The 144,179-nt window shown below is 34.5% G+C and overlaps 6 protein-coding genes across 10 annotated transcripts; 1 reads left to right on the top strand and 5 right to left on the bottom strand.

Annotated features, from left to right (window-relative positions):
- Window positions 1–3,143: 3,143 nt before the first annotated feature.
- Window positions 3,144–28,056, bottom strand: LOC123322003 (nuclear RNA export factor 2-like). Of its 2 annotated transcripts, XM_044909820.1 has the most exons (10): window positions 27,945–28,056; window positions 27,710–27,893; window positions 25,985–26,191; window positions 25,739–25,883; window positions 20,108–20,286; window positions 19,365–19,508; window positions 15,858–16,072; window positions 10,964–11,132; window positions 6,143–6,447; window positions 3,144–3,382 (listed from the first exon to the last, which is right to left on the bottom strand). In XM_044909820.1, the coding sequence occupies exons 2-10, from the start codon at window positions 27,833–27,835 to the stop codon at window positions 3,283–3,285; spliced, it is 1,590 nt and encodes a 529-aa protein (XP_044765755.1). In that variant the 5' UTR covers window positions 27,836–27,893; window positions 27,945–28,056; the 3' UTR covers window positions 3,144–3,282. The 2 variants fall into 2 exon arrangements, with proteins under 2 accessions (XP_044765755.1, XP_044765762.1); XM_044909827.1 differs by lacking the exon at window positions 27,945–28,056 and having other exon boundaries at window positions 27,710–27,928.
- Window positions 28,057–28,331: 275 nt separating this feature from the next.
- LOC123311146 lies at window positions 28,332–31,322 on the top strand. Its single transcript, XM_044894943.1, has 3 exons — window positions 28,332–28,733; window positions 28,789–28,933; window positions 29,245–31,322. The coding sequence occupies exons 1-3, from the start codon at window positions 28,550–28,552 to the stop codon at window positions 29,654–29,656; spliced, it is 741 nt and encodes a 246-aa protein (XP_044750878.1). The 5' UTR covers window positions 28,332–28,549; the 3' UTR covers window positions 29,657–31,322.
- A 3,938-nt stretch (window positions 31,323–35,260) lies between these two features.
- On the bottom strand, window positions 35,261–55,235 carry LOC123316679 (AP2-associated protein kinase 1). Its single transcript, XM_044902873.1, has 10 exons — window positions 54,847–55,235; window positions 54,666–54,784; window positions 52,992–53,237; window positions 52,070–52,273; window positions 51,866–51,998; window positions 50,051–50,154; window positions 45,060–45,555; window positions 38,226–38,406; window positions 36,434–36,726; window positions 35,261–35,523 (listed from the first exon to the last, which is right to left on the bottom strand). The coding sequence occupies exons 1-10, from the start codon at window positions 54,971–54,973 to the stop codon at window positions 35,396–35,398; spliced, it is 2,031 nt and encodes a 676-aa protein (XP_044758808.1). The 5' UTR covers window positions 54,974–55,235; the 3' UTR covers window positions 35,261–35,395.
- Window positions 55,236–57,338: 2,103 nt separating this feature from the next.
- On the bottom strand, window positions 57,339–95,775 carry LOC123315398 (rab11 family-interacting protein 4). Of its 4 annotated transcripts, none has more exons than XM_044901081.1 (10): window positions 95,518–95,775; window positions 90,232–90,455; window positions 76,662–76,745; window positions 73,075–73,113; window positions 70,731–70,827; window positions 62,246–62,410; window positions 61,888–62,144; window positions 61,476–61,770; window positions 59,199–59,234; window positions 57,339–58,520 (listed from the first exon to the last, which is right to left on the bottom strand). In XM_044901081.1, the coding sequence occupies exons 2-10, from the start codon at window positions 90,423–90,425 to the stop codon at window positions 58,398–58,400; spliced, it is 1,290 nt and encodes a 429-aa protein (XP_044757016.1). In that variant the 5' UTR covers window positions 90,426–90,455; window positions 95,518–95,775; the 3' UTR covers window positions 57,339–58,397. The 4 variants fall into 4 exon arrangements, with proteins under 4 accessions (XP_044757016.1, XP_044757007.1, XP_044757033.1 ...); XM_044901072.1 differs by having other exon boundaries at window positions 70,731–70,848; window positions 95,518–95,774; XM_044901098.1 differs by having other exon boundaries at window positions 70,731–70,809; window positions 95,518–95,774.
- A 13,296-nt stretch (window positions 95,776–109,071) lies between these two features.
- LOC123322593 (ribosome-recycling factor, mitochondrial) lies at window positions 109,072–110,682 on the bottom strand. The gene is made up of 4 exons (XM_044910539.1): window positions 110,391–110,682; window positions 110,195–110,332; window positions 109,523–109,733; window positions 109,072–109,328 (listed from the first exon to the last, which is right to left on the bottom strand). The coding sequence occupies exons 1-4, from the start codon at window positions 110,608–110,610 to the stop codon at window positions 109,091–109,093; spliced, it is 807 nt and encodes a 268-aa protein (XP_044766474.1). The 5' UTR covers window positions 110,611–110,682; the 3' UTR covers window positions 109,072–109,090.
- A 3,082-nt stretch (window positions 110,683–113,764) lies between these two features.
- On the bottom strand, window positions 113,765–115,489 carry LOC123322592. The gene is made up of 2 exons (XM_044910538.1): window positions 115,295–115,489; window positions 113,765–115,234 (listed from the first exon to the last, which is right to left on the bottom strand). The coding sequence occupies exons 1-2, from the start codon at window positions 115,417–115,419 to the stop codon at window positions 113,956–113,958; spliced, it is 1,404 nt and encodes a 467-aa protein (XP_044766473.1). The 5' UTR covers window positions 115,420–115,489; the 3' UTR covers window positions 113,765–113,955.
- Between the last annotated feature and the right edge of the window lie 28,690 nt (window positions 115,490–144,179).

The following is a 144,179-nucleotide window of genomic DNA, read 5'->3' as shown; positions in this document are numbered from 1 at the left end:
TTAACGTATTCTTCACTTTCTCAATCTGCCTTGAAGGAAAGGGATAATAATTTTATTTTTTTAGGAAATTTGAATGTTATTCGTGAAGAATATAAAGTGAAACGATAAAAATTCATTCGAAACAATGTTACAATATTTTGTTTCATGCATTGAACTCGATTGCATGTGACGTCTCCTAGGCATGGGCGTCGGCAGGTAGGGACAGGGGGGCGGATGCCCCCGTACGTACAGGCTCGATATTACTAATCAATTAATTTTCAATTAAAACATGACAAATCACAATGCGGTATTCAGGCAAACTTTAGTATTAATAAATTAATGTCCAAGTAGGAAGCTATACTGTGTACCGTTTTCGAAATATTTTGATTTGAAAATTATGAAGTAATAACCGATGCTGGTACAAAGTAATGATGAAGGTCTATGTGATGAAGTTATTGATTATTATTATTAATAAGTATGCATTATGTGAATCAAAAATTTTTCGTTGCGTAAATGAGAACCCATTGGTAAAACGAATACATGTTATGTTTTTTTCAAAACCCTTTATCTTGAATACGGATGGCGTTACGAAAATTTTGTACTAAGCAAACCCTTCTCTCCTAAACCACAAGTACTTATCCCAAATTTGAACTGTGTACCAATAAATTTTACTTCTACGATTAATTTTTTTATTTCTGATAGCGAAGGTGGTACTAGTTCAAAGACTGAGTAGGCGGAGGAAAAACGCGCCGCGTTTACCTCATTGTGGCAGGGACGAAATTTTTTTTTGTCTGAATGCATGTTTGAGTACACCTTGCGGCATTCGTACGCTAAAACTACTGATTTTACATAAACTATGAGAAAGGTTGCATTGCTGCTCAAGTCCAATTTTGTTTGTGAATGTGTTAATGGTAAAGTGAGTCAAAGAGCAGATGTCAAAATTAAAAAAAAAACTGCTCTTAGGCGTCATTTTCCAAGATACGAGGTGGCAAAGGCAAAGCTAATATTCGGAAAGAGCACATCGAAACAATATTAAAGTTAAAGAGTCCTTCGATAATGGGAAACGTATGTAGTTTTTCATTCTTCACTGTGATCAGAACAGTTTTGCACTGATATGGGCCATTTGTTAGAAGTTTCTGTTACCAAATGTGATTCTTTAGAATGTCCCACTTTCCCAACTATTTGTCCTTTGGAAAAATCTTAGTCGATTTCAAGCGAGTAACTGGTTATCATCGGTATTTATCATTTGTATTCAAGCGCTTTTAGTCTTGTTCGTCTTTACCAGCAAAGATCTAATCTTTGTTTACCATATGATGCAAGCCCGGACCGGGACCACTTGGGGCCTTCAACTGAAACCTATTAAGGGGCCTTTTACCAGGGGGGTCCGAGGCTCTCCCCCGGGAAATTTTTGGAAACTGGGTTGTTAAATTTTTAGTTATATTGAAGTGAGGCTAGAGTTTGTGAAGGGCCACAGGCCACAAAAAAGTGACATAACAACAAGGGCAAAACCACCATTAATAGCGGTAATTACCGGTTATTCGCTTCAAATCGATTTTAATTTATTATGACTTAGTGTGAATACTTGAGAGTCTTATTATTCGAAGAATTTTCATTCATTATTTTCATGAAATTCATTTTCAGTGTTATTCGTGATGCCGGGAAAATCAAAAATATTTTCATGTTTTTAGAATTTCCGGTTATACCGGAAGTAGCTGTCAACTTTCTTTTTTCAAATGGTATTCTCCCCGAAAATTTCACACTTTTGGATTTTCCACCGAATTTTAATGTTACTTTGATCATATGACATAAGTTATAATACGAAGCTTTCCAGAGTTTATTGAGCCTATTTTCTACTAGCTGTGTGTGCCTGCTTCGTAGGACGATTTTTTTTATTAAACCTTACTTATTTCATTTTACTTTACTCAACTTCACTCTACTTTATTCCATTTCACATCTCTACTCTAGTTTGCTCTACTACACACTACACTCGAATTTGCTTTACTGCACTTTTTTCCAACGATCAAACTTCCGTGGAAATCGGTTTGGGCCAATCCGGAGAAAATACCATGTCAAAAAGAGCTTATTTTGCTCACATAAACGTATGACGTCTTCAATAGTCAGGCAGGTGAATACTAAATGAAATTACTACTGACATCGAGTAAAGGTGCCGGCAATTCATTCCAGTTTCGTCGAAGGAGGAGTTATGTTGCCCTGACGAAGTCAAATGAGATCGAAACCACTTCGAGTGATGCTAAATTTTTAGTTCGATTTAGATAGTAATATTTGTTGATTTAATTAGCGGCGGGTGTTATGCATCTGAATTAATTTCGTTTATTATGTTCGAATAATGTGTAAATGACCTAAAATATTCAACAAAAATCGGATATTCGAAATTTTCACACTGATACTCCAATTTTATTCATTAGTATATGTATATAGATACGAGGAGATACTACTTGCCCTTAGAATTTAGGAAGGATGAAATTTTCAGAAACTGTTAATGAAGCCATGTTTTTTTCTTAACCCTTTCAGTCCTAGTGGTTTCACTATGAAACCACCTCTCGTAATATATATTCCATGCGTCCCTATGGTTACATCTCAAAACAGCTGCAACAGTGGTAAGTCAAAGGCTTCCTCTCGGATTGTGTTGCAATAGTTCTGCAAAATGGCGCTGTACAGCGTGTAAAGTTGGTTTTCTTGCCTTCCACAAGAAATAATAATATTACTGGTATTATAAGTTGAGTCTTGGTGGTTACATGTAGAAACCACCATTTAAAAAAATTGCAAATAGATATTCAACGAAATATATTGAATTTCATGTATTCTCGACCTCAAAATATGAGTTTATTTTGAATGAAATTATTTAATTTGGGCCTGAAAGGGTTAACTCGGATTTGACTAAAAACTTGTACAGGCTATTCACAAAAATATGCTCTGACGAATTGTCAAAATCGCTGGTTGCGGTAGGACAGGCATATCGTGGCTTAGAACCGGTATGTGTAAAAGTTTGTCTGCCCAAAGGCAACCAACGATCTCGAAATTCGTTGGAGCATGTCTTTATGAATACCCTGTAGAATTTTTTTATTTACAATTCGTTAGAGTGCCCTATAAACACGACAAAAACAGGTTATACTCAAAAAATTAAATCCAATAAAAAAGAAAAATCGACACACACTTTTTATTGTTATCACCAAAGTCACTGTAAATACATAATGATACGTAATCACTTAATTCTACACATTGTTCCACTCACGAGCAAAATATACAATAAAATCATTTTTTACGAACGACATATTTAACATATCACTGATTGAAGGCAATAGGAGGGATTTTATCCACTTTGTACATATCCATGAAGGACTTCACACATTCGACAATATTATAGCCAGCATTCTCGAGAAATCTGAAAACGTATTTATTTTGTAGAAACGTTCATTAACAAAAAGCATCCTCAAAAAAAATAGAGGAACAATAGTACTATATTGTAAGAAAAGCTCAGAATGATACTCATTCAATGGAAAATTAACTTCATTTTGATCTGAAAAATTCTAAGTGCATAGAGACATGAAAGAATAGGCCTGGTTTAGTTAGATTTTTCGATGGTTCCAGATCGGTTCAAAACAGTCGCACATTTATTTATTTAGACTGAGCTTGAGCGTAGCTTCCCACACCATATCTGTTCAACTACTTTAAACCATTCTGAACAGTTCTGATTGCGACCCAAAACAAAGCTAATATCATTTACTCTTTGTTGAAAAATGAAATAATATTTGACAGTTGATAAAATTCCAACATTTCGTGAGTACAATTTGAGCTGAAGTTACGCTTACGAATTACGAGTTCACGACAATGTTATGGCTTATGTTCATGTTCATTGCGACTGTGCCATATTTGTGTTCTGTTGCCCTGAGTCTAACTGTCAGATTTCAAGTTCAGCAATAAGAACAACAGCTTCTTCAAAACCTTTTTATTTCGTGAAATTGTCCGTACGATTTTGAAAATAATTTTAATTTATACCTGAGTCAGATGTTCCAAAAATAATATTAGGAAATGTAGGACCACCGTAAAAACATCAATTATAACCCCTTACGGCAACACTAACTAAAGCATTGATATGCTATTGGGCCTCCCCCCCCTTTACATTTTTGCCCAGGGAGAGGTAAGACCCACAAGCACCACCACCTTACCGTAAATGAGCCTGACAAACTCATTTTCGTGCCCAATCGTCTTGCAGTACAATTGGAGGCAGACGAGGTGATGGGCATGAGAACTGACCAGATAATCACAAGAACCAGCACATATGGAACCTTCAGTTCTCTGATTGCAAGCAGAGACTAATGGCTCCGTCACAAGGAATTCTTTCTAGAAGGACCTTGCTGGTTTACTGATGGCTCCAAAACCAGTCAGGGATTTGACTGAACTCAGTGCTAGTCTGGAAAAGTTGGCAACAGCATTTCTTGCGGAAATCTTCGCCATTGATCTATGCTCCAACCATTTGCTTAACATGGGTTGCACGGGTAGGTCAATAAAAATCCTAACGGATAGTCAAGCTGCCATTCAATCTCTCGCAACAGACAAATGCAACACGTCACAGGTATTTGAATGCAGATCTAAACTCTCCAAATTGGGAAGTTTAAACAGGCTGCAACTGATTTGGGTACCTGGACACTCTGGCTTCGGAGGCAACGAAGTATCGGATGCTCTGGCCAGAGAAGGCGCAACATCAGCGCTTATTGGCTCGGAACCAAGTATAGGAATTTCCAATTCCTTAATCAGGGGACGGAACAATAGCTGGATAAGGCAAGAGGTTCAGGAGTACTGGCGCAACCGCCCTGGACTGCGTCACTCGCACAGGGCTATTTCAGTGCCTCCCAGTCCATACATCAGTCGTTGGCTAGGATTTTCTAGAACCAATCTGAAATCTATCATGGCGGTTTTCACAGGACATTGTAGACTCAGAGCCCATCTTAAAAAACTCAGCATCGTCAATGACCCGCTCTGCGGACTCTGCTTAGAGGAGGACGAAACGATTGAGCACATCCTCTGTGACTGCCCGGTGGCAGGTTTGGTTTATCCGTCCAACACACCCAACGATCAGCAACAGTAATCAATAACTAACTATAGCAACACCTAGTAGCCTTACTCAAAGGAAGAGAAATTATTTTTATCACCTTCTTCACCAAATTTCTTTCAGATATTAAGATTTTATTAGACATATTGATATGGATAAATGTAACTAACAAGAGTAGTAGTCACTTTTGGCCTCCTTCTTTTTTTTCTAGTTATAAGCGAAAATTGTAAAAATGGCGATCCCGAAATAAATTTATATCTCCGCTAATCCTAATGTAAGGACTAATAGAAGGAGACTGTGGTAATCATAAGATGCTATATTTTTCTATTTTCATCAAAAGTAGAAAGCATAGAAATATTGAGAAAAAAGGTTTTTGACTATTTTCTATTATTTATATTGATACGAACCATATGATGTTATATATTTTTGAAATCAGCACAAATTAAGCTTTCAAAAAATTGTACAGAAATGTAGTGTTCCCATTCAAAAAAACATAACTTCGTCATAGCTTCGTAATTAAAAATCCTGCTAAAAAGGGAAGCACGCCACTGGATTCTACTTAAAAAAGTGTTCTATAATGTTTTAATTTCAGAGCTCTATCATCTCTATCCATTTTTCCAATTTTCGCTTAAAACTCAAAAACAAAAGAAGGTGGCCAAAAATAACTACTACTTTTGTTAGTTTGTCAGAAAAAGAGAACGAGAATGGGGTATCAGATTTCGTCTATCTCCTCTGGTTTAAAAGCTGTAGTGCTAAAACATCGAAATTTGCCCACCCTGTACAATCACATTTTTCGTCGACCTATATCTCTTAATGCACTTCAAGAAATATGAAAAATTTAACTTCAACAAGAGGAAAGGATTCAAAACGCGAAACGTGGGCCCTATTGCCACTCACGGTTTATATTACCAACTACGCCCAAGTATAACTCATGTGATGACAAATCCTTTGAGTCAAAATAAAATTTGTATCGACAGAAGAACAAAGAAACAGAAGGCATTGTAATTTTTTAAAAAGTGGTTAATTTTTAACCTATAATGAGTTAACCTATTGAAAAACTGAAAACAATTTAGAAACTTGAAGCTTCCTTACCTCCTTGACCAATCGTTTGTAAGTCCAGTGAGTGTTTTGAAAGCTTCTATTGCTTTTTCTTTTTCTTTTGGGGTGTGAGCCAAAGGCAATTTAGAATTGATAGCTGGAATTGCTACCATAAATGCCTTAGAAACTTGAGTAGATAGTGCATTGTAAACATGAAGCATGTCATTAATAATAAGATACTCCCCCTTGTAGCTTCTAAGCGCAAAAGTTCTCATAAAACCTAAATGCCTCTCAGTACCAAGAACTGACTCTGGATATTCACGAAATACACCACTTACATTAATGATAGCAGATTCATCCTGAAAAAATGAAGGACGACATAATTAATACAAATTCGTATAGATTATCCAGGCAAAGTATAAAATGAATACTACTTTTTTCATTGCCTAAACGTCTTAGGTATTGTATAGAATACCGGATTATACACATTGCAGGTAACATATACATTATTCAGCCGGAAATGTTTTTTTCTGGTGTTTTTTCCTTACGGAAATCAATTGGCAGATTTCATTAGAGTGATTCAGGTTTTCTGGTTACTAATAGTATATCAATAAGAAAAATAACTCATTCAGCTTTCTGATCCATTTCTTTTTCTGATAAGGAAGGGTAAAGAGATTTCTTTAGAATAAAAAGCGACTGTGATAGCGTGATGCAACATTCAGTCAAAGACAAATAATTGTCGGCTATTTCAATCAATAGTCTGAGGTTTGAGCGCAAATCAACCCATTGAATCTACTATCGGAACTGTTGTTTTATAGGAAATCTTTGACATATCTTATAGACAGCGAATTTCAGAGAATTTGGCTTCGAAACACAGAAAAATAAGCCTGAGCTAAGATGTCTAAAAACATAGGGAACTCTATCGATTTGTCAAAATTTGCTAAGCGTTCGCTGTCGTGGGGCCTTAAGCGGTGAACACATATGAGCGGCCGCGGCCGCGATCACGATCACGATCGTGAGACATCGCGACTGAACGCCGCTATATCGCTGAACAGAGCGTGATATTATGTGCGGAATATGACATTTGCATGGGACGCTTCTCGATCGTGATCGTGGCCGCGGCCGCTCATATGTGTTCACCGCCTTAGAACATATTCTAAGCGTGGGGCACACAAGCTTTTCCCTCCATTAATTCACGTGCTGTTTTGGTCGAGTATTGTGTTTTGTGCATGTTTTTGGAAAAAATGTTCTTTCCGACGTCAGATTAGAGTGATAAGACTATAGCTTTTTCAGAAATGCCTCTTTATAGTGATAATAAAAGCTTTGTGTGCCCCACGGTAACGAACAATCAGCTGATTTTGACAAATTGTTAGAGTACTCTATGGTGTATGCAATTTTTGAATGGAATGACATTAGACTAAATCGAAAATAAGGGTACGTTCATACCGAAGATGCATGGATGAGCGCGGTGGAGGTCGCGATCGCGGTCGAGGTTTACATCGATGCCTGGCAATACATGTCGAAGATGCTTTCCTTTCAGTCAAAGCTCACAAACGAACTGAAAAATAAATACGTTACCCTGGTGAATGTGACGTGATTTGAAGAGCGCCAATAAGCGTGCAAGGTAACTCGCGGCAACTGCCCGATCGCCATATAAAATCAAACTATTTTGTTCTGCTATCGACATCGCTGAAAACCGCGATCATGAGCGGCGAGGGTGAACGGGTGAAACATCCTTGGTATGTACGGTCTCATTAGAATATGAAGGTTTGTTTCGACATCGATGTAAAGATCGCGACCGCGACCTCCACCGCGCTCATCCAGGCATCTTCGGTATGAACGTACCCTTAGAGATTCGTATCGTGGCTGCGCCACCATGTTCTATCCTTGTTCTATGAAAGAAAATCTAATGATACTCTTTCGCTTTATTTTGTTCTGCGTTGATATCGATCACAGATTACAGTCATCTCTGTGTTCCTGATCCATCAAAGAATTTAAAAAAAATGAACCGGACTATTTTCTCAGCTGTTAAGGAATATTTGTGATTTACACTTAAATTTTCGTTGTAAAAACGAATCTGCAGATATTTCAACACTATCGAAGAATTCGAAGGATTACTACCATTTTTCTTCAAAATAATTTTTTTAAATTCAATTCTTCCCTTGCCTTCTCTAACTAGCCGCGCTTGAAACTAGCTAACATTCTGGGTGAGTAGAAAGTTGAAGAGCAGTGGCGGATTTACATATTTGCCGCCAGTAGGCTATTCAAATTTTGCCGCCCTTACCATAATTATTTAGTTCAAAATATTAATGACAATTTTTGTGTCAGTGAAAATGTAACTTTGGGATTTGTACACGTTGGTCCTAATAAAAACTCATAATTATTGTGAGCTAGGGAATCGATGTGTCCGAGTTTCCAGATCATTTTTACAACGCAACGATTAAGTTGAGATTTCACAAGAAATAGAACGTTTATTAATGAATGAAAGAAAATTTAGTCATAGACTTCTAATAAGGTGAAGTAATGGATATATTCATTGATGTTAGTCACACAGTTCAAAATAGAATAGATAAATTCTATATCAAACGAAAAGAAGAAATTTATTATCATTAAGTATGGCACAGCATATATACATGGTTACATGGTCCATAGGAATAGTTGCAAAAAAATTAAGGGGGTGATTCTTCGTCAGAAAATAGGGTGGACCTTTAATACGCAATTTTCTTTTCTGAGTCCTCCTGCTTAGTTACAGCCCGAAAAGCAGTTTTAAATTTTTTTCTTGCGAATCGAAAAACTGACAATAACGAAATCAAGCAGATATTTTATGCGGGGTAGAAAATCTCGGTGCTGTTCCTCTATGATTGAAAGTGCTAGAAAAAGCTACCCCTAAACATTTTTCCGCAAGAAACTTTTTTCCATATCCGTATTACAAAATAAAAGATTGATTTTGGATAGCTTGATCCATTCCTAATAAATAAGGTCTCTTGTAGTTTCTTGGGAAAATTCACGGAAAAAAAAGACCGTGAACAAAGTGCATATCGAATATTTCTGCGTTTGTGCACACAATCATCTTGATGAGTATATGTGACAAAAATCTCGAGATGATTTTTTTAGAATGGATTAAGTTATCCAAAATTAATTTTTTATTATAAGATATGAATATCGAAAAAGTTTCTTGCGAAGCAAGGATCAGAATTGGATTTTTCTACCCCTTTCTATCATAGACGAACAGAACCAAATTTTTTTTGATGCCTTCAGGTCCGTATAAAATATCTGCTTGATTTAATACAGGAAAGTTCATTGAGTTTCAATAAAAAAAAATAAAAACTGCTTTTCGGACGCCATCTTCAGGGGGCTGTTACTAAGCAGGGACACAAAAAAGAAAAGACCTTCCCTACTATTCATATTATTATATGTATTATATCGCCACAATCTAACTGACGATGACAATAAAATAGGAACGTGAGTCATAAAAGTCTCACTTCGGGTTTCATAAAGCTTGATCAGGGAATCAACGCTTGATTGATCAACAGAAGACGTCAATTTGTCAATCGATAATTCAGTCATGATCATTTATAATATCATTCTCGTATCAAAATATGTTCATACGTCCATTAAATTATTCTCAATTGCTACTTGTTCAATATATTCAGCAATGAAAAAGTTTCAGTGATTTCGTTTTAGAAATCAAGCGTTGATCGCACAATCAAAGTTTTATGAAACCCGCTGTTAAAATATCTTTCTGCGATGTCGTCATACGAAATTTTGTTTAGTTATGACTTTATACACGAAAGAGCCAAAGCGTTCAGCTTTTCTTGGCTCAATGTGGTTCTTAGGTACCTAACTTTTCACCTTTTTCAAGCAAAAAATGCTTCTCTCACCCGAACAATAAGTCGATGGTAGGCAAAATTCTTTATCTACCGAGGGAAACTCGAGAACTATGGCAGCTGAAAGAAAACGGATGACACATTTTCGAGCTCAGAAAAACAAAGAATTGTGAAAACCGATTTTGAGTTATTAGCAAAAAATGAAATTTTGACGATTTCGAAAAGTTCTCATAACTTTTTTTGTCTTTGAAGTTACAGATCTGAAACTTGAACCCTCTTTTACGTAGAATCCACTGACGAGCACCAAATATTTTTTCATTTCGAAACATTAGGCGAACTTTCGTTTTTTTTAATTGAATTTGTAATTTTTGAATTGTAAAAGAAGATTCTATCAGTAGAATCTACGTATAAAAGTGACTAAGAAAGTAAGTTTCAGATATGTAACTTCAAACACAAAAAAGCTATGAGAACTTTTCGAATTCGTCAAAATCCCAATTTTTGATTATAACTCAAAATCTAGAAATGATAGGCCGGTTCTCTTTTCAGAATTGGATTGGTCATGAGAAAAGAGCTCAATAATGTGTCATCCGTTTTCTTCTTGCCCTGATAGTTCTCGAGATCCCCTCAGTAGACAACGAATTTTGCTCACCTTGTAAATAGAGGCAATAGCCATAGATACGAACTTCTGGACAAACATTTCTTGAATTGTGTTTTCGTAGGAACCGAAAAAATACATCCCAACGATTCAGAATCTGGTTACACCAAAATTTTTCAACCTCACGAAATTTCAGTATAGAGTCCAAAGCGGCCGAAATAAGAGTGGAACAGGAAAATAGTAATGATGCACTACTTGGTCAGTTTTTTTTATAATTAGGAAAAATCAGATGTAGATAGATATTAAAATATCTATGAAATAAAACTATTTCAGTTTCTATAATTAGTGCAAGCAAAATTGTCCCAAAATTTGCCGCCCCCTGAAATCTGCCGCCCTAGGCTGCAGCCTACTTAGCCTCTATGGTAAATCCGCCACTGTTGAAGAGATACTCACTGTATGAAAAACAAGATCTACAGTGAAGCTATATGGATCATGTTCTACTTGAGGTAGATCCATTAGTTTTCTGATGATGTATTGATTTCCTCTTATCAGGTACTGATGGCTTCTAGTTACATCAGCCAAAGCCAATAAATTTCTGCAGTTCACTTGGTATGGACGCAGCCTGGAAAGAAGAATAATTTAGAACGCAAATTATTTTGAGAGCTTGAAAAATTTGTGAACTGGTAGGATATACAGGGCTGTACCACGAGGTATTGGCCAGTATATACAGGGTCTTTCACGAGGAACCTCACCCATATTTATACGGGAAACTACTGAACGTATTTTCATGAAATTCAGCACTTATAAGTATTTCACGATGCTGATGAAATCTAAAATATTTTCAAGGCATGAGCACCTCCGGTTTTTCCGGAAATGACGTCAGCTTCCGTTTTTCAAATTAGAACACCATTTTTTTATTGCAGAAATAGATTCCTTGGAAAATTTCAAGTTATTTTGATGTAACATTTTTCAGTTTTGGTTGGAAAATTCTCTCTGAGCGGGAAAATTCGAAAAAAAAATCGAAAATAGAGCTCCGCTGAAACAAGAATAACTTCGAGGTTTTTGGATGGAAAACTTTCATTTTTGGGATTTTTCAAGATGTATCCACTTTAAAAATCGAAATCGCGATTCATGATACAGGGGGTGAAAAAATGGCTTTCTAAGTTAGGGATGACAAAATCGTGAAAAATCAATTTTTTCAAATCAGAAATCCATTTTTTTATGGCAGATATTGAATCTACGTTAAAAAATAATGTGAGTGTATGCATCACACCCTTGCCCTAAAGTGGATATTTTCTGAGTTATTCACAAAAAACTGTTTTTCGTCTTGAATTTTCAGCTATTTCTTTTCCCTTCACGCCAAAAAGATGAAATTTTCAGGAACTGTTACTTAAACCATGTTTTAGATTTTACTACCCTAATATGCAAGAGAAAAAAGTTACAGGTTGTTCCTAAATAGATGGCGAATTTTGATTCGAATTTGTATCGGAAACCTCTTTATTTCAACTAATCGGCCATCGGTTTTCTCTCCAGTGATAAATAAATAATTCCTTATGAACCATATGCAAAAACTTACCATGTTTTACATTCTTTTTTTTTAATGATAGATATCATTAATTACATCTGCCAAATTCTTCTTTATTCAGTAGTATTTTGTGTTTACGATTAATTTGGTGATAATTCGTATTAAGTTATAAAATCGATCACTATGCCTAATTTGACCAATGAAGATTATTTAAATCTCATTCTACTTCATGGAGAATGTAATAAGTCGTTAGCCATTTGCTATAGCAATAAATTTTCTCTCTCTCTCTCTGTAATAAAGTTGTAGATAGAACGATTCGACTGTTCATTGAGAGGTTTCCTGACCGACCCAGACCAACGAGAGATACCATTAACAGAACCATGACAAACTTAAGAAATGTCGGATCTTTCGTTAAGAAAACTATACACAGAGAAAAAAGTGTAGTAGAAGATGAGAACAACGAAATTACAGTTCATGCATATTTTCGTGTGAATCCTCAAAATTCTCTCAAAGATGCCGAGATTGATCTGGGATTATCTCAATCGAGTGTTTGGAGAATATTAAAAAAACATAAAATTCACCCATATAAATTCAATAGGGTACAGCATTTGAAGGAAACTGATTTCGTCAGGAGAACAGAGTTTTGCGAAGCTATGATGATTCGATTTCAAGAGAATGAAAACTTTTTGGACTGTATAATTTGGACAAATGAATCTAAATTCACAAAGAATGGTTCTTTCAATAGGCATAACAGTCATTATTGGGATGAAGAGAACAACCACCACTTCAGACAATGGAACTTTCAAGAGACCTGGAGTTTCAATGTTTTTTGCGCCATCAAAAATAATGCAATTCTCGATGTTCACATTTATGATGGGACTTTAACTGGTAAGATAGAACACCACACATGTTTGCATTATTTAAAGAATGTTCTCCCTTAGGAGATAGATATTCTGACATATTGACTCAAATAATTGAGCCGCTAGTACAGAACCATAATGACTTATGGTATCAACAAGATGGCGCGCCTCCACACAATTCACTCAATGTGTCAAATATCCTCTACAGGCTATTTGAAGATCGATGGTTGGCGAACAATGGTCCACATCTTTGGCCACCACGTTCTCCCGATTTAACTCCTTTAGACTATTATGTTTGGGGTAGGATAAAAAATATTGTCTACTCAACTCCCCTGATAAAGAGGACTGCATAGAACGAGTCAGAAATGCGTTCAGGTTTGTTTAGATTTTTAGATTCATAGTTTTGAAACTCAATTTGGTTTTTAAACACTTGCAGATCTCTTCCTCCCGATGAAATAAGAAGAGCAACGCACGAAGCATTCCTGAGACGTATAAATAAATGTCTAGAAATTAACGGTCAAAACTTTGAGCATCTTCTCTAGTTATAACTGCGAGAGTTTGCCATGGTTCTCCTAATAGTAACTAGTCGGTTTCAAGAAGGGGTGAAAAATCTACAGCATGGTTCAAATAACAGTTCCTGAAAATTTCATCTTTTTGGCGTGAAGGGAAAAGAAATAGCTGAAAATTCAAGACGAAAAACAGTTTTTTGTGAATAACTCAGAAAATATCCATTTTAGGGCAAGGGTGTGATGCATACACTCACATTATTTTTTAACGTAGATTCAATATCTGCCATAAAAAAATGGGGTTCTAATTTGAAAAAATTGATTTTTCACGATTTTGTCATCCCTAACTTTGAAAGCGATTTTTTCACCCCCTGTATCATGAATCGCGATTTCGATTTTTAAAGTGGATACATCAATCTTACATCTTGAAAAATCCCAAAAATGAAAATTTTCCATCCAAAAACCTCGAAGTTATTCTTGTTTCAGCGGAGCTCTATTTTCGATTTTTTTTTTCGAATTTTCCCGCTCAGAGAGAATTTTCCAACCAAAACTGAAAAATGTTACATCAAAATAACTTGAAATTTTCTAAGGAATCTATTTCTGCAATAAAAAAATGGTGTTCTAATTTGAAAAACGGAAGTTGACGTCATTTCCGGAAAAACCGGAGGTGCTCATGCCTTGAAAATATTTTAGATTTCATCAGCATCGTGAAATACTTATAAGTGCTGAATTTCATGAAAATACGTTCAGTAGTTTCCCGTATAAATATGGGTGAGGTTCCTCGTGAAAGACCCTGAATTTCGAAAACTATTGGAACTACGATATTTAAATTTGGCAGTTATAAACCGTGGGTAGTCTTACACATTTCAAGCAAAAAGCCACATCATTTAGATTTACAGAGTATCTTTTTTAAAAAGACATTGACCTCTAGTGCAGTAAGTGTCTATCTTATATTTGCTCAGTGATACCTTCTTTAATGGTATATTGATTTCAAAAGTGGATTCAGACCAGCTTGCAAATCTGTTTCACAGGAAAGTATTCAAGCAGCATGCACAAGAAATTTACTTTGTGTATTGCCGAATTAGACCCTTACACCAGAGGAACAATATAGAGGATGTCTCATTATGTGACCCGATATGTGACGTAACAAAGTAGCTATTTGCTTTAAATGTATAACATTGCCCATGGTTTATAACTGCCAAATATTCATATCGCAGTTCCAATAGTTTTCGAGATATACACTGGTCAAACATTAGATTAATAAAACAATTAATCTATGGTCAAAACCAAGTGTGATTCCCTGCATTGTTATACATATATCCTGTTATGTCCATTCAACATGAAATTTTTTATCGGTTTTCAGTAACCTTGAAGTCCCGAAATGAATTTCTGATACAAACTTTGCTGGTTTCACAAAATTCGATCGGGAAATGAAGCGCTTGGACGGATCAATATAGATTTGTTTTTCATCGATCACATTTGGGAGCGTTCAGAATCATTCTTGAAACAAATTATAATCGATATATCATATTAATGATTATATTATCAGACCTATTCCAGGTTAACAACGTCTTCCACGACCTCCGACAGAATGGAAACTATCATTGTGATGGAAATTACTTATCACCAAAGATGATTATATAATTTCAAATGTTGGAATGCTATGATCTATGTTAACTTTTTGAAATACACAATACTTTGACCGCATCCATTCAGTTATTGTCCAAAAGGTGCAACAGTTGCACAACCAGTATCATCACTGACCTTATGCAGCGTTAGAAAGTTATCGTAAGAAGTGGAAATGTGAAGGACGTGAGGATTGATATTCTAATCTTGATTTTTCTGATCCACAGAGCCTGCATGGTGTATCTGCTAACTTCCCTATGCGGTGAAAAAGATATTTGTATTGACAGTGTTCTGTTTGAAGTCCCACCATCACCCAAACCTCAGCTTATGAAGCTTTCTGGTGTAGGTCGGTGAAAGCACCATAAATCTTTCTGCCTGTTCAAGAGCGATCCTGCATAGGGTTGTTCTATTCATCTGCCATAGGTGAACCACTGCCCCATATTGGTCTTTTGCAAGGCCACCGAAGGTTTCAATTACAACAGGTGTTACATTTTCATCAATTGCGTTAATAAAGAGTGGGCTAAGAAATCGCTCAAATTTGAAGAACGATTTGATTATCACAGTAGCAAAAACGAATAATCCGTCCTTCCGAACTTTAAGGTTTTTTAGTGGGCTTATTCTCTCCAACTCTCGTGAAACGCAGGTTGACAAATACTGCCTTATGGTATTACAGCATTCCTACACACTTAGCACTACGTTTAGACCTAGAAAATTCGCCTTTTAAGTTCCGTCGACTACTTGACGACGAATTTTTCTGAACGCTCGTTATAATGGGGAAAATAAAGATTAATACTTTTTAAGTGGGTAAATTTTTTTGTACTACTTCTTACCTTGCATCATTAGATGTAATCTGCCCAATTTTGTACAAATTCGTTAATGAACATAGTGCATTTGGATGGTATAAATCTTCAAGCGACTTACGATCTTTATCATATAGAAAAAAATATGTTTCGATAAATTTATTCACAACCATGAAGCCATTGACATCACACAAGAAATTTTTTCTGAATGCAGGTACACCATCTCTTACTACTTGTTCACCATCCTTAACAAACAAGAAAAATATATTATTTTAGGGAAAAGTAAGGCCGTGAATTAGTGGATATTTTCAGAGTAGAATGTACATCGTTAACTTTAAATTCTACAAAAATTCATAGAGATAGAGTAAGACATTCGAAAGATAAATGCTGTAACACATTAGAGTGTATTTGCCCCCTCTTCATAATTTCCATGATTTTTCCTAGGAATCTGTATCTCTTGATTTTTTTTGTAACGTACGTGTGATGAAACCCAGAATAACATATTTCTTTTTAATCAAAAGCTAGTACAATCCCCGTTTCAGAGGAAAATATCATCATTATACAGATTCCAAAAATTTCTTTATCGCCTAACTTCAACTATACTGGGAAAAAAATGCGTTGTAATGTGTCAAAAATTGAGCGAAGCCCTACTCCGATCTTTCTCTAGTCGACGCTCCTGAGCAGCTCCAGTGGCCACGTATATACTGCATTCACATTTATTTTAGCAGTCGGTTGGCCATGAAATAATTTTCTCAAGTTTTTGTAACTAGAACGGAGTAAAGTTGGCACTCATGAAATGTTGTTAATATCATAACGCCATTGCCACAACATATATCAATTAATAAATATTACGAAAATGACGAAAGTGATTGAAAAAAAAGACAGGGTTTCAGAAAGTGCTATTTAGAATTCAGGTCCGCTCATTCGAATAGTTATACCCTGATGTTCTAAAATCCACAATACATCAGAAGGTAGCGAATATATTCAATGTAAAAGAATTTATATAATGCTTCATCTGAATCTAAACGACTTATATTTCAGCGAATATTTCCACAATCAGAAAGATTGTGAATGAAGTGGATGACTAAGAATTTTCTTCTATTGGGAGACCCAAAAAAGTGGTGGCATTTGAGAATTTTATTTTAGAGTGAACGAATGCGAAAAGTTACTACAGGATTTTCGATGAATGTCATCGTAGAATAAGTTCCCGAAAATTGATTTTTCTATTTTTCATTTGACTTGTCCTATACATTGTAAATGTCTTAAGGTACCAATAAATACCTAATTATTATTATTATATCAATGCATTAAGATGAACAGCCACAAATACGCGCAAGTTGCCCTGTTACTTGTTTATTCATGTGAAATTTTTGTTCAAAGGTGAAGTTCATCTTGATTGAAACTTCCTTTAATTCCTTTTACTTATACAGGGTGTTCCTAAATTGAGCGTACAAACGAAAAGGGGAGATTCCTTAAGTGAGTTTAAGAAAAAAAAGTCCCATAAACATGGGGTCGCAAACGTTTCATTTTCGAGATACAGAGTGTTGAAGTTTGAATTTTTTTCAAATTTTTTTCTCATAGTATCTACACTTCACAAGATATTCAACTGAAATATGGCATAGATATTACATTTTAGAGTTCTCACCACGTGACATGGCAATTTCGATAGAAGATCTACAGGGTGATATTTTTTCTGGAACACTGCCACCTGTTCTGTGAGCAACTGTTAATTTGAAAAAATGTAAAAAAAAGCTTTATTCTTATACTAAACTTTTCGGTCTCTTGTAGTTTTGTCGTATCTACCAATGATTTCGAGAAAAAAACTTGAAAAAAATTCAAACTTCAACACTCTGTAACTCGAAAACGAAACGTTTGCGACCCCATGTTTATGGGCCTTTTTTTTCTTAATCTCACTTGAGGAATCTCCCCTTTTCGTTTGTACGTTCAATTTAGGAACACCCTGTATTGATGCAAGATGATTTTTGTTGAAGAATTTAATATTCTTGTAATTATCTGTTAATTCCTTCAGGAAATAACCATTCCCAACCACTGCATCATATGCATTTCATCTTCGGGTTAATATTTTTGAAATCTACAACTGATGTAAAGTGTTCAAACTTTATACAAAGAAGATAACGAACATTAACTCTCCTCAAGCTAGTGCATATTATGATATTATACCGATCTCTTGTATTTTCCATGCAAATAACTGGATTTGGTATGCCTTCAATTATGTTCGTCACATATTTTCCGAAGAGATTCGACATTGTGATAAAATACGTAATAACAGAAACTTTTACGTAGAACAGGCAACATAGCGTTGATTTAAAACCCAAAAATGTTTTAACAAGCGTCATAACCCCACATTTTCGTACTATCCAGAGTGAAATGTGTCAAATTTCCATGGCCAACCGACTGCTAAAATAGAACTGAATGGGGTATAGTACCCGAATTCTGTAGTGCGCTAAAAACCCTGGATTTAGTAGTTTTCCTTCAGAACACAATATGAACTTCTCAAATATGGTTCAACCGTCAGTGTTAAGTCATACTGGTTGATGGTCTCTCGTCCTTGGCTCCACCCCGGGAGGCCTGCTCTGGTAATCGTGCACACTCAATTGGTATGCTCTACTCATTGTAATGTGTACTCTCATTGATACATTCTCATATTCATACACCGTGCTAGATATATGTACATGTTAGTTTTCAGCCTTCTGCACTTCTCGAAACCAACGATTAGTGGTTTCCCTCATTAGTACGCTCGATTTGTACCTCTCATAATTCATCAATCGTATCTTTTATTTTTCTGATGGACGTTCTAATTGTGCTTACTTGTAAGCAGTCCGTCTCTGTAATTGATGTATTTATTGATACATTTTTTGCAATCTTCAAGACGAACGTTATGTATATTAATTATAATATTCTTGCTCTTCTGATATTAATTATAATATTCTAGCACTTCTCAGATCAATTATTCTTGCTCTTCTCGTGCAACTTATAATATTTATGTTCTGCTCATATTTAAATTATAATTATTGCTCAGCTCAGAGTATTATGATTATGTTGGGCCAGACATATCTTTCCTTAAACAGTGTCTGGCACCTCTTGAAAAATGTTTGATCGACATTCTTACGGACAGTCCCTTTGCCGCCCTGAATCTGAAAACCCCCAGATAAATCATAGAAAAAAACTTATCAACCCCAGAAAAAATTGAATGATTTAATCAAACTTGAAGCTATTATTGATGAAAACGAAAGTAAGTTGTAATAGTTTTTATGAGAGATACACAAGAAAATTAAATTATTATCAGCATTTTCGAAAAAACAAAATGCCAGATGATTTTTTCTGTAGCTTGCCTTACAACCATGTTCAGAAGGTAGTCTGAAAATTTCATTGAAAAAACGTCGCTTTGCTTCGAATATTTAATCAATACCCAGCAGCCTATAGAAAAAAAAATTGACCCCTGTTCATAAGTATCAATAACCGATAAACCTTGGAGACAAGCAGGTGGTAAGGGCTGAGTTGAATAATGTAACTCACTATTTTTTGGAGATGCGGGAAGATATTTTTCAATTCGGTTATGTAAGTATACTCATCCATCTTATCACAAAGAGGGTTTCCATCGAGATCTATTTCAGTCACCTTCATGTCCTTCAAACATAAAAATGACGACACATCTTCAATCTGAAAATATCAAGATAGCATTAAAGGAATACATGCATTTTATGAGAAACTGTTGACATAATACACTGAAAATATTTGTGAGACTAAGGCATAAAATTCAATTTGATAAAATGCAATCTCAAGAATTTGGTGATAATACCAGTTGAATTGAGTAATATTAAAAAATTCAATAGTTTATAGTATCATTATTCAAAGCTGGCGCAATTATTACTATTTTTTATTCAAAATATATTCACATCAATTGAAATATAACATAACATAGTTTTATAAAACAAATGAACATTTTTGTTATCCTGCTCTGCTGCAGCGGATTTGTTATTTATTCAAATTTCAAGATTGATAATGGCGTTTGATATTAAGATATCTACCGACCAAAATATGTATGTAACTTCTTATGAATAACCTGCCAGATAAATCTGCAATAATTTCCCTTTTTCTGATGATAGACAATAATTTGTTTACTTTTTTACTTATGAACTCCCCAATTTTGGCAACAATACATAGTAAATGCAATTCTTAAGAATTTGCATGCATTACATTTCTAATTCTGACAATACAAGAGTAACCATCACATTTAGTATTTCAAAATCCATTATTACCTTATTGTTTCTTAAATCTAAATGTGTCAAAGAGGTACACTTCCATAAAACTTCTTGGTTATTTAAGGAATATATATCATTATTTCTCAGTTTGATTACTAATGGGTTCAAATTTGCAGCTGCACTGAGCACATAATAGAGTACTTTAGGTTGGGATAATGGTAGGTAATCAGACAAACCTGAAATAAAAAGCGACATTTTGTTCATGAACAGTTAATTTTAGACGTCAATAATCCTTAATAATTATTTATTATAAAAAATACATATTATATTCTTTTGACATAATCATTTATTATTGAGGCGGAATTCATATGAATTCAAATAAGATGAGATAAAATAATGATAACGACCACCCGCCGATTCCACAAATATTAGGTTTGTTCGTAGAGTGGTTTGCAACGGTTGTGAACTGTACAGAGCAAGCGCAATTCCATTTTAGGGTAGCGAAAATCCATTTGCGCTTGCTCTGTACCGTTGCAAACCACTCTACGAACAAGCCTACTATGATCCGAACCGAATTAGCTAACCACCATCACTAAGGAGGCCTAAGGAAAGACCGTCTTATCAATATTGCTCGTGCTACTTCACGTTCGAATTACAATAGGACCTGAGGAAATAAACTCTATTGTGCCAGGGAATACTGGCAGTACTATTCGGGAATATCGGAACTACCCCGTTGTCAAGAGGTTTCGCATCTGTTCTCGTCGAGGTGGTAGTTGTGTTGCCCTGACGATATCGAATAAGATCGTTTTTACAGGGTGAATGACGTAGACGATGTACTAGAAAATTAGGTGGAACTAGTGGCAATTTGCACCAAGGGATTTTGGACCCTGATAAATTCAACTGAAATATTTACATCGGTAGTAGTTAGTAATTGAGTTTCATTTCAATTGGATTATTAAAGATTTTCATACGCCTTTAATTCCTAAACCAGCGAGCGGATTTTTTCAAACATATTAGATGCCTAAACTCCGAAATCATCGAACGGATTTTGGCCATCAACCTAACTGGTGTATTCGCACCCTCAATGTACCCTTAAGATTTCAAGTCTTCGGAAATAACGACTGGCCGGAAGGACAGATATAATAAGGCTTGTTAGTAGAGCGGTTCACAACGGTACAAAGCAAGCGCAAACGATTTTTCGCTACTCTAAAATGGAATTGCGCTTGCTCTGTACAGGGTGGGCAAAATTCGTTGTCTACTGAAGGGATCTCGAGAACTATAGCAGCTAGAAAAAAACGGACGACACATTCTCGAGCTCTTTTTTCTTGACTAATCCAAAACTGAAAACAGATCCAGCCTAACGTTCATAGATTTTGAGTTATGGACGAAAATTGAGAAATTGTCATTTCCAATGAAGCTGAATAACTCGTTTATTTGAACTCGTCTCCGAAATCCGTTGTTACATTCTACAGGCACTTTTTTATGAGGAATTCGTATATGATATTGCAAAATTTTTTGATCCAGTCAATTTCGAGATACGACAGGGATTTCTGATTTTTCAAATGTAAACTATAGTTGAAAGTCCTTTCATTCTGCTGCAATTTTTTTGCTGATTTCAAAAATGTATCATATGTCACTATTCACATGAATATAACATAAGAAAAAAATTCAATACTTTTTCCTGCTTTTCGATTCACTGTTGAATTTTTAGTAGGCTAGCGTAACCATAGCGTCCGGTGAAAATGCATTATGGTTTGTGAACTCCACATAATCCTATGTGAACTCAACCTTGTGTGATAGGAATCACAGACTGTCGAATAATTATTTCTTTTATATATCGAGATCGATATCCTTTAAAAGAGAGTAAAAGACTTTCGTCTGATTATTAAAGAAGAAAATTTATTCAATTATCGTTTATCAATTCATGAAAGAAACTTAAAGAGTCAGTAATATAAATGAAATACGAAAGCTATCTATAATTATGATTTTTACAAAAGTAAGATGATGAAAAATAGGTACGTTTGTCCACGGTAGTATTCGAATTGAGTACCATCGTAAGATAAGCATGCCAAACATCGCGAGAACAAACGATGGCAAATTAACGAAATATTTATTCAGCAATCCGTGATTTCAATCATAGAGGCTCAGGTTCACAAAATATAATGCATATTCAACGGTTGCTATGGTTACGCCAGCCTACTAAAAATTCAACAGTGAATCGAAAAGCAGGAAAAAGTATTGAACTTTTTTTCTTATGTTATATTCATGTGAATAGCGACATATGATACATTTTTGAAATCAGCAAAAAATTTCCAGCAGAATGAGAGAACTTTCAACTATAGTTTACATTTGAAAAATCGGAAATCCCTGTCGTATCTCGAAAATGACTGGATGAAAAAATTTAATGATATCATATTCCAATTCTTCATAAAAAAGTGCCTGTAGAATGTAACAACGGATTTGAAATACGAGTTCAAATAAACGAGTTATTCAGCTTTATTGGAAATGACAATTTCTCAATTTTCGTCCATAACTCAAAATCTATGAACGTTAGGCTGGATCTGTTTTCAGTTTTGGATTAGTCAAGAAAAAAGAGCTCGAGAATGTGTCGTCCGTTTTCTTCTAGCTGCTATAGTTCTCGAGATCCCCTCAGTAGACAACGAATTTTGCCCACCCTGTACAGTTCACAACCGTTGCAAACCTATTGAATTTTTCAATTAGCCAAACCAATCTTTTGAGCTCGCAAAAATATGCATTCTTTCATTTGTATCAGGTAAATTAGCGTAATTATGAATTTATTGTGGTAGAATGATTTATTTTAGTAGTTGGAAAATGGTTATGTGAAGTCGCCTGTAAAACCGTTTGTGTGTGGACAACTATAGTGTGTAATGATCATTGAACTAAAAAACTTTCTTTAGTTCAATGGTATATTCGTGTTCTGTGATGGTAATGATTACAAGCTACAGTTGTCCACACACAGAAGGTTCTACAGACGATTTTAAACGGACATGTTTTAACAATATCATTACATTAATTACAGTTAAATTTAAATAACTGCTTTCCAGAAAAATGTATTATTTTGCTAAAATGAATTGGTGGTTTTGCCGCACATAGATAGAAAGCGTTGATTGAAGTATCCGTGAAGTTAGCACCCAACGGAATGCAGTGTTTTTCTACCACTATATTTTGAATTTGAGCAAAAATGCATTAAAAATTTTTTTTGTGACATCAATAGTTTTCTAGTTATTTGCGATTGAAACCTAAAAAAGCCATGTTTCTGAACGGATTTTCACGAATAACTCAGAAACTATAAGCTTTATCGAAAAACTTGTTGTGAACAAAATTATAGCTTATTAAAAGACAAAACAAACCAGTTTTTCACCAACTATCTGAATACAATGTGAACCCAGATATGACTAATTTCTGTTGAGTATGAATTCGCAAAGTACTGAATATTAAACGTTCAACATCGAATAGCAGTAAAACGAAGACAAATTCGGGATAAATTTATAGGACCTTTTTTGAAGTAGATGAAAAGAGCTTCCAAATTAGCTCAATTAAAAATCGATTGTGCAAATATTGATAACGCTATGACATTCAAAACTTCAATATCGTTATTTTTCAGCGTGAAGTTTTTCAACAATACCCCCACCATTACCTTCAGAATCAAAAATAGACGTAATCATTGAGAACAGTCAAATTTTGGACCGTCTTTGATGACCGGTTTGGATGAAAAATTATCAAGTGAAAAGAAATGTTTGGAATTTCACAAACAATTAAATTATTTTTCAAATAACTCAAAAAGAAAACCATATACGGCAAAAGAGCAAGAATTCAAAAAGTATTTTGAATTTATTATGAAAAGATTTCATTCTGTTTTACGTAACATCAAAATTACTGAGCTCTGAAAGTGAGTTTTCATGTTATAGTAAAAATTAATAATTTTGAAAGTGACGGGCTTTAAATATTTTTCATTCCCGGGAGCTCATAGCTATGAAAATCCTCTACTAAATGGTTTAAAGACCGACTGCACATCTCGAAAATTCACAGAGTTATCGTCAAAAAAAAAAGGAATTATTTTCGGAATAAAGTTTTTCATTGATGTAATGAAATGTTTCTGAAAGCACAATTCCATCCACGTCTTCCAGCTTCTTCATTGTCATAAATATAACAGAAATTCGAAGAACCAACCTCAAAAGTTTAACGTTCGTAAATATAAATATATTTAATCATTTTGTATTTTTCATATTTTCTCGTATAATGCGCCGTTCTCGAGTAATTTGATATTCAAAAATAAAAAATATATGTGATATTAGGAAAATTGGGTACTTTGGCTCAATGGAACTCTGTTTAAAAGATTCATAGATGTGTAATGTCGAAGATTTAGCTTGTTACTCTGTAGGGAATTTTGTTCCTCCATGGGTAGCATAGCTCATTATGAAAACTTAAAATGACTTTATATCTTTTTATCTAGACCGAATCGGAAAAAATGCAACAGATAAAATGTGTTTCTTTTGAATTCATTATATTCTTCCTGAAAGATGGTGCTGGCAATTTGATTCATCATGCATCCTACACCTGGTCCTGAAAATTTGCTCATAAATCTTTTCTGCAGTTGTAAATCTGCATGTAGAAAAAGTTGGCTTAAATGCTGAGTTGCATGTATGAACTGCATCGGAAATAGCTGTTGAAAACCTTTTCTGCGGTAAAAATTGATGAGGTTGATGATGATTGTTGTAAGAACTAATTCAACATCAATACAATGTTTATTTATATACTTTGACAGGAAAATAAATTATTATTTTTAATAACATTTGTTTCAAACAATTTTAAATGAACAATAAATACTGACGAAAATTTTTGAGGTATGCGTCAAGATAGTAACAGAAATGACGATTGTTATATCCGTCTGTCACTTTTATTTTGCAAAAGTGGTAGAGAGGCAGAATAACCTGCCAGTAGAGCATTTCGAAAGAATATGTTAGTTACCAAAGTTTGAGGCTATCGTGTTGGTTATCCGATATTTACTTCAACTTTTTCCTTGATCATCAAGGTTACTTCAAGGTTAAAAGCGCTCTTCCAAATGGGACTCATTTCTTCTGACACCAAAAATAAAGGGAGCGAATATTCGATTTCTCTAGCCAAAATCATAAGATCTCATTAAAAAAGGGATTGAAGGTCAGTGCCAAGGTGGAATTCACCATGGCATAGTGACGAAAAAACCCTGTTTGGGCGATATTTTCCTCAGAAATGCCATGTATTTTTCTGCTGATCCGTTACATTTGCTTGTTTCAACTTGAGACGGCCTCAAAGTCGGAAGGTAGGCATGACTTAAGGTCATATCTGAACGTAAAATTTCTCGCTCTTTTCATTTTGGGCGTTCAAAGTATAAGGTTTCCCACGAAATAACGCATGGACGATATCATTGTCGCCATCTGATAGTCAGAGCAAAATCCAGCAACTTTTATTTAAAAATTTTTTCTCTAAAATGCTCTTCCGCCAAGTTATTCTAACAATTCCCATACTTTTGTGCTACCCTGTATATTTTTGAAAAAATTGACGTGATAGAGAGACAATAAACATGATAGAACAGAGAATATCTTATTCATAATTTCAGAAAATTTTAGAATTTTCAGCAATAAATATGGATGATGACATATTATGTAAAAAGTTTGAAATAAACCTCACCTTCATTTTTAGTGAAATTATCCAGATTTAATGTTCTACTGGTAGAATTATATAATGAATGCAGGACAGCTCTCAATCTATCTGGAATACTAATTCTTGGCAACTCGTTAACAGTAGCATATTGCAAAATTATTTCACATTCCATCTGAAAATTAAAAGATGTTGGTATTGAGGTGAGCACTAGCACGATTTAAATTCGAATGGAAGGTAATACTTCATTGAACAGTTTGAATTTTTCCAACTTACGGGGAACATTTTATCAAGGGGATTAGGAATTAAAAGATTATTTGCACATATTTTTTGAATGGCTGATGCACAATCCCTAGCAATAAATATATAGCTATTTCCATTGTCGAGTGATTCAAATCTTAGTGGAATTAATTCATATGGATGAATATGATCGAATATAGTTTGCAGTAATTGATTCCGTTCCATACTTTTCCTAGTGTGAATCTGAAACATTAATCATTACAGAAAACAGGATATTTGTTTCAATTGGTTTTTGGACAAGTATTCATTATTTACAGATGGTTTCATGCAGGCTGCTAAGAAATGAACCAATATAATTGGGAGATTAGATCTAAGGTCTAAGTCTTAGGTTAGTAAGTTTACATAAAACCATCATTAGTGCTAACTGAGTTGAAAATTGAACACATTAAACATCAAGTTGATAGCTGCACTGTTAGATTCATGTTTAATGACGTCAACAAGTGTTCAACGCAAAAAGATAATTCAAGACGAAAAGGAGTAATTCAAAAATACATAAATAGAATAAACTTAAAAGAAGTTTGTTTTAATTCGTTTGAGTTCTCCAAGTAGAGTTTGCATAAAAACTCTCTAATATTAATAGTTTGTGAAAGTGTTAATGCACATTTTCTTCCATATACAGGGATAAGATTTTCATAGAAAACAGAGGGCACCTCATATGTAGTATCTATGAGATGTGGTGATGAAATTGTTCTTACAGGAGAACCTCCTGTTTAGACGAATAAACCCTTTTTTTTTTTTTTTTTTTTTTTTTTTACAGGGGCAACTGTAACCATCTTTTTGAACAAGAAATTATATCTATATATAGGCTCTTTTTCTAATTTGAATAGAAACTAAAACTACTGTATCTCTTGAACGTACTCACCAATCCAACTGATATTTGGAACAGATTTTGGAATGAGTGAACAAAAAATATTGCAGTGGAATATCATTAGATTTGGACAGTTCTATGATATCATCTTGCATAGTGATTTCCATGATTGTTTCAATATCTGCATGAACTTTAGAATTTATTCATTCAATTAGTCAAATAATATTGAATAACCCAATTAAGTGTGTCAAGAATTGAAAATTTTTTCTTGATGAGAGATGATAATTTTTTTTCTCAGGCTGATATTCAACATCCAGCAGTTTATACAGATATCAATGTAATTGTGAAAATAACTATAGACGTCAATTTCATTAAATCACATTCTGCCTAAATTTTTGAACATTGTGGTACAAATCAATACATATTTAATTGCCATATTTTTTATTGCTTCTGAGTTTTTAATTTCCGTTCACATCAGAAAAAGAGCCTAATTACATGAAGAGTTCACAAACGTACTTTTATTTCCTCAGAGTATGTTCTCTGAGCATGGCCATACTCTAACTGTACTCTCGGAGTAAGTTTTTGTGAACACAACCTAGGTGACCTCTATTTTTCGTGAAATCTTTTCCCATCTTATTAAGGAAACATTGTATGTGTAGACAAGAAGCATTTCAGGGATGGGAAGGTAATATCATGATAATTAAAATTTATCTGTTCGATGGAAATTTCTCTCTATCGATGCAGAAGAAATATCAAGTCAATAGACTTGGCATCAATAATTTCAAAGATTGGGAAAACTGTTCATATCAGAGACATCATATTGACTAACATACATATTTTCCAAACTATAAAAAATATTATTTCAAAAAATCTAGTTTGCTAAAAACACTCACAATGAAAGCATGCCAGATATTTGGATCCATTATAATATTTTGTTGGGATATTATTCTGGTTCTAACAGTATCCTTATTTAAAAGTATACCAGAGTTTCGATTCCTAATAATTTCTCTTGCAGACATTGCAATTTATCAAGTTATTTTTGTGGCACTATAACGTTATATCCTGTTTACCTGAAAGCTATAACTCAAATAATTATAAATAACTATAGCTTTATATCCTTGTGTATACCTTAAAGCTACTACTTAAATAATTATAAATAATTGAATTAAATTAATAATCGCCTTGTATGTAAACAAAAATCAAAAATCCCTCTGTGTAAGGAACACAGATGACATATCCACAGAATACAGTGAAGTGAATAATCTACTCTGTAATCTGTGGACAGATCCATAGAAAATAAAATAAAAAATCAAACAGTATCACTAGTGTTCTGTGGTATCAACTTTTTTGATCTTCGGTGCATAACCAAAGAACATACTCTTTGACATATTTTATTAAATTTATGAAAATCTATGATTCACATTTGTTTATGTTTATTTCGTTCACTTTACATTTAAGTCCTTTTAATTTCAGAGCAGAGCAGCTTCAGCATTATTATGCTTATTATGAGTTCTTATGATTCACAGGGACTTAAATTTATATCAAGCTGCTATTTATTCTAATTTGCTACAAAGCTACAACAGAATAGATATCCTTTTTCTTATCTTATCTGAAGTAATCCATTATTTGTTATTCTTAGAAGGTTTTCCTTCGTTCTATGTTACCTACAATATAATCTTGGTTTGAGAGCTGAATTTGAGTAAGACAACAGGATAACAATAATAATACATACCATGACTCAAATAAGTGTAGAAAAAAGGTTATCAGTTATTTACGGATTAGCTGTAGCCACTGGTTTAGTAGTTACAATAAGTGTATCAATAGCCTGGACACATTGGAAATCTACATTAGACCAGTGTGTTTACAAGAATTGCAGCTGTATCTTATTTGGCAAACATACACCAGATATTTTTTTAGGCATGTAATTTTTGCTTTTTTTTTTGATATATTCAAAGATTATTTATTTTTGTAGGAGGACCTGAAGCGTCATGCATTTTTGTTACTTATGGACCTATTCTTAGCATATTATTTTCTGTTAGTTTTCTATGCTTTCATGGCTATAGGTATTTGTTCATGAAGGAAAGACCAAATGCTAGAAGTGTTATGAGAAAAACGGGGTGAGGAATTATGCAAAATTTTTATACTATTGAATACTTCACAATTCTCCAACATGGGTAGACTTTTTTAGTGAATTGCAAGCTCTCCACTTCTTGGGAAATATTACTTAACTATCTGCTTTAAGTTATAATATTATGTCCCATCTCTTCGATGTAATCAGCTTTCTAATTTAAATTGATCCAAGAGGTCTCTTACTTCTTTTATACAAGATTGTTGTATCATAGCATGTGTCAATGCTGAAACTCTGTGATATTTAGTTCATGATGTTTCAATCATTTATGAATTATTATTTCAGTATTGTATTTTACAGTGATGGGGAGACCATACATATGGCTGTGCAATCAGATGATTCCAACCCTCTACCCAAGGCTTTCTGGGTAACAGTATCATCAATGAGCATAATATTTCTGATTTACTCTGTGGTGCATTTCATAATATTCCTCTCTGGTTATTATCGAACATGTAAAGAATATAGAAAGACACTTGAAAATGAATTAGGGCTAAGAGGATCAGCTTTACCAGTCATTCATATGCGCTTATCTTGTGGTGGCATTTTTGACTTTATGGATTACTTGCATCCAATTCCAGAAAATAGTTATAGATATGGTTTCATTGACACTGGGTTAACTCTGATGATTGGCATAACCACTTCTTTCCTATCAGTTATTTTATTTACGGCTGCTTCTTACTTCAACGTAAAAAGGGCCAGATTGAATTATTGAAATAACTAAGCTCACAAATTATTGATTTTCTAAAAAACTTTAGTCAAGAATATAAGTATCTTATTATAAATTTTAAACTTGTTGATGGTATGAATGTCGATCTTTCAACACAAGCATTTGCATTGCTTGGTTTTACCAAGATAAGCAAAGGAGGTACAAAAAGAGATCGGAAGTACTCGGGGTCACTTCGGTATTGCCACACGCCACGTCACAGTAGGGCGCATTGGCCGTAAATTCGAGTTCATTCGCTATTTAAGCTGCTTTTGTGCACAAAAAAAAAGTGAATTCTAAAAGACTTTTAAGGTCTTCACTAGCACAAAACCGTACGCACCGTTTCATTGAACTAAGATTAAATTTTTAAACCACATTTTTAAGCATAGAATTTCTATGCAATGAGGATGGTTTAAGGATTCCAAAGTTCAATGAAACGGTGCACACAGCCATAAACCTCCGAATTTTTCTACATCAAATTCGGCCCAAAACCTATATAAATATTGGAAGTTAATCCCTCTCTGTTTCATTGTCCTCTAAACTGCGGTTTCTTTAATTTTATGAAATTGGTAGTGTTGCGCATGAACATACACCTGAGGCAGTGGATTTATATAGCTAATATTTTCGGTGTGGTAGATAGGTCAGCAGGCCTATTGGGCTCCTCTTTATAAATCCCAGGCCTGAGGCAAAACGATTATCGAAGTGATGTGGCAGTGGCATTGCGAGTCACTTTGATTTTACTTTTCACAAAACTGCGGCGCGGCGTTGCACATTTGGAATTTTAAAAAAATACACATTTTTTTCATATGAAAATGACAGGATTTGAAATAATCTTTATATTTTAAAAATTGCTTGCTTTTTCTTATGAACTGCTTATGCTTAATACACTTTATTACCTGATTCCGTCCATTTGTTATAAATCTTTACTTATTGTCATTCCCATCTAAGAACCATTATTTTAATTCTTTGGTGATTATTAATCATTGCTACAATAATTCTTTCGTACATCACTATTTTTGAATGTATTCAAACCCATAATGCTTGTATGAGTTTCATATTTGCATGAATATATTTTGTAATTGTTTGTGAAATTTGTTCAAATCTGTGTTCATTTTATTATATAAGTTTTTTTATGTTATTGAGATAGGACCATTATTTTATGAGAGAAACTTAAATGGAATGGTCTTTTTGGAACTAATAGTGCCCTCAGTTCCAAATTTGTAGAACATAAGTACAGCGAAGTAGTGGACATCGCACATATTTCTGCATTACTTTTTATGTTTTGAATAGTAGGTTTTGTCTGAGGTCGCCGCCTAATTATCCAAATGAATACGTTTTTGTGGGGGTTTGTAGGCGACATTCAACTGAAGATAAAAATTAAGATTTGTTAATGAAAAAAATAATGTTCTGACATTAAGGATGCTTGTACAAAACAAGTTATTGCACAAATGCTTTAATGATTACATGGCTCAAGTTGGATCTGATTGCAGTTGTACATTGTTAAACTTTCAGTCATTCTTTTTACTTTTTTGTCATTGATGAGTATTTTTCAGGGTCATTTCAGTTTCTCTTGTAGTATTTGGCCGCTAAATAAGTTTATAGCAAAACCTTTTGTGTGTACAATTAATTCTAAGATGTAGTTTTTTATATTTTTCAATAAAATTTTGATAATTTAGAATATTTATTATTATGTTAAATAATGATGTAGTTCAGTTAATTGACTCACTAAAAACAGATTATATGATCAAGATACTATTGTGATGGCGAAACATATGTCAACTAATTTTTCGTGAAAATCATATAATTTGTTTTTTAGTTCAATTATGGATTCCCATCAAGTATCGGCTACATCAACTCAATATTAAAACGAACAAAATTCTATAGTTCCTAGGATACTTATCTCCAATGAAGTGTTTTTCCTACTGTCATAGTTCAATAGGGAATACTCCTTCTGACGAAAATGATGTATTTTTTATAAAATATCTTTGAAACGTCACATTTTGAAATAACCATTTCAACCGTTTCCCAAAAAAAATTATTTTAAGCACTTAAAAATGAAAAAAAAAATGGGTATTTAAAGTTTGAAGCGTTTTGTGAGAATTGTACAAGCTGGCAACATCGACTGAAATATGCCTTGATAATAAAGGAAAACAAATGCATTATCTTGATGAGATAGATAAAGATGGCTGTCTATGAAGTCTGCGACGAACGTTGAACTATAAAAGAACTTTTAGAGTTCAATGGCAACGAACGAGGAAGGCCGTAAAATTTCATGGGATGGCTGGTTGCAGTTGAAGCTCGCCAGTAAGTACGCGGCTGTAGATCAACAGCTGTTATTTTATAAACGAGCTGATCGGACATTGTTCTTTTCATTGTCTTGTATGCGCTGTTGCCAAATTTTAAACTCCGCACAAAGAGATTTAAATTTTGAAACCCCATATTTGAAGGTTGATTTTGAATAGTTTCCGCGGTGAATTTGAAAAAATCATGAATTAAACTCATACTTATTCAGTTTACACTTGCATATGCAGTGATAACCCAATTGTAACCCATTACTGCTTCTTCTGATTTCACATTTTCCAGGGAGATAATTCAAAAGTCCCAAGTAAGAACGTTGGTGGGAAGTAATAGTGCTAGTTAAAATAAGAAGTTTTTTCTAGTAAAATATTTTGCTATCTCGAATTCCTTCGGATATACAGGCTGTTTCACTTGATTTTTTTTCATAAGTTCTAAACGAGTTGAGATAATAAGCGTTTGAATTTTGGAGGATATTGTACTCAGAGGAAACAATTCATAAACTGCACAAAAGGAGTACGAACAAAAAGTGTTGATTTCTGTGAGCCAAATATTGGTGTCTCGAAAACGGTGCGTCCTAGCGGCATTTAAAAGGACGTCTTTTTGTAGAAAAAGTCGGAAAAAAAATGGCTCTGAATAGTTCATATCCTTATTAGGGGCGACTGAAGATATTCCCGAAATTACACCATAAACACTATTATCCCAAATCGTGTAGATAAAAATAGATGAAAAAAAATCGAGTCAGCCTGTGTATCTCCGAAAGGATTCCAGATAGAGAAAAAATATTCTTATTTCAACTAGAACCGTCATTACCTAAAGTTATGACCTGGATTTTCTAATACTCTATATACAGGAAGTTTCAAAATTCAATAGAACAGTTTATTCGTAAATTCCCTGCGGAATGGCATTCGCAAGAGCCTTGTATAGCTGAGCGCCACGCACTTATTGCCCTCCATAGATTGCAGGGTAGTAGTTGTTCTCTGATGAAAGCATAAAAAAATTCTCGAAAAAAACATTTAGAGAACTTCACGATGAACAACTTTCATGGTGAATAGAAAAATATTTGAGGCACATGAAAGAAGATATGTATTTCAAAATAATTAAATAATTGGTTTTTGTGGACTTTACGAAGGTTGGTTGCTATTTTTATGTATTGAGAATAGAAAGAAAAAAATAATCGAATTTAATCAAATTCATTTTTTTTTTGCTTTTCAAAACAAGCCTTTAATAAACGAAATTAATTCAGATGCATAACGCATAACATCCCGTTTCTGTCAGATGGCGCTACGGTGTATTTATACATCAGATCCGCTACTGACATATCGCACATACTTATGAATCAAAATGTTGATGTTTAGAGTGGTAGGTTATGTCGAATATGATGGCCAGTGAACTCTAAAAGAACTGGAAATCCCTCTTAGGTACCGAAATACGACGAAAAGTGTGTCCAATTGAGACGGAAGATGTAGAGCAACGCATCTCTTTCTAATGGTTCGGCTACTAATCGAACAACCGCAGCAGACGTCGGACGTAGTCGTTTCACTTGAACGCGACAAACTCTCTGCCTCTGGCCCAATTGACAGAGCGCAGAGAGAGATAGATTGCTCTACATCTTCCTTTTCAGTCGTCCTCAGTTTGCCTGCATCTAGATGCCGTTCCAGTTCTTTAAGAGTTCACTGATGATGGCCGCCTCACCGTACGGATGATATTGTTTCTCGGTTGGTTCATAGATTGGTCCGTCATATTTGGACCAACCGCATTCGAATGACAAATTGATGACGTCGAGTTCAAGGTTGGTTAACCTATGGGGGTACCTCCAAGTAATCGAAACTTGAACCGTACTCCGAGCACGGTCCGCTGTCTGGTTATTTGTTCCATCTCTTTCTACTCTCCGATTCTCCCACCATTATTGTTTTGTTAACATTTATTTTGAGGTTGGAGTTTTTTGAAAAAGACGGAATCGCTCAGTGCATAATTTCGAAGCGCACTGCGGGCATACAAAAACAAACTGAATTACACTTGTAAACAAGTGAAAAGACGTATTTTTTCCTGACGGCCGTTTAACCAACCAAAAAAGTCATTTGAAATCGCCTCTTACCGTTATGAATTTTTGTGGGATTATTCAAAAGGCGAATGGGGTGTGACAATGGAGGAGTCATGTTGGCCAACCTAGAAAAAGGTCTAAAAGATCTACCAACGGGGAATGATTGCTTCCTAACGAAACCTACTTCATTCTTTCCGCAATGATCAAATTTAATCATGAAATTCTACCGAGCTTTCTAGGGTTTACTGTTAAAGAAAAAAAAAGATTTTCATAACCTCGATTGCCGATTGGTTGAAATTTATGTTGGTATTACTACTTCTTGTGACAATTGACATGTTTCGTTGGCAAATGTCAAGAAGAAAAAAGTAATCTGTTAGGATATGGGCAAAGTTTTGGTTATGTGCACAATCTTTGCTTGAAAGCATTCTTGTTTCCTTGTATTTTGAAAGCTATGCAGCACATTGACAATATTAATATTATATATATCAGTAAAAATGACATTTGCCAATGAAATATGTCAATTGTCACAAGAAGTACTAATACCAACATAAATTTCAACCAATCAGCAATCGAGGTTATGAAAATCTTTTTTTCTCTTTAACAGTAAACTCTAGAAAGCTCGGTAGCATTTCATAAATATATTTGATCATTGCGGAAAGAATGAAGTAGGTTTCGTTAGAAAGCAACTATTCCCTGTTGGTAGACCTTTTAGACCTTTTTCTAGGTTGGCCAACATGTAGGGAACTCCTCCATTAAATATGGTTAAAATTAAAGATTTATTATGGAAATATTGACAAATCCCCAATCAGGGCTTTGTTTTGGCAGCAATAAAAAATAGAACACTTATGGCCCTTTTCACCGTTTCATTAAACAACGATTGAATCTTAAACCATGTTCATTTCTTTGAAATGTCAAAGAAATAAACATAAACTAACAATCAAAATCTTCATTTAAGATCCCATGACCTGATCTTACTAAGATCGCTGTTCAAAGTCAGACCATTTGTTTTTTATAGGGGTTCGAACAATCGACAGTGCCATGGAATCAGAGCAGTACTTAGATTTTCGAAACAATAGAAACAAATTCTTGCTAAAATATCTGTATCATTAATGTAACAATGAATGAATGAAGTGTTTGAAAACCCTGAAATTGAAATACTTACCTATAAAATTTTTAAAACATAAAAGTGAATTGTTTGAAATTGATTCCCATATTTTAAGTTCAATGCATGGAATTGCAAAATTTTAAATGGAGGTGATGGACTAATAAAAGCATTTCAACGGGGCAGATTTACTTGAATATATATAGATATATTAATCATAGTTTCAAATAAGATAAATTTAGAATAAATAATTATTAACAAATATAATAATATTTATAACATAGTGGTGCATGATGTTCCACAAAAATTATTGTTTACCTGAGATTTGAAGATTACATTTTTTATTTCGTGTTCTAGTGGAAAGACTAAAAGGAGCACAAATGAAGGGATCTTCAGCTATTGCAGAACTATCACCTGAGTTTACTCCTGGAATGCCTGAAAAAATATTATAACAATGTACCAATGAAATCCACAATTAATCCGAAAAACATGAATTACAAAATTATTTTTAAGGTAAGTTTTGACATTATTCAGGCGTTTTTTCGTGTTTTGTGTATTATATTTGGGGTTTCGTCACAGAACACCTCAACTATTAATGTATTTTGAATACTGCGATTGCGCATAGAGGTAATATAAAACTTTAACACTATCACAGAACACATGGTAGTTGAGGCGACTGAATAATGTCAAAATTCTCCTTGAAAACAATATATCACTTGGATTTGAGAGCACGCGACCTTCAAAGGATTTTAAAATGCTTAAAGCAATCGAAAGGCACAAATATAATTTTAAAAGAAAACGTTTCCATTGTAAGCGTTTAGTCGAATATTAAGAAGCTTGGCAAACGTGTCTGAACTTGTCCATTCAATCAGTCATCTCGGAAAGCCAGCAATTTTTTCATTTGTCAAACCAAAAAAAAAAAATAGGAAAGTTTTTTTCATCAAAGAACAAATCTTCATTCATGTTATTCACGTTTCAAGATTAAATAATTTCTTTAGTGAATATCCACATAAAAAAATTTCTCGAAAAGTCTCGCCATTAGCTACAATTCGAAATGTGCTGTAATTGAAAAAACACGTTCATAAAGTGCTGCCATCTTTCCGACGAAAGTAGAAACTGTTGTGATTTTCGTAAGTTCTACTGATCGTTGAAGTGTTCTGGCTACACCCCACATTCTGGTAGTCTTTCCCCCCTTAAGGCTTTTATACGAGAAAGTCTCGTGGTATAAACACCTCTTAAGTGTTTATATATCAGATGTTCATGTCCATATACATATTCAATACTAACAGGAACAGGATAAGACTAAAGATCTCAAAATGAATTACAAATACATAATCTCACTCACTTGTTTGACTACATTTACGAATCTTATCGAATTCGGCTCCAAAAATATGGTCTTCTGTCATTTCACTGAATGAGGCATCTTCTTCAAATGGGTTCCAATCGGCCACATCCGCAGATAGGGATCTGTTTTCAGTATTTGAAAGTAGATTGCTAACATTGGTGGTCGAAACTGAAGAACCCATTGGCGCTTTACTATTTGTAGAGTATTCTTCCATTTTTGTAGGCGAATCTTCTGTTCTTTTGATTGATGAATCAAATGGTGCTAAGAATTGAGTAGTTTCTGATGCATAAACTCTGAAAAGCGAAGCATTGTGATCTCTGCTTAATTCACGCATTCGTAACAAGAACATTTAATTGTATCAAATAAGATAAATTCGTTCGTTTTTCCTTATTTAATCGAATATTGGGGGTGACGATATTGGTGTCAAAAAAGACTGTTCCCCATATTTCCCTCACTACCGTCAAGATTACAATGTGATATTTTCTTTCAAAGACGTTAGACGATTTTCAAGACGAGATTTGTGAGGAAAAAATATACAGGGTGGGCAAAATTCGTTGTCTACTGAGGGGATATCGAGAACTATTCGAGCTAGAAGAAAATTTCCTAGCTCTTTATCATAGAAACAAAGAATGGTTAAAACCGTAGCCTCCTACGATTCTTCGTTTTTGAGTTATCAGCAAAAAATGAGATTTTGACGATTTCGAAAAGTTCTCATAACTTTTTTGTCGTTGAAGTTAAACATCTGAAACCTGAACCTTCTATAGGCACTTTTTTACGTAGAATCCACTGACGAGCACAAAATATTTTTTCATTTCGAATCATTAGGCGAACTTTCGTTTTTTTTATGGAAATTTTTATTGAATTTGTTATTTTTGAATTGGAAAAAATCTTTAGTCAATATATTCCACGTATAAAACTGCCTATGAATGTTCAAATTTCAGATCTGTAACTTCAAAGACAAAAAAATTAGAGGAACTTTTCGAAATATTCAAAATCTCATTTTTTGCTAAAACTCAAAAACGACTTCATGAAGAAAAATATGGCTCTTTTTTAGGACCTAATTATGTCATACATTTTGATGGGTATTTTATATGTAAATTGTTATCAAAACTACATGACGAGAATAGGGTCAGAATACGACGGTGATTAGGACGATGAACAAAGGCATAAAGTTTATTCTTTCTCATTACCAATAGGTGAATACAAACAGTCAACTAATGTAAAAAAAATTGATTAAATGGATAAATATGGTATTTCTCGTGGGAGCTTATTTCGTCGTACCTTTCTCTATGTTTCAAATGCTTTAAATAATTAAAAATCCAAGTCGGGAAAAACGTTTTAGAGGGAATATGGAACATAATTCATTTCACGATATACTTCTTTCAGGTTTCAAAATGAACATGAAGCCTTCTACAGTGGCTGATATTCAATTGGGAAACCAGTTATAATCAATTCCAGGGAAATTTACAGTTTTCCTGATTACCAAAGAAGTTGTTAGAGTTAATTTGCATCCTGTTTTTTAAGTTGGATTTCATTTTTATGTTTTCGAATTATTCATTTTATTTTCTGTTTAATTCATTTGACGTTCTGTTTTTTCAATAATAAAATTTATCCCAATCCTACAGTTAATGTTTGATTGCATATGACAGAAATAGGGAGATACCTATGTCGAAAATAGGACAGTTAGTTTCTCTTCTTAGTAGGTCTAAAGGTGGTTTAAAATTAAGAAGACTTGGTTATGAAATGAGTAAGTGAATTAAAAATTTACTCTATAATAATCTTTAAAACTTACTTGTTGAACGCTGTTGTGTCACTCATATTTCTACGATGTCCTTTGGCTATGTATGCAGTAGGCGTAGAAGGTGGTGTATGGGGAATGTTGATAGTACTACTAACATCTCCAAGATCAAAATTTCTTTGACTCTGACTAGATACATTTTGAGGAATTGAATTTCCGCTTTGTGACAATTCTCCTAAAAATATCATTTAATTTTTAGGCCTATCTTATAGAAAGCTAGACATTATTCAATTACATACATCCTTTTTACTTCACTGCAAATATTTTTTTTTTTTTATTATAGTACGTATACAAGCAATCAGAATGTACATTCTATGGGCCTGTTTGCTGGTTCAGAGCTGTAGGCTCCTAAGTGGCGTTATGAGGTCTTTTCCAGATAAGTCCTCAGGCATCCTTCAGATCTGCTGGCCAGTTTCTCTTCAGTCGTCTGGTATCTGGGGGTTCGGTCAGTGGTCGGATTAGGGCGTTAGGATGGCTTTCGAGTTTTGCGTGATGTCTGCAACTTCTGTCCTGGATGACTTCTTTCACGTATGGGATCTTTAGATCTGTATGGAGCGTTTCGTTCGTAACGTACCAGGGTGCGTTTGTTAACATTCTTAGAATTTTTGATTGGCTTCTCTGTATTATGGAGACATTGGATTTACTTGAACATCCCCAGAGCTCAATTCCATAGGTCCAAATGGGTTTAATGATGGTTTTGTATATGAGGAGTTTGTTTTCCAGAGATAATTTTGATTTTTTACCAATTAGCCAATAAAGTTCCTTGACTTTTAAGTCAACTTGTTTTCTTTTCTTGGTTATATGTTCTTTCCAGGTGAGTCGTTTGTCAAGATGCATGCCCAGGTATTTTGTAGATGTGGATTCCGGTAGCTGGATATTATTGAATTGTAACCTAGGACATTGTTCCTTGCGAAGAGAGAAATTAACTTGTACTGATTTTGTCTCATTGATTTTTATTCTCCACTTGTTGGACCATTTTTGAATTTCTAGGAGGTGGTTCTGAAGCATTTGAGAAGCTATATTTGGATCTTCATGGCTTGCTAATATAGCGGTATCATCAGCGAATGTACCAGTTGTTGTTTCTCTGTGTATTGGTAGGTCGGCTGTGTATAACAAGTACAGTAGAGGGCCCAGGACACTTCCTTGCGGAACTCCAGATGTTATAGGGAGATCTGTGATGTTGTCGTTTACTCTGACCCTGAATTTCCTTTCAGTAATATAGGATTGTAGTAGATTGAAGTAGGTTGATGGTAGGAGCTTTTTTATTTTGAATAGCAAGCCAGGATGCCAAACTTTATCAAAAGCTTGGCTGACATCCAAAAACACTGATACACAGTATTTCTTTTCTTCAAGTGCTTTATTCACCTCTTGAGTGACTCTGTGGACTTGCTGCACTGTCGAATGCTCTGACCGGAAGCCAAACTGATGAAGTGGAATCCACTTCACACTCTTCTGTATTTGGGTCATTCTTTATTCTTCGAAGGACCAGTTTTTCGAGAATTTTCGAGACAACAGGTTGCAAGCTGATTGGACGGTAAGAGGTAACACAGTTTGGGTCTTTTCCTGGTTTTAGAATCATGATTATTTCCGCAGCTTTAAAGTGTTCTGGCCAGTAGCTTTGCTTGATGATGGCGTTGAATATAATCATGAGTAGGGCAATTCCTCTTTCTGGTAGCTCTTTGATCATTTTTGGACTGATTTTATCCACTCCAGAAGCTTTTTTTACGTTTAGGTGGTTAATTTCAGATTTTCGGTTCGAAACATATTCATAGAAGGATGCTTCTTTTGCCTCATTAATTTTAGCCTTCAGTCGGTTGGTCACTCGGTTCAGGTTGTTCTTGTCAACTGGAGAATGTGTTGAATGCCATATTGCTCTTGCTCTTCTTTTGTGCGCAATAAGTTCTTTGATTTCTGTTGGGATGTGGTAGATTTTATTTGGCTGGGCTATTGTTGGAGTTGCCTCCTCAACAGCTTTAGTGATCACGTCATTGAATGTGCTTAGAGCTTCTTCTATGTCTTCCTGAGTTTTGAGACTTATTCCCCGAGGTAAATCGTCTTCAATTTTTGTTCGATACTTATCCCAATCTGTTTTTCTATTGTGTTGTCTGGTGATGTGTTTTCTGTAGATAATAAAGCTGCTAAATGTCGCTATTATTGGTGAGTGATCTGAAGACAGGTCAAAACTAGATTTTACATCCATGTTTGTTGAAGAAATGCCATTAGTAACAAATAAATCCAGAAGGTCAGGAATTTTCTTTGGGTCGGTTGGCCAATAAGTGGGTGACCCTGTCGATAAGAAGGAATAGCCTTTTTGTTCTGCAAGACTTACTAGTTGCCTTCCTTTTGGAGTTGTCAACCGGGAGCCATATGTGGTATGTTTGCTGTTGAAGTCTCCACCTACTATAAATTTAGAGCCCAACGTAGAAAAGAAGTCATCAAATTGTTCTTTTTTGATGCTGTGTCGTGGCGGACAGTAGACTGCTGCAATTGTGAGATTATAAGATAACGGTTGTACTCTTATTGTTGTGGCTTGTAGAAATTCTTTTTCGTACTTTGGCAATTCTTCATGTTTTATGGTGTTTTTTATCACAATTGCAGTACCTGCATGGGCTGTTTTGTCTGGATGGTTGGTGGTGTAAGTTTTGTACTGTGGTATGTTGAAGTACGATTTTTCAGTAAAATGTGTTTCACTCACCAGTAAGAAATCTATCGAGTTATTATGAAGGAAAATTTCTACTTCATTCTTATGTTGTAGAAGGCCATTGGCATTCCATTCTACAACTTTTATTATGGTATTGAATTTTATTTATGAGCGTTGTCAATATATTCATTATCATACTGTTTTGTTGGATTATTTGCTGGAACATAGCTTTGAATTCCTCAAGAAAATGATTCATGGTGTCGTTGATATTTCCTAGTTGCTCCCTGTTGTAGTTGACCGCATCTGCATAGCTTTTCCTGGGTTGTGTATAATTCTGAGAAGTTCTTGTTTGTTCGTGTTGATTTTGTTGGGTTTTTGGATATTGGTCATATTGTGTTTGCGTTATTGAAGTTGTATTATTATCGGTTGTTAACTTTTTGTTTTGTTGGATATTTAGTCTGTTATTTGTATTTTGTTTAGTTTTCATAAGGTTGTTATAGAATTCACAACCTTTGTAATTTGCAGGGTGGGCTCCACCACATAAACAGCACTTTGCTGGAGAGTCTTGGCTTTTCTTGCATGCAGTTGTGTTATGTGGTCCTCCACATTTCACACAGAGGAATGGTCTGTTACAATATGTCTTGGTGTGGCCATATTGTTGGCACCTTGTGCATTGGGTGATTCCTTTCGATTTCCTCGGTGGTTCTATTTTTATTGCTCTGTTACTTAGGTACTGTATTTTATACACATCTTTATTATTTGGGGCTGGTTCCAAGTCCACAAAAAAGATATTTAGTGGTTCTTTTGTTGACCTGTGTCTACCATTCATTATATTCCTTGTTCTGTGTCCAGAGTTTTCTAATTCCTGCTTGATTTCATATACATCAGTTGTGTGATGTAAGTTTTTTATCACTATCCTGAAAGCTCTCTCATCTTTGGGTTGGTATGTATGATGGATAACATTATTGTCGCGTATAAATTTTATAAATTTTCTGTAAGTTTCTGGTGTTATGCTATTTACTTTGATAGTATTGTCGGGCAAGCATTTCGTGGTATACTGATCATCTTCTGCTACGCTTTTTAGTTTTTTGGCCATTTCAGGGTAGTGAACTACCCCGTAAATGAATATTGGGGGTGGTTTCGGAATTTTCTCTGAAGCGGCATCATTTCTTGTTGTAGTTGTTTCGTCGACACTCTTTAGAACATCGAATCTATTTTGGATTGTAATGTTGTTGTTGTTGTTGTTTTTGTTGTTAATTTTTCTCCTCTTTGTTGGCGCCGACCTTACTGATTGCCATGGATTTTCTTCAGACTTATTTGTCTCAAATCCTAGAAATTCTTCTGAACTTGTTGATGACGTTCTCACTATGTAAGAATTGTTTGTTTTTGTTTGTGTTCGATTGAGGTTAATAAGAATATCTTCTAACGTACTTGAGTTCTGTGATTGGTCACAGAATTGTTCGGTTGACGTATCCATGCTCATATTGAGTAATTTGGCGGCACGCCAATGAATAAAGTAAACAGACGTTATCTGGATTCAAGAAATCCAGACCATCTGTTTCGATTGTTTGTTTTCTTTCACTTTCGAGTCTTTTTTCTCACTGTTGTTTTGAACTTGTAGTGTCTTTTCTCACTATTGTTCACAACGTTTGAAACGTTTTCTCACTTGTACTTAACTTCAATCGTTACTGGATCGAAATTATTATTTTTCACTTCTCAAATTACACGATTTGCGATTAATTTTCCCGGACCGTCGTGAATTACGACCGACCTGCGCTCAGTCCACCGGAATTACTGCAAATATGAACCACCATTTTTGGAGTTTCCAAATTTTGATTCAATGAGACCATAAGGAGTTGTGAACATTTCAATTTGTGATCGAAGAAAAAACTGTTACCGGTAGATTCGAGTGCATTGGGACAATTAACCCCCTTGCAGATTTCTTTGTTTCTTACCATTAATGAGTGAAGGGACAAACTCATAAGATTGTGTAGCGTCTTTTCGGTTAGTTTAACAATTAATTCCTGTTGAGTTTGCCGCTACCAGAGCGTTTGAATTGACAGAAAAAATTAACGAATTCAGGAGAGTGAAAGCGCGTTTTTTATGGCTCTTATACTTTCTAGTGTGCTGTACATGTGTTTCACTTTATGCATGTGTAATTTTTTTCTGGATACGTGGGATATTAGATATGTCATGAAACAAGGTTGTTCACAAATCAAATGGCGGATCTCATTCATTTGTTTTGTTGTTTCATAGGTGGGACACAAAGAAATCATCAAATAATGAAAGAAATCAAAGTTCCCTTGTTTTGTTTTTACATTTGAGTGGCAATATATTTACTTTCCCTGTAATAGGGGTTTATCATTTAATTTCCTTACCGAATTTCAACTATGTATATAATCACAAATTCTAATTTTTCAAAACTATACACCGTCCCAAGTCACTAATTTCATTTGAGAGTTGAGAAATCAATGGATTTTAACTTGTGTCCCAAGCCTCCCAAGTCGGTGGGTGACTTGGGACAAGTATATTTTATTTTTTTAATTTATATCCGAATTCTGAATATCCTTATCAATATTCTGAGTAATTAAACATATTTTAACCTCTTTCTCACATGAAAATAGGTCACCGTTTTTGAAATATGACAAGTTGAATTTCAAAATCGTCCCAAGTCACCCGAATCTACGGTACCATCATGATATAATGTTTGTTCGTAGAGTGGTTCAGAACCTTTGTTACCAACCAATTAATAGGCTTGTTCATAGAGTGGTTTGCAACGGTTGTGAACTGTACAGAGCAAGCGCAATTCCATTTTAGGGTGACGAAAATCCATTTGCGCTTGCTCTGTACAATTCACAACCTTTGTGAACCACTCTACGAGCAAGCCTATTATAATTTACCACTTCATATAATTTATCTTTCTTTATATTAATTTATCAAAAGTTTGGCACTTGATCTATTCTAGACGGTCATAGCTTCGAATTGGCTGCAATTCGAAATAATTTTGGTTGGATTTAAAACCACGAAATCGAAAATACAGGATTTATAGCGTAGAAACACCTTTTTCTTGAATGGGATGTGGCTATTTTCGTAATGAAACATTTCCACATTACATCCCATAAAAGTTGCAGATTAATATAGATTCGCCAATTCGCCAATCTTGTTGGGTTGTAATCACAATAATTCAATGAAAATTCTGAGCATTTACTACACTCACCGGTAAAAAAATTCTGCCAAAGTATTCATCTACAATTTGGCGTATAAACAATTGAAATCGATGAAAAATTATGAAAGTTCTTGGACAACTTCAGCAAAATATTAGGTGGCCGAGTTTTTTTGCCAGTGAGTGTATATAAACACTGAAAATTGATAGGGATGATTTGTTACACGTTTCAAAACACTATCTCCCGCTTTATTCTATCTATAGAAATCTTACTCAAAAGCAAAGAACTATCAACAATCCATATTCACAATGTCACAAATCAACGATTCTCTACATATACAATAACAACACTATACAGTTTTATAACAAAGATGCCCCATCATCCGAAATCGAGCCTATATTCAGTGAAATATTTCGTTTTAAATCGACAACAATCCTTGATATTTTCATAAACTTTTTAGGGTTTTCACTCCCAATCTCTGAAACAAAATCAATTAAAAATGAAATCGACGATTTGCTCCTGCGTAAATTCTTGCACTAATTTGTCAGGAGCAAATTAACTAGAAAAAATTGTTGCCTGACAATGAACTCAAAATAAATAACGTTGAAATTATAATTCTTTGTAACGTTTTGGAGTCTATATCAGACTCCTTCATCAGACGACAAAATCTACTTTTGAAAATCTTCTGAATTGTCGCTTTTTGTCTGACATCAATTGTCAGGAGTCTGATATAGACTCCGAAACGTAACAAAGAATTATAATTTCAACGTTATTTATTTTGAGTTCATTGTCAGGCAACAATTTTTTCTAGTTAATTTGCTCCTGACAAATTAGTGCAAGAATTTACGCAGGAGCAAATCGTTGATTTCATTTTTAATTGATTTTGTTTCAGAGATTGGGAGTGAAAACCCTAAAAAGTTTATGAAGAGATGCAAAATCCTCCCAAAATAAATTTCAATCGATATCTAAATCCTTGATATTGTTCCTATAAGAAAGCACAACAATGAAAATAAAGAAACTCACCTTCTGAAACCTTTGTTGGTGGTGTCGAAGGATGTGTATCATCCTTGAAGGGATCGGAGTAACCAGACTCAAATAACTGGTCAAGATTATCCTGGCCAACTTCAGTACAATTCACCACACTAAATGAGGCTGGGGGTTGATTAGGGAATTCTGGAACAAAGCTTGGATTTTCGGAAGCGGTTTGGGAGATCAACTTAGGAGTTAAAGAGGTTGTACTTACTGAAAGGGATGGTGAAACAGTTGGGGCTACAGGGCTCTGGGATTTTTTGGATGCTGTTGGACTAGGACTAATGTTAAGAGGAAGGTTTTTCAAGTTCAGTGGCGTTGTAGCTGTGCCTTTTGGTCTTTGTCTTGGAATGACACTTGTGCTTTCAACTAAAGGCGCTGGATTCGTTTTGTTACTGACTGCTGATGAAGATGATTTTATTATTGTCTTTTTTGCTTCTGACTCAGTCTGAGGAACCTGTAGGTCATCTAATACTGGAGTAGTGGAATTCTGAAACAGGTTTGTACATCACAAAAAAAAAATTATCAGCGTCAACATAAAAACTAATAGTTCAGAGCTGACGAAGAATTTAGTGACTGTATTCTAGGCAAGCTGAACTAATAAAAAAATATTATTGCATCGTGAGTTTGGCGGAGGGCTTGACCCCTCCAAATTTACTGAATTGTTCTTTTAATTAACTCATTTACAATAATTATTGTAAAGTACTACTAATATTTTATTTACACAATTTCACCACTGTCCACAGTTATTATTGGTTCCTGGTAATATTATTGGCGGCCTATTTTCCTTCCCCTTTAGGTATCGAAAGACTGGGCGTCTGTTCCGATATTCCTGAACAGTACTGTAAGTATTTCAGAGACGATGCCTATTGGCCCAGTCGTTCGAGTTCTATTGTTATTCGATTGCGGGCCAGTAAAACCAGCAATATCGGAACAGGCCCTGGACCAATCGAAACTAAATAACTAAGGTGAGATCTGCAGTTCCGATTGGTCCATCCTTGTTCGCTACATTGCCTATATTCCGGATATACAGGGTGTTTCATGAATCGTTGGCCATAGTCGGTGAATGCAGGTGATCCAGGCCTTTCGGAAAACTTGCTTGTTTTGTAACCTGAGGCTATTAGTTTCGGGGTTACGGAGTGATTCATGAATATTGACCTAAATTTGAGATAGCCATAACTCTGTAGTGCAAGGTCCGATTTCGATCAAATTTTATGGGTTTGTTCACTTCAGAAAGCTCTTCCAAACGGTTCTTGAAATATCAACACTTTTTTACGAACACTCAGTATGTGCTGAGGGTTTAAAATGAAGAAGAATTGAACAGAATTTGAAATAATTCAGAATCTCGGCGAAGGACAATAAATATTATCATCGAAGGAATAAAAACAGGACCGCATTTCCAAAAAAAAAATGACATAAAATATGAATTCGTCCGGTTCCTATTCCCTTGTGACAAGTGTGCTATGCAAAGTGAAAACTAAATTCCTTAGAATAAATTATGCAGTTTTTCATGGCGATAACGAAATTTCTGTAAGGGATGTAAAAAATGTAGATTTTGGGGCTTGAATGAAAAATCATGATATTCTGAGTACTGCCCTGAAAATATTGATATTTCATGGGGCGTTTGAAAGAGCATTCTGAATTGAACAAACCCATAAAATTTGATCGGAATCGGACCTTGCAATCCAGAGTTATGGCTATTGCAAATTTCGGCCAATATTCATGAATCACCCCGTATCTCCGAAACTAATAGCCTTAGGATTCAAAACAAGCAAGTTTTCTGAACGGCCTGGATGATCTGCATTCACCATTAGGCTATAGCCAATGACTCATGAAACACCCTGTATACATATATCACCCCAGCCCCAGATTGGCCCGGCGTGTAGCTTCCCCTGCTGTTCCACTAATACGGACCGATACGGAACCGTCCCGAGTCAGAACGAAAACGAAGTCATTATTACTACTAAGATAGGTACTCGAGGTCTTCTGTTAAATAACGCCTAAACCAAAAAACAACATGTTTCTACTCGAATGAGATACGTCATGACTCACTTACACATACAACAGACATGCCTAGCCTGAGCGCAATCTGATATCTTACCAGTGACAAACTTCAACCATTTTTGTTCACGGCTGTTGTAATTAATTATGATAACTACTTTGCCAAAATTGTAAAATTTTATTTATTTTGTTATTTTTCTTGTAAAATTTGAAATTTGTGTTATAGTGTTGGTAACTACCCTTCATTTACGTTCAAAATAGCAATACCGTCCACTTCTGATAATAACGCCCAGTCGAATTACCGTCGGGCGCTATTGACCAATACACGGGCGTTATAACCCATCACGTGGGCATTTTTATTACTAACTGTAAATTATAGATTTCTCACGAGAGCATAGCTGTTGTCATCAATGGGCATTACTCCACTATCTCAGAGCACCATTGCCCTTAATAGTTTAATAACGCCCAATGTAGGTTTATATTAAAATCTAATTTTTATGCAAACACATGAGTGGTGTTTGTTTTCGATAAGAAATTTTATGTTTGGAATATAAAACTTTTGTCGAAAGTTATTATAACTAAAGTTTCAGGTCAATTTTCATTTACATTCTTTATAATTTTAACAACGAAATTTATATGTGACTGGTATGTTTTACTAGATATATAAACTCAATGATGTATTGTTGGTGTCTAGCATTCTATATAGCAAACGGGCGGTAATCAACATAGTAGTTCTAATGACTTTAAAACATGATATCAGCACTGAATCATAAAGGCTTGCACATCTTATCTATTATCTTTTGGTTTAGAAGACTATTTTGAATCTCTGATTCGAGTTCCCCTTCCATTCGAAAAACAATTATAGAAGAAAAAACATTTTTTTGTTAGATGAGCGTTAATTGCCTGGAGTACTTTACTATATTTTTAAGCCGGGCAAGATTGTGCGAAAATTACTAAAAATTTTTGTTAATTCCAACTAGTAGGTACCACTGTTATTTTCGAACTTATTTTCAATTTTCTATAAGTAAAAAAACAGATAAGTTTTTACGTTCTCTCATTTAGCAAGTAGCTCCTACCGTTTTAGCGATATTAGCGAACATCTATAATTTGTGATCCTTGACCTCGGTGAAAAACATCACACGAGCGGGATCGATGAGAATACTTTCGAAATAGTATTTGCAATAACGTACAGAAGATCTGAACTATTATAATATCAAACTTGTTGGGAACTGGAATATTAGATCTCACTACTTTCAGGAGGCACCTTAAATCTACACTGCTCGAAAAAATTAACCGCACATTCTGAAAATCTCAATTTTAATGAAAGCTCTACATTGACTTTATAACTTATTTTTTATGTTCTCTCGGGAAGGTTTTGAACGAAACAAGACACATTAAATGGAAGAAAAATTCAGGATTTCACCGAATCTTATGTGAAAGAAGAGAAATGAACAATTTTCAAAATACTGAAATGCTGATAAGTGATTTAATACTTGGTATTTCCACCCCTTGCGTTAATTACAGCTCGGCAACGACGGTTCATACTCAAAATGAGTGATCTTAAAATGTTCTGATCTAATCCTTCCCAGATTTCTCCGAGTTGGATTCCTAAGTCATTAAGAGTAGCTGGATGATTTTCTGAACTTCTCAGCCTTCTATTGAGGTTGTCCCAAAGCTGCTCAATCGGATTGAGATCTGGAATTCTTGCTGGCCATTCCATTCGAGAGACTTCAACCTCTTCAAGGTACTCCTGAACGATGCGCGCACGATGGGGTCTGGCATTATCGTCCATAAAAATGAAATTTTCACCAATGTATGGGGCAAATGGCTCTTCAAGAATGTTCCTTATATACTTATCAGCATTCATAGCTCCATTATCAACGACCACTAGGTCTGTGCGAGCAGTCAAAGATATTCCACCCCATACCATAATCGATCCTCCCCCGAAACCAGTAGTATTCAGGAAATTGCACTGAGCATATCTTCCATGTGGACGTCTGTATACAAGGGAACGTCGATCACAATGGTAGAGACAGAATCTGTGAAGAGAATTCTTTCCCAATCGGCCTCTTCCCAATGGATATGCTCTCTCGCAAAATCCAAACGCGCCCTTCGATGGGCTGGGGTAAGAGCTGGGCCTCTTGCCGCGACACGAGGCCTTAAATCATATTCTCTGAGGCGATATCTTATTGTCTGAGTGCTAATTTGCACCTCATGAGTTTGCTCAAGTTGAATTTGAAGGAGGCGAGCGGTTGCAAAGCGTTGTCTCAACGAAGAAACTCTCAAGTAACGTTCTTGAATGGCAGTTGTTACCCGTGGTCTACCCTGTCCTGGTCTTCGAACATTCATACCTGTCTCCCTGAATCGCTGCAACATTCTGGATACACTTGTATGGGAAACTCCAAACCTTTGTGCAATTCCCTTCTTCTCGCAAATCTACCGCTTGGGCACATTCCTCTTGGGTCAAATTGCGTGTTTCGCGTTACATAGCGATCGAGTGTAGAAAATCAAACGAAAGAAAAACTATTGATCACTAGAATTGATCAAGAACAACTGATTTTAGAATGGAGCCAATACATTCAAAATCTGATAATATCATCTTTTTTTATTCCTGCTGGGAAAAAACATCTGTATTGAAGAAAACCGTTGAATGTGGATAACATATGCATGCATAATTCTGATAAAAATAATTATCATTTAGAACACCTTCAGTTGTAGAATAAATTTGAGATTTCCATAATGTGCGTTAATTTTTTTGCGCAGTGTATATTGAAAATTAATGATCAATAAATTCGAAGGAAAAGACAATGGAAATCAATTGATATTTCCGAAAACACTTCAGATATTTCTGTTGTATATTTTCTATACCTTCTACAATATCTGTATGGAAAATACAAATGATAGAAGGTGAACAGATTGTTTTATTCGAGAAATATTTATTTTTCATTATTATCAATACATTATGGTTGTTATTGCTTACTCACCATCAAATTCTTCACTGGATTATCTTTATTGTACAATCTAAAAGCTATCGAACTAACTTGATAAATATCAGGTCTTTTATCTGGGTCTGGTTCTAACATGTAACCTGTAACAGTTTTTTTTATTTGAATATCACAAACTTATGAGAAAAGATATGAAAGTTTTAAATTAAAATCATTACAACCACTCAACTTCAATGATTTTATACATTTAAATCTCGGTAGAATGTGTACGAGTTTTATTCACGAATTTTCTTAATTCGCAGCAGAAATGTTTCAAATTCATGTTGTAAATGACTTCGTTTCTCATGCTCAAATTGTCAACAATACCCATCAAATTGAGAGATATACATCGTGAGTCAAACATGTGCACCGAGCTTTCTGGGGGTGATAGTATATTGAAGAAGTATAGTTTGATCAATAAACATATGGCCCCAAAATGCATATTAAGGGAGATATATCCTTCCAAAGTAGATAAAATTAAAAAATAAACGGTGAATGCCACCAAATTGAAAATCAGTACATAAATTTTCGTAAAATGAGTTCTCACTTATAACTTGAAAACAAAAGAAGATGGGATGAGGTTTTGGCCATCTTCCATCTTACGAAAATCGAGGTCGGAAACGTGCCATCCATTTTTCCCTAGCTCTCACGGTTACAGAGCTGCCATTCAATCCCATCAAATTTTGCCCAACCTGACCATAGGTATATCAACCCAACCCAATATTAGGTAAAAATAATTCAAAAGACTCTCTTTTCGGTGGTACTTCCAGTTTTACCGGAACTTCAGCCAAACTCCGTCTTTTAAATAGGTCACAAAATTTGGCTCGATTTCCGGAGTAACTGATAGTACCACTGAGACGAGAATATTCAGTTGGATAGATAAATTCCGGCTATTCATGATAATCAACAAATTTTCAGGAAAAAATACCTCATTCCATTTACTAGATACTTCCAGTGGACACTTTGCATGAAACACCTTGTATTATAATTTTCCATTTCATGCAAATGTAGCATTGAATATTATGAAACGTTAATCTAGATGTAATGAGAAGAACATGAGTATGACAAACCATAACATGAATATGACATACCTTAGTTATAATTGCGAAAAAAATTGATTCAGTATCAAGTATTAACCCCCAATTGAATACTCAAAGGTATTACCCAATAATTATAGGAAATGGTAGCCTCAGATCGGAATGAGGACAATTTTAAATGAAAGTTGTAAGTATTGAATAGAATGGTATTCAATATTGATGTGTGTACCACTAGCGATGAAAATGCATTTTCCTCAATTTACTTCAGATAGGTTTCACAGTATTGAAGAAAATCTATTAACGGATTTATTCATGATATTCTGGTAGCCATCTTACAATCAAAATAATGAATTTTGCAAAAAAAAAACAGGTGTACTCCAAATTTCATTCTTTACTCTCTAAAGAATTTTAGCGAGATTTGAACATAATTTTCACCAAAATATAGAATTCTAGAAAATATACTGTACCATCACAAATTCCTTCCAACCAATTCTTCACAAATTTTAAAAAACTCACTGTTGAAATTGTTTCAATTAATTATAATCTTTTTTAAGCAGAAAAGGGCATTTTTAAAAGAACTGCATCCTTCTAAAAGGTGTGGTTTAGGGTTTAGAGTTTTCAAATCGTATTTTGAAAGTTATTTCCAGAGTGATTGTTTTGTTATTTATACTGTTGGATTTGAGATTTATTATAAGATATATTACTAATAGATTTTCCTCAATTAATTTAAATGTAACGATATAAGGGAATTAGTAAAAAGTTACAAAAAAACACAAACCTATCAACTGATGTAAACCTACAGAATACTTGGAGTTATCAGGAATGTAAAAGTTTCCATTTTGAATAGCTAAAAGGCTTTCTCCAAATGGAAGGGTGAAAAAGCAGAGTCTATATAATAAGCAGCCAAGCGCCTGAAATATAGGTATGGAAATTAGTTTCATGGGGTTATTAGAACACGAAATGTCTATAATTCTGCACTCACCCATATATCTGCCTTCGTGGTAATTGGTTTACCACAATACATATCAACCATTTCAGGAGATCTATAACTGAGTGTAGTATACCTCTTTATTTCCTCTTCAACAGCAGTAACGCCATTTTCTGCAGGATTCAGAATTCTTGCTGTTGCTGAACCGAAATCACAGATGATGTAATTGCCGTTATCATTTTTCAAAATATTCTCTACCTTAAAGTTGAACCAAACATTTCATTTCTCAAGTTATTAACGAAAACAAAAAACAGTTTTACATTATAACTACAAAGTGGAAAACAATCAATGTTATTCACCTCTTGGCTATTTTTACATAAAAGTTTTTTCAAGTCCGTTTTATTTCTTTGAAATATTATGAAATTAGATTTCACTAAACTTACTATATGAATTGCAATGAAGAACTAAAAAATCGTGAAATTTTTCCCAGTTCATGTTTTGAGAAAGTTTATTTCCCAACTCTCACTTTCTTTTGTTCACTCTACTAGAGTTAACCTAGGATAGTTTCGAACCAGCGATCTAGGGAGCATGATGTGTAAAGGAGCAACATTGAAAATCCTAACACAGAATTGAAATATTCTAAATATGGAAACTAAGGTAGAACAAACAATAAAAAGGATTCCACTGTGTTCAGAAATATGTTAAATTTCTCGATTTGCAACCTTTAGAATCAATTGAATACCAAGATATAATAATGAACTGCACTCTACTTTAATTTTTTTTTATTCATAGTTTCTAAGAAAAGTTAGGGCAGCTGAATTTTTATATACATAGTATAAAAAGTAGCACACAAAATTTATATCTTTGGTATTTACTATTTTGTAAATCAAACGAGTCAACCTTTATTTTAAATTAACCAGCTTTTCATTGGGTTTATTATTATTATTATTCATGTTAGCTTTAAAAAAAAACTTACTTTTAAATCGCGATGAATAATTGGGGTTTTACAGTGATGCAGTCTAGAGACAGCTTCACAAATATCACAAAAAATATTCAATATTTCTGACTCGGCCATATTAGCCTTGCCATGGCTTTTCATAAGATTTAAGACATTATCTTGACAATAAGGCATTAGCAGCAAAACTTCATATACGCCTCCCCCTTTGGGAGTTATACAGGAATCCACATAACCTATTATATTCTTATGACCATTCAAGCTGCTCTGAAAAAAAATTCAATATAAAATTAATATTACCCTTAGGTATCAACTATTAACAATTGAAGTTAAATATTCAATCATATTACACATCACAGTTGGACGATATCTAATGAATATTTGAACGCCGTTTTCGATTAATTTGACGTTCAAACATTAAAAAGTATCTATAAAATTTGAAAAATTGGGTAATTTAGCTGAATACAACTCTGTTTAAAAGATTCACACATGTGTAGTGTCACAGATTTTGCTAGTTATTCAAGGGATAATTTTATTTTTCAAGGGATGGCATAGCTCATTATGAAAACTTGAAATGGCTATATCTTTTTATCAGGGCCAAATCGAGGAAAATGGTATATGAAAAAAGTGTTTCTTTTGACCTTAAGAATCTACTGTAAAATATTTGTACAAGTCAAAGACTCATCCAGTGTACATATGAAAGGATGTTATTCTTTAGATTTTATTTGTGAAAATCTTTCCCTGTAGATTCTCACAACTATTTGATATGCCAAATGATGTGTACACTATAGGGTAACATATTTTCCAGATTTGAGCTACAGTTCTTAGACAGGACACTCCAGTAATCAGATTTTCAAAATCACTATTGATGAAATCTGAATGTATGAAGAGGGAAAATAAAATTTCCAAAGTTTTTTATGTAGTTGATTTCTATATCATACATGAGCATATTTACAGATTACATATTGTTGGGCACGTTGGGACCCACCAGACCTACCACCACAACCAAACAGAGCATATTTCAATGTAATTTTATGCAGTACATATCAAGTTTGACACAGAAAGAGCATATGCTTAAAAAAAACATTGTCTATAAAACTCAAATACGTTTATTTATAAAGGTAGCAGACAAAAAAGATAAACCAAGGCCAAGATTCTCAAATGTCTGGATTAATGCTGGCTTGGACACTACAAAATTGACTAATGAGATCTTTGACTGCTTTCATTGGACAATTTAGTGTCGCAGAGAGAGAGAGATTTGGGCTCTTGGTCTGTGAGCAAAGGATATCCAGGCAAATAGGAAAACCTATTAGGCATTATGTCTTTGAGACTTACATTTGGGATATACACTTCCGACACTTAATGGCCTGATTTACTCATAGAGCTCAAGAAATATATTTGTAATGGAAAACAAACAGTAACTAAGCAAAAAAAAAGTTCATGATCGTGAATGATATTAGGTTTGTACTTTTTGGGCACATATATCAATCTACACTACAAAATATATGAAGTGTGTTTTTCTTAGACATACATATAACACCCTATATATCAAAATATATTTGGTTGCTTTCAGTAAATAGGCGATATTTGTATAGCAAACCCATAAGCAAGACTTGCAAAGAAAATTAAATGTAAAATATATGAAACCAGGCACAGTTTTAATCCCACATACAGGTACTACCTAGGATTACTTACAGTGATTTGTATTTCTCTTTTAGCCACATTGAGGTCAGATTCGTTGTTGACATACATTCTTTTGAGGGCATATCGACATCCACTACTACCCCTCACAAGATATACAATAGCAAAACCACCTACGAATTGATACATTATAAATCAATCAGAAAATATCCGCCTCCTTAAATTATGGACTTACCTTCTGCTAAAACATCTTCAACCACTACATTTTGACGACCGACTGCAAAAACTTTTCCAATGAAATTATTAGTTTCCTTAGAAGTATTGTCAATTTTGGTTTCAATTTTTGAAAATAATTTTTTCATATCGTTATCTTAATAAAGTTCTGCGAGGGTGTAATATAATATATCAAAATGAACGCCCTCCCATTGAACTTCAATTCAACATAAAGCACTTCATAAGTAACAATTTCAATGAAATAATTATTAAAATTTTCTCATATTCTCAGACCATTTGCTCATCGGAAAATAATTGCACCTGCAATGCCAAATATTGACGAAGTGCTACACGGCAAAAGGAGATTATGGATATTTATTTATTGACAAACGTCATTTGACGACAAGTGAAATCACAGACGTGCGGAGTTGGATTGAAGAGGGATGAGTGAAAAATATCGACAAAATATTAGGGACTTATCTTTACATCGATATTTTTTTCAATTCTTAAGTGCCAGGCAGCATTGCCTCTAGAACTAGACTAGAGCTTTCTAACCAGTGTACACAATCGACAAAAGTACGAAAAAAATAATTATATGCGTTGAGTTGAGGAGCGGGTAATGGTAATTGGTAATCATCTTAATATATCTGAATTAGGATTGTGTTGGGCATAGCCTACTAGAAGCCTAATTCTAGTAGGCTATGTGTTGGGTACCCTTGATACACAAGTTTCAGTTAATACTCAGTAATGATTGAAAAGGGTAGAAAAAATTATAAACTATAAATAGATAAGCACTATATACGCCAAGAAAAACCAAACACATCACAATGATGTAAACCCTCTTGAAAATGTAATCTGTAAGTGTATCTGCTTCATAACACACATAACTATAAAAATTTATTGTTCTGAAAAACCTTAATCTTTTTATTTCCTTTCATGAAACAACAATGAAGGAACCGGACGAATTAATGTTTTATGTCATTTATTCGAAATGCGGTCCTGTTTTTATTCCTTTGGTGATATTATTCTTTGTATTCGGTCGAGATTTTAAATTTTTTTAAATTCTGTTCAACTCTTTTTCATTTTAAACCCTTAGTTTTGACTGAGTGTGGGTGAAAAAGTGACTGACACTTCTGACTTCACGGGAGCATTGTCGGCAGAGGATAGAAGAAGCCTGTGCAGAAGTCATACAAAATCCCGATATGATGAAAAGGGCAATAAATAATCTGATTTCAAGCGCTAGGAAATGCGTCGAGATGGAAGAACTCCATTTTGGACATCTCTTATGATAGTACATTTTCATTGTTGAAGAATAAATTTCAATACTTATGTGTGTTATGCGAAGGAAATACACTTACGGATTACATTTTCCAAGATGGTTTTCATCATCTAAATTCAATATGTAATTTCAAATGAATTCACAGCTCGACTTTGCCTACTTTTAAACACTTTTTTACGAACACTCAGTATGTGTTGAGGGTTCAAAATGAAGAAGAATTGAACAGAATATAAAATAATTCATAATCTCGTCAAAGGACAATAAATATTATCACCGAAGGAATAAAAACAGGAAGGCAATTCGAAAAAATGACATATGACAATATGAATCCGTCCGGTTCCTATTCCCTCTTGTGACAAGTGTGCCATACAAAGTGGAAATTGAATTTCTTATATAGAATAAATTATGTAGTTTTTCATAGCAATAACGAAATTTCCGTAAGGGATGTAAAAAATATAGATTTTGGGGGTTGAATGAGAATCATGATATTCTGAGTACTGCCCTGAAAATCTTGATATTTCATGGGGGGTTTGAAAGAGCATTCTGCAGTGAACAAACCCATAAAATTTGAGAGAAATCGGACCTTGCAGTTCAGAGCTATCGCAAATTTCGGCCAATATTCATGTATCACCTCGTATCTCCGAAACTAATAGCCTTAGGATACTAAACAAGCAAGTTTTCTGAAAGACCTGGATGCGACCTGCATTCACCATTAGGCTATGGCCAACGACTCATGAAACACCCTGTATATATTTCATTGGTGGTTTCTGACGTCAGATGGTTTCGGTCTCATTTGATCTCGTCAGAGCACCACAGCTTTTTCTCCGATGGAGTACGTTTGAAATTGATTGAATTGAATCGGACATCGTTTCATACTGGGTGGCGCTCTGTGTGACTGTATAGTACTCATTAGCAAATATTATAGAGTTAGGTTAGGTTAAGTTAGGTAACTCTATAATATTTGCTCATTAGTGCGCTGTGTTACTGGATAGTACTCAGTAGCGCTTGCCAGTATTGAATAAGGGTCCATCAATTCCATCGGAGAAAAAGCTGTGTTGCTTACCCCATCGAATGGTTAGGTTAGATAAAAAAATTTTATTTTGATTGAGATTCGAAGAATAATTTTGCGCCTAGTCTCCCTGTAGATAATATTCATTTCGGGGGGCCGGGAAGCCCCCCCCCTATATACGCCCCTGATAGATTCATTAGCAATGTAAGGAAGTAAATAAACTGAGTAATTAACATTCATATATTCATTTCATATCATCCAGATTATATAACAAAATTAGGCCGGTTCACTACTCGAAACATTAATTGTATGAAAATATATTACAATCACTAATCAACACAATTATTATAATACATGAAACAATTTAGCTAGAATACATCACTTCCAATACCATTGTCTTATTATAATAGATCATTTATACTCAATATCAATAGAAAAATATTAATTTTTTCATCACAGTGTATTTACTTATGAAGTAATATTTCCAATCCAGCAACAGAAATATTACAGTTTTTTCATAATTAATTTTTTTCAGTATTCAGGCACAATTTGCTGAACTATTAAAGCTACATCATGGTTCAATAGCATAAATTAGAAATATATTCGAGAATTGAGATACTTAACTAATGTTTAAAAGTTGTTTGGAGAAACAACCATAATCAAACAATATTATATATTTTTTCATAGTTCACTTTCTTAACTTTTTATAGACCAGAACTATATTTCCAGTGATATTATATATGATGATCTGGAGTCAAACATTCCCAATGAAACTCTGATTCAAATTAGAATAATCACAGAAATTGTATGGAGATGAAATAATGAATTGCATTAGTTAACCAAGTTGGAAATTTGAAATGAAATTTTCAAAAATAGAAATGAACATAACAAATGATTTATCTGTTGAATTTATTATATTATAAAACACATTTGGCATGACAAAATATAAGTTAAATAGTAATTCTAATAATTAATATGACTGTCCTTGATACAATGCATAAATTTGATGATAAATTAATATCCCAATATGAAAGAAGTCATTTTCAGTAGAAGAGTTACAATAAAGTCAATACTTAAAACATTGAAGGAAGCTAAATAAAAAGAATTATTGCAGTTTTATCGATATGAAATACATATGTGAAAAAATAAGAGTATTTTGGAGGGATTTTCTTCATTTTGTATCTTCTCCTGATCCTTTCCTTGGCAAGCTGCTTCATGAAGTATAGTTCTGTAGTTTATTGTCAGCACTATAATTCACAATTTTTCACTTTGATAATTTCACTGTTCAGGACTTTTGTTTAACTTCCAACAATTGAGGATAATTCTCTACAATATTGAGGAGTATTCCATCAATATAGTTTTTGAGTTGAGAATTCACGTCTTGTTGCTCTTTCAGTGCACGTTGAATCTGCGAAAATAAGTAATTCTAATTAGTTGGGAGAATGCAAAAACGAAGACCTTTGAAAATAATATCCGTTCATAGCATTACCAATGTATGAGGACAGCAGCATTACTATAAAAAAGTGCTAAATAACACCAATTAATAAACTTTTTGTTCAATTTAATTTACTTAGGTACTTAATTTCAGATATAGACTACAGGTTACTACATATTAGTAAACGGCACTATGAATAAATTGGCTCTGGTTTAAAATATTCAAATTAAAAAGCCATCACCAAAATTGATAAATCAACACATGCAAAAAAAAAAGATTATTATTGCCCGGTAGCCCGGTTTCACAAAGTTTGATAGGGACATTCAATATATCGATAATTCAGTTATGAGCATTCAGAATATAATTCATTAAATCATGATCTACATAGCTACATTTATCTACATTTAATGATTCTCAATTGCTTCTAGCTCTTCAGGAGTTCAAAAGTTTTAGTGATTTCGTTCTAAAAATTGAATGACCTTGAAATCGGTGATCAGACAATCGAAGTTTTGCTTTTCACATTGTTTGTACAATTTATGTTCCAAGAAGTTTTGTGAAACCCGCTATATGAGTAAATTAAGCATTTGTTATACCTCAATTCCCTTACAGTTCATTTATTTGAAATAAAAAAATTGTGGTGTGCGTGCATACCTTATAAAAATCATCATTATCTGCAATAGTGCTGATCTAGAACAAAAGCGCATTTTTAGCAATTCAATATATGCAAAATGCGAAAAGTGAAGCGATTTTATTATTTTATTGTGAAGCGTATAATTGTTTTATGAGCATTAAAGATCTTCTATTAAATGACCATTTGGAATTGTTCAGGGAAGACCTAGAGGTACATATAATCAATCTTCAAAGCGATTTTAGCGGAAACAGCGATCTATTTTCTATATCATGCATCTAAAGTCCATTCACTTTTATGAAAGCAGTCGGTTGGACCTGGAAAAATCTACTTCTTTTTTCTTAGTAACTAGAACGCAGTTAGGTGTTGGCACACATGAAATGTCGTTGATGTCAAACCAACGTTGCCACAACCAGGAAAATAAAGAAAGGAGATGCAGTTCAGTCCAGAGCCGATGACCAAAGATTATAGACTCTATAACTCTATAATCTATGCCGATGACATAGAAGGTGCCAAGGTCAAGCTCACTGATAGAACTCGGTGGGTTAGCAGTGGCGTAACATAAACAATGGGTAATGTTATCAAGAAGATGATCTAAAATGACTTCAACTTTTGTGCCAAAACGTTGTTGATTAATGAGTCACTGGAAATGGCGCAGAAGATAAAAAATGGAGCGGATAAAAATTAAATTATTTAAATTTATTGCACGGCACTGCCTAATTTTAAGTTACGCCAATGCGCAACAGTGTGACATAACGTGTGGCGATATCGGAGGGACCCCACTGACCCAAGTATTTCCGATCTCTTAGGCCTGCCGCAGACATGCAACTTTTCAGTTGCGCAACTGTTTGATTGCAAGCGGTTCGAGGGCGCACACATACGCAATCGCTGCAACTTTTCAGTTGCATGTCTGCGCGGCCCCATATAAATGCATTGTACTCACTTCTGCAACTAAACAGTTGCAAAACTAAAAATTGCATGTCTGCGGCAGGCCTTATTGCACTTCCTTTCTACAGGACTCATACAGATATTTCAACAGTAGATTATTGAGGTAAAAAAAAACAGTTTTTTCCTATACCATTTTTTTCTACCATTTTTTCCGATTCTGCCCTGATGAAAAGATATAGCCATTTTAAGTTTACATAATGAGCTGTGCCACTCTTGGAAAAACAAAATTACTTAAAAAAAAACTAGCTAAATTTGTGACACTACACATCTGTGGATCTTTTAAAAACAGTAGCATTCGGTCGAAGTACCCAATTTTTCAACTTTTACAGATACTATTCAATTTTTGAACATCAAATTACTCGACAACGGCGCATCATACAAAAAAATATGAAGAATACTTTTATTTTACAAAACGTTCAAATATCCATTTGATAGCGTCCAACTTGGTTTCAAGAGTTGGGTTCTTTGAATTTTTGGTATTTTTATGGTACGTAATGATCATAATGAGAAAACTTAGGCGACATATCTTGTGTTCGAAAAAGATTCATCAAATAAATGGAAAACTATACTCCGAAATTCATCTCGTTCGATAAAACCATTTGAGAGATAGAACTAAAAATAACATTTTTTAATATTTTGCAACAGCCTGTATCGTTCAAACCGAGCAGATTCGGAAAAATGGTAAAGGAAGGGTTTCTTTTGACCTGAAGAATCTACTGTTGAAATATTTGTACGAGTCAAAGACTCACCCTGTATACCTTCTTGGCCTCAGCCATTTGCCAACTCCTATTTGTTTGCGGTGCAAAAATGTCGTAAGTGCTCATTAAAAAGCAAAGGAAAAGTAGCAGGAAGTGTTACTTCGAATATTATATACAGGTACTCAGAACGTTTTGTCATACGAGGACTTTTGCTTGCTTTATACTCGAAACACTCTTTTTATTGAAAAAATAAATGTAATTCAATCCTGAACATTTTTTGTGTGATTTTTCCGGCCACCGTGTTTGGCTGGTGGTTGAACTATAGGACGAATTTTGTGAAACACCTCTGAAATCGGCCTTTGAGCCAGAAAACGTTGATGCTGTGTAACTGAAGCATTGAGATGAACTACACTACAGCGAATGGCCCAAACCAAGTCAGTGCGGGGGAAGGCGTTAGTGAAATGCGTGATTTTTGTGAAAAAACATGCATTCTACAAGGTTTGGTATGCAATAACTTAAAATTTCCCAAGGAAAAATGCATCATTCTGCTTAAGCTTTCCCCCTGGCCACTGACTTGATAGGGTCAATTCATATGTTCTAAGAGTAAATCAATGTATACTGTAATACGTTGGACGGTAAAAAAAAAATACTGACCTCATCTTTGCTCATTGCTTCCAATTCAGCAGCAAGACTTGTTTCTTGAGCTGTGAGGAATTTTCCCTGTTCGAGTCCAGCATGCAACAGACTAGCCTGGAGCTCCTCATTGACCTCTTCGAGTTTTAAATTCTTATCTCTCAAAGAGGACAATTCTTCATGGAGTTCTTCCAATCGTAGCGCATCTACTGATGTCGTGGGTAACGCTGGCGTTCTCGCTTCAGTTCTCAACTTTTCAATTTCAAGAGATAGTTCCTCGATTAATGTATTTTTCGCGTCACACTCTTTGTTGAGTCTGGAAAAAAAAGGGAAAAAAGATTTCAGAAATGTATGAGGTTGACTAAAACTTGAGGAACTTTTTAACCAAAAGTCTAATAATAATCAGCATAAAAAAAACTTAGGATTTATTTACCTTCTTTCCATTTCTTTGGATTTACAAGCTTCATCTTTGGCAGAATTCATTTCTTCATTTAATTCATGTATTTGTGCCATCAACTGTTTACGTTCATTCTCAATTTTTTGTATCAAACTCCTATGCCTAGCAAGTTCTTCTTTGAGATTAATGCATTCTGCTTCAGATGATTGTAATTTAATACTGGCGTTTTCTAATTGTAATTGTTTTTCTCTTTCTAACCTTGAGATCAATTCTTTCGATCTTCTTTGTTCTTCCTGTAAAAATAAATTGGAGATTAATATTTTTTCATTGTCAATGTTGTGTAAATATGTAATTCTGTCAATATTTTCCATTTATTTCAAAAGTAATTTTTTACCTGAAGACGCTCTTCGTATCTTATTTCCATATCTCTAATTTGCTCCTCTAACATTAAAATTCTTGTACTTAATGTGGCATTATCAACTCTGGCTCTAGTATACCTTTCGTCATTCTGTAAAGATGATTCTTTGAGTACACCAATTTGTTCCTCGAGCATTTGAACCTGAAAATAAAATTGCATGTTATAAAACAAATACTCATTTCTCATAATGAATTTTAAAAAGAATACACATTCGACCATAAAAATGTTGAGTGAAAGCTGACTATCTGTTAAGTTTAGTTCAATATGTTTTTAATGAAGTTCCGTGATGTAATTAATGTAACACTCCTGAGTAATTCCTTGATGTTCTTTACGAGTTTCATGTATTATATAGGATAAAATAGAATCAGTAATACTCAGATAAACTCACAATAACAGCTGTAAAGCATTCACACTGATGTGAAAACTGTGTACATCCAAAGATGACTTGTTTCAGAGCTTTTCCTTATTTTCAAAGATAACTGTTCTTGTTCTTACGACTAAAAATGAATACACAATTTTGGTAGTATTAAATACTTTTTTCCATACTTTGATTACAATGATTATACTTTTGTTTCAATAGGTGATATGTTTCTTGATAGGTTATTTATTTTGTAATATATTTGGTTATTGTTTTGTTCTGAAATTTGAATTTTTTTTTCGGTTTCTTTTTTCTATCCCTAGATTTTAGGAAGTTTGTGTACGATAAATTCGTTAGCGGTAAAATAAACAAAAGTTCACTAAATCATTTCTTTATTTTATTGTTGATTTGTTCAATTTCAAGTGTTGCCAGAACACTTGAACGATAAGTAGAAGTTACGAATATTACAATATAACACTTTCGTCGAAAAGGTGGCAGCACTCAACGAACGTCTTTTTCAATTTCACCAGGATACGAATTGTAGCCAATGGCGAGACTTTTCGAAAAAAAATTTCATGTGGAAATTCATAGAAGAGATAATTTCACCTCGGAAAGTCAATGACATGAATAAATATTTTTTCTCCGTTTGACGAATAAAAAAATCTGACTTTCGGAGATGATGAACTGATTGAATTGAATTATAATGAAAACCCCATATAAATTACTGTTTTCTGGCGTAAGATATTCATTTTCTCTTTTTGAACTGACCACTAAAACGGTTTAGACCCCTCTTAACTGCCAGTGTTCCCAGACACAATTGTCTCGGTCGTTACGGTTCTATGTTCAATTCAAAGATTATAGATATAATCTTTGGTTCTATTGTTATTCGAATTATGGCCAGTAGCACCAGCAACATCTCGCAGATAATAAGTCGAAAGAGAATAATTACACATTTTTGAAACTCTCTTAGTAGGTACTTGTTCAACACATAATTTGATTACTTATACAATGCGAAAACTAGGAAAAAACTTCCATTTATAAATCGGAATAATTACAATGCGTGACTAATTGCATTGACTCAATTTTCAAACAGTATAGGTATGAAAGTACTACGTATATCCTGCTTTTTTAATTCAAGGATAGCTATGATTTTCAGAGATGCTTCGAAATGATTTTGCATTAAAGAGTATCAACGTTTGAGAAAACAACCCACGACAAGTCGAAATGATTTTGATCTCATACATTTTGACAGAAATGATACGATACCGCGTATAAACTTTGTGCAATTAATTAATCTCAACATACTGAAAGTTGGATAGAACCCTAAATATGAGCACAAAATCTATACAGTTAAATATTTCATTCCAATTTGGAGTCCCTCAAGGGTAGGTAGGTACAAGGTTTTCTGTATCAAGTAATTCTATATTTCTAACAATTTATGGTACATTCAAATGGGGTGATATTGATAGTTTTTGTTTACATTGAATCACATCGAAACTATTTTTACTTGATGTCAAAAAAATACGCCGAATTCCAAGAACGCCTTATGAAGAAGTTCAGGATATCCAGAGAATCCAAAGAAAACAAGAACATATTTGAAACCAACAGTTTTGCTTCAAATTCGCAAAATAGTGTTGGTGTTAACTTTTGCAACAAAATATTATTTCCGAAACAACTGAAGATAGGTACAAAAAATTCTAGACACAATATTTTCTGAAGAATCCAAAAACCGAACCAATATACATGATGCTTCATTCAAAATAACAAAATTAGTATTTTCAACTAAAAATACCAAATGGAACTCAAAAATCTAAAACTCACTGTTTCCATAAGATTCAATAAAGATGATAGAACTCCCATGTACCTCGTACATCTCACACTCAAATTAACTAAACGACGTGGAAGAAAATATCTCACTATTCTCGCCGAACTTATGATGATTATTCTTGGATCATATAATAATCTAGGCACAAAAAACTTCATAATATTCGTCGAGTGGACGATCAACACATTCGAAAACGAAAATACAGTATCCATTTTCGTGGAGTAAAGCTGAACGAAGAAATGAAGAACTTGCACTAAGAACACACCGATGCGAATGATCAGGCACAACAAATATTCTGAATTTATACTAAAAATTCAGGTAAAACTTGGTACCCTAATTGAAACTGCATCCATAAATCATCTTATCATCTCTTTAAAATGAATTGTTTCCTTATCGATCTTTTCTTCTTACTCTCATTGTACCCATGTCATCATAAATGCTTGCATTTCGTTGAATTTATTGAAATTCTCAGAAAACCAAAAGCTCTATCTACCCCTTCAACTTACCAGGTCAAAATGAAAGTAATTGAGTATGAAATTTCTGTTATGACGGACAGCTCGGTAATAACAGGGATAATTTATTCTTGGAATTCGATATCATTACCTGGAAGGTTTTTGAAAGTGGCTCAGACGGCTAAGTCACTCAGTTCCAGGCAGAGACAGTTTGTCTCTGGTTCCAGGTTTACACTAGATTTGGTGACTTTCCATCATGAAACGATAAGCATAACCTGCATAACTAAACCAATTTTTGATTTACCATTTACCCTTATCAATTTATCGTTTGGATTGGAGACGTGACAACTGAATTTTCAGTTTATTGAATGTCGTTGAATGTGTCTTTTTCACACACTAGAAATACTGAATAATATGCCTAAGCATTGCGCCAAATAGTATTATCTTATTATAATGTATTGACGAAGTTTATTTTGGCTTTTCCGCTGGAAAATGAGTGGATATTCAAAAAGCGGAACACAAAGAAATGGCTCATAATAATATTATCTTATCAAATTAATTCAGTTTCAAATTTTCTGAATCTTCCTCGGGGGTGAAATATTCAATTCCTACATACCTTGGAATGCAAAATATCCAAGAGTTGGCTGAATTTTTCTGTTCCTAAATTAAACCATGCATCCATGACGAAAACTAGATAAGTCGAGAAATTAAAATAAAAAAATTGATTTCCTCGTGATTCTAGGGCAGATCTGCATCACAACGACCGTTATTATTCGAAAATAGAATAGAACTGCATGTTGATATTAATTGTATTTGAGATTTCAGAAACATTTTCTTATAAGTCGAGGGAATACAATATATCTAGATATTTATTCCCCAGATTGAAAATATGTGGTTGTAGAACGTACACATGTGGATTCATGAAACAATACGTATTCCAAACAGGAACTATAAATATTGACATATTTATATTAATGAACTGGAAAATAGCATCATTAACAGGCACCCTCTGAAAAAAATTCTGTGAGAATTTCCTAGAAACAGAAACCTCATTCATTTTTCACTAATCATCCAAGCTATGTCCACTATACTTTTAGAGTAGGTAATTATAATTGAGTCAAATTAGGATTCAAAAATTACATGACTTAATAAGCCGAAAAAGGGGTGTTTTTGTGGGTTTTGAATTATATCTCCTCAGGAAGAATAACTAAATTTTCGTGGACCTCAAAGTTGGGCCAATTTTCATAGATGAGTAAAATATGTGAAAACGATAGAAAATTTCTACAGGCAGTTTTTCACTAGGAATACGACACTATATATTCAAACTTTTTTTATCTCCTGTACTAAGGGTGAAAAAAATAAGTTCTTTATTTGTGGATGGTATCTTTTTTTGATCTCATGTTATAAAAAAAAATAGCTTTACAAAAATATATGTCGATATATTTTTTGTTTTTTTATACTCAAGGAAAAATCACCATTTCAGTGAAATTCCCATTTTTGATGAAATTCTATGAAACTATTGACCACAGAAAAGAAATATCCACCCCCAATAAATCTTCATCCCTATGATACGAATTAAAATTTCATCTGTTAGCTGAAACATTCCATTCACTTTTATTTCAGCACTCGGTTGGCCATGAAATAATTTTTTCAAGTTTTTGCTACTAGAACGGAGTAAGGTTGGCACTCATAAATGTCGTTAATGTCATAACGCCGTTGCCACAACTTATATCAAAATATTACAAAAATGCCGAAAGTGATTAAAAAGGAGAGAAGAAAGGGTTTCAGGAAGTGCTATTTGAAATTCAAGTCCCCTCATTCAAATAGTAAACCTGATATTCTAAAATCCACAATATATCAGACGGTAGCGAGCATATTCAATGCAAGTGAATTTATATAATATTTCATCTGAATCACTTATATTTCAGTTGAATATTTCCACAATCTGAAAGATTGTGAATGATGAGGATGACAAAGAATTTTCTTCTATTGGGTGACTCAAAAAAGTGGTGGCATTATTTTAGGGTGATGGAATGCGAAAAGTTACCACAGGATTTTCGATAAATGTCATCGTAGAAAAAGTTCCAGAAAATTAATTTTTCTATTTTTTTTTTGACTTGTCCTATACATTGTAAATGTCTTAAGGGGCCAATAAATATATAATTATTATATCAAAGTATTAAAAATAAACAGCAATAAATAATTTTTGATTAATGTGAAAGTTTTGTTAACGGTGAAGTTCCTCTTGCCTTGAAACTTCCTTTAATTATTTCAACTTCCATTGATGCAAGATGATTTTTTGTTGAAGAATTTAACTTTCTTGTAATTATCCGTTAATTCCTTCGAGAGATACCCATTTCCTACCACTGCATCAGATGCAATTCATCTTCGGGTTGATTTTTTTGAAATCTACAACTGATGTAACGTCTTCAACCTCTAGTCAAAAAAAATAACCAACATTAACTCTTCTCAAGTTACTGCATATTATTTGTCAATAATTCAATTTTATTCCATAGCAAAAATGAATATATTAATTATAATTAATATATGCTGTGCGGCATACAGGCTCCAAGCTTAGGCTACACAGGGTCTCAAAATAAAATTTGTATAATTGTGTTTATACTACCAAATAAATATTATGACTTTAGCCTTGCGGCTTTCACACTCCTCTCCAGAGGATAATAATTCATTTATCCCAGATATATCAGATATCAAAAGGATTAAGCTCTGTTGGAGTCCTTTCCAGGTTTTCGGGCTCGTGGTGGTGGTCGGGTCCGGGTCGCTTATTAGTATTATTATTTATTTAAAAACTGATCTCTTGTATTTTCCATGCAAATAACTAGATTTGGTATGCCTTCAATCAGTTTGTATAAAGCTCAATTAGGTTCGTTAAATATTTTCCGAAGTGATTCGACATTGTGATAAAATACGTAATTACTGAGACTTCTACGTAGAACGGACAACACAGCGCTGATTTAAAACCCAAAAATGTTTTGACAAGCGTCATAACCCCACATTTTCGTACTATACATAGTGGAATGTGTCAAATTTCCATGGCCAACCGAGTATATAACTGCAATAAAATCATGTAATTCATGTTACAATCAATTTGAATAAATATCGAGCAGAATTTCTATAATAAATTTTTATGTACCCGACTCATAATAAGTTCTCAAATTGAGTACCATTGTTCTGTGAACAAATTCGACATCTTTTTTAACAGAATTAATTGCAATCAACAGCATAACACGGGAAATTTATCTGATGGCGTAGAAATGATTGAAGTCTCGAAAATTTTATTTTTAACATATCCCCATAAGAAAAATTTAAAACAATTGCAAGAGATCAGTATAATATCATAATATGCACTAGCTTGAGGAGAGTTAATGTTCGTTATCTTCTTTGGCTAAAGTTTGAATGCGTTACATCAGTCGTAGATTTCAAAAATATTAACCCGAAGATGAAATGCATATGATGCAGTGGTTGGGAATGGGTATCTCCCGAAGTAATTAACAGATAATTACAAGAATGTTAAATTCTTCAACAAAAATCATCTTGCATCAATATAAGTAAAAGGAATTAAAGGAAGTTTCAAGTCAAGATGGACTTTTTTTTTTGTGGCTGTTCATCTTAATACATTGATATAATAATAATATCAATTTTCGATAACTTATTCTATAGTCCATTCAAGAATGATTGACTCCCAGTAGGTCTTGAAAGTCCAGACGCAGCTTAATTCACTCAAACATAAAATTATCAAATGCCACCCCTTTTTTGGATCTTCCTATAGAAGGAAATTCTTTGTCATCCTCTTCATTCACAATCTTTCTGATTGTGGAAACACTCAACTGAAATATAAATCGTTTAGATTCAGATGAAACATTATATAAATTCTCTTACATTGAAATATGTTCGCTACCGTCTGACGTATTGTGGATTTGAGAATATCAGGGTATAACTATTTGAATGAGCGGACCTGAATTCTAAATAGCATTTTCTGAAACCCTGTCCCTTTTTTCAATCACTTTCGGCATTTCCGTAATAAAAATTGATATTAGTTGTGGCAACGGCGCGGCGTTATGACATTAACGCTATTTCATGAGTGCCAACCTTACTCCGTTCTAGTTGCAAAAACTTGAGAAAATTATTTCATGGCCAACCGACTTCTAAAATAAATGTGAATGAAGTATAGTTAATCTAATGGTAATTTTGTTTTTCCACGGGTGGCAAGGCTATAAAATGGCTATCGGAAAGAACTGCATGGAAAAAAGTGTTTCTTTTGACCTAAAGAATCTACTGTTGAAATACTTGTACGAATCAAAGACTCACCCTGTGTATATATATTTCTGAAAATGTAATTTTTTGTATGTGAGATAAAAAAGATGAAAAAAAAAATTAATATAGTGACGTGAAAAAGTGCATGTGGAAATTTTTTATTGTTTTTATATATTTTCGAAAATAAAGAAGTTATGGCACATATTCGAAATCGGCAAAATAACTTCATGATATCGTGAAACGGTTTCCAATATGGTATACCCTGTACATTTAAATTTTCGCGCATCGAACCGCATTAAATGCCGCAGTAAAACTGCCGCAAAAATTACATCTGTCAAAATGAAGATTTTTTTCAAATGAGTCGGTACCACATTTTTTGCTACATATTTTAGTGGATCAAGGTTTTTTTAATTCTGAACCATAACCATTAAAAGTGGAACCAAAAATACTCTCGTCTTGTACTATTGTTAGTTTAACAGCCGGCATTTGATGCAGTTCGATGTACGATATTATTTGAAATAAGTAATTGAGTGCGACAGGCTACTTGAGACACACCCGGTAAGTGGAAGTGGCCTATATAGAAGTTTGAGATCATTAAACTGCGTTCAAATGAGTCAAAGTACTGTTTATTTGGACCACCCGTTGGCATACTGGAGGACCTCAAAGTTGAAGAGTCATAGAATAATAGGCTTGTTCGCAGAGTGGTTCCTAACGGTTGTGAACTGTACAGAGCAAGCGCAAATGGATTTTCGTCCCCCTGAAATGGAATTGCGTTTGCTCTGTACAGTTCACAACCGTTGTGAACCACTCTACGAACACACATAATTACCTAGCCAGAGGTGGTCAGTGAGAAAATCTTTGAAAATTGACTTAATTTTCAGGTCCTGTGGTTAGAAAACTGGTTGTCTAAAGAATAAGCGATGAATGTCATGGATAATCAAGTGCCCTACAATTTTTCTTATGTGTGCTCAGTCGATATTCGGATTTCCTATGGAGGTATAACTGAAAACCCCAACAAAAAAAAAACAGCCCTTAGGTTGGCAAATTTTGGCCAGCGAAAGTTAAGCTCATTATCCCAGGAGTGAAAAACCTGGACTAATCTTACTGTGTCACGAATGAAGCCTTCAAAACAATAAAACGTTTTTGTAGTAATTAAATCCTTCTTGAAAGATTTTTTGGCCTAATACAGGGAGCTTGATGGCTCCCATTTCGAACATCTATCTTGAAATTGATATGTCAATTGAATTTTTGAGTACACAAGGATTCAATTGTAGTTTACAGTAAAGCAGACTACAAATAGACTGACGCGAGCAAAGATTATAAAGTTAGGTAACTCTATAATCTTTGGAAGCGAGTAAGAAGCATTTGCGCGCTTATTCAATGAAATTTCCCTAGCTTTTTTGTTAGAATCTTCACCGACAGAATATAATTTGGTCACAAAATGGGTTCCGCTCAATCATTTGAGACTATATTTAGCACAAAATTCATTCACTTTCAATTCCAATCACATGTAGATGTCAGCATTCGAAAAAAAACTTCAAGATCACTTACCTTATGGTGTATTTCATTAACATCCTCTTCGAGCGAAGCATCCGAATATATTTCATCAGCAGGATCGCAGTTACTGCTTCTGCCGGAAGAGTTGAAGCTATAACTTCTGTATAATTGACTGGAAATATTCAATTCAATGGTGTTAATGATTATTAATGTTAGTCGTTAGAGGAGCGAAATGAAAAAATTACGGACACTTTCGGATTAAATCTACGTCTAACAACTCATCCAATGCAGCGAGAAAAATGTACAGGGTGGTAGTGGCATTCAAAATATGTTTTTTGCATCAAATTGTGCTCTGGGTATTGGTATTTTTGAGTGCTACTTCTTCAAAATATTCATGAAAGAACAAGTTTCTCTGAACCCGATGACTATCAAATCGTTTATCGGCAAATAAAGTGAAACCCGCCGTTAATCCTACAATTTGTTTATATTCTATCAATTATTTCGGACACCGTTATATACTATACAGGGTGTGCTACTTCAGGGGGGGATTCGTTAGGTCGTTTGAAAAAAAAAAAAATAAACATACTTAATATTTCCCGAGTTGTTCGCTTCTGGGTTACAAAATTGAAGTTAAAAAAAACGGTATTTATAAAATATTCAGAATATCCTTGAACCGATGCAGTTGAAATGTGGTACAGTTAGTGGAGTAAAAAGCCACTTATTTAGCCTAAAATAAATTAAAATTATTAAATCCAGTGGAGTCTCACAGCCAACAATATTGAGAAAACGGTTACACCACTGACTTTTTGGTGGTTTTCATTTTTTAGACGTTTTGGTCTCTTGTGTTTTCTTCATGTCTACACTTCTTACGCATTCTACAAACTATCTATGGACAACATAAAATAAAAACCAAAAGAAAACAAATTAAAATTTCGAACTTAAAGAAGCAATAAATGGGCAAAATGTCCACTTCTGATACATTACATGACTGCAATAAATTATCTGATTTTAAAAAAACCGTGAGTAAAGTGATCCGAAAAACTGTAGAAGACTTGAAAACTCTTCGGGAATTGAAAAAAAAAACATAATTTTATGCCGAACGGTTTTTGAGATATAATTTCTAGTTGAAACCAAGGGCGGATCCAGGATTTTTTTCTGGGGGGGACACAACGGGCAGACGAGCAAGAAAATCAGCAGTAACTGTGAGAAATGAACTTCACTTTTATTTTTAAGAGTTCAAGTATGTATAGAAAGATCCGCCCTTGGTTGAAACCATCAATCACATGAATGAAATTTGTCGGAAAAAGTAGCCTATGTCAAAAAGGCACACAGAGACACAGAACGAAGAACTAGTTAATCACTTCATAAAACTTTAATTATGTTCATGAGATATTTTCGGATTCATATTTTCCGAAGTAAAATCCTATTGTGATTTGTGATAAAATACGTAATTACTGAGAGTTTTACGCAGAACGGACAACATAGCGCTGACCCAAAATGTTTTGACAAGCGTCATAAATTCGCATTCTCGTATTATACAGTGTGGAATGTGTCAAATTTCCATGGTCAGCCGACTGCTTTTATAAAAGTGAATGGAATATAGATTCAGAATATGATACAAAGTTTAGGTATTCTCATTCGAAAAAGTAGGTTGGTATAGCGTTTCACCACTTTCAGGCCAAAAACTATAAAGTAGACAATAATTTCAACTTATACGCTAAGTAGAGTTCCGCCGAAGTTTGAATCATTTTCCAAGCCAAAAGATTTATCGACCGATAGAGCATTGTTGACACACCCTGTATGTATATGATAAAGTCAAAGAATCACCTTATATGTGGCCAATTAAGGAGGACTATCAATAATTGAACTAATAAGAGTAGGTAAATTGTTTTATGAAATAACTATAACACGTTCCGCTTCATAATAGCATGTTCAGGTGATTGATAGAAAAACTTGTTAATGTTGTTACAGAACAGAAAATGGTTTCAAAAGGGAATTCTCCTCAAATAAAAAAAAACTTTTCATTTATTGATGACGTTATATTTTGAATCTACTATTTCATTTCATCTTTTGCAAAAAAATTTAAAAAAAAAAGGAAATTGAAAAACAAATTTTTTTAATCGTCTGAAGGGAATTCCCCATTTTAGAGTCTAGGATGACTGATTTCCGAAAATTTCACTTGATAAAATACATAAAGCGCTATGGAATACTATAGAATTGGTTACTATTATAGCTAACCCATTTTTATGGGCAATTTCCAATTTCGAAAAAAAAAGGTTGTTACATCGGTGTTTACTTTCCGTGATTGCATTTTTTCATATATCGTTTTGAGAAGCAACAAGATCAATCAGAATCTTGCTTCAGGTTTTGAATCAATCATATCAAATAAATAACTTACCTAGCTAGTGCATTGGACCCAAGCTGCCTTTTCATATGACTGGAAAAAAAAGAAGTTGTACAAGATCCGCAATATTTTATAAGCAATGAAGATTAGGGATTCGAAAGTAGCGGTTTCATCAACTAAATTTCTGCTAAATAGAAACTACATTCTTGAGTTTCAGATACTGCCCTGAATTACAGCCAAAAATTCTATGACAAGAACCAGTCTCGAATCGATGTATTTTGTAACATGATACAAAATTTCAATCCTCATTTACTCGAAAAGTACATTGTACATACTCGAGCGTGTCAGATTAAGATATTTGTGGTTGATTACATCTTGAAAAGTATATATTCTCTTGATCTGACAATTTAAGCGTGACGAAAATGTGAAGGAGGGGAGGGTGCCAACTTGCAAAAAAAAAAGTCACGTGTACATTCTCCAGCGCGGTGGCTTTTTTTCTTATTTTCAAGCTAATGATTCAAGAATAATGGAAAAAATATAATCTGACAGTTTCAGCAAGCCAAAACAATTAAAATTGGCCATAAAGGTCACAAAAATCAGTTTTTTTGAATTATCTCCTCTCCTGGGCTTCAAATCGTTTTCCCATTCATCGTAAAAGTTATAGAGTATAACATTTTCTAAAAATTTTGTCCGAAGCAATTTTTTCTACGTTTGAACGTCTTTGAGATATATGGCGATAATGTACATTACACTGGGTTTCTACAATGACCTTGGCCTTTCGAGTCTAAGCTACTCGCTCTTATCGCCCACTAACTCGAAAACGGTTTTTTAACAGTTTTTCTTATTTTCCATACTTTTGTATGCAAAATTGCTTCAGACAAAAGTTATATAGAATTTTAATATCTACAACTTTTATTATGAATACAGAAACGATTAGAGGTACAGGAAGAGAGATATTTAAAAAAATGGCTTGTTATCATTTTCAAACTGTCAGATTAAGAACCCCCCCCCCCTGATTAGTGTCAGATTAATGGGTCAACACGTCTGCAACACTGATATTAACCATATGTATGAAAATCTGACAAGCTCGAGTATGTACAAGTAATGATTTTTTTTGTATTTTCAAAGGATACCTGTGACCTTGCGTCACTTCCAAATTGTCAGTCTCTCAAAAAGTTCTTCCAATTAACATATCCTCTAAAAATCTGACACACGCGAAATTTTTTTTTTTAGCATTTTCAACTCTTCCATACGGCCAGCCCCACCACGCAAACTGTCAGATAAGCATGAATTCATTATCAGAGACACTTAGGGCATATACAGTATCTTGATCTGACACGATAGAGTATGTACACCTGACGATTTTTTTTACATCTTTGCTTTCCTCACCACTGAAAGTGCATACATCGTAGAACCTTTTTTCCTTTCTACCATCTAATCAAGGTCTCCTCGACGCTCGAGTAAATCCCAATTTAGCATCGTCGGCTCACCAACTATAAGATAAAAGCTGGAAGATGCTTTGTCGGATGGCATCATAACATTCAGTATTTTCTGATGAAGGATAGACAGATTTTTTCAACCGAAAATATTAGAAACAAGGACTACTCACTCATTTCAAAATTGTCCATCAAATAAATATTCCCAAATACACTAAATTCAACCATATCTCGATTGCTATAGTCGTTTCAAAGAAATGAGCAATGACTGGTGAAAACGTTAACTACTTTGATTAACAATGCTTGATGATAATCCGACATCAATTAAAAACAATGAACATTCAATTATTGCAATTGGTTTCTAAGCATAAAAATCCGATAATGAATAATGAAAATCCTTATATTAGTTTCATAAGTTCAGTATCCCCACTGCATGGATGCCAATTTTCTATCGACTCATCGTACCCTAACCTCCAACCCAAGGAACCAATTGAGAGTGTTCAGAGTGATATAAAATTCGAATTTCCTAACTAAATCATATCAATTTATGATATGAGCAAATGGAAATGGATGATGCTGCCATTTTCCAATCCACTTAAGAAAGTTAATTGAGTTGGACCTCTTTTGCTGCCATATGTCGCTGGGGTATATTCAAACATCGTAGTGGCTACTGGCATCGACTTAAGAGGCAATGCAGTGGAGCCAAATTGGACCGAAATTATGGTCAGGATCTACATTTCCCCGACGGATTGGTCTTTCTGTTGTCACGAATGATGGTGGTCGGATAGTTCGATTTAGATTTTTTTTTCGATGAATGAAATTACATATGTGAATTTTATATGAATTTATGTGTTTGAAGTTTTATTTTTATTTATTTATTTGAAAATACAACTATCATTCAACAATTTGTTGTTTCTATAGTTGACTTAAAACTAGATTTTTGAAATTATTTAATGTACATTTTTAAAGAATTTTTTATATGGCCAGGCATACCTACTATTAAAAGTTGTCAAGCTGACATATAATAAATAAATAAATAAATAAATATATGGGACCCTTTCTTCGACTTTCTGTTTTTGCTCTACATAGGTAATATGAATTTTTTTGTCTTGTTTCTCTGTTTGTTATGTTGTGGACTCTCTTCAAGAGATTTTTACTTTTGATTTGTTGATTCTCCAGCTTGTATATTAGTTTACATTGTTGTCCAGCTTCAAGTATTGATAATTTTTATATAAATCTTCAGTTGGATATTCATATTGAAGGTGGTGGAGTCTTTTTATTACTTCATTTTGTGATCTAATCTAATTAATAATAATAATTTATTAATCCTTTAGGACACAAGAAAGTGTATAGTTCAAGTATCTAATTAATTTAGATAAGAATACTATACTTTATCCACGGTCTTAAAAATATTAAATCTGTGATGTATCTCATCTAGTAGTACTTCTGACATTTCACAAATATAAAGCAATATCTATATGTTCAGCGCCCGCTTCCTGTCGAGTCCTAATTGTTTTCAGTTAAGTTTTCTGTGACTGTGGCTATAGACGGCTTCAAGTTCTGTGATTGTAGCCATAATGTTTGATAGAGCAGTGAATAGTGACTCATGAATCACAAGTTTTTACGAATGTCATAATGGAAAGGTTTATGCTAGGGTCATAGATGAAAAAATATATTTGTATTGTACGTTTGTGCAAACGTGTCCTGTTTCACAAACACTAGGATAGGAATTTGTCTAAACAATAAATACATTGTTAAAAAAATTAACTGAATTAATTCAGATGCATAACACCCACAGATAATTAAATCAATAAATGTTACGATCTAAAATCTAAATCGAACTAACAAACTACCATCACTCAAAATATCTAGACATACCAGTTCGTCGACAAAGTGTAGATGCGACCATGGTTTCGGTCTCATATGGCCTCGTCAGAGCAACATAATTTCTTCGCCGTCGAAACTGGAACGAACTACCGTCCTCTTTATTCGATGTTATGTATCTGAATAAATTCTGTTTATTATCAACCTGCCTTACTTTTGAAGGCGTGATCAATTTATGGGTTAGGTTAGGTTAGGTGATTAATTTATAGGTTCAAAAATTGCATAAGGAGTCAGTCCTGACATTATGTCCTCTTAATTTTCAAAAAGTCTTGATGAAACTGCAATTCTTGATAATATTTAGGGGATTTGATTTATTTTTACCTTGGTGTTGATCTCCTTAAACTTGTCCTTTGCCAAGTATTGCGACTTATATTGTTATTTTTATTTCTTCCTCTCAGGCTCCCCCTGTAAATAATGAATCTGATTAGTTTCATTATGTAGCTGAACATGAAAAGAGTAGCACACACTGAAATCTAAGGTTATTCAAGGCTTTTTGGTTTGTGTGAGTTTATATGCTACTTGCGGTGTGTATAATACAATATACTTTACCGCATTTGCAAAATGTATAAAAAACATGGGGCGCCCAGACAATGTATTGAATGAAATGAATAGTACTGTCAATTACTTGTCTAGGAATTGCATACAATAGCTGTAGAGTAGGTATTAAATACCTGGTGGTCTGCCGGCAATATGCCAGTTAATTAGAATTTAAATATCGATCGAAGGATATCTTGGCAGTTGTTTGCTAGAAAACCTATAAGTGTGAAAAAAAAAGAATTTGGTCTGTGATTACCAATTAGGTAAAAAAAATCTTTGAAAAATACCTTTTTATACCTGATTACAGATAATAAAATTAACGTGAAATTTGAAATATTTCTGGTTTCATGGTAACAAAAACGGCATCCTTAAAATTATGCACAAAAATCTTGAATCTGTGATGAGAAATATTGTGCAAAAAAAGGGGGTTAGTTAATGTTCTGTAGGCCACTGCTACAAAATTACCGCAATAATTATCAGAACTTTAAAAAATATTTTAAACGTACAAAAAATATTGAATGCGTACCCATTGTTCGCTCAATATTGCTCCTCGAATTATAAATATTTTATCTTTTTTTTATCCCCCAAAAACTGGAGTTTGGTATGCTATCGTCGGAGATGAATTGTGGGACCTACTTTCTATGATGGAACTTAGCATTAGAACGTTATAAAGAAGAATTTATCATGCCTTTTATAGCTGAACTGAATTTTGATGAATGGTAAAATAGTTATTTTCAACACTGTGTAGCCAGAGCAGAGAAATATTTCAGGTAAAGTCCTGTAATCTTAAACCATGTGATTTTCTTCAATGGCCTCATTTGAAGAATTCATTCTTTCAAATACCTTTTTCTGATTTGGACCAAATAAAGGCTAGAATCATTCAAAAAATTCATCAAATTAACGATGATCTTTACAATTCAAATAAACGTTTTGAATTTGTCTAAAGAAAATGTTTTGGAGGAATATTTCCATCAACTACTTCAATAATAGAGACCTCTGAAACCTGAAAGTCACTTTAATGAATATTAATGTTCCAGTCGAGTCGCCTCAAATCGATTTTCTTGTGCTTTTCGCATGTTGGAAGAAATAATAATTGCTAGTCTGTGAAAAAGTGCCTCTACGAAATAAAGATATACAGAGTGTTCAAAAATCAGAGGAACAAACGAAGGGGAAAGTTTCCTTAAATAATTTCAAGAAAAAATGTCCATTAAAACAGGGAATCGCAAACGCGTCGTTTTCAAAATATAGGGTGTTAAAGTTTGAATTTTCGGATTGGTATCAAAACAAGTTGTGGAAACACATTCATTATTATGAATACCCAGTTTAATTTGATGTGTCAAAACTAACAATGAATTTATTCACCACAGCTTACTGACTGAATATTTATAAAAATTTAGGTTTTTCTGAGGATTTCAAGAGATCATAAAATTTATTATAACAACGAAACTTCTTTTAAATTTTTGAAACTTACAGTAGCCCACCAAAAAGAATTCTGGGTGAAAACATTATTCCAGAAAAAAAAATATCACCCTGTAGATTTGCTATCGAAATTGGCATGTCACATGGTGTGAACTATCAATTATAATATTTATGCGAAATTTCAGGTGAATATTTTGTGAAGTGTAGATACTATAAGAGAAAAAAATTCTACCTTTAACACCGTATTTCGAAAACTAATCGTTTGCGGACCCATGTTTATGAGACTTTTTTCTTCTTAAAATTACTCAAGGAATCTCCTCTTTTCGTTTGTACCTAATTTAGAAACACCCTGTAAAGGTTAATGCCATCAATGTTTACAAATGCATACATCAATTTAGAAAAGTAGTTCAAGGCAGAATAATCTTCAGCCAATCCATCAATCAACCTTTAAAATTCCATAGCCCACTTAATGCCATTTTTTTTTGGACGCACGAAATCTTGTAGAAACGTCATTCTTACTCAAAATAACGGTTATAGCTACATTACGTTGCGTTTCTGTACATCTGTACACAACGTTACAAAAATAAATTAAATCCATCGGTTGTTTCCTTGCGAAGTATTCTTTATGGAATTATGATGATGGTCGTTAACCACTTTTATGCCATCATGGAATAAACCAATAGATATGCAACAAGTCGCTGCATATTGTAATTTTTTCAATTTTCATTTCAAATACCTACGCCTTTTACAGAATGAAGTACCTTTTCATCGACGTTTTTTTCTTCAAAAAGTGAAAACAACTCTACCTATGATTGTCTGCATACTGTATCTGTTTCAGTGATATCTACCTATCCATTTATTCTGAGACTTAACTCTCTATATACTGTAGAAGAGAGCGCTTATTACATGTGCTACTAGATCGCATATCGGTAAACAGGTATCATTATGTGGTATTTGCATTCGATTTATGTTCATTAGTGCTTTTATCGGTGTTTTACCTACATGATTATATGTATATGTTTGAACTGAATATTTTCGCTTAACCTAATTAGGATCCTTTTTGTTGGTATCTTTTAAACTCCGCTCTAAGTATTGATAGTACAGAAAAACTTGCGGAAGTTATTATTTGTGTCGATAAAAAATACAGTTCTGAATATACAATGAACTTATTGCATGAAATCGAAATGTCTAATAAGTATTGAATATCGAATATTCTCCCAAAAATTCATTCCAAATCGAATTAAACATTTTCAATAATTTCTAGAAATATGCATATTTCAAAATAAAGCTTTCGAATAATTATCGTAGGCTCACATTTAAAAGTTAGCCGTTCTGAACAAAAATATGAAAAAAAAAATATGAAAAAAAATATGAATAAGAAAATATATCTCTGTTGTTTCACGGGATTAACTTCATTGCAGCTATGATTTCGGTTATGCGCAAAAAGATTTAGCAAATGAGGCGCAATTCAACAATAGGGTATACTACTTCTGACGAAAATGATGTATTTTTTATGAAATATCTTTGAAACGTCACATTTTGAAATAACCATTTTAACCGTTTCCCAAAAAAAAATTATTTTAAGCACTTTAAAATGAAAAATAAAAATGGGTATTTAAAATTTAAAGCGTTTCACGTGGATTGCACAAGTTGGCAACAACAACTGAAATATGCCTTGATAATAAAAGACAACAAATACATTATCTTGATGAGATAGACAAGGATGGCTGTCTATGAAGTCTGCGACGAACGAGGAAGGTCGTAAAATTTTATGGGATTTTTATGGCCGGTTGCAGTTGAAGCTCGCCTGTAGATCAACAGCTGTTATTTTATAAACAAGCTGATCGGACATTGTTCTTTTCATTGTCTTGTATGCGCTGTTGCCAAATCACGAACTCCGAACAAAGCGATTTAAATTTTAAAACCCCATATTTGAAAGATGATTTTGAATAGTTTCCGCGGTGAATTTGAAAAAATCATGAATGAAACTCATAATTATTCAGTTTTAACTTGCATATTCCTTGGACTGAAGTTTGATCATGAAACGTTAGGGAAGCCTTATGTGAATGCTTAATCGATAAAAAGTGAAACGGACTAGACTATTTCTAAGACTAACTACAATATACCCTTGCCGGTCCTTCTTCACGGCTATACAGGGTGTTTCATGAGTCGTTGGCCATAGCCTAATGGTGAATGCAGGTCATCCGGGCCTTTTAGAAAACTTGCTTGTTTTGTATACTAAGGCTATTAGTTTCGGAGATACGGGGTGATTCATGAATATTGGCCGAAATTTGGGATAGCCATAACTTTGGACTGCAAGGTCCGATTTCTATCAAATTTTATGGGTTTGTTCACTTCAGAAAGCTCTTCCAAAAGGTTCATGAAATATCAATATTTTCAGGGCAGTACTCAGAATATCATAATTTTTCATTCAAGTCCCAAAATCTATATTTTATACATCCCTTACAGAAATTTCGTTATTGCCATGAAAAACTACATAGTTTATTCTAAGGAATTCAATTTTCACTTTGCATGGCACACTTGTCACAAGGGAATAGGAACCGGACGAAATCATATTTTATATCATTTTTTCGAAATCCGGTCCTGTTTTTATTCCGTCGGTGATAATATTCATTGTCCTTTGCCGAGATTCTGAATTATTTTAAATTATGTTCAATTCTTCTTCATTTCGAACTCTCAGCACATACTGAGTGTTCGTAAAAAAGTGTCTCGACCGAAGACAATGAATAAAGGAATAAAAACAGGACCGCATTTCGATTAAATGACATAAAACATGAATTCGTCCGGTTCCTTCATTTTTGTTTTATGAAAGGAAATAAAAAGATTAAGGTTTTTCGGAACAGTAAGGCCTGCCGCAGACATGCAACTTTTCAGTTTTGCAACTGTTTAGTTGCAGAATTGAGCACAATGAATTTATATGGGGCCGCGCAGACATGCAACTGAAAAGTTGCAGCGATTGCGTATGTGTGCGCCCTCGAACCGCTTGCAATCAAACTGTTGCGCAACTGAAAAGTTGCATGTCTGCGGCAGGCCTAAATTTTAATAGTTCTGTGTGTTATGAAGCAAATACATTTACGGATTACATTTTCCAAGAGGGTTTACATCATTTGTATCTAAATTCAATATGTAATTTCAAAGGAATTCACAGCTCGACTTTGTATACTTTTAAAAACTCTTTTACGAACACTCAGTATGTGCAGAGAGTTTGAAATATTATCATCCGAGGAATAAAAGCAGGACCGCATTTCGAAAAAATGACATAAAATATGAATTCGTCCGGTTCCTATTCAATTGTGACAAGTGTGCCATGCAAAGTGAAAATTTAATTTCTTTAGAATAAACTATGTAGTTTTTCATGGCAATAATGAAATTTCTGTAAGGGATGTAAAAAATATAGATTTCGGGGCTTGAATGAAAAATCATGATATTCTGCCCTGAAAATATTGATATTTCATGAACTGTTTGGAAGAGCTTTCTGAAATGAATAAATCCATAAAATTTGATCCAAATCGGACATTGCACTACAGAGTTATGGCTATCGTAAATTTAGGTCAATATTCATGAATCACCCCGTATCTCCGAAACTAATAGCCTTAGGATACAAAATAAGCGAGTTTTCTGAAAGGCCTGGATGAGCTGCCTTCACCATTGGGCTATGGCCAACGACTCATGAAACACCCTGTATATGTACCTATTTTAACATATTCATTATTTGACAAAAATTTGTATTTAATGTACAGGGTATTCCTGGGACACCCTATACAGGGTGTTCCTGAATTGAACGTACAAACGAAAAGGGGAGATTCCTTAAGTGAGTTTGAGAAAAAAAAGTCCCATAAACATGGGGTCGCAAGCGTTTCGTTTTCGAGATACAGAGTGTTGAAGTTTAAATTTTTTTTCTCGAAATCGGTATCAGATACGACAAAACTACAAGAGACCGAAAAGTTTAGTATAAGAACAAAGCTTCTTTATACATTTTTTCAAATTAACAGTCGCTCACCAAAAAAAGTTCTGCAGAAGAACAGGTTCCAGAAAAAATATCACCCTGTAGATCTTCTATCGAAATTGCCATGTCACTTGGTGAGAACTCTAAAATGTAATATATATGCCAAATTTCAGTTGAATATCTTGTGAAGTGTAGATACTATGAGAAAAAAACTTGAAAAAAATTCAAACTTTCTGTATCCCGAAAACGAAACGTTTGCGACCCCATGTTTATGCACTTTTTTTTCTTAAGGAATCTCCCCTTTTCGTTTGTACGTTCAATTTAGGAACACCCTGTATATAATTTTCAAAAATTCGAGAGAAATTGTAGAACATTTTTGGATAATATATTATTTTTGGATAATATATTATCCAGCTGGTTTGTTCAATTGTATAAGGGATCAGCACATTCCAATTCAGAACAGATGCTGAATTCACATTTATCAGATAAATTCAAGATCATCGATGACTTCTTTCTCTTAAGCCTAGTCTACTACTTGATCTTTACTCGTTAGATTTTAATATATGGACCTTTGGAATCGAGAACGAAAAATGATATAGGTGATCCTTCCCAAACACTTTGTACCGCAAGAATCTAGTTTCTAGTTCAACTAGTATGGGATTTCGAATTTTGTGTTATATTATATCATATATTCAAATATGTATACCTCTACAAATTTCAAGGTCTGTTATATTTATTGCTCGTGCTCGCTTTCCATGGTTGATTATTGGGAATAATTTACAAAAAATACACTACTGTATCAACAAGAAGTCGAGTAAAATCATGGGAATTTGGCACAAATTATATAAACTGGAAATATTAGAAATAATGTACCAATAACCGAAACGACCTGTTACTATAGCAAGTCTTGTGTCTTGTTTTTTACAATTTCTGTAGGTATAACAAATCACCAGTATATTGTATGAGCTCGGAATAACTCGATTGGTGACATACGACTTATTGTTAAGGTGATTGACTACGGTAGGTTCGGTATGCTACATTAAACACAAATAATTCATGAGAAGTCGTTCCAGAAAATGAGTAATTTTCATTTTCGACATTTTGCTTTATAGTAGCTATAACAGGGAATAAAAACTTTTTCCTTGCTGGAAATATTAAAACCCAACTCTTGAGAATGTAAAAGTAATAAGGTACTTTCGAATCGTCCGGTAAGCTAAAAGGGGTCTACTATATGGGCAACTCTTTATTTGCAGAAATTTTTGGAAACGCTCTTCGAAGGTCAATTTTAAATGACCAAAAATAGCGTTATCTACTTGTGAAAATTTTATCGAAAGCTGTTCACCAATATTTTTTTGCTATCATCTCAAGAATTTAATGTTTGTTTAGAAAATTGCTACTTTTATGAATAGGAAATATTAAAAGTACGATTTTTAATTTCTGAAAAATAATGCATTGGATATTTCTTTTTCATGAGATATTGCATCTGAGGCACAACCAAGAAGATATACAGGGTCAGTCTTTGACTCGTACAAATTTTTCAACAGTAGATTCTTGAGGTCAGAAGAAACTTTTTTTTCCTATACTATTTTTTCCGAATCGGCTCGGTTTAAAAGATACAGGCTCTTGAGAAACGTAATAAATGAATTTCATAATATGGTTTTTAATTTATTTGATGAATCTTTTTCGAACACAAGATATCACCCAACAAGGGTGGTCCTACAGAGCCCATAACGAATTCGATTTTAAATTTTTCATATGAAAAAGCTAAGAAAAAACAATATTAAAATGAAATGAAAAGGACAGAAAAAATATGGGACTGCAAATGCTACCTAGAGATACCTGCAGGGTCTTATTTGAAGTCTTAATTTCAAATTTCAATTACAACCCCACCCAGAAAATCAGTCTAGGACCGCCCTTGTCACCCACGTCTTCCAGTTTTCTCATTATGAACATTACGTTCATGAACTAAGTTGGACGCTATCTAATAAATATTTGTACGTTTTGTAAAAAAAGTATTCTTCATTTTTGTCATATAATGCGCCGTTTTCGAGGCATTTGATGATCAAAAATTGAAAAGTATCTGTGAAATTTGAAAAATTGGGTACTTTGGCTGAATACAACTCTGTTGAAAGATCCACAGATGTGTAGTGTCACAGATTGAGCTAGTAATTCTAAAGGTAATTTTGTTTTTCCTGGGATGGCACAGTTCATTATGAAAATTTAAAATGACTATATCTTTTAATCAGGGCCGAATCTGAAAAAATGGTAAAGGAAAAAAGTGTTTCTTTTGACCTCAACAATCTGCTGTTGTATTATTTGTAGTATTTGTACTACTCAAAGACTCACTCTGTATATAAAGGGTGTTTCAAATTACGGTTTTTTTTTTGAATAAATAAAACACATAATTTGCAATCGTTTTCAAAAACTTTTTACTGGTAATTGAAGTATCAGTTATGACATTTATGTACGAAAAATAATATCTGCCAAATGACCTCTTCTTGCAGCTCTACAGTCGTCTACTCTTTTGTTTAAATTTTCAATGAAATTTTGACATAACTAAGGCTCTAACTCACTGATGACACGAAAAAATTCATTCTTTAGTTCAGGAAGCGATTGTGGATTATTCTTATGGACCTGGCTTCCCACATAACTCCCAAAGAAAATAGTACAACGGTGTCAAATCACATGATCTTTGTGGTCAATTGACATCAGCGTTTCTGAAGATTATTCGTCCAGGAAATTATTGCTTCCATAAATCAATGGGGTATTTTCCTAAATTTCAAAATATATGTCATTGAAATCCTTATAACTCAAATATATCGAAATATATTTTTTTAGAATTTTAACATATTGCGTTTTGTCTGTATTCACTTACGAAAATTCTGATTTCAGAAGTGCTCTCTTATGAACATTCTACGTCATTTTCACAATCCGGCAACGCCCGTCGAATCAATAAAGGTCATGAAAGTTTTATGATCATCATAGACTTAATAAATATCAAGTTTGGTGATCACATTTGACAAGAAAAACAAACAGTGCATAGAAATATCAAACAATGACACAAAATGTCATCGTTTTTAAGAATATATAGACACAGATTACAGAAACAATTTTTTGAAATGTGTGGATTTATACTAAGATCGAAAAATACACTCCGTCGCCTCTCTCTACTCCTTTTGTTCTTTTTATCGAGTTTAGTGGGAAAGATTCGATTAAAAGAACGATAGGAGTAGAGAGAGGCAATGGAGAGTATTTTTCGAACTTAAGTATAGAATTCTATATCTTCTTGATCAGTTCCACTGTTGTCTAATTAACAAAAATTACTAGACTTTAGTAAAGGCATTCTACGTCACAAGCTTTTACATAATCGAAGTTTCGAAGGGTATATTTCTGAAATTTCTTAATTTTGAAGCGAATCTTTTACGTGTTGGATAACTAATGGAAAGGGGTTTCCATAAATAATTTAAAATTCGATTTTGGAGTTTTAGGAAACTTGCCCATTGCGTCATTTGCAAAGTGAGGCCATCCTGTTGAAACCAAATGTCCTCTTTATCAATATTAATTAATTCAGGCCACAGAAATTCGATCACCACCGAACCAGTCCCTTGAAATTTTTTAATAATTCGACCAACACTGCTTTCAGATGGACGATTATGTGAGCCATAAAATTCACCTAATTTTCTGAAAACACTTCTCACAGAACGCTGATTTTCATGAAATAATTTAACAATTTGAACCACTTATTGTATCGTGTACGAAGTCATTTTTAAAAATGTCGTACATCACTTTTCAAATGTCAAAATATCCAGACGATTTCGGTGCGCCATCTATATTTTATTTATTCTTAAAAAAAACCGCGCAATTTGAAATACCCTTTAGCAAAGAAGGCGAAATAGGAGATGGGAAATACTCCTTTTTTGCCATCTACGTCGCACTACCGCGCATTGGCGTAGCTCACATAAAAGTAAGTGTTGCCGAGCAATAAATTTAAATAATTTCATTCTTTTTCACCGAAGCTATTATCTACAGGATGGGCTTCTGAAAACAAAATACATAGTCGGAATGAACTCATTTTTAAGAAATTCTTCGAATTTAACGACTAAAGCCAGGTTTCGCACAGTCAGATTCATTTGAATGCTGGTATTTTTTGAAGTAGGCTATGTTAGGAACTTTCATTCTAACTTTTTTCACTTATCAAGCACTATGAAAAACATGCAGTAATAATTACACTAGAATGATATATCAAAAGTATGTTCTTTATTTGCGGTAAATGTAACAAAATCTTAAAAAGGATAATTAGAAATTTAACGAAATAAATCCACATTTACGAACTTTAACAGAATCAAAGTTCAGGAAGTATCAAAACAATTTTCTCCGTAGTGGAAGCATTAACCCTAAACGGACTCGATTAAATACAGTAATAGATAATGACTGATATCTCAGTTTAAAACTATCACAAAAATTTTCTTAACAACAGGAAACTAATACTACAATTAGTTTTCAAAATGTTGGTCTCCTACCTCCATACATTTATCAGTTCTTCTACGAACTCCATCTAATGTAGCTTTTCTTATTTGTTCAGGTAATAATCCCCTTAATGGATCCCTCACCCTAAATTCAAGCTCTTCCTGGATGTTATTTTTGTAGAACTCGGATTTTATAGTACCCCATAAATAACAGCCTATTTCAAAAGATACAAGCATTCAAATGAATCTGACTGTGCTTCACTGCGAAATTCGAATTTTATTCAATAACGGAGAAACTACTGATTTTAAAGGCATGAAATGTTTCGGAGACCCTAACTAGTTTTTGACGAGCAATCGATTGGAATTACAAAATTAGCCATTTGAATAATGAAAAAAAATTGTTTTATTGAGGCTCACTTTGAAGCCCTGTTTCAGACACCCTGTATAGTATTTCTTCATAAGTTATACAAGCTATACAAAAAAACAGTATCAGCGTACTTTCTCTTGTTCCACTTTCGCAAAAAGAAATTCTTACAATGAGGGACTTTGAAGGTATGAACAGTAATTTGTGACAATATTTTTTGAAAAAATCTGATGATCAGGCTATAATTCAAAAATCGCTTGAGTGGTTGCGCATATCATACATCAAATCAGTGCAGAATTGAACGAAAAATTCGAATATGTATAAATATACAGTGTGTTGCATTTGACATAACGAAGTTACATTCGTATCCGGTAAAACCGGAAGTAGATTCTGCTTGAAAATATTTTACAATTCAAGTTCATGTACTCTAAAACTAAAATCCAAAATCTGTATAACAATTCCATCCTCGAATACGTCTAATGAAACGCTTAAAAAAATCACTCTGTATACTCGAGAGAGTCTATTCGGTTTCAATAAAAATAGCGCCTTTTCTTGCCACAGAAATTTGCTCGTGTCAAAATATTTGTCTTGTTTTATTAACTGATTTGAAGCCCCGGCATGCCCGGTATGCCGGCCCTGCACACGCTTTTGATTCAGCATTAATCCTACACTGCTCCGGAATTCATGTTATTGTCTGAAATAGGTCAGACTTGATGGGATTGGAACTGATGGAATGAAAACGTTTCTGCTTTTGTTTTTCTCTTTTTTTAACATTGATTATTTGTGGTTTGTCCATGAGGAACTTGAAGGATATGTAAAAGAAATCGTTAAAGGGATAAGAATGCATATTGGAATTATACTTCACACTCAAAAAATATGAAATCTGAGATAACATCACAATGCACAACATTTGGAAAACATCACAGTTTAGAGTCATACAAATTCCTGAAAGTAAGAAAAAGGGACTGATCCGGGGTGATTAGGTTTTACTTTTCTTTATTAAGCAGAAGCAAACTTTTCTTGCATTACCTCATAGTATCTCATAGGCTTTACATTGCCCTTAATAAATTTCTTGATGCAGCTAGCCGCGTTATTATTGGCCTTAGTGTGATTTAAAACCTTTTGGTTGCATCTTCCATTAGTTAGTCTGCGATTTTCCTCTGTTCTCTCTCAGTCTCCTAATTCTCTTTGACTTTGAGTTTCTTTCATTTCCTTTTGTTTCTCTCTCTACTTGTGATTGCTGCTCAATCTTCTTCAGTCACGGCCTGATTTCCGGCTCCTGTAAGCCTCTTCAATGCGCTACTCTTGCATATACTCTTCATACTTTTGAAAAGCTCTTTGGCCATTTACAAAAGGACCTGATCTTGGTCATTAGATCTTGTCGACCATCGTTCTTTTTGAAAAGACGCTTCTCAATGTAAGTTTTATTTGGGTGCAGTTGGTGATTTCTCATCGAGAAGCTTCTCTCAACATCGTTGGTACCACATGACCTCAGCAGAGTCGGGGTCTGAAGCTGGAACTTCTGAAGACGCTGCTGGCGTCGCCACTAATTCTTTAGGAAGCCTTCGTCAATATCCAAGTCAAGGTGCACTATCTTGTAAATAGACCGAAGCTTTTTTTTCCTCTAAATTTTCGATTTGAGTGATATATGAGGATATATTGAGAAATTTTTAGCCTACTAGGTATAGAACCAAACAAAATTTTAATGTCGAATATTTTATTACTCAACATATTCTCCTTTTAATTGGATACATTAATTACAGCGAGCCTGCAACGTCCGTAGACCTTAAAAAAAATGTTTCTTCTTTCTCTGCAAACCAGACCTCCACAGCTTTTATTACCTCCTCGTTGCTCGTTGGAAGAAAATATTTACGATCTTTCAAACTTTTTTTCAGTTGAGGAAAGAGATGATAGTCGGATGGATCCAAACTCGGATCCAAATATGGTGAATAAGGAGGGTGTAGTAATTTAAACCCTAAATCAATTTTTGCATGGCAACATGTGATTTGTGTGCAGGGGCGTTGTCCTGCAGAAACAAAACACCTTTGAATAGCTTTCCGCGTCTTTCCTCTTTAACTTTTTTCCGTAGAGTGGTAAGTATTGTCGAATAGTAACCTCCGGTTATTGTTCCACCCTTATCCAAAAAATCAATCCTGTATGGCAATCCCAAAAAAACTGAAGCAAGAACTTTTCCAGCAGATTTTTGGACACCAAACTTCTTAGGTCTTGGAGAACCAGAGTGTCGCCATTCCATCGATTGTTGCTTTGTTTCTGGATCGTAGAAATGTACCCAAAGTCTCATCCAAAGTAACTATTCGGTTTAAGAAGTCTACATCGCTTCTACCCTTGCACGCTTTTGGTCAACATTCAAACATTTGGGGATCCATTTTGCAGCAATTTTTCTCATGTCCAAATTGATGTGAACTATATAGTTCACTATGTACTGACACAGAAACTGGCCTTCCCGACCGGTCATCATCTTTAATGGAAAATTTACCTCTTTTGAAGCTTGCAGTCCAATTTTTCACGGTCGCATACGGAGGACATTGATCACCAAGGGTATTAAGCATAATCTTCGTAAATCTGCTTACCTCTTAACTTGATGATTGCTTGATACACCAATTTTTCGATTTTCACAATTTCGGTGGACATATTCTTTCTTTTAATTTATTGCGTAACTCTGGTTTACTTTTTTGACCTCAAACTTCACACTGACACTTCTAATGAGTTATTGTTCGTTGCTATGGTAACGCAATATTTTTTTTATGCATGGAACTGGTCTAGGCCAAGTAGACATCAATACATCGTCGATGAGAGAATATTTTTTGTGAGATACGTTTACCATTATTTTATTGAAGGTTAGCCCTTACAGTACTAAGTCCCTTTCGCAAGTTTACCATAGGAGGCAGGTCAAATTACACATTTGGCTCCTCATCTAACCGACATCCCACTCTAACCATTTCTCAGCTTTGAAAAGTCACAATAGCGACCAAATTTTGAAAATAGAAAGGCCAATAGGGGCAACCGTAAATGAGTCTTACGTTATGTTCCCCGTGAAAGAAGACGCGAAAAGACATTTTTCTATAACAGTGATAGAAAAGAAATCGAATATTTAATCCGGATCACAAAAAATCTCACCCAACGTTCCTATCAGTGGATATCCCTGAATCAGCATCTACGTCCTGTTCGCCGTTCCATTCGTAGCTTTCAGCATCGGAAAGTGAAGAAAATTGACTTTTGGCCTCGTCTAACCTTCTTTGGGGACTATAGGATGGACTCTGCGTATCGCCGGTCAATGTTTTGTCGCATCCTGGGGTGATTATTGGGGACATCTTATGTATACCGTCCGTCTAGAGTTGAGTCTGTAACAGTATGACAGGTATCCGATGAATTAACGGTATTGATCGTTATTTATCAGCAGGAAAAAAACGTCACAACGTCAATTACGCATTTGCCGAAGGAAAAAATACTGAAGTAGAAGATGTATCAGAACACACGCATCACTTGAATTCTTCGAAAATGAATATGTACTATGTACAGGGTGGGCAAAATTGGTGATACCTGAATTACAACTTTTTCAACCCAACGTCTTTTTTCGAGAAACTAATAATGTCATCAACTGCATTACTCTACCTTCTTTTGTTTTCGTTTCTGTTCGAGCTAGCATGTTGAAATGAAAACTTTATACAGACACTATTTTGATAGCAATCCAGTGGCGTACTATGATTTTTTCCAACAGGTATATTTGCTGAGCTATAACATAAAGATGTACTTTTTTCTTATGAAAATAGTAGTTTAAAATGACTTAGAAAGACTGACACATCTTTATGTCATAGCTCAGCAAATAAACCTGTAGGAAAAAATCATAGTACGCCACTGGATTGCTATCAAAAAAGTGTCTGTATAATGTCTTCATTTCAACATCCTAGCACAAACAGGAACGGAGATAATGACCAAAGTTGAAATCACCCAAATTTAAATTTTGGTCTATAACTCAAAAACAAATGAAGATAGATGAATGCAGTTGATGGCATTATTAGTTTCTCGAAAAAAGACGACAGTAATGTGCCATGCATTTTCCTCCATCTCATTGGGTTAAAAAGTTGTAGTTCAGGTATCACCAATTTTGCCCACCCTGTACATACCAGGTGTTTCACGTGAAAACGTACAAATGAAAACCGTGATTAGAGGGAAGGGCTGAGTTCAAAACACTTCATATGTGTGTGTCTTAGGTACTCCGTTTCCGATATACAGAGGGTTTTATGAAATTTCTCGAATTTTCAGCTATAACTCCTGATATTTTTGATCGATTCGACTGAAATTTCATTATCAGGTTGGAGTTCAATGAAACAAAAGATTAAAATTTGACAAAACTCAGGACCGGACACATTGTGTCTATATTCAAATTCTCATGAAAAACACCCTGCATGTAGTTTTTAATCATAATTTAAACATTTTCGTTATCCGCATGTATAATTGTCTCGAAATAAATGAATCATTGGGTTGCCCCTCCTGTGGATCATGTTTTATAAATAATTGTTTTGTGATCAGGCGCCTCTGAGGAATAGAGGCTTCATAAAAATAGATTTGAAATTCTAAGATGCAACTTTTTTAGGTTTTCACTCACAATCTATGGAACAAAATCAATTAAAAAGTTTCAGAAAATCAAGAATCCTCCGAGAATGAATTTCAATCGATATCATTACTGCTCGTTGTATTATCTTACATTTATTACGAATTTCATTTATTCGATCTAATAATTGTTTCATTTTCAGGATATCTGTTTCATAGAGCTTGGTCTTCAAATAACCCCAAAGAAAGAAATGGAGGGATTTGAACTTAGCTCAATGCCCTCTATCTCGCCCTCTATTCACGGTTTTCGTTTGTCAGTTTACTCGTGGTTTACACCCGGTATATGGATTTATGACAACTATGGCTACAAGGTATTTCAGGAGTGTAAACGGACAAACAAAATCTGCGAATAGAGGACATCGAGCTTAGTTCAAAACAAACCCATTTAGTTATCTACTTTAGGTATCTCGTTTCCAATATACAGTTTTGCTCGGAGTTTTGTCTGGAATTACTCACAAGCCCTGTAAGATGGTACGCTGTTGTTGTGCAAAATTCACTAACTTTTCCACAAATCTTGTCTTTTTCTGCGTATTTTCCCATTCGAACGCCTCATATTATAACATAAAAAAATTTCAACATCACTTTCACTTCTTTCATACAAAAATTCTTCTTGACTGGTTTGCAAACCAAACTCGTCAAAATTATGGAACAAATTAATTTTCTTAGAAGAAAAATGATTGACAACAAAACCCTGAGGCAGGTCAATTTTTGTTTCACTTTTACCAAATTTTTATGCATTTTTTGAAGAATTTTTGTTGCACCTTGTGCCATCCCCATCGACCCTCCAAATTTTTTGAACAGGGAAAGTGGGTCATGTGGTACTATTTTGGCAAGGTCTTTGTATCTTCTTTACAGGCGTGCAGAAATTATCAAGAAAAAAATTTTTTTTTATTAGTAAGTTCAAAGAGGTTTTTTATCTGTGCACTTTGTCATGGCTCATTTACTTTGAGACGATGGTACCTGATTAAATTTGTCACCGAATGAAAGTCGACCATTATAGTTTTATTCATGCACAACTTTCAACCCCTTTCAACCCCCTCACGTGAAAAATTAGAATGTGTGAAACACTACGCTCCAGTTATGGTCTTAAGTAGGTATTCAGTGACAAACTTCATCAGGTACCATCGTCTCAATGTAAATGAGCCATAAAAAGGGCTTACAAGGGCTTACTTTGAACTAATTTTTCAAAAAAAAAAAATGTTTTTCATGAAAATTTCTACACGCCTGTGAAGAAGATACGAAGACCTTGCCAAAAAAGTACCACATGGCCCACTTTCCCTATTCAAAAAATTTAGAGGGTAGATAGGGATGGCACAGGGTGCAACAAAAATCCTTCAAAAATGCATAAAAATTTGATGAAAGTGAAACAAAAATTGACCTGTTTCGGGATTTTCTTGCCAAATATTTTCCTTCTGAGAAAATGAATTTGTTCCATAATTTTGACGCGCATAGTATATGCAATAATTAACCCCCTCTGGCATGTTTTCAGCGATATTTACGCAGCTGAGTAAGAATTGTATAAGATTAAGATCTTCCGGCACTAGACGAACGGCAACTTATTTCATGACCAAAAAATTTTTTGAAACGGTACGAATTGATTAGGGGTATACAAAAATTCCAGCGACTCTTCCTTTCAGACTTTCATGACAGACACGGTGGTATCTATTCACCCTTATAGCCTGATGCGCTCGCTGATGCGTTACCACACAAGAAATTCTATTTCAGTGCAAAATTTGAGACAGATTCGATGTTTTTGTCCATTGTGAAAATCGCAAAACACTGTTCTATTAAATCCTAAGAAAAATTATATAGGGTGAGTGTTTGACAGGTACAAATTTTTTAACAGTTGATTCTAGAGATCAAAAGAAACACTTTTTTCCTACACCATTTTTTCCGAATCGGACCTGATAAAAAGTCATTTTAAGTTTTCATTATGAGCTGTGCCACCCAGAGTAACTATCTAAATCTGGGACTACACAAAGTTGATCTTTTAAAAAGAGTTGCATTCTGTCAAAATACTCAATTTTTCGAATTTCACAGATATTTTTTATTTTCGAAACTCAAATTACTCGAAAACGGCGCATTATTCGAGAAAATATGAGGAATACTTTTATTTTACGAAACGATCTTGTGTTCGAAAAAGATTTATCAAGTAAATGAAAAACTATATTCCAAAATTCATTTCATTCAATAAAACCGTTACTAAAAGTAAAATTTTTTTATGGTTTGAACAGCCTGCATTTTTTTAACCGAGCGCATTCGGAGAAAATGATAAAGGAAAAAAGTGTACCCCAAGAATCTACTGTTAAAATATTTGTACGAGTCAAAGACTCACCCTGTATATTATATTCCATAACCCATATCATCCGCAGAGAAATTATTTTACCCGCACTTGAAGGATTGCGAGGTCAGGAATCCCACTTTCTAATCAATGATTTTCTCTTTCGAAAACTAATACATATTCCTTTTGAGATTTAGAATTTCACTACCAACGAAACCACTATACAAAAATTGAGGTGAATAATTTTGCCCGCAGATGAATTGAAGATCGGTTTTCGAATGTAACGACACTATCTTGTGTAATGTACTTAGATGTAAAGAAAAGGAATAGAGAGTGGTCATTGGCTATGTGATAAAGTGTAGGTAATTTATTGTGATTTTTTTAGACTTTTCGAATATCTCTCATTGGAAATTTTTGAAATTTCCAAACAGTTCTGCAGTGTAATGAACGTTCAAATCTCTTATCGCTCAACGGCTCAACCGATGTATAACAACGATGGATACTTTGTTCATCTATACAGGGTGTTTACTAACGATGTGACAAAAATGCAGGAGGTGTTTCTTGGTTGAAAAACATTGTGGAAAAAATGTGGAGTCTAATGTGCACCCCTTCTGAAATATGAAGTGTCAAGTTTCAAAAGCAGGAATATCAGCTATTTCATCTCGTAAGAGTTGCATATTTGACCCAACTTTTTTTCAGGAAATTTCGGGAAATATGTTTTCCAACAAAGAATTATCTTATTTTTGCCGCTTATTTAGTAAACGACCAGTATAAAGTATACCAATTTCAGGTTGTGCGTTCGAAATTTTGCCCATAATACTTAATACTTGCAGAGAGAAAAATTAAAGGGAAATTTGGCGCGTTTTTTTGTTATAATCAGATCGTTGATCAAAAGCTTTCATAAATAGGCAACCAATTATACCGGTTCACTCTCCTTTCAACCTCGACTAGAGATGTATACATATTAATTATTTCATTCAGTTTTATGGGAACGTAGTTTAATTTTGTGAACTGTTGATTTTTCAAGAAGTACAAGTATTCTGCTATTTGCAATTTGAAATGAATTTTCTTCTAATAAATAAGTAATACATACCTATAACTGAAATTCTACTGGATTATGCCAAAAATTTTGAATAATATTAGCAACTTTTTGAGAGAACTCTTTAAGAAAAACAGCGTTTATATGTAGGATCACCAGAATTATTGTATATATCTATAAACTAAAATTATTGTACTTTCACATATTTTGTCTAGCTGAATCGAATATATATATATTTATAATTCATAAGACGTCAAGACATAAATATAAATTTCATTTCCAAATATTATTTTTTTATTTCTAGCTCCCAGTTGATTCTTGCTAAATATTATTATTCGAAAAAATTATTCCTTACCAATAAAAATTTCTAAAATAAAGCCTGATTTGGTGTAACGAAAGTACTTTAAATTTATTTTCATCTCACTTTCTGTTCACACTGAATGAACAACGAAATACTTCAATGCCTACTCACCTGCTGGAATGAGATAAACACAGGTAAGATTCCTAAGAAAAAATGTTAAAATCCACACTAACTAGAAGCAAAACTTAAGAGCACCAAAAACTATCACAGATAAATGAGACACTGTTTATTATTGGATCAACAACACTTAAAACTAAAATAGTCTCAAAAATCAAAACATAAAAACACCAAATCAGGTGCATAGATCCAACTGACACCTGACAAGCAAGGAAATCTATTCATTCGGGAGACTTCGGACGTACGAAGAATGAATAGAATGTTCACGGTTCTGCGCTCGATTCGATGCTGCCAGAGCAAGCCAAATTTCTCTACATTCCGCGAAATACACTATCCAACCAACGAAATGTACTCAAGGAAACGCAAAGGCAACAAATAAATATGGAATTAATTAATGCATAGTGTTTTTTTGAATAGTAGCTGAGTGTAAGTTCTTCAAAAAACTTTTACCAATATACAGATTGTCCCACAGGAAGTGCCCATTAGAAGTTTATGGAGAAATAATAATTCGATCTCTTCCAAATTTTGTATGACTTTGTACTGATTTATGTCAGTTAGAACTTCATTTCTCAAATATTTTCAAATACCATTGACTTCCCGTTGTACCGGAAATGGCACCAAATTTCGCATTTAAAATGTAACATCCTGTATATTATGACATTTTCGGATGTATCCTTGAATTCCACATTCATTTTATATACATTTCCCTAGAGCTATCTTGAGCCGTTTCGAGTTATTCACTGTTTTTAAAAAAAAATCCAAATGGAGGCTTGTAGACAATTGAGGATTTCATGAAAGCGCAACGCACAATCTCAGATCTATTTTTTGAGCTTTGTTACAATAAATATATTCTACTTTGTATGTAGAGAACATTGCTTTTTGATATACAGGAAGATCAAATGAGAGTCTCAAAGTTGGAATACAAAAATAGGCCAAAAATCAATTTTTTCAAATGGAAATAATAAATGTTTCACTTGCATATCAATTTGTAAGAAAAAATATCTGGAAAATGAAGCATTTTGGATATAGGGAACCCTTAAAAGACTCCATTTATATTTTTCTTACAAATTGATATATGTATCTATATATATAACATAAGTGAAAAAAATTGTGTTCCCATTTGAAAAAAAAAATCAATTTTTGGCTTTTTTTTATTCCAACTTTCAGACTCTCATTTGATCTTCCTGTATATCAACAAGTTATGTTGTCTACATAAGGACGTGAAATATCTTTTTGGTAACAAAGCTCAAAAAACAGATCTGCGAGATTGTACGTTGCGCTTGTATGAAACCCTTAGTCTTCTACAAGCTTCCATTTGGGTTTTTTTTTTTAAACAACGAATAACTCGAAAACGGCTCCAGATGGCGATAGTAAAATGTACAGGATGGGCAAAATTGGTGATACCTGAACTACAACTTTTTAACCCAACAAGATAGAGGAAAATGTCGTCTTTTTTCGAGGAACTAATTATGCCATCAACTGCATTCCTCTATCTTCTTTTGTTTTCGAGTTATAGGCCAAAATTGAAATTTGGGCGATTTCAACATTGATCATTATCTCCGTTCCTGTTTGAGCTAGGATGTTGAAATGAAAACATTACACAGACACTTTTTTATAGCAATCCAGTGGCGTACTATGATTTTTTTCCAATAGGTTTATTTGCTGAGCTCTAACATAAAGTTGTGTTTATTTTTCTTATGAAAACAGAAGACTTAGAAAGAATGGCCATTTTTTTACCGTTTCAGAAATATATCATACATCGCCCTCATTCTATCTAAGTCATGTTAATCTACTGTTTTCGTAAGAAAAAATATATGTTCATGTTATAGCTCAGCAAGTATACCTGTTGGAAAAAATCGTAGTACTCCACTGGATTGCTATCAAAAAGTGTCTCCATAATGTTTTCATTTCAACATCCTAGCTCAAACAGAAACGGAGATAATGACCAAAGTTGAAATTTTAATTTTGACCAATAACTCGAAAACAAAAGAAGATAGAGTAATGCAGTTGATGGCATTATTAGTTTCTCGAAAAAAGACGACCGTAATGTGCCATGCATTTTTCTTTTATCTCGTTGGGTTGAAAAAGTTGTAATTAAGGTATCACCAATTTTGCCCACCCTATACATAAAATGAATGTGGAATTTAAAGAAAATGTCATAATATACTTACAGGGTGCTCCATTTGAAATAAGAAATTTGATGCCGTTTCTGGTACAACGGAAGTCATTGGTATTTGAAAATATTTCAGAAATGAAGTTCCAACTGATTTACATCTTCATACAAAATTTGGAAGAGATTGAATTATATTTTCTCCAATAACTTTTAATGGGCACTATACCCTGTATCGCAAGACACAGCAGCTCACATTTTCCCATGCATTGGATCAGAGAGCCTCCGTTAAGTTTTTGGGAGTCCATTTGGAATCTGGACTAGGCTGGAGGACCAACATTGATGCACTGGTAGCAAAACTGTCAGTGGCTGTGTATTCCATTCGACGGGTGAAAATGTGCACAACATATGAAATGGCCAGGCTAACTTATTTTGCCAACTTCCATAGTGTGGCCTCCTACGCCATTCTTTTTTGGGGTAGTTCATCGGAAGCGCAAAGAGTGCTTTTACTCCAGAAGAGGGCTATAAGGGCTCTTTTCGGCCTTGGACCCAGAGACAGTTGTAGAGAGGCATTCAGGGCTGGGGGCATCTTGACTGTCCCAAGTATTTTCATATCATCCACACTGAAGTATGTGCATGCTAATATCAGAAACTTCCCGAGGAATATGCAGAGGCATCCATATGGAACAAGAAATAGAACAGCCTTAGAAATACCCTTTCATCGTCTAACATCATCACAGCAATTTGTTGATTACTGGGGAGCCGTTTTGTACAATTCGATACCGGATACTATAAAACGGTTAAATGCTACGAGATTCGACAGGGAGATAAAGAGGGCTCTGTTGAAGACTACTGTATATAGCTTGAAAGAATTTTTGGACCGGCCTTCATTCTTTTTTACATGAATAAATGGATCAACAATGTTTTGTTAGTTTTATGTGTAATTGTGGTACTAGTCCTTTACAAATTAACTTACATATTTTTTGAATACTATTGTATTTGATTTTTTTTTCTTTGACGCTTCCTGTATCTTGATACTGAGAATTATTAAATTATTATTGGTAAGTAATAATTTCTCATGTCAGTCACGATTTTTGAGTTCCTGATGATGTTCAAAATGATAAAATGATTATGCAAACCATTGGGAATACTTATGCCACAGAATTTATGAAAGTAAAGCTAGTATAAGTGCTTCAAATCTGTAGTTGAAAGGGAGAGCCAGCCGTGTGAAAGAATTTTTGGTAGATTAAAAATCAATCTCCATAATTCCTTTAAATGTACATGCATGTATATACATATTATGAAATTGAAGAGCAATATACTACAATACTAACTACCATGATAATACGCTAGGATAATATTAGATTATTAATGGGAAAAAATAGATTTTTGAAAACTCGACCGAAAACAAACGAAAAATTAACTCTTGTTTCGCATAACAATAACTAGCTTCAATAATGAGAAAATGATGGGCAGTTTTCTGAACCTGAATAAAAAGCAGTGGGGTTTCCTAACCTTCGTTTCGCCCTGAAGACGTACCAGGGTTTTTCTACATTTTTCCTCCCTCCCCCTTCACCCCCGGCTATTGACCCAAACTGAAATTAACGAAGAAAAATTGAAAGAAAAATGTCGTGGAAAACATGTTCTCAACTCATGAATGAAGTGCCTTTCCCGCATGTTTCTTCGCTTCGAGTCGTTCGGTCGCGTGCGAGAAAGTATCAGTTCCCGCACTTGTTGGGAAAATAACTATTTCTGACCATAAAAAGTTGAAAAGGAAGATAAATAAATAAAACCCAATTTTAATCTTTTTTTTTTCAAATATTTGTGAAAGTAATACCTAATGAAAAAAATATACTCTCTTCCACAGTTTTTTTTGATTATGTTAGAAGTACCTACGAGATATTTGGACGGCTGCAGTAAAGAAACGGTGGCCAACCCCACCACGCAAACTGTCAGTTAACATGAATTAATTACACTATTCAACAAGGGTTCTCCCACCTAAGAGATTTATATTTTTTTTGTTAGGTATTCCTCACCTTATTACAAAAATAATAGTACTTACGTTTGTTTAGCTCCCGTTATCAAAATAAAAGACATGCGTGAATTGTCCATGTTCGCACTTCTGTACCCTACGATACTTTATAAAATAAACAAACTATTGAAACAAGTTCAGTTTCTGGCAGCATTGAATGACTTTGAAAAAGAAGCCTGGTTGTCCTTTGTAGAAGTGACCAAAAATTTTCTTGGCAATCACAAATCTCCGCACTATGTAAATATCGTCAAAACGATGTTACAGGCTCATCAAAAAATGGGATGCAACATGTCCCACCTAAGAGATTTATATTTTTTTTTGTTAGGTATTCCTCACCTTATTACAAAAATAATAGTACTTACGTTTGTTTAGCTCCCGTTATCAAAATAAATGACATGCGTGAATTGTCCATGTTCGCACTTCTGTACCCTACGATACTTTATAAAATAAACAAACTATTGAAACAAGTTCGGTTTCTGGCAGCATTGAATGACTTTGAAAAAGAAGCCTGGTTGTCCTTTGTAGAAGTGACCAAAAATTTTCTTGGCCATCACAAATCTCCGCAATATGTAAATATCGTCAAAACGATGTTACAGGCTCATCAAAAAATGGGATGCAACATGTCCTTAAAGCCCGTTTGCAACAGCCGGGAATTCTCTGGAGAATTCTCTACAAAATTCTCGCAAGAAAACGGCAGAGATTATTTTGTATGCAACTGAACAGAGAATTCTACCGAAAGTGCGTATGCAACGGTATATAATTCACGGCGCATGAATTTTCGAGCAAATTCTCTAGAGAATTCTCGGCTGTTGCAAACGGGCTTAAAAATACACTTTTTGCAACCACATATTAATTTCTTTCCACAAAATATGGGAGCCGTAAGTGACGAGCATGGAGAGCGATTCCATCAAGACATCGCGTCATTCGAAAAACGCTACCAAGGCAAAGGGGAACCCTCTATGCTTGATGATTATTGTTGGTCCATCGTTAGAGAAATACTGGAGTCGTCCTACAGCAGAAAAGACAAAAGATCTAAGCGATCGGAATCTTTTACACCATTGCAAATATTATAATGCATTGTTTTTGTTGAAAATCATGAATATAATTATTAAAAAACAACAAGAGCTAACTTCCACTTTTTATTTATCGTGCGTTTATACCTTGGCTACGAAGATTCAAAATATATATATTTTCCTTAGGTGGGAGAACAAAGCTATAATTTTGTCGATCAGTGTTATCAGAGACGAAGGACATATGCAGTATCTTAATCTGATACACTTTCGAGAGTGTACACCAGACGATTTTTTTTACATCCTTGAGAACCTGCAGACGCTTTCCCCACCGCTGAAAGTGCATACATCATAGAACCTTTTTTTTCTTTTTACCATCTAATCTTCAAAATCTACTAGATTTCCACGATGCTAGGGGCCACTTTTTTTACATCCACATAAAGATGATTTACAAGTGCAAAAAAGAATTTTAAGCAAATTCTCAGGAAATATACTTGTCTTTGGTAAAATGTGATCGTATATACATAATAATGCATATATTAATATATGAACTTCCTAACATGGTCCAAAAATTACTCCAATTTTTTGTTTTTTTTTGACGATTACTCGGTTAATTTTCGAGGTATGCAACCTATCTTTGGACCATTTTGTAGAGAATTTTTATAGCTATGAGCTCCTTTGAATAAGAATTTTTTAAAGCCTTTACTTTTCAGAATAATTTACTTAAAATGGATTGGATGAGCGAACTTTCAATGTAATATTCATAACACAGTTATTTTTGATGCTACAGAAATAGAAAAAAACGTTTCATATCGAATTGAAAATACTTAATTTTTGAATTCTTAATTACTAGGTTCTCGTATATGCCCTCGTTTTTGAGTATCTTTTTTGTGAAGTTCTGTAAATTTCTTCTCCCTTGATTTCAACTCTTTTTCCACACCAGGCACCAGATGGTATAAACTCCTGGATAACTTTGGCAATACTCAAGTGCTAAGAAGTTACTTGTTTTGAATATTCAGATTATCATAAGAATCCGTCAATATTTGCACAATTTATTTTTAGTAAGGCTAATTTTGAAGTACTTCGAGAAAGATCACATAAATTTGTTTCGAATTTGCATGTCTTCGTTTTCCTGCTATTAGACACGTTTATAACATTTAAATTTCTGTAGGTACTTACCTACTTTTGCGAATTCATACTCAACGTAGATGAGTCATATCTTGGTTCACATATTGTATTCACTATTTAGATAGTTCGTGAAAAACAAGTTTGTTTTGTTTATTAATAGGCTACAATTTTGTATATAACAAAGTTTTTCGATAAAACCTATAGTTTGAAGAATGATCACGCCTAAACGGGGAGGCAATGAAGGCCTCATTTGGCCTCATCAGAGCTCTGATGAGGCCAAATGAAGCCGAAACCATGGTCAGCATCTGCTTTTCTTCGGTGGAGCGTACTCCATTTGGGGCCTTGACGATGGCAAATTGGCTAGTTCAATTCAGATCGTAACACTTGTCGATATTCATATCGTCGGGTGGTATGCATCTGAATTTATCCTATAGTTTGAGTTATTCGTGAAAACCCGTTCAAAAAATCTCATGTTTTAACTATTGATTTAACGAAAATACTCTACCTATACTACATTTTTGTTCAAATTGAATCCCCCTAATCACTTTTGGGGGTTATTTTGACTTAAATCATCCAGTGATTTAGATTGTATATAAATGAATAAATAATAAAAAGCAACAATTTTTTTGGATGAACTTTATAAAAAAAGTACAAAAAATAATTTTCCGCAGAAATTTATTTTTTTCATGGATATATTTTTCCTGGGTTCTGAGGTATAAAGTGTACACTCCACTCCACTAGTTTTATCGCCATGTTATATCTCAAAGATGGGTGATGTGTCCTCATTTTACAATTAGTAACTCAGTTTCAATTAAATTGAATTGATATTTTTTAGAGATTGAAAAAAAATTCAGATGCCAAAAACTTTTCTACTTTTTGGAGTAAGAAAAATAATAATAAGTCTAAAACCATGATGAAAATTGGGATGATTTCTATATCGCTTTTTCATGTTTGAGTAGTTTATTACGAATAGATTTAGTCATATGCGAATAATATTAACAATCAGTTTATTTTCTGTATACTATGTTGCCATTCATTACAGCCGGCATTATTATTAATTTAAATAGTAGATACGTATAGGTAAACATTAAATTACCTTGGGAGAAAATCGAGGAAAACTTGAATATTTATAATTTTCTGTTGAAGGTTTAATTTAATGAGTTTCATGATTCTTCTAGATGTATTTCAATGTGCTCATGCAGGCAAAAAACGAAGATGTCGAACGGTTTTATTCTTGTTTTCACTCAAGATTACTTCAAAGGTAAAGATGATGAGAAATCCTTTTCTTATTGAATATTATAGAACTATTTAAATGAATAGATAAGTATATGTTCAGTTTTTTCATTGTTGCAAATCAATTGAAAATTAAATCACAAAAATCTCATTGAAATAATAATTTATTTATTTATTTATTTATTCCAAATAAGGAGTACACACAGGAAATACATTACCAAAGAAAGTACCCACAAAGATGTCAAAAAAAATTATGAAACAAAAATGTTATGGTGTCTGACCAACAGAAACGATTTAAAAAAAATCAATTAAATTTTGAAATTAATCCCATCGTATTACAAGTCATCAAGAAGTACCTCAGATCAAAAAATTTTTTTATTGATCTGAAAGAAGTACATACATGTAATATTTTCGATCTGCATCCTGAAAGAAATTCCACATCATATTCATTCAAAACGGTTACTATTATAAAACATTTTACAACCTTTGGATGGTGAAAAATTTGCCAAAACTGGAAGGACGGGCGAAGCTTTTAAACATAACATTACAATTATTGATTTAGGCTATAATTCAGAGGAATTACCTCAAAATTCTTCAACATCACATGTATATATGTAAATTTTATAACTTTTTTCTAGATGTAATAAATGCAACTGTCAGGCACGAACCATATAGGTCTATCAATCTATCCATAGTTACATTTACCACAGTATAGACACCAACTGGTGTCTATACTGTGCATTTACTGACGATTGGAAACCATTCTAAAATATACCGGGTGGCCCACCCCAGACGCGATGCTCATTTTGAGGGAGTAAATGAAGATATTTTGAAAATCTTTTCTTGTGGTGTGTGTAGGGTGTCGCAAAGCACAATTTAAAATTATTTTCATATATACAGGCTGTTCGAAAACAAAGATATAGACCAAAGTTACACTTTTTTAAATGTAATATACTATATTTGACCTCAAAAATGGAATGACAAGCTCAAGTTATGATGAGTTCCTTCAGATTACTTCGAAAATATGGAGTTTTTTTAAATAGCAATTAATGAAGAAACTAGTTGCGCCAGCGATACAGACAGAATTTTTTCGAGTGGACAAGTTGGGTACTTCTACGCATAAAAGTAAATTTCAACTCTGGAATATACAGAGTGATCATAATTAATTCTCAAACATCAATTACAAATAATCGTCGAAAACTTTCTTATTACAAATGGCACACCCGGTATTTCTATATCTCATTGAACTTAAAAATTAATTTCGAAACTATCTTCATAAAATTTCCCTACATCTAAACCTGATAGTTTCTGAGCAATTTTCGAATTTTGATTCAAAACTAGTAAACCATTTTCGCCATTTTCTCGTAAATGGTCCTTCTAAGGTATAAAGTGATCTGAAGAAAATCATCATAATGTGAGTTTGCCATTCCATTTCTGAGGTCAAATATAAAAAAAAAATTAAATTACATTTAAAAAAGTGTAACTTTGGGCTAATCTCGACCCTTTATATATGACAATAATTTTAAATTTTGCTTTGCGACATCCTACACACACCACAAGAAAAGATTTTCAAAATATCTTTATTCACTCCCTCAAAATATGAGCGCCGCGTCTGGGGTGGGTCACCCGGTATATATCTACAGATAGATCATAGAAACGAAATCAGATGGTTTTTCTATCTTTAGTAACTGAAACAATGGATATATAGGTTTATTGAAAACGGCCGTTAATTGACAGTATAGGTATTCAAGAAATATATTGAACTAAATTTTGGTAAAAATAAATTTGATTGATTGATTTATTTTTCAAACGCAATTTCAGGATTCGTAAAGAGAATAAAATCGGCCAGGGGCCACATATCAGCGAGAAGATTTATTAAGTATTTTTTGGCCAGGAATAGGTTGACAATAATAGCCTAGTTAAACTAGTTCACATTGAGGATACCGACTAAATTTTTCTTGCGAACTTAAGTCATTAAAAAAAAAACTAATATATAGCTTTCTTTCGGACGCTCTTTCTAAGTATCCACTCAATCAGTATTTTCTCATTTTTTATCTCATCTAAATTCAGACTTTTTGTCATAAAATCATGGAAATAGTATATTTTTAGAAATGCATTTATGATATCATTGATGTCAGATGTCTTCTACGCCCTACGCCTATTTGAATCGAAGCTTCGCATTTCATTTCCATCCATACGAATAATGAGTATATTTTAACAGAAATTCAATACGAGCTGAATTTGACACCCACTCGGATGTCCCGCCCCTACACATGATGATTCACTTTGGCAAATTCTAAATATTGAGAAATCTACATATGAACGTGTCAATGACTAGATAATGATGAACTCATTTACTTATCTGATGAAGATAAGCCGTGTCCCTTAAAAAATATACATACACTAGTGTTTTTCCGCTGAACTATTCTTTGAAGATTGTTTAAAATGATTTTCTTCAGGACAGCGATCAAATTATCCGGATTCGAAGTTATAAATTTCCCTTTTTATGTCTCAACGAATCAAACGAATTCACTTGAAGAAATCAGAAATTCCCCCAACAGAAAGCTTTCAAACTGTCTGATTCAACATGAGATGTTTTGCTCTGATATCTTTTAAGTTTAGTGTGAAAATTGTTTTCGATCTGAATTATTTTCATGTCACAACATTTGCGGATAACTGAGGAATACCATTTATAGCAAACGCAAAAAGAACGATAAAGCTTTCCAGTAAACACAGGAGATCCAATGGACATAGATTGAAGGATATATAGACCACTCATATAGACAAACATATAGTTTGTCTATGGACCACTCAATAGAATGAGCTCTTTTTACATGATATTCCATTGCACAGGATCTTTACATAATTGCAGGGCCGTCGCTTTAGGGGAGGGAGGGGTGTGCTCCCCGGAGCACATTCAAAAGAGCGCCAAATTGACTGCGGAGGCGCATAATAATCATAGCAAACTGCCTGCCTAGTGCCTCGCCATCTATACCTTTTCAATATAAAATTGAGATTTAACAAATTTGATAGTGTTATATCAAAGAGTAACAAGTTGTTACTTTTTGGTTATATCTCAATTTAAAGTTTAAAAGGCATAGTCGATTTATATCGTGTGCGGTGTGTGTAAACCCCCAGCTATACGTAAATATAAATAAATAAACAAAAAAATAAAACCCCTGAATCCTCATATCAATTTATCCACGAACTTATATAATGATCAAAATCTACAACTAAGTATTTCAGTATTCAGTATTTGATAGTGTTATGGATTCGTGCGAAAAGAAGTTCTAACCATCTGGAGAGGAATTCATCCACTTGTCCGTGGGGGGTAGACTATCCAACATATATGTGGGCGAGTTTCCCAGTTAACTTTTCTTAATTTTTCTTTCGTAATAACCTTCTGCAAAGTATGTTTTAAAAAACATTAATAAAATCGATTCAGCCGTTTTTACGTAATGCGATGACAACGCAAAAGAGGGCCCCATTTTTATGTTGAGAATAGAAGACAGCAGTTTTCAGACTATTCCTCAATATCCTTGATTATTAACCCCAATATAATATTATTGAGTATTAGCTCTCAATACATTGCAATACTATAGGTATTGCGAATACTCAATAATGGTGATATTTTTTATCTATCTCAAATGGTGGCATAATATAAATTCACTTATGAAATAATAGACAGGGTGAGTCTTTGACTCGTACAAACATTTTAACAGTTGATTCTTGAGGCCAAAAGAAACACCTTTTCCTCCACCATTTTTTCCGAATCGGCTCGGTTTAAAAGATGCAGGCTGTTGAAAAATCATAAAAAAAATTTAGATCTCTCTCACAGAAGATTTCATCGAATGAATTTCGGAATATAGTTTTTCATTTATTTGATTAATCTTTTTCGAACCCACGTCTTCCAGTTTTCTCATTATAACCATAAAAATACCAACAAAAATTCAACTCTCGAAACTAAGTTGGACAATATTTAATGAATATTTGAATGTTTGGTAAAATAAAAGTATTCTTCATATTTTCTCATATAATGCGCCATTTTCGGGTATTATTTGATGTGTAGTCACAGATTTAGCAAGTTATTCTGAAGGTAATTTTGTTTTTCCAGGGATTGTACGCAGCTCATTATGAAATCTTAAAATGTCTATTTCTTTTGATCGAATCGGAAAAAATTATATGGGAAAAAATTTTACTTTTGACCTCAAGAATCTACTGTTGAAATATTTGTACGAGTCAAAGACCCACCCTGGTATACAGGCTGTTCCAAATTAGGTTGACACCCTTGCCAACTCCGTTGTTATTGATGCTATATACGAATTCTGTTAAATGGGCAAACTAGTAGCATTTTTAATGGTCTTCTCGATGCCGTAAACAAACAAAAAATTGAGAGTCGCGTTTTCAAAATATTTCATAAAATGATATTTTTTTAATGGGACACCTTACATATTGTCATGCATTTCGATTTGTAATAACATTATCAACAACGAAGCTCATACATATCACCTTTTTCCTAAAGTTGAAAATGAGCGACTTATATGCAAATATTTATTTCTTTTACTAGTACAAAAAAATTTCTTTGGCAATGGTGCCACCCTGTATAGGCACAGTTGCAGGAATGTTCATTAAGATTTCATGCCCCATCAAAATATCTGTCATTTTTAAAGGGAATAATGGAGGATTAACATTTTGATGGAGTATTGAATTTCAACGGACTTTCCTGTAATAAAGATAATGTAAAGAATTTACATCAGTTTCATTGTATATACGGGTTAAGTAGTCTATACAATGCCAATGTAATGTAAAAATGAAGTTTTATTTGTGGCGGACATTTTTCCATAACAGGGACGTAAATTTTCTTATACTAACATTAAATCGCATTGTTACATTACATGTTATATTATTTATAAAACATTTGTCACTTGACCAATGTTTGCTGGCATGGACAAACTAGCAGAGACATTAAAGCTCTGGGGATCTGAAAAGAAACAACTGAATGCATAGTATGTAGGCTGGCCTACCAATCATACATATGGGCATGGGAAAGCCAGTCTTAAATCCTAATGACACAATAGCCAAGGCTCCTGATGACGACGTCGAATTCGCTAATACTACAGTGACTATATATTACCCATATATAGTATTATGTCACTGTAGCTAATACCATCGATGACCTCTTTAGGGTTGACTAAGTAGGGAAGATCGAAGATAGTGGTTGCAATTGGGAAAGACTGATCAAAATTCAATAATAATGAAGAGTAACAATAGAGACATGTAGGTAGAGTCTTTGTCAACGTTGCATGGGTACTGTGGCCTGGCATACTGTATGGAGTAAACTGAAATCTGAGGAAACATAATATGTAGGATGGCTGAATTTATAATCATGTTAGAAACAGTGAAATATGTATATTTCACTGATATTGTAATATCTCTTGAATTATGAGGTGGACAAAACGATGTGAAAATTCGTTTTTGAAATATTCCAAATACTTTTGCAGATATACAACATGCTGGACAATCTTTTTTTTGTTTCAACCTCATTCAAACTCTTTTTCTTCTTTAAACAGCCCTATGCAGTCCACTCCTGGACATGGCCTCCCCTGCCAGTTTCCATGCTTCTTTGTCTTGTGCTATCTGATGCCAAGCTCTACCAACACTCTCTTTGACATCATCTAACCAACATTTTTACGATATCAACATTTTATGAATTTCGGTCACCCCCTTAAAGAATCACCCTGTGTAAACAATTTGGAACCTCTTCAGGGATGATGACAAAAAGACTTACTTGTATCATCCTTAGTAAAGTTAGAATTCTTTGGAGATGAACATATCCTGAAAAAGTATATATGGAAAGGGTATAATAAGGAACCATCTAGAAGATGTATTGAATTTAATCCAAGAAACCAACGTTTGACATACCATACAAGTCTCATGGGCTGAAATGACTTTTTCTATTGATTCTTACAACCTTCAATCTGTAACTGCACACTGAGTATATACATATATGATCATGATGAATTTTCTCCCAATTGTGATTTGAAGTTTCACATATTAATCCCCCAAGATATCCTTCTGCTTGCTCTCCAATATTCTTTCCCCTTCAGTGATGTATTTATCTGCTAAAGCTTTCAGCTGGTTTTCTACACTTCTGACCAGATCTTCTGATATACCATCTTTTCTTTTTAGTGATTTTGTGGTTTTGTTTTGAATATCTTTTATACTATCCCTGCATTTGATAAAATATTGTTTAGCATTCTTAGCAAGGCTTTCCCTATGTTCCATTGTTACTCTGCAAAAAAGCAATGTCAATAAGTGATGTTTAATAATATAATAATAACATACATAAGACATCAAATGAGGACAAATTGACTTTTTCTCAGCATATCTGATTTAAGCATATGCAAAGAGCAAAGATGATGATTCGGTAGAATAATTTTAAAATAGAATGATATTGGGTAGGTATTTAAATAAAATAATACTAACTTAGGAATAGGTATGAATATAGTTGTTCCATCTTGTTGAGGATTCAAGTTCAAACCTGATTTCTGTATACTCTTCAAAACTTCTGGAATTGCTTGAGGAAAAGTTGACATATTCAGGATAACTGTTTTAGGGTTCTTCCTACTTATTTGTGCAAGTTCTTGAAGTACATGTTCTTGGCCATCCAAAGTTACTACAAGAGATTCAATGGAGCCTGAAAAAAATTTCGTTTACAGATTACCTACTTGTGTATCTAGTTGAGTGAAATGTTAGACATTTATAATGAAATCGGAATTTGATGCAAGATGATATTCTAAGGCCCGGTTGCTCAGTTTATATAGGAAGCAGAAATTAAAGTTGATCCTAGATTAACCTCACAGAATTGAATGGAATTGTCGAAATTAATGTAGAATCAACTTTAATCCTGGATTGAGCACCTGGGCCTAAATGCTCATAACTGGATTGATTGAAAACGAATTGATAAAGCTAAATCAATCAAGAGCTGATCGAGATTTGTTAAAATAAGTGCTATGAGCTTTCAGAAATTTTGCCAGTACATAATTCATTCAGAAAACATCATGTAAGAAAACTCGTGCAAGGTGCAATATAGGATTATTAAAGGTTTTCCAAAGAGGAAATACACATATGAATAAAAATTCCTAAACAGTGGTCTACCTGCAGAAGATCTAATCGATAAGAACTTTGTGAAATTTTCTTTCATTTGAGTAAGGGCATTGTCCATTTGTTTCTTTATTGATTCCACATTAACCACCTCAGCCATTTGATTCTCATCGATTACAACTTTACTTTTGCCTGTAAATAACATAATGCAAGTTATAAATAAATACAATATAGAATACAATATTAGCACCTTTTTCTTTTTTCTTATCTTTTCCTTTAGCATAATGCCTGATAACAAAAGAAATATCATTCCTTTTATAGTTTGGAAAATTAGAGGCTAAGAAGCAATTATTTTGCATTCGTTGATCATGCTCCTGTGCTAAAGTAACAGAATGAAATTTTTTGATATTGATTTGTTTATTAGTGATTCTCAGTTGACGAACAATTCTTAAAATTGGCGTGAAATTCATTTTTCCAAATCATAAAAATAGCTCTCAGTCTGTCGATGCCTTACAATTTTCACATTTCGAAAGTTAGGTTAGGGGCTAGAGAGATGTCAAAAATCCACCAATCAAACTGAAGGCGCCAATTTTTGAATATTGGTGGATTTTTCTATTCTGAGCATTAATTCGTGGATCGACGATTTTACATTAAATTTTCGAGTTAAAGGAAACTTGTCTCTGCTTATAGGATTTTTCCTTCTGGTTCAATCACAAAAACATTCATTTCAATATGTCAAGCTGCCATAAAATCTCTCGCAGCGTACAAATCCAATTCTGCACAAGTAGATTTTTCAACTTATTTGAGCACCTGGAAACACAGGTTTCTGTCACAATGAATCATCGTATATGCCCTAACCAGAAGAACCAGCAATTAAAATTAGTAGTAGTTAGGGACCCAACAAACACAATATACAGCAACTGTACAAATACTGCACTACAAGTGCCACCAGAATGCAGCACATAGTTTGCTGTACTGAAACTGCACAGTTTCTGTATTGATAATTCTGCATTTTCAAAATGCAGTTTTTAATGTACAGTGACTGCATAGTTTCTGTATTGATAATTCGGCATTTTCAAAACGCAGTTCTTGATGTACAGTGACTGCATAGTTTCTGTATTGATAATTCTGCATTTTCAAAACGCAGTTCTTGATGTACAGTGACTGCATAGTTTCTGTATTGATAATTCTGCATTTTCAAAACGCAGTTCTTGATGTATAGTGACTGCATAGTTTCTGTATTGATAATTGTGCATTTTCAAAACGCAGTTCTTGATGTACAGTGACTGCATAGTTTCTGTATTGATAATTGTGCATTTTCAAAACGCAGTTCTTGATGTACAGTGACTGCATAGTTTCTGTATTGATAATTCTGCATTTTCAAAACGCAGTTCTTGATGTACAGTGACTGCATAGTTTCTGTATTGATAATTCTGCATTTTCAAAACGAAGTTCTTGATGTACAGTAACTGCACAGTTTCTGTATTGATAATTCTGCATTTTCCAAACGCAGTTCGTGATGTACAGTGACTGCATAGTTTCTGTATTGATAATTCTGCATTTTCAAAAAGCAGTTCTTGATGTACAGTGACTGCATAGTTTCTGTATTGATAATTCTGCATTTTCAAAACGCAGTTCTTGATGTACAGTGACTGCATAGTTTCTGTATTGATAATTCTGCATTTTCAAAACGAAGTTCTTGATGTATAGTAACTGCACAATTTCTGTATTGATAAACCTGCATTTTCAAAACGCAGTATTTGATATACAGTGACTGCACAGTTTCTGTATTTGCAATTCTTCATTTCAGAAATGGAGTATTTGATATAGAGTTAATAATAGAATCTAGAATAATAATTCATAGGAATTCCTAAAACTTAAACATATACCTTCTTCAAGAAGTTGAAAATTCGATTATGAAGGTTAAAGAGACATTTCATAAACAGATTTAATTCCTTTCATTACCAAAATATGGATTATACCCATGGTAGAAGAATACTTCATCTCACTATGGTGGTACCAGAATTAGCCAAATGATGGCATCACTGCTCTTGACGGTTGCGATCACAGGGTAGCATACACGTCCATTGCGGTGCAGCATACGCCAAACGATGGCGCCACCGGCGACGCATTACTCTATATCCTCTACGTAACCGGCGTTTATAGCAGGCACAAACTACGCTACTTCGACGATTGTCGTAGGTAACTCCTAGGGTTCATTAACACCCCCAAGAGCATTGGCCATTCCTCAAATTGCGTGAACTCACCCCTGCACTTACCGCCAATGCCAAAATATCTAGTGAAATTGAAAATTTTCGATTTGCAGTATAAATTTTCTGTTTATATAGGTAACTTCTCTTCATAGAATATTGTTTCGTAATTGCAAGTTTTGGTATAGTGTTCACACAGCGACTGCTACATTTGAAGTGTAGCTTACTGTATAGTGAGCACAGTGTCTATTGTATATAAAAAACAGCTTGCTGTTCAATTTTTGCACAGTGACCAAACTGCATATAACATACAGCTAGCTGTACAGATTTTGCACTTACCTGCTGCATTTGAAGTGCAGCTTGCTGTACAGTTTTTGCACAGTGACCACTGCATTTAAAGTGCAGTTTTTGAAAAGAGAATACTGCATTTAAAGTACAGCTTGCTGTACAGTTTTAGCACGTCACTGCTGCATTTGAAGTGCAGCTTGCTGTACAGTGATTGCAATACCATCGCTGTTTTTGAAGTGCAGCTGTGGCTGTATGTCGAATGCAGTTTGTACTGTACAATAACTGCACAGTCCACCGGGTCATATACGGTCCTTTTTGGTGCAGTTATTGCATTACCGTCACTGCAGTCAATTGAAGCAACGAAGTACAGTTTTTGTACAGTGACTGGATTTCAGTGTTTGCTGGGGAACGAAATAACAGCTAGCTGTATTGAAAAAAGGGTTCTTATATATTGCACCCCATATAACAACACAAGAATATCCTAGGTACCAAACATTATAGAGTTACTCCATATTCTTTGCTAGGTACCTTACCTAAGTCTCTTTTATGTCCCAAAGTGTACCGTTGGTATAAGGATTTGATTGGTATATCCCTTGCTTGGATATCCTGATTAGTATTTCCTAGGGATATCCTAACTGCTTCATTCCTGACTTGTCCCATTCATGTCCCAGTAATCCCCATGAACAAGACCTTCATGTCATGTCATAATTTTGAACCTCATATTTTATGACCGCAGGTTAATTAGAAGAGGTGGATTAAACGTCTGGTTATTGAAGTAAGGTTAAAAGTTGTATCAGTATCAGCTATCAGCTTAGTAGTGGTCGCACACAGTATTTTTTTTCTTTGAAAAGTTTTTAAGAAATTGTCGTAATTTCGTGACAACGGTCTCTGGCAATTTCTTATATTTGTTAATTTGACACAAGTGTGAATTTACATCTTGTTGGTAAATATTTTTGGACCCTGCTGTCCCTAACGAGCCGCCACTGCTTCCAATTATACCGGAAATTGCATGTATATACTGCTTATTTCTTATTTAAAATGACAGCAACAGGAATTTATAGCCCCCTCTGTTGTCTCTGCCCCCAATCAAACAACATTTCAGCAATGTACAATGTGAAATACCCTGTCTGTTCAAAAGATTTTATATTATGATTTTCTATTATCTTGTAAGAAAACAAACTTCACTTTGCCCAAATTTGAATGAATTGATGGTATGTAGGTACTAATTGCATTTTTATGAAAATAACAAAACAATTGTAATGTAAAAATCATCATCTGTATTGAATATTATTTTTGAAAAAATGCGTCTTTGGAAGATCAAGTTGATTCTTTCCTACGAAATTTACTGGAACGTCTTTGACTGCCAATGGAGTTCGCGATCAATTTACTGTTCATTACACTCTGATTATCTAGCTGAGAACTCATGTACAAGCTCTTTGTTGCTTCCTCATCTGTTGATCCATTAGCAATAACCGTATTCAATTCTTTTTCGTGTTTCTCAATCAGTTGGTTCCTCCTCTCCTCTTTAACTTTTTTGCAGATCTGACTCGTTCTAATACCGGCACATATAATTTTCGAATCCAGCTCGCTCATTTGGGATGTTATGCTCTTGATAGTGTTTTCTGTATGATCCCTTTGAGGTACGATATCGATTTCGTATGTTGTACCTACATTTTTGAAGAATTTTTCATGGCATTGACAGCAACAACTTTCCTTTCGAAAAACACCATCATCACCTTCGTTTGGTACAGAAGTCGACCAGTGACATCTAGAATGACGACTTTTTGAGCTTTCACGGTCGGAACAGTCTTCAGATGTTTTCGGACGGCAATCTTCACAATACTTATTGTGATACGTTTTAGTTCGGTTTTTACATTTGGGACGATTATCATTCAGACAAGTTTGAGTGTCACATGGGAGGCATTCCACAATCTTTTCTTCGCAATATTTATTGTGACATGTTTTGTTTCGATTTTTACATTTGGGATGGCTATCATTCAGACACGTTTGCGAGTCACAACATGGTAGATACTCTGCCACTTTTTCTCCGCAACATTTATTGTGACATGTTTTGGTCCGGTTTTTACATTTGGGGCGGTTATCATTCAAACAGGTTTGTGAGTCACAACGTGGAAGATACTCTACAATATTTTCCTCGCAACATTCACTATGACATGTTTTGTTTCGGTTCTTACACTTAGAACGATAGTCATTCAAACAAGTTTGCGAGCCACAATGTGGAATGCACTCTACAACTTTTTCTTCGCTACAATTGATTTTACATCTTTTAGGAACCCTGATCTCTTCGCACTTTTTGGGTGTATCTCTTATAGAACATGGTTCTTCCCAAGATTCATCACAAGTATTCAGATTACATTTGGGGTAGCGGGTAGAAGTTTCGTTTCCCTTGATATTATCGAATAAATGAGCAGGCGGATTGTTCAGCCAATCTATGAGTTCTTTACATTTCTTCAGGATTCCCTGACTGGTATCTATTATTTCGACTTGCCATCCTTTGGGCTCTTCGTTTTCGCAGTCTGGTATTTCAGCCACCCAGGCTACTCCGAATCTACCTACTGTTTTATCGCAAGGAGACCTAGAATGAGTACAATCTTCAGGAAGGTGTTTTATACTTCCACATTTGCTGTGCTCTGACCATTGTTTTCGTAGTTTGCAAAAACGATTTTTCCAATGATAAGAACAACAATCTGGATAACAAGAGTTGCAATCCGGGGGACTAGAGCAACATAGTTTACAACGACAAGATTTAGAATGAGACATTTCTAATACCAAAGGACCAAAAATTATGCAATTGATTTTGAACCATGATAAAAGTCAAAACTGACAATTCTGGCGATTCAGTGATTCCCTTTTCTTAATTTTACTTCAGTATTTCAGGGATAACACATAACATTGATTCATGCAATGGTCTATTTGTAACTGAGATCTTATCAGAAAAATCACACTCTTCATCAGGCATAATAGCAACAATGTATTAGATCTAAGTATTGTATTATTAGTTTCGCAAGAAAATTTGGCTATAGAGAGATGGCCACAGTTATTTTTCCACCATTTTGGATACAACGACATGATTATTTCAAATTAGGTGCCTTCGTTTGGGATATACAGGATAATATTCATCTTATGAGTTAATTTTCACAGTTCAATAACTCTTGAACTAATCGACCAAATGATTTCAAATTTTGAAGTTTTATTTCCCTTTACTATCGCCTTTGTTCAATATTTCTGAAAGCAAAAGATCCAGATCCGTTATGGGAAAATTATAGGCTTTTCCTATTTTCGTGAATATCTTGTACGTAAACATTATGATTTTTTAGTTTTCGTAACCACAAAAAATTTATTCAAAATAAAACGTCATAAGCTAGTCGCACATTGAGGGCAGCGTAACCTAGCACAGCACAGCGGAGTAACTACAGAGGCAAATATTATAGAGTACAGGGTGGGCAAAATTCGTTGTCTACTGAGGGGATCTCGAGAACTATAGCAGCTAGAAGAAAACGGATGGCACATTCTCTAGCTCTTTTTTCATGACTAATCCAAATCTGAAAACAGAATCGGCCTATCATTTTTAGATTTCGAGTTATAAACAAAAATTGAGATTTTGACGATTCCGAAAAGTTCTCATAACTTTTTTGTCTTCGAAGTAACAGATCTGAAACTTGAACCTTCTTAGGCACTTTCATACGTAGAATCTGCTGACAAATTCCAATTCAAAAATAACAAATTCAATAAAAGTTTGCATTTAAAAAAATGAAAGTTCACCTAATGATTCGAAATGAAAAAAATATTTTGAGGTCATTACTGGACTCTACGTAAAAAACTGCCTGTAGAAGGTTCAAGTTTCAGATTTGTAACTTCAAAGACAAAAAAGTTATGAGAACTTTTCGAAATTGTAAAACTCAAATACGAAGTATCGAAGGAGGCTGTGGTTTTCACCATTCTTTGTTTCTCCGAAAAAGAACTCGGAAATGTGTCATCCGTTTTCTTCTAGCTGCTATAGTTCTCGAGATCCTCTCAGTAGACAACGAATTTTGCCCACCCTGTAGTCTCTTGAACCATTAGCAGTCTCTTGAATAGATTCAAATTATAAGCAGATCTGATAGAACATACACAATCCATTATGAAAAGTGATCGGTTTTGCTCTTACAATGTCACATATAGGCCACTCATTCTTTTTCGATAGGTATATACTACTTTGCACTACAAGGAAACGTTTCATAATAGTGGCTACAGGAAAGGGATGTTCGTTGCTTTTACTTTGAGAAAACACCACAGATCCACGTTTTATATTCGTGGCTACAGTAATGAGTTGTAATGATTTCGTATATAACGTTGATGTAATGTTTTTTATTTCCTATTGAATATACGTTGAGGAAGTACGCTAAAATAACGTTACATATTGAAGACTACAGTAACAAGTTGTTGAATGGTATCGTTTCAACGTTAATTTAATGTTTCTCACTTCCTATTGAATACACGTTGAGGGTGCACTGAAATAAAAACGTTTCATGTTAGTGGATCCAGAAACCAGCTTAATCATAAACGTTGATTATATGTGAAATCAACGTATGGTGGAATTTAGGCTTCGAAATAACGTTACGAAATTCAACGAGTAACCTTGAATCAGCGTCCCCCACCACATATAAACGTATAATACACGTGTGTGTGTTTATAGGGTTGGAGGTCAAAAAAGTAAACCAGAGTTTCGCAATAAATTAAAAGAAAGAAGATGTCCACCGAAATTGTGAAAATCGAAAAATTGGTGTATCGAGCCATCATCAAGCTTCAAAAGTGGTGAATTTTCCATTGAAGATGATGACCGATCAATAAGGTAAGTTTCTGGGTCAGTCCCCGAAAATATCGATGCAGTTCATGACATGATTTTATCAGACCGTCGAATTGGGCTAAAACGGATTTTTGAAGCACTGAATATTTCATACAAGCGCGTTCATTATATAATTCACGTCAATTTGGACATGAGAAAAATTGCTGCAAAATGGATCCCCAAATGTTCGAATGCTGACCAAAACCGTGCAAGGGTAGAAGCATCGCGTTCTATCTGTGCTCGATTTGAAAACGATGTAGACTTCTTAAACCAAATTGTTACTATGGATGAGACTTCGGTACATTTCTACGATCCAGAAACGAAGCAACAATCGATGGCGACCTTCTGGTTCTCCAAGACCTAAGAAGTTTCGTGTCCAACAATCTGCTGGAAAAGTTTTTGCTTCAGTTTTTTGGGATTGCCATGGAGTAATCATAATTGATTTTTTGAATGAGGGTAGAACAATAACCGGAGATTACTATTCGACATTACTGACCACTCTACGGGAAAAAATTAAAGTGAAAAGACGCGGAAAGCTATCCAAAGTTGTTTTGTTTTTGCAGGACAAAGCCCCTGAACACAAATCTCATGTTGCGATGTAAAAAATTCGTGATTTAGGGTTTGAATTACTAGAACACCCCCCTTATTCTCCATATTTGGCTCCATCCGACTATCATTTCTTTCCTCAACTGAAAAAAAGTTTAAAAGGTCGTAATTTTTTTTTCCAACGAGGAGGTAAAAGCTGTGGAGGTCTGGTTTGCAGAGCAAGAGGAAAAATTTTTTTTGAAAGGTCTAGAGACGTTGCAGGCTCGCTGTAATAAATGTATCCAATTAAGAGGAGGATATGTTGAGTAATAAAATATTTTCACATTTAAATTTTGTTTGGTTCTATAGTAGGCTGAGAATTTTCCATTATATCCTCGTAGAGTGCAAATTGATTACCACGAGGGTAATTATCAAATTGAACATGAATATAAAATATAACTTTAAGAGAGGTTGGTAGTTTATTCTGTGAAATAATCGTTCCAAAAACTTCCAAAATGAGAAGTCGCAATGTTTCTGTCTATGGTGCTTTTTTTATACCTTCTATATGATGTACCTTTTTTAAATCCACATTGTGAAATCTCATTTGCCCACTGGTAATTCCCAACAACTTCCCTGTGACTGAAACGGGTTGAGACACTCTGTAGATCATAATTTAATGCAAGAATGATATTTTGTATGCTCATAAATGAATTATCGATTGAACGTGAATAAAGTGATATTATAATCTGTCAATCAAGCGCTGATCAGGGTTTGTTAGTGTTGATAACATACGAATATGTATTTCCAATCTAACACTTTCTGTGGGTCCAGTCATTCGAACCCTACCCCACGTTCGCTTTATCAGCATCCCTGAGCAGGAGCAGGAGGAGAATGAAGTAATCGAAACTTCTTTTCTTTTTCACAAACAACCATATCCAGTATACACATATACACCATTATAGATTTCTTCAATTTAGGGAAGATTGCAGTCGACCAGTTTTTCACAGCACGCGCGATTTTTTTCGCCGCGTATTACCTTTAGATATCGTTTTCTGTTTGTCAGGTCCGCTGTGCGTTGACATGAGGGTGAAAAAATCGAGGGTGACTACGTTGGGGTAAAAAAATGCCAGATTTGCATTACCGAATATATTATTCCCAGACGAAACGAACTTTCTGTATTCTCCTGCAGTCTTAATTTGATTTCATTACTATGTTCGTTAGTGTTATAGTCTTTTTTACTATATACATGTTTGTTGTTTGCGTTTGTTGAATTTCCAAATATGCCGCTTCAATTTATTGGAAATACTGAACTTGATCATTGGCAGAAATGAAGGGATAAACTGGCAAAATCATCGTTAGTGTACATACCTACTTCTTAGATAAGAAAAACTACTTCTAAGGTTAGAAAAAAGAACCTCCTGAAAATTTTAATACATATCGCAATATGCAGAAATTTTTTTCAGATTGAAATAAATGGACTCAAATCGAAAGAGGATAAAAAGCATAAGCTTGCTGTCTAGATCTCTATTAGGTATGAAAAACAATGAAGAACTATTAGTGCCTTCACTAGAAAGTGATGAATTATAAAAAAATATTCTGAAATTCTTGAACACAAATTACTACTAATTTCGTCTCGTGATTGAAGTTTTTGAAGGGTTATCAAAAACATGTAATTCATGATTTATCTTTGATAAAAATCACGATTACAAAAATAAATGAACATGTAAGTGACGAGTTCTTTCATTTCTTTTCATTCCTTTCAATTATTATTCTACTAGAAATCCATGTTCCTATAACACTTCAAAATCATCAAACTTTTCTGAAGAGTCTGTCATTGACCTCAAAATATACTAAAATAAAAGGAAAGATTCGAATTAAAAATTTCATCCCTATAACGAAAAAAATCACTCCCTGTCATTCTAATGAACTCAACAACCTTCTACCCTTAGTAGTGGGTGCATAAAAACGCCTCAGTTGTATCTGAAATGTTTTGTAGTTTGAAATAAAACTTACATCGATTTTCTACATTTTATAATCTCTATACAGGGTGGGCTTTTTAAAACGAAACAGACGAAACAACCACCTTAATTGTTGAGGAAAGTAATTACCAATAATAATTATTTCGTTGTCTAATGTTGACAATTAACTGTTACCATCGTAACCACAGAATGAATTAGTCAAATAATTGATGATTTCACATAGCATGGTTAGCGGAATGACTGGTACTGTACGAAATTCAAAATGGAATATCTCAAAAATGAATGCATTAAATGAGAAAAAAATTAATATGTTGAATTCAGGATAAAAAGGCCTTTCAAATGAGGTATCACTCACCCTATCTTTTATATTCAAAATTTAGGGGTTGGTGTTCTAACATCAAGGGTTGAAGCGATATAGTTGTGAATTTGATTTTGAAAGTTGTCCCCCTGAAAACAAAAATCGACGTGTCCGAGCATTTTTTCGAAATAAATTTATTCCGCCCGTTATCTCGTCCGTTTCGTTTTAAAAAGCCAACCTTGTATAGAGATTATAAAATGTAGAAAATCGAGGCAGTTTCTTGAAAGTGCTTGTGTTAGTTATGTTGAAAAAGTGCTAACAACAACATTTCAACATAACTAACATAAGCACTTTCAAGAAACTGCCTCGATTTTCTACATTTTATAATCTCTATATAGAGATTATAAAATTTAGAAAATCTATACAGAGATTATAAAATGTAGGAAATCGGGGCAGTTTCTTGAAAGTTCTTATGTTAGTTATGTTGAAAAAGTGCTATGATCTCTATATAGAGATTATAAAATGTAGAAAATCGGGGCAGTTTCTTGAAAGTGCTTATGTCAGTTATGTTGAAATGTTGTTGTTCGCACTTTTTCAACATAACTAACATAAGCACTTTCAGAAACTGCCTCGATTTTCTACGTTTTATAATCTCTATATAGATTTTCTACATTTTATAATCTCAATGTAGAGATTTTAAAAAATGAGAAAGAAAATCGAGGCAGTTTCTTGAAAGTGCTTATGTTAGTTATGTTGAAAAAGTGCTATGATGTTTCCCCATTTCATCCCATTTTTATGACGATTGTTGGAATGTTTGAACAAGAAGATTGTGAAGCCCATTGTGAAAAAATTCGTTAATAATGTAGACGAATTTTATTGTTGATGTTTTGAAGTATTATTCTATTTTTTAAACTTGTGTCCTAAGTATTTTCTGTGAGTTGGTATCGAAATGAGACATTTCATAAAATCGTGTAAGTTACTTAAAAATAATTAGAACAATTGTGTCGTCTGGTTGCAAAACCGGCCAACTCCTCAATTTTCGGAGAAAATTTCTGTTGATTTTACTAAGTCCTTTACTAACATATCCACCCATTGGCAATGAGAAACCATAACAAAACCGGTCAACTCCGTGCGTTTTGGGGGTTAGAAAACTCCAATGTGCTGCAAAAGCGGCCACATCCACTCGTCAGTGTTTTTCAAAACCGGTCATCTCCAAATTCAACAGGTAGGGAGGTGGCGCTAGTGTTCCCAGTGCAAAGGGAGGTATTCTACAGAAATGAGCTTGGAGCCAGAAAGTCGGTGGTGAAGAGCAAAAGAAATATTATGAGCAGTAGGCTTGATGCCGTAGCTACAGGTACTGTAATAAAGCCCCTGAAACTTCGTGATGTCAAAAAATTACTGACGAAACATTATGGACCAGATTGGGACAAAGACGACAGATTAATTTTTTACAGAAACATTTTGGCTGACTTGGGTAACGAGGAAGTCTACGAGGAAAGAGATGACGAATCCTTGGAGAATAATGATTTCAATTATGTTATATACATAATTATATATTTTTTTTATAAGTTTACTCAACCTAAAATAAAGTTCAGTTACACAGAAACATTGTGAATGATTTTTCTTGGCTAAAACCCCGCTATTTGATGTCAATTTTATAGATACTTTAAGCTTTAGTTTGTTGCAAAACCGGCCAACTCCAAAGTGGGTTGCAAAACCAGCCAAATCCTAACTATAATTTTGAATTTCCCCCTCCCAGCACTTTCCCCCAGATTCTCTTATGGTGCTCTAAAACCTACTATCCTAGTGACACATTAATAACAAGAGATTTGGATCCTATCTCCAATTCCCTAGTTTTGACAAAAAATCGTCTCTCCTGAAAAATTTTCTGTTATGGAGATGACCGGTTTTGCAACCAGACGACACAATTCGGCAATCCTAAGTTTCCATTTTCATAGCCACGTAAATATGGAACGAGCCAATATCTTAAACGAAACCACATGGTCAAATCAGGAGATAAGTTTTTTCCCACTGCTTTGCTATAATTCAGCTAACAAACGGTCTAAGGTCGTATTAAGACCTATTTCAGTAATATTTACGATTTTTTTCAACTTTCTCATTTTGAAAGTTTTGTATAGGTGATTTTTAGTGAAACGCTTCATTTTGACCCGTTCTACCAAGCCTCATCTTCAAATACACCCTGTAAATTACATTGAATGGAATTCCTCATCAGGACGAAATAATTTTATCCGAAAAATTGACACTTTCCCCCATGTATAGGTTTCTTTTCTCGTGCAAAATAGCTCTGTTATCCTTACTAACGATCCTAGAGGGAATCCTTCAATGACTTTGAATTTTCCTGTATGCAGTTTTTATTGATCATATGCAAATTCCGCGAATAATGATGCTGAATAAGTTTCCGTCCTGCGAAACTGGAATTTCGCATAATAAACGCACCACAACGGATTGAAATCAATATCGCGAAGTGTCACGTATAAAAGCTGATTAGCGTCGGCGATGGGGGCGGCACCATGACGCGCCGCCGTCTTGACGTCACACCCCTCGTCTCCCGTAGGCGCTCAAAATAGATGCGGTACTATCCTTATCGTTTCCAGCCTAAAGGACATGTCTAATGAGGGCCCTTCCGCAACTGGATACTCTCCCTTTTGAGATTACCGATTTCACTGGAATTGAAAATGCAAACGCGGTCGATGAGAACCCTCCGTTGATTAGTTTGGAAATGTGAGTCAACGGAGAATGATCATAATGAAGAGAATTTCAATAACAGCGCAAGATTTGAAGTATTGAAAAAAATTATATATGGATAGAATGCATTGTAAAATGTATAATATTCATTGGGTTATGGAAATTAGATTTATCCTACCAAGCACATTTTGAGCTGAAATAACCACATATACAAAGTGAATTAAATTAAGGCACTTCGGTATTTACGTTTTGTAGAAAGGTTAATTTTATTTTGCCATTATCACCATTTAGAATAAACTCAACCTAACTCTTCTTATAAAGTGTGCAGAAAAAACTGTTCAATGGACGAATTCAGGAACGTTTGCCAACCTTGTAAATAACAAAAAAAACGCTTTCAATGGAAACGTATTTTTTTAAAATTATATTTGTGCCTTTCGGTTGCTTTCGATTTTATCGAATGAAATGAATTTCGGAATTTAGTTTTTCATTTACCTGATGAATGTTTTTGGAACACAATATTCCACCTATATCTTTTCTCATTATGGCCATTATGTGCCATAAAAATACCAAAAATTCGAAGAACCCAACTCTTGAAACTAAGTTGGACTCTATCTTATGGATATTTGAACGTTTTGTGAAAAGTATTCTCATATTTTCTCGTATAATGCGCCGTTTTCGAGTAATTTGAAGTTAAATGTTATATGTGAAATTCGAAAAATTGGGTCCAAATAAATATTCAATCATTCATTCATTGCTCTATTTCGTTACCAAGAATAAACGTACAAATGAATTGGAAAAAAAAATCTGTGCTATCAACCCTAATTTCCTAGGGCTACTTGCGACTGTGTACCCCCTGTGACTGAAGAGACCCAACCGTGACCTACAGATCCTTCCACACATGGGCATGGATAGTCTCCACAACCAGATCTGGCCGCAGCTGTATTTTTCTCTTGTCTCCATTATAACTGTGGACCAAAGACCTACACTGTGATCTGTCTAACGCTAGTTCTTCCCATTTATGAATGGCATTAACTGATTTTAGGGATTGATGCAGTATATCGAAATCGCTTATACTGGCCTCCTGGTTTTCGAGCTTCCTCTGTGAATTCGCCATACAGAGCTATTTTGGGAAGTCTTGTGTCCTGCATCCTGCATCCTCAGAATGTGGCCGCTCCATCTGAGTCGGGCTCTCGTTACTTGAGTCTCAATTGTTGTACAACTCACGCGCTGCAAGACTTCTGCATTTGAAACTTTGTGAAACCATCTGATGTGCATTATTTGTCTTAGATGACTTTGTTGCGTTTGTTCAAGCTCTTTAATATGTCTCCTGTAGTGTATCCAGCTTTCGCTTCCGTAAAGAATCGTTGGGAGGACCACTGCTTTGTAAACAGCTGTCTTGGTCTTCAGATTGAAGTCGTGATTTTGAAACACTCTTACCTTTAACTTCCAGAATGCCCGTGATGCCGAATTGATATGGTTGTGTATTTCCGTGTCCAGGTTAGCCCTAGTATTTATGGAGCTTCTCAAGTATTTGAACTGCTCGGCCTGTTCTAGGGTTTCATTCTCCAGGCTGATATCTGTTTGAACGCTTTCTGGCGGACTAACCAGGATTTTGGTTTTGTTAATATTGTGTCTAAGAGTCTAAGGCCCAAAGCTTCGTGTATATGTTTATAGGTGTCCAACATTATCTGTAGATCCTCTGAGCTGCTAGCGATAAGTGTGCAGTCGTCTGCATATTGAAGTTCCGTGATAAACTTGGTACGGGTTTTTGCTCTGAGGCGCTTCAGGTTAAATAGGCCTCCATCAAATCTGAATCTTATTCCAACACCTCTTACAGGCATACTCATGTCAGCAATTATCGAGACGGCTATGTCGAGAATATTGAACAGTAAAGGCGCTAACACGCAGCCTTGTTTTATTCCAGAGTTGGTTAACCCTTAATTTGCCAAGAGCATTTATAAAAAACCAACGTTACTAACTAATGACGCTGTATTTTCAACAAACTTGTATGCATGGCGGAAATAGTTGTGGGTTTGAATGAAATGTGGTCTATATATGAGGGGTTCAGAGTACCCGAAAGATTCTTAGCCGTGTGCAAAAGCCTCCATACCAACAATACCGCTAGAATACAGCATAATGGCTATACAACCGACCATTTCTTAACCCTTAATTTGATTCCGTATCCTTTGAGATACGCTATATTCACGCAAGTAGATGCAGAGGGCTGCATCAGGTTGCATAATGTAGTATATTATATATGAGAGGTTCAGAGCTGAAGTGAACCAAGTCCATTCAGGCTAGTTTTGAGATGAATGGCTTATAAGTTGTTTATCACCAGTTAATTCAAAAGTTACTTCTGTAGATTTCAAAAGGTTAGAATGTAAGCATATGCTGACATAAGAATAATAATAAATAAAGAAGTCACTTTTGAATTAATTGGTGATAAACAACTTCTAAGCCATTCATCTCAAAACTAGGCTAAATGGACTTGGTTCACTTCAGCTCTGAACCCCTCATATATAATATACTACATTATGCAACCTGATGCAGCCCTCTGCATCTACTTGCTTGAATATGGCGTATCTCAAAGGATACGGAATCAAATTAAGGGTTAAGAAATGGTCGGTTGTATAGCCATTATGCTGTATTCTAGCGGTATTGTTGGTATGGAGGCTTTTGCACACGGCTAAGAATCTTTCGGGTACTCCAAGGCGACCCATGATTTTCCACAGCGCTTTCCGGTTCACCGAGTCGAAGGCCTTACTTAAATCGATGTAGGCTGTATAGATCCTTGATTGTTGTTCACGGGCCTTCTCTTGCAGCTGTCGCAGTGTGAAAATTAGGTCCACCATACCTCGATTTGGTCGAAAGCCGCACGGGGATTCAGGTAAAAGCTTCAAATATAACTCTTTTTAAAAGATCCACAGATGAGAAGTGTCACAGATTTAGCTCGTTATTCTGAAGGTAATTATGTTATTCCAGGGGTGGCACAGCTCATTTGAAACTCTTTTTTGTAAAGTTAATAATATTAGAGTAATCGACCGCTGCCCCATGGCGCGGACACCCTGTACATGTAGAAAATTGATACAAAATTTTTTTTGGTATATTATTCGACGACCGATTCTCCGATTTGTACCTGATCGGTAATTGCTCTGAATGTTTTGGAAACTACCGCTAGATATTAAGGAGTAGGTAGAGTTAATTGCTTGTTTATATATTTTCGTTCGGTACTAAATATTTCAGTTTACCTTTAACCACCTGAAGATGCTAATGTGATAGTGGTTAAACAACTCATGCTAGTGTAAATCATAGAATTTTGTTTTTAGTTCAATTATGGATTTTCATTGACTATTAATCACTACTCACGGGGAGACAGGGTTTTTTTTACTGAGGTTTTTCCCTAAGCTCTTGTATCATACTCCAAATTGTATGGTACCTCGTTACACTAACCTTTGCTAAAACTCATACATATGCTATATTGTTTGATAACTAAAAATGTATTGCTGACATTCAAAAGAATATATATATATGTATATATATTGAGTATTAATGATTCTGCATGTGTAGATATTTCTTGGTGTGAACCAAAAACTATGTACACTACTACCTGTACAGGGTGAGCAAATTTCGATGTTTTAGCACTACAGCTTTTAAACCAGTGGTCAAAAACCTTTTTTCTTAATATTTCTATGGTTTCAACTTTTGATGAGAATAGAAAAATGTAGCATCTTATCATTACCACAGTCTCCTTCTATTAGTCCTTTCATTTCTATGCTTCTTACTCAATTTCTCCAAGATTCAAATTTTGTGAAAATTGGTAAAAAGTATAGAAAGAATGACATTGCCGGACGGAGACTGCTCTTGTTATAGGAAGCTCTATTTTTCTGTGCTCGTCAAAAGTTGAAACCATAGAAATATTGAGAAAAAAAGGTTTTTGACCATTTTCTATTGTTTATATTGATACAAATTATATGATGTTATATATTTTTGAAATCAGTAAGAATTACGATTTCAGAAAATTGCACAGAAATCTGTTGATCCCATTTAAAAAAACATAACTTTGGGTCATAGCTTCGTAATTAAAAATCCTGCTAAAAAGGCAAGCACGCCACTGGATTCTACTTAAAAAAGTGCCTGTATAATGTTTCAATTCCAGAGCTCTATCATCAGTATTAGCGGAGATATAAATTTATTTCGAAATCGCCATTTTTCCAATTTTCGCTTATAACTCGAAAACAAAAGAAGGTTGTCCACAAAATGACTACTACTCTTGTTAGTTGCTCAGAAAAAGAGACCGAGAATGGGGTATCAGATTTTGTCTATCTCCACTGGTTTAAAAGCTGTAGTGCTAAAACATCGAAATTTGCCCACCCTGTACATATTCAAAACATCAATATCGTTCTCAGAACAATCTCAGAATAGTTTCCTGAATGTGAATTTTTTATTTGCATTTCAATACCTTTGATGAGTCAATAATTCAATTTAATGTCGTTAACCGTCGACTCGCTTTAGGATTAAATTGATTCGGAAAATTCAATTAATGGTAAGACTGCAAGAAGAAGACCGAAGATTGTAGGATAAGAGAACAAAATGGAAGGGCCGCAGGGAGAGGGAGGCTGTGAAGTGTACCGGACGCAGGCAACTCGAGTGGACACGCTAAAACAGATTGCCTAATCAATTCCTTGTGTCCGATCCGACTCAATCAATCCAAATCAAACTTTCCGTTCTTTTTACTTCCGAGGCTCGGATTGCCGGTCCTTCTCGAGGATATAAAACGCATGATGCAGTAATCATCAGTCAATCAGTGGCGTAGTCACACGAAGGTTTGATTTTTCTTTCTCTATCAAACTGAACTTTTGGGTGTGATATGATTCACCATAAATGTCCATCCATATACAGGGTGTATTTGAAGGTGAGGCTTTTTTTCCAACAGAAGGTAGAACTGGTCAAAATGAAGCGTTTCACTAAAAATCCCCTTCAAAAAACTTTCAAAATGACAAAGTTGAAAGAAATATTAAAAATGATTACTGAAATAGATCCTAATACGACCCAAGACCGTTTGTTAGCTGAATTATCGCAGAGCAGTGGGAAAAAACTTATCTCCTGATTCGACCATGTGGTTTCGTTGAGGATATTGGCTCGTTCGATATTTACGTGGTAATGAAAATGGAAACAAGATGGCCGAATTGTTCTTATTATTTTTCAATAACTTACACGATTTTATGAAATGGCTCATTTCGATATCAACTGACAGAAAAGACTTAGGACACAAGTGTACAAAATAGAACAATACTTCAAAATCTCACCAATAAAATTCGTCTAAATTATTCACGAATTTTGTCACAATGGGCATCGCAATCTTTTGGTTCGAACATTCCAACAATCGTCGTAAAAATGGGATGAAATAGCAAAACATCATAGCATTTTTTCAACACAACTAACATAAGCACTTTCAAGAAACTGCCTCGATCTTCTACATTTTTTTCACCCTAAATTGCACGATACAACTATTATGATTCTCTCAAAAGTGACCTGATGCATCTAATCCGATGAACTTGGTACTGAACCATTCATTGTCCAGCCATATGTTTATGTTTTGTTTCGTTTTTGCGATGCCAGAGTCACCTTCCACAGTCCCGTACTTGAAATTCAATGAAATCATTCTAAAAGAAATTATAGAGTCATATGTTTGGGCCCATTTGAAAAACATAGTGTACCTATTGTGAAATGGAGGTGTAGGGTGTAAAATAATCGAGTCAACGTTGCTAACGTATATCTAACCCATTTTTACATCAGGCAAAATTGTGTGAACATCAAACTAATGTTGAAAAGTGATTAATTTCGTGAATGATTTAGGGCAATTTTATTGGTTTATCTGAACCATTCCATAAAAAATTGTTTGCTTTTCTATTGACTTTTGAATGCTTTATATTAATTACTTTTATATAACTGATTTTTTATATTAGTTTCCAATCATCGTGGCTTTCTTTCTTGCCCTTTTGATTTCGTTGTTTCATTCCATTCGTGTAATTCTGTGGTGTTATTCAATTAATGTTACGCGTTTTCTTTTGTAGTTGAGTGTTTTTGTGTTTTCTCCTTGGATTTCTCGTTTTCTGCTTCACTTGTGTGATTTGCTCCTGATGATAAGCTGCATTAGCTCGAAACATGTTGAGTATTGATTGAAATCTATTACCTATATTTATATCTGGAATAGAAATGGTTTTTAGTTTATTTGGACGAATTCTATCAGTCATGAAAAACGACTACACTTTAAAAACATCCTGTATTTTTCAACGGAGTTGTATTCTGAGAAAAGTTAAGTAATAACATGATTTTTTGTACCAGAGGAACTGAATGTTGAATAATTCGTATAGCAGTCAGAGACTCACCCTGTGTCTTAAAAAAAATTATTCTTTTCAAAATATAAATTAGACCTCTGAAGACTGTTAACAATTATATTTCTGTTATAAAGTAAAGATAGACGGGGTACCTAAAACGAATTATCAATGACAGTTAACCCTTCTGAAAATTATGGTTTTTGAAAATTAGAATCCATTGTCAATAGCAATAATTTTTTTTTAACTCTGAGAATTTAGAAATAAACTTTCAGTATGTTTTAAAACCTGTAAACTTATATATTTGGAAATATTCTAAATAAAACGGCTAAATTAGGGGTTAATTGAATTTTGATCTTGAATAACTTTCGACTGAGTTCATTTATCGAAAAATGACCTTTTTTGTAGAGTGTTAAATACTCTACAAAATAAAGAAAGCATATTGCAATGCAATTTATCGTTCATGAGTTATAAAAATTAGAAGGAAAACATTTTATTTATTGTATTATTCTTATGAGGTATTGAAAAGTGCGATGCGGACAACCTAAACATTAATATTAAGGTTACATATTTTCAGTGGCCTATTTTGGCATTTGAACAAAACTTTTGGGCGTGGTTCCGAGAAAAAATAATTTTTTTGTTTTTTTTTTTTTTGAAACGCCCTAATGTTGAGTTAGGTACTTATTATTCATCCAATCAATCCAATGGACTAGCAGATGGCACATAATTACCTTAATCATTTTTCAATTGCCCCCATATTTTTTCTCCAGTTTTTCATGACAATTTCGGCAGCTTTGGAAAAAGGTTTGTTCCGTTCCTAAGACTTTCGGTGATAAACGAAAAATCTCATTTCTTTCATTGCGTCCCCCTCATTTTCTTAAAAAAATATATCCACAACAACCCCTCTTCCATAGTGGGAAAACCTATTTTGCAGGGATAGCGTAGCGCGTTTTACGACAGAATAACTGAGAATTAGTAGAAATATAGGAAAGGCCGGACAAGGACGGAAAACACACTCATTTAATAAGGCCATAACTCAAAATCCCTCATTACATTATCTGGGGTCTAAAACACATCATGTTCTTTTATATTGCTAAAAAGACTAACATCGCCGAGGGTGCTTTATCCTCTCACCCTTCAAGTGATCTCTAAGCTCACTGGCCGTTCAGGGACGGAACGCCGAATTTGATCGAGAGTTACCGGAATACCGAATACATAATATTCGTATTTCCGTACTTGAGGAAAACCCAAGAAATCCCTGCTTTTTTTCTCGGAAAGCAAACTTGGAAATCAACATGATAATTCTACAGTTTTTTTCTCAAGAAGTTATTCAGATTCGAAGTATCTTCATCGAGAATCATATTTTTGGCATAAAAAGGCGGTTGGCTTAATACACTGCACAAAAAAATTAACGCACATTATCTAAATCTCAAATTTATTCTACAACTGAAGGTGTTCTCAATGATAATTATTTTTATCAGAATTATGCATGCATATGTTATCCACTTTCAACGGTTTTTTTCAATACAGATGTTTTTTCCCAGCAGAAATAAAAAAAGATGATATTATCAGATTTTGAATGTATTGGCTCCATTCTAAAATCAGTTGTTCTCGATCAAATCTAGTGATCAATAGTTTTTCTTTCGTTTGATTTTCTACACTCGATCGCTTTGCAACGCGAAACACGCAATTTGACCAAAGAGGAATGTGCCCAAGCGGTAGTTTTGCGAGAAGAAGGGTGGACATACACAAGAATTGCAGAAAGGTTTGGAGTTTCCCATACAAGTGTGTCCAGAATGTTGCAGCGATTCAGGGAGACAGGTATGAATGTCCGAAGACCAGGACAGGGTAGACCACGGGTAACAACTGCCATTCAAGAACGTTACTTGAGAGTTTCTTCGTTGAGACAACGGTTTGCAACCGCTCGCCTCCTTCAAATTCAGCTTGAGCAAACTCATGAGGTGCAAATTAGCACTCAGATAATAAGAAATCGCCTCAGAGAATATGATTTAAGGCCTCGTGTCGCTGCAAGAGGCCCAGCTCTTACCCCAGCCCATCGAAGGGCGCGTTTGGATTTTGCGAGAGAGCATATCCATTGGGAAGAGGCCGATTGGGATAGAGTTCTCTTCACAGATGGGTCTAGATTCTGCCTCTACCATTATGATCGACGTTCCCTTGTATACGGACGTCCACATGAAAGATATGCTCAGTGCAATTTCCTGAATACTACTGGTTTAGGGGGAGGATCGATTATGGTATGGGGTGGAATATCTTTGACTACTGGCACAGACCTAGTGGTCGTTGATAATGGAGTTATGAATGCTGATAAGTATATAAGGAACATTCTTGAAGAGCATGTAGTGCCATTTGCCCCATACATTGGTGAAAATTTCATTTTTATGGACGATAATGCCAGACCCCATCGTGCGCGCATCGTTCATGAGTACTTTGAAGAGGTTGAAGTCTCTCGAATGGAATGGCCAGCAAGAAGTCCAGATCTCAATCCGATTGAGCACGTTTGGGACAACCTCAATAGAAGGCTGAGAAGTTCCGAAAATCATCCAGCTACTCTTAATGACTTAGGAATCCAACTCGGAGGAATCTGGGAAGGATTAGATCAGAACATTTCAAGATCACTCATTTTGAGTATGAACCGTCGTTTCCGAGCTGTAATTAACGCAAGGGGTTGAAATACCAAGTATTAAATCACTTATCAGCATTTCAGTATTTTGAAAATTGTTCATTTCTCTCCTTTCACATAAGATTCGGTGAAATCCTGAATTTTTCTTCCATTTAATGTGTCTTGTTTCGTTCAAAACCTTCCCGAGAGAACATAAAAAATAAGTTATAAAGTCAATGTAAAGTTAACTTTCATTAAAATTGAGATTTTCTGAATGTGCGGTTAATTTTTTTGCGCAGTGTATATTATAGAGAGCATCGAAAGAAACTGTCGGAATTAGAAATAATTTCCAATTTTAGTTTTTTGTGTAGTTACTTGAGAACTACACATGCAGAGTGAGTAAAAATAATCGGAAGATCACTCCGATAGGCAATAGATAAAATAATAAGAATCAATTCGGATGCGCTGATATAAATATCATCAAGTGTTACGATCTGAATTGAATTAGCCAATTTGCCCTCGTCAGGACAACTAAATGGAGAACGTTCCACAGAAGAAAAGCAGATGCTGACCATGGTTTCGGTTTGAATTGAACTCGTCAGAGCAACATAGCTTCTTTTCCGATGGAAAAACCAAAAATCAATCAAAATCGACTTTCTTGAGACCAGAAAACAAACATCCTGAGCGACAAAACAAGAGTATGGTTTTGTTTTGTGATCAGTATGTTAGTTTTCATCTGAACATTGTTCGGAATCAATTGATATCAATGAAACATGCTATCAGATGTGGTATATTTTTATTTGCGATTTATTAAGAATTCACAAAAATTTTAAATTATGGACAACGAATAGAGCTTTGACTGGGACACAAAAGTATATGGTGATATGCTGTACGTCAAAGGTGTTATTTCTGTTCAATATGTTGTTTTGAATTAATAAACTTAGTTGAATTTGTACAGTTCAAATCAGAAATTAATATGAACCAATATCCAATAGCATACACATTTCAGTTACTTACATTTTTTTACAGAATTTCAGAACCCCAATTAAAAAAAAACTTCACTGAGGTATACAATAAAACCTGTATGTTAGCCCGACAGTCTAGTTTCTTTATAATTTCTTTATGATATGGTCTCTTTATGACACAATATACGAATTGATTAATGAATGAACAAAACACTCATGGGCATGGCTGGTTTCATAAAACTTTGACTTTCCAAACAACAATTTGACAGTCAGTCGGTACCCAAAACGAAATCAATAAAACCTCTGCATTTCTGAGTATACTGAAGGAGTAGCAATTGAGAATCTTTGAATGGACTTATATAAGTCTTACTTATGTTCATATTCCACATGGTGTAGTGTTTGCAGGCCTTTACGCCCTGAAAGTTTTATCCACTTCGTAGCACTGAAAATAAAAATCAATGAATGACCGAGTCACATGTTACCAGTTTTAATACTTACATTCCCATTTTCCTCAGTAAGATTCGTTTTATTTGATCCACAGTACAATAATTTTCGAACGATATTTTGAGGTTTTCACCAAGAAATTAGACAAAAATTTCAATAATCAGCAATTAGAACGAGCCTGATTATTATTATATTGATAAACAAAAGGCGATATACGAGAATCAAAACATTCAAAATGGCCATCTGAAATCTCAAAAAATTTCATATGTTTCAGCAAATGTCCCTCGAATTAACATTTTAACCAGTATAGTATAGTCAGTAGTCAGTAAATTACACCAACGTTGAATAAGAAACTATTCAACAACCCGTGACATCATCTTGTCTCCTCACCCTTCAATCAAAACGATGTAAAAAACGTGACAGCAACGTTGAATTTTGTGTTTTGATCCAGTACTGACGTTGTTACCGAATTCTTATAATGTATACAGTAAAATAATACCAGATACCATTATGGCGCACCCAGGGGGTGAAGTACGGGGGCACATGCCCCCTTGGAACCCATGTGTGCCCCCCCCCCCAATAATATCATTCTGGGTGCGCCACTGCAAAGTACTCGATTTTTCTGAAGTAGGTACACTAATCTAATTGTTCTACAGGGATGTCATAAAAATAGGAATACCCAGAGAGAAGAGACAGAGACCCTTTCTCTATGGAAATACCTCTTCACTCCAGTTGAAGAAGCATTGTGTAGCTAGCTCAAAGGAGTAGTGGTTTATCTGACTAGCACTAGCACTGCCTTGAGTTCGAGTCCTGGCTTGGTATGGGTGTTTGTTTTTTCTAAAAAGTATGAATGAAAACTATAATTGATGGTTAATTAATTAATGGAATATATGATTGAACTGATGGTTGATAACCTTAGCTGACAAGACTAAAAATCATTGTTGTACTCTCTACAATTCGTATCTCAACAATTTAGTACTGAAACGATTTTGCATCATCATTTCTCGGTAGAATTTTGTTTACCAAATGGACGTTTTGCTGTTGATTCAACGATAAATAATAGTAGCGTTACCCACTCGGAATATGCAACGTTTTTTCCACGTAGGAATGTGTGTTTATTAAGTTGTAATTGTTATGTGTTAGTTTGAATAAAACAGTTTTTTCAAACTTCCTATAGGCGGGGCCCATGATGAAAATGTCGTTTAATTTTTTAAAATAATTTTAATATTTGCAGATATCATATGCACCTGCTACTATTATATTCATATTGGATAGACAAGAAATGAAATGCTGTGTCACTGTATCTACATACATCAGGATTCTGCAATAGTGCGTTAGGCTTCCATAGCTGCCAAACCAGACGTTTTAGAAATTTAGTTGAAAAGTATTCTCTTTGTACTTTCAATTCTGCATCTCAGGAAATCATTATAATATACAGGGTGTTCCCAAATAAAATTATTCAACAAATGAGTGATTTTTTAAATGGAACACCCCCTATATTTTTGCATATTTTCAATGCTCTTCAATACCTCCACCACGATGCAAAATATTAGGGATATTTTTCCAAGGGAACGGATCTTATTCAGAAAAAACTGCAAAATTTCGACGAAACAGTCATTCGGTAAAAGCCCTTTACCGATTTCCAGAAGCGATAGAAACATGAATTTGATCAGGATTTATTTTAACTTAAGAATTTGCCTAGTCATCGTTCCTAAATGATCAATCTCTCTTATACAGGGTGTCCGTTATCAATGTCCAAATACGAAGAAGTTCAAATTATTTTTTCTCGATGTCGTGTCTGCTGGAAACAGAAGTGAAAATAATCCTTAGGTTACTTCTGAAAAAATGTAAGGTTTTAAACTGTGTACATCATCATTGAAAAAAAATCCAGGGTGTTACATTTGAAAAAATCGAGAAAAAACAATTTGAAATTCTTCATATTTGGACATTGATATCGGACACCCTGTATAAGAGAGGTTGATCATTTAGGAATGATGACTAGGCAAATTCTTAAGTTGAAAGAAATCCTGATCAAATTCATATTTCTATCGCTTCTGGAAATCGGTAAAGGGCTTTTGCCGAACTACTGTTTTGTCGAAATTTTGCAGTTTTTTCAGAATAAGATCCGTACCCTTGGAAAAATATCCCTAATACTTTGCATCATGGTAGAGGTATTGGAGAGCATTGAAAATATGCAATAATATAAGGGGTGTTCCATTTAAAAAATCACTCATTTGTTGAATAATTTTTTTTTGGAATATTAGAAAATAATTTCCTGAGGTGCAGAATTGAAGGTACAAAGGGATTGATTTTCAACTAAATTTCTAAAACGTCCGGTTTCGCAGGTATGGAAGCCTAACGCACTATTGCAGGACCCTGTATATTCATAAAATCCTCATCAATTCACAATTCAATTAAGTTAAAAATTGTCTGATTAGAGTATTTTGATGAAATGAATTGTGTGAATTTTTATAGATTCGCAAGTTTTTTGACACTCTGTATGAATCTTCATTATATCAATGTAATAACAATATGAGTATCTCCAAATCTTTTTTGCCCAACCGCAGGACCAAAAAACAGCCTAATACTGACGCGATTAACACATTACATCATATATTTGATACCTCATCCCACAGAGGTATCCGAGATGTTTCCAGACAACCATAAATCAACCATCCAACTTGAAGCGAGGAGGAATTCGCATTCCAGCAATGCACGACACTGGGCCCAAACGAAAAAACTAATTTCGAGAAGGCAAAGCAGGGAAAATATTTATAATTCTCGTGTGGAGAAGAGAACGAAGAAACCGTGTATCGAGCGAGTGAGGCGAATGGGATATGATTCCCTAGGGAAGGAGCAAGAGGGAATATTTAACTGCTCGACGGAGAAAGGGAGAGGAGCCGCCTCAGACAAGTTTTGCATATATGATGATATAGACAAAGGAATTGTAATATCTCTGCAGATAGCCCGACGTTCCCTTGGCCTGGCTAAATAAATATATATTTACTTTTGCTCACGGCTCCGCGCACAAAGTGATTTTGTACGAGAGTGATATGATGAACTTCTTATTACAGAATGGCCCATTGAAAACTAAACAGAGCTGATCTGTATTAGGTCGGCAGAACCCATAGACTAAACCAGGCATGGGCAAACTTTTTGAGGGGAGGGCCAGATAAAATGAAAAATTACCTAGGCGGGCCAAAAAAAATATACAAATTTTTACAAGTGATTAACTTTTTTTCGATTTTTACATTAAACATGACTAACATCCTAGAAAAGTAAAAACAAATGACAAAAATTAATTATTGTTCGGTAGGATACGAAAGAGTATGTGAAAAATGAAACTGTGATTGAGATTCTAAAAATTGTCCATACTCTGGTAGAAATTGGCCGTGATGATGCTAAAAGCTGGTCACTAAAGGTGCCAACAGATTACTCTGACGTGACGTGGGCCCAAGTCATAATATGCATTATTCGAAAATCTAATATAGGATTTTTTGCGGAAGCGTTAAATTAGTCAGACGTGACGTTGACACGTGTATTCCCACGTTCCCACATTGAACGCTTCCGCGCAAAATCCGATGTTAGATTTTTGAATCATGCGCATTATGACATGGGCCCACGTCACGTTAGAGTAATCTGTAGGCACATTTATAGTCGGTTGCTTAAGCTGCTATTCATAGTTTCATAGTGGAAAACACCCGTTCACATAACAATATGCAGTTGTTCCCGAGATATTATGATTATTCATTAAATATGCCCACGATACCAGATTCCGCCCGTCATATTTGGTGCTCCTCCTTCCAGTACTAATGTTGTAAATATTAGTCAAAGGTACTTTGAAGGACGTGATTGTTTGTTTCTTGAAATTTTTGAAAAATATGTGATATTTTTGTTGCTCTCATCAATGAAAATCAAAAGGTCAAAAATACTTCGAATTACACAGACGTTGACAACGAACCAAACGAAAATTTTAATGCTTGATTCGTTACTAACCACCACGAGCATAATATCATCATCTCAGTAACCGTGCTGTTGAATGCTATAACTCGGGGTCCCAAGACTCCCAAGCAAATCCAAAATAATTTAGTATAGAATTGAGAGAACTAGAACACTACACCTATGCTAAGTTGCGCGCAAACTTTGCTAAACTAAAATTAATGTTAGATTCAATAATTAATACCGTTCTTAAAGCTCAAAAATTTTCATTTAGAAGGAAACCGTTACTCGATTCAAACTACGCAGAATCGAATAATTGAATAAATTTTCATGTATTAATCACACTCGAATACTGCCTTCATGTTTGGAGCTCAGCAAGAAGCCGTTCGTTGCAAGTTTTGGATTCCATGCAACACTATTTGTGTTCTGTGATGCAATCGTTGGAACATCGAAGGAGATTTGGCGACTTTTGCATTTTCTGGGGATTACAAGAAATAATGCCAGCCGCTGCCAGATGCACACGCAGTACTAAGGCTGAGCCTCGAGCACAACTCTATGCAATTTGAATAACAAATTGGTGGACTTTTATTTGAGGGATTTAGGGCTGAAGTGAACCAAGTCCATGCAGCCTAGTTTTGAGATACATGACATAGAAGTTGTTTATCACCAATTAATTCAAAAGTGACTTCTTTAGATTTGTGTAAAATGAATGTAAGCATATGCTTATATTCTAACCTAAGTCATGTATCCCAAAACTAGGCTGCATGGACTTGGTTCACTTCAGCAGCTATGACGCCCCCATTTATCAGTCCTTCTTCCACCTAATACGTTTCCAGCTAATTTGTCGTCTTCGATGTATAATCTTCAACATTTTAAGATGATAATAAACAGTACGCAACTTACGCTTTGAGACAACTCGGTATTAGGTGACATTGCTTTTCCTTATCAGGCGGTCAAACTTAGAAAACAAAAATACTGGTGATTGTTTCAAAATCTTGACGCGGGCCGGATTAGACTTTCACGTGGGCCGGACCAGGCCCGCGGGCCGTAGTTTGCCATGCTTAGACTAAACCCAAACTAAACTAAACTTGGGGTTATGTCTATGGCAGAACCGAATTATGTACCGGTAGATTCGGGTGACTTAGGACGACAGTCCTGTAACTTGGGACAATTACCCCCTTGCAGATTTCTTTGTTTCTTACCAAATAGGAGTGAAGGGACAAACTTATAAGATTGTGTAGCGTCTTTTCGGTTAGTTTAACAATTAATTCCTGTTGAGTTTGGGGTGACCAGAGCGTTTGAATTGACAGGAAAAATTAACGAATTCAGGACAGTAAAAGCGCGTTTTTTAATGGCCCTTGTACTTTCTAGTGTCCTGTACGTGTGTTTCATTTTGTTCATGTGTAGTTTTTTTTTCTGGATACGTGGGATATTGGGATATTAGATATGTCATGAAACAAGTTTGTTCTCAAATCAAAAGGCAACACGGATCTCATTCATTCATTTTGTTGTTTCATAGGGTGACTTGGGGCAATGCCGAATAGATACAAGCGGCGCATTGGCAGCAGGAAATATGCTGATTTTTCGTCGGTATCTATGTATATCATTGTGTTACCTATTTCGAATATTTTTATCATATATGTATATGGCTATGGGACCATTGAGTGAAAACTGTTCAAATATTGATAGTTGGGGAGTCGACGATGCTAAATCGGGATTTACTCGAGCGTCGTAGAGACATAGTGGATTTTGAAGATTAGATGGTAGAAAGAAAAAAAGGTTCTATAATGTATGCACTTTCAGCGGTGGGGGAAGCCTCTGCAGATGTATAAACGTCAGGTGTACATACTCGTGCGTGTCAGATTGAGATACTGTATATGCCCTACGTGTCTCTGATAATGAATTCATGCTTATCTGACAGTTTGCGCGGTGGGAGTGGCCGTACGGAACAGTTAAAAATGGTAAAAAAAAAATTTCAGTTCGCGAGTTAGAGGGCTATAAGGGTGAGGAGCTTAGCCACACATGCGAAACGGCAAGGTCAATGTAGAATCCCAGTCTAATCTACATTAATCCAATTGTCAAAATGACAAAGCATTTCTATGATGACAATTTCGAAATTAGTCACGAAAATGTTAGTGTTTTCTCTGACTGAACCTTAGAATATACTATTTTCCAACGAGTGAATTTTCGCTTCAGCATGTATCGCTAAACACCTCGCATTAATCGCCATATATCTCAAAAACGTTTGAACGTAGAAAAAATTGTTAGGACAAAATTTGTAGAAAATGTTATGCTCTACAACTTTTACAATGAATGGGAAAATAATTTGAAGCCCAGGAGAGGAGGTAATTCAAAAAAACTGATTTTTGTGACCTTTATGGCCAATTTTTGTTGTTTCGGCTTCAAAATAAGAAAAAACGCCACCGCGCTCGAGAATGTACACGTGACGTTTTTTTTTGCAACTTTGGCGCCCTCCCACACATTTTCGACACGCTTAAATTGTCAGATTAAGAGAATATATACTTTTCAACATGTAATTAACCACATATATCTTAATCTGACAAGCTGGAGTATGTAAAATGATCGTTTTTTTATTACTATTCTGACAGACTGTCCTAGACAATTCCCTCTATGTAGAGGTCTAATTTTTGGTAGAGGTACTCTACAGGATCCAAGGTATGTTCCTTTATATTAATCTGACACGCTCGAGTAAATCCCGAATTTCCCTCTTCGGCTCCCCGACTATGATTGCCTAGATATGAGTTGGGTTAAATTTATGTAATATGTCTGATTTTGTTATTGTGTCATGTTGGCTGTTTCCTGTAATGTGTTGTACATTTCAGAGCCCTGATGAAGATTTTTGAATAAAAATCGAAACCGGTCGACATTGTTTTCAAGAAAGTTGTTTTTATTTGAACCCAGAACTTCTTTCTCTAAAAAAACCTTGGCACATTAAAAAAAAGAGGTCTCAAACATATTGTCCATTATTATTCAAGTTATTTCTACAACGAAATCACCAAAGAATGAAAGAAATCAAAGTTCCCTTGTTTTGTTGAGTTTTTTTACATTTGAGTTGCACTTTTGCTGTAATAGGGGTTTACAATTTAATTTCCTTACCGAATTTCAACTATATAACCACAAATTCTAATTTTTCAAAACTATACACCGTCCCAAGTCACCTATTTCATTTGAGAGTTGAGAAATCAATAGATTTTAACTTGTGTCCCAAGCCTCCCGACTTGGTGGGTGACTTGGGACAAGTATATTTTATTTTTTTCAAAATTTATATCAGAATTCTGAAGCATGGTATTTATCCTAAAAAATCAATAGGTCACCTTTACCGTTTTGAAAATATGACAAGTTGAATTCAATAATCGTGCCAAGTTACCCGAAGCTACGGTATATAAAAACACAAGGACACGTCGATTTTCGATTTCCGGGGACAACTTCAAATGCAAAACCGTATCGCTTCAACCCTTAGCGTTACAACCCCAACCCCAATATTTTGAATAGGCAAGATGGGGTATGTGATACCTCATTTCAGTCACCTTTCTATTCTCAGTTTAGCCTATTTAATTTCTTCTATACAATCAATTCGTTTTCGAAATATTCACATTTAAATATTAAACAACGTTTTCTCTTCGAGCCTGGGGTTCGTGTAAATCGAATTTTTACTCATTTATCTCTGACTACATTGACGAGCAGATTTTGGATCATTAAAAATGAACCTCCCTATATTTCATGCTACGATCCTTACTCAGAGGATTTGCCTTAGATAGGCAAGGTACCCTCCTCTCTCTAAGAAAATCCGCTGTTCAATCAAATTTTACGGTGATCCATCTTGACATTTTTACTAATCTCCAGTCATCGGCAGATAGAAACATCAAGGCCATATTTTCGTGGATCAAGACACATATCCAAATGAAACTGCAGATGCTGTTTATAGCAGCAACTCTGAATGTCCTGAGATGCACCCATTCCGATATTCATCAGGATTTTAAATATGAGAGCAAGAAAAAATTGGAAATCGACTTTCAAGCCAGTTCAACGGGCCAGTTTTAAAAAAGTGTTCAACCAAATATGTATTCCTAAATGTGCTTGGTTTTCTGAAGCTTAAAGCAGTCGCCAATTCAGAAAAATGTCTCGCCTCAGAAGTGGTCAAATTATCCGAAATACCTTCATAAAACTGGATTGTAAGGTAACGATGTATGTGATTGTGGTGAAGTTGGTAGCCCCAATCATTTACTCAGTTTTTGCTGTAATCATAAAAAATAATAAATAAATAAATCATTAACTGATTTCTTAAGACATGAAATTATGTGTGAGATAAGTCAGAAAAAAATTAATACAAGCAATCATCAAATATCACAAACATCACTCCCACACTCCTTGTAGATATGGTAGTTATGAAAGCTAGATAATTTTATGATGCTATTCTTTTCTTCCTTAATATGTAATAAAGTTTTAAAAATAAAAATATAAGGCAGTGTAAGAATACTATTTTGTGAAAAAACTGGTCTACAAGACGACCTTGGAGTTATATCATGAACAAAATCTGCTTTTGGACAATAAACACCCTATCAGCCTCTGAAGAGTTTCCCAAAAGCAGTATGTTCTAAGATGAATGACTAAATACTTAGCTGTAATGTCATATCAACGATGAAATGGGAAGCAAATGTCTTACTCTACTCATAGCAAAAATGAGCTATTCAATCTTCCAAATCAATATAATTGAACCAACTTAAATTACTATCCAGAAAAATTCCAAGAAACCTATCACAATCCTTAGATGTGGTGACATTATCCAGGAGGCAAAGATTCTCACCACATTTACCCACTAAAAATTGAGTACATTCAGTCTTATCGATGTTAATTACTAGATTATTAACTAGCACAATATTTGAAGCTCTTCGAAAGAAGAAGCCCTAACAGCAAACGACGTGTAATCAGCAAACAAGTTTATCAAACACATCTTTAAAATGATGGTAAACCGTTTTGTGTACAAAAATTGAACAACGCATCTATTTAGACTTACAGGAAGGTCATTGATAAAAAGAAGGAACGACAGAGGTCCTAGGATGGATCCCTGTGGTATCCCCAACCCCCGAAATTGACATTTGCTGGTCTTTTCTCGAGATAACTTCAAAAATATTCCCCTGAAGCCCAAGCCATAGCACTCAGATTGAAAATCACGAAATTTGCACTTGATATTTCTCAAAAATTTAATTATGTATTTCCAACCCTTTAATCTGGCATTTCCGTTATCTCTTAACGATATAAATGTGGAAGAAATAATATTTGAACATGCCAGATCACTCGCACTAGATTTTTAGCATCAGCTTCGTTGCCTTTGTTTGTTAACCCTGTGTTTTTTCTCATTTTTCTTGTATGTCTAAGAAGAGAAATTCGCTCTGATGTTTCTATTGCACGAGTTGGCAACATCGACTGAAATATGCGTTGATCATAAAGGACAACAAATACGCTATCTTGATAAGATAGACAAAGATGGCTGTATATGAAGTCTGCGACGAACGGGGAAGGTCGTAAAATTTTATGGGATTTTTATGGCTGGTTGCTGCTTCTCAAGTTCCAAGTCCCATAGGCTTGCAGACGTGTGAATTACCCAATAAGGATAACAACAAGTTGCTGAAAAAATAAAAATAACGATGAATCAACGCTGTATTACAACAAGGAGAATGATAAATATGCAAGTTTAAACTGAATAATTACGAGTTTCATTCATGAATTTTTCAAATGCAGCGCGGAAACTATTCAAAATCATTCTTCAAATATGAGGTTTCAAAATTTAAATCGCTTCGTTTCTAGTTTACGATTTGACAACAGCGCCTACTAGAAAATAAAAAGAACAATGACTTGTTTATAAAATAAAAGCTGTTGATTTACAGCCATCATAAAGGCGCGTACTCACTGGCGATCCTCAACAGCAACCGGCCATAAAAATCCCATTAAATTTTACGATGTTGCATGTTGCACCAGTGAGTACGTCCTTGCGAAGCACGGTTTTACTTTCCTTTGAGAGTGGCGAAGACCGACAAGTCTCGGATCGCTTCGAAATCTGCGACGAACGAGGAAGGTCATAAAATTTTATGGGATTTTTATGGCCGGTTGCTGTTGCTGCTCGTCAGTGAGTACGCGCCTTTATGATGGCTGTAAATCAACAGCTTTTATTTTATAAACAAGTCATTGTTCTTTTTATTTTCTAGTAGACGCTGTTGCCAAATCGTAAACGCCGCACAAAGCGATTTAAATTTTAAAACCCCATATTTGAAGGATGATTTTGAATAGTTTCCGCGGTGCATTCGAAGAATTCATGAATGAAACTCATAATTATTCAGTTTAAACTTGCAAATGATGTACTAGCACAAATTGAGGAGAATTGCCCAATGGGGAAAATATCGAATTTTACCATTGCAAGAGTTGAAGTGCTCGAATTTAGAACATATTTGGTCAGTTAAAGGGCAGCCCGAACATCAACTTAATTAAAAAAATTCATAAATTCCTGAAACCGTGGATGATGCGAACCATGGGGAATGGCATATAAGCATCGAGGCAGCGGGGCTCCGGGAATCTTTCCGGTGAGTTATGGGAAAAGGCCAGTCCTCGAACCCGCTCATACACATACATACATATTATACGCAATTATAATTCTTAGTGTACGATGCTGCTAACGTGGAGGGACTGCGAGGGGGGATGCATCCACCATATTGTATACGCCCCCGCTCCGGTAGCCCCGCCTGCGTGCTTTCTCCTTCTAATGCTGCTTCACAATCATTTCATTTCTTTCCTCTTAAGTATATCATACCTACGGCACAGTGTGCCAAATAATTCTAATGGATTGCTTGAGAGAATAGAGAATCATTCGG

Source organism: Coccinella septempunctata, chromosome 1, assembly GCF_907165205.1.
Source record: "Coccinella septempunctata chromosome 1, icCocSept1.1, whole genome shotgun sequence".
In the NCBI taxonomy this organism is placed as follows: domain Eukaryota; kingdom Metazoa; phylum Arthropoda; class Insecta; order Coleoptera; family Coccinellidae; genus Coccinella; species Coccinella septempunctata.
The sequence above is the reverse complement of the archived record's forward strand: the minus strand, read 5'-3'. Positions and strand labels throughout refer to the sequence as shown.

Excerpts from the sequence above, each read along its gene's own strand:
- LOC123311146 (XM_044894943.1), top strand. The coding sequence starts at position 28,550 with ATGACTCAAATAAGTGTAGAAAAAAGGTTATCAGTTATTTACGGATTA. Across the intron at positions 28,734-28,788 it reads TACACCAGATATTTTTTTAG|GAGGACCTGAAGCGTCATGC; the intron begins GCATGTAATTTT and ends TTATTTTTGTAG. Across the intron at positions 28,934-29,244 it reads AGTGTTATGAGAAAAACGGG|TGATGGGGAGACCATACATA; the intron begins GTGAGGAATTAT and ends TGTATTTTACAG.
- LOC123322593 (XM_044910539.1), bottom strand. The coding sequence starts at position 110,610 with ATGAATTTCACGCCAATTTTAAGAATTGTTCGTCAACTGAGAATCACT. Across the intron at positions 109,734-110,194 it reads ATCGATTAGATCTTCTGCAG|GCTCCATTGAATCTCTTGTA; the intron begins GTAGACCACTGT and ends AATTTTTTTCAG. Across the intron at positions 109,329-109,522 it reads ATATTCATACCTATTCCTAA|AGTAACAATGGAACATAGGG; the intron begins GTTAGTATTATT and ends GCTTTTTTGCAG.
- LOC123315398 (XM_044901072.1), bottom strand. The coding sequence starts at position 90,425 with ATGTCCCCAATAATCACCCCAGGATGCGACAAAACATTGACCGGCGAT. Across the intron at positions 70,849-73,074 it reads GGGTCCAATGCACTAGCTAG|TCAATTATACAGAAGTTATA; the intron begins GTAAGTTATTTA and ends GAATATTTCCAG. Across the intron at positions 62,145-62,245 it reads GATACGAAGAGCGTCTTCAG|GAAGAACAAAGAAGATCGAA; the intron begins GTAAAAAATTAC and ends TTATTTTTACAG.
- LOC123316679 (XM_044902873.1), bottom strand. The coding sequence starts at position 54,973 with ATGAAAAAATTATTTTCAAAAATTGAAACCAAAATTGACAATACTTCT. Across the intron at positions 53,238-54,665 it reads AAAGAGAAATACAAATCACT|AGCAGCTTGAATGGTCATAA; the intron begins GTAAGTAATCCT and ends ATTTTTTTTCAG. Across the intron at positions 50,155-51,865 it reads AGGTTTACATCAGTTGATAG|GTTACATGTTAGAACCAGAC; the intron begins GTTTGTGTTTTT and ends AAACTGTTACAG.
- LOC123322592 (XM_044910538.1), bottom strand. The coding sequence starts at position 115,419 with ATGTCTCATTCTAAATCTTGTCGTTGTAAACTATGTTGCTCTAGTCCC. Across the intron at positions 115,235-115,294 it reads TGCAAACTACGAAAACAATG|GTCTCCTTGCGATAAAACAG; the intron begins GTCAGAGCACAG and ends TACTCATTCTAG.
- LOC123322003 (XM_044909820.1), bottom strand. The coding sequence starts at position 27,835 with ATGTCTGCAAGAGAAATTATTAGGAATCGAAACTCTGGTATACTTTTA. Across the intron at positions 6,448-10,963 it reads TAGATCTTGTTTTTCATACA|GATGAATCTGCTATCATTAA; the intron begins GTGAGTATCTCT and ends TCATTTTTTCAG. Across the intron at positions 3,383-6,142 it reads ACAAACGATTGGTCAAGGAG|ATTTCTCGAGAATGCTGGCT; the intron begins GTAAGGAAGCTT and ends ATACGTTTTCAG.